This window comes from Triticum urartu, chromosome 4A (genome assembly GCF_056163025.1).
Source record: "Triticum urartu cultivar PI428250 chromosome 4A, HENAU_Tu73, whole genome shotgun sequence".
NCBI classification, from domain to species: domain Eukaryota; kingdom Viridiplantae; phylum Streptophyta; class Magnoliopsida; order Poales; family Poaceae; genus Triticum; species Triticum urartu.
In genome coordinates this window covers 502,699,823-502,844,001 of record NC_141876.1, presented here as the reverse complement: position 1 = coordinate 502,844,001, position 144,179 = coordinate 502,699,823, and the positions used below count along the sequence as shown (strand labels likewise).

The following is a 144,179-nucleotide window of genomic DNA, read 5'->3' as shown; positions in this document are numbered from 1 at the left end:
GCAGGCAAAGTAATAGTCTCAGGGTGATTTTTATCAAATATCAGCTTGTACTTAAGCATCTTTTCCTTATTCTTAATGATAAAATCATGTGCTGCCATACTCTTATAGTGTAGAAAAATAGGAGGCAGCAACTTTTCTTCCTTCTCATAATGTCTAATAGGTATGTTAAAATGTGCAACGAGGTGCGAGGCAAAAATACCTCCCAAGATGGGGCCCTTAGTACGGTTAAGATTTAACTGCTTTGCAACAATAGAGCCCATACTAAATGTGTCATCACAGAACAAGGCATGGCACAAGATAACAATATCAGGGGCACTAAGGTTGCCACAGTTTCCGCGACCAATTAAGCATCTACTAGCAAATATTGCAAAGTAACGTAAAACAGGAAAACGTATGCTAGTAATTCTTGCATCGGAAACTTTCCTCATTTCCCCTACAACAATTGTATCAATAAACCCTTCCACATTGTCACGACGTGGTTCCTCTACAGTGCCCTCGAAAGGGATCAAACAAACCCGACAAAAATCACGAAGTGACATCTCCTTATGCTCATCATATAAATAAAATTCCACCATAGGTGGTGAGCTCCTAGCATGGAAATGAAAGTTTTGCACAAAGATATTGGTGAGTAAGAGATATTGTTCGCGTTGGTCGTGGAGGAAGGCGGTGAGGCCTGCATTCTCAGCCAACTCATAGAAATCATCATCAATCTCGGCCGCTCTCAAGAAATCATCACAAGGCCATTCACATGGCCGGACCTCCGCGGTGCGAGGGAGATTATACTTGGGCTTCTTGTTCTCTTCACTTTGTTTATCCTTCGAGCTTAGGCTCGATGAGCCCCTCAAAAATCTCCTCATCTTTTTCTGAATTTTTTAGCAACTTCAAAATAAAAGTGAATCAAACTCAACAAAATTGATAGCAACTACTCCTACAAGTGCCTAGAGACTATATCATGCATTAGAACTACTTGGGACCATATAAATTTGACATGCAAGCTCAAGAACAGGGTCACCTGGGCAGCAAAAATTTGCAATGAATAAAGCACTAGAACAAAAACTAATTGGACCATTGGAGGAGTCACATACCAAAGAACAATCCCCCAAAGCAGTTTTGTGAATGGAGCTGTGAGCTAGAAGATCGAAAATGGTAGCAAGATGAGCTTGAACTCGGGTTTGAGCTGGTTAGTGATTTTTGTGGGAGTAAGAAGGAGTGTGTGGTAGCTGGAATAAGTGGAGGGGAGCCACTGTGGGCCCACGAGGCAGGGGCGCGCCCTCCACCCTCGTGGGCACGTGGCTGCTCCCCCTGCTGTGTTTACAGTGCCAGATATTCTCAAATATTCTAGAAAAAATCATATTTAATTTTCAGGGCATTTGGCGAACTTTTATTTTCGGGGTATTTTTTATTACATTGATAATTCAGAAAACAGACAGAAATTACTATTTTTGATTTATTTAATATAAATAACAAAAAGTAAAAAGAGGATACAGAGAGTTGTGTTTTCTAAATTCATCCATCTCATGCTCATCAAAAGGAATCCACTAACAAGGTTGATCAGGTCTTGTTAACAAACTCACTTCGAAGAACATGAAACCGGAGAATTTTCGAATAACACTAGGTTACCTCAACGGGGATATGCATGTCCCCAACAATAAGAATATCATATTTCTTCTTGACAGTAGGAAGAGGAAATTCAAAACCTCCAATAGTGATTGTTGAAATTTTTCTAATAGAATTGATACTGTGGACTTGAGGTTGTTTCCTCGGAAAGTGTACCATATGCTCATTACCATTAACAGGAAAAGTGACATTGCCTTTGGTGCAATCAATAACAGCCCCTGCAGTATTCAAAAAGGGTCTTCCAAGAATAATAGACATACTATCGTCCTCGGGAATATCAAGAATAACAAAGTCCGTTAAAATAGTAACGTTTGCAACCACAACAGGCACATCCTCACAAATACCGACAGGTATAGGAGTTGATTTATCAGCCTTTGCAAAGATATTTTAGTAGGTGTCAACTTATTGAAATCAAGTCTACGATATAAAGAGAGAGGCATAACACTAACACCGGCTCCAAGATCACATAAAGCAGTTTTAACATAGTTTCTTTTAATGGAGCATGGTATAGTTGGTACTCTTGGATCTCCAAGTTTCTTTGCTATTCCACCCTTAAAAGTATAATTAGCAAGCATGGTGGAAATTCCAGCTTCCGGTATCTTTATTTTATTAGTAACAATTTCCTTCATATATTTAGCATAAGGATTCATTTTAAGCATATCATTCAAATGCATATGCAAAAAGATAGGTCTAATCATTTCAGCAAAGCGCTCAAAATCCTCATCATCCTTTTTCTTGGATGGTTTAGGAGGAAAAGGCATGGGTTTCTGAACCCATGGTTCTCTTTCTTTACCGTGCTTCCTAGCAACAAAGTCTCTCTTATCATAACGTTGATTCTTTGATTGTGGGTTATCAAGATCAACAGCAGGTTCAATCTCTACATCATTGTCATTACTAGGTTGAGCATCGACATGAGCATCATCACTAACATTATCACTAGGTTCATGTTCATTGCCAGATTGTGTTTCAGCATTGGAGATGGAGATATCATTGGGATTCTCAGGTGTGTCTACAACAGGTTCACTAGAAGCATGCAAAGTCCTATCATTTTTCTTTTTCTTCCTCTTAGAAGGATTAGGTGCATCAACGTTATTTCTCTGAGAATCTTGCTCAATTCTCTTAGGGTGGCCCTCAGGATAAAAGGCTCCTGAGGCACTTTACCTCCTCTAGTTGCAACTCTAACAGCAAAGTCATTATTTTTACTATTCAATTCATTGAGCAAATCATTCTGGGTTTTAAGTACTTGTTCTACTTGAGTGGTAACCATAGAAGCATGTTTACTAATAAGTTTAAGTTCACCTTTAATACTAGCCATATAATCACTCAAGTGTTCAATCATATAAGCATTATGTTTCAATTGTCTACCAACATAAGCATTGAAGTTTTCTTGTTTAACCATAAAATTATCAAACTCATCTAAGCATTGGCTAGCAGACTTATTACGAGGAATATCACCTTCATCAAATCTATAGAGAGAATTTACCTTTACTACCTGTGTTGGGTTATCAAGACCGTTTGTTTCTTCAATAGGTGATGAATTAAGGCCATGTATTTCTTCAACAGGAGGTAAATTCTTAACATCTTCAGCTTTTATACCTTTTTCTTTCATAGATTTCTTTGCCTCTTGCATATCTTCAGGACTGAGAAATAGAATACCCCTTTTCTTCGGAGTTGGCTTAGGAGTTGGTTCAGGAAGTGTCCAATTATTTTCATTGGTCAACATATTATTCAATAGAATTTCAGCTTGATCAACAGTTCTTTCCCTGAAGACACAACCAGCAGAACTATCCAGGTAATCTCTGGAAGCATCGGTTAGTCCATTATAAAAGATATCAAGTATTTCATTCTTCTTGAGAGGATGATCAGGCAAAGCATTAAGTAATTGGAGAAGCCTCCCCCAAGCTTGTGGGAGACTCTCTTCTTCAATTTGCACAAAATTATATATCTCCCTTAAAGCAGCTTGTTTCTTATGAGCGGGGAAATATTTAGCAGAGAAGTAGTAAATCATATCCTCGGGACTACGCACACAACCAGGATCAAGATAATTAAACCATATCTTAGCATCACCCTTTAGTGAGAACGGAAATAATTTAAGGATATAATAGTAGCGAGTTTTCTCATCATTAGTGAACAGGGTAGCTATATCATTTAATTTAGTAAGATGTGCCCACAACAGTTTCAGATTCATATCCATAGAAATGATCAGATTCAACCAAAGTAATTAACTTAGGATCAACAGAGAAATCATAATCCTTATCAGTAATAAAGATAGGTGAAGTAGCATAAGCAGGATCATATTTCATTCTAGCATTCAGAGTTTTTATTTAATCTTAGCTAATAGTTTCTTAAGATCACTTCTATCATTGCAGGCAAGAAAGTCTCTAGCAGTTTCTTCATCCATAACATAACCCTCGGGAACAATAGGCAATTCATATCTAGGGGAGAATCTTCATCATCACTTTCATCAATATTATCAGTTTCAATAATTTCATTATCCCAAGCCCTAGCAAGTTGTTCATCAAGAAATTCACCTAGTGGCACAGTATTATCAAGCATAGAAGTAGTTTCATCATAAGTATCATGCAAAGCAGAAGTGGCATCATCAATAACATGCGACATATCAGAATTAATAGCAGAAGTAGGTTTAGGTGTCGCAAGTTTACTCAAAACAGAAGGTGAATCAAGTGCAGGGCTAGATGGCAGTTCCTTGACTCCCCTCGTAGTTGAGGGAAAAATCTTGGTTCTTTGATCTTTCAAGTTCTTCATAATGATAAGCAGATATAAATCCCAAGTGACTCAAGGAATAGAGCTATGCACCCCGACAACGGCGCCAGAAAATGTTCTTGATAACCAACAAGTATAGGGGATCACAACAATTTTCGAGGGTAGAGTATTCAACCCAAATTTATTGATTCGACACAAGGGGAGCCAAAGAATATTCTCAAGTATTAGCAGCTGAGTTGTCAATTCAACCACACCTGGAAACTTAATATCTGCAACAAGGTATTTAGTAGCAAAGTAATATGATAGTAGTGGTAACGGTGGCAAAAGGTAACGGTAGCAAAAGTAATATTTTTGGGTTTTATAGTGATGGTAACAGTAGCAGCAGAAAAGTAAATAAGCGAAGAACAATATAGGAAAAGCTCATAGGCATTGGATCGGTGATGGAGAATTATGCCGGATGCGATCGATCATGTAACAGTCATAACATAGGGTGAGACAGAACTAGCTCCAGTTCATCAATGTAATGTAGGCATGTATTCCGAATATAGTCATATGTGCTTATGGAAACGAACTCGCATGACATCTTTTGTCCTACCCTCCCGTGGCAGCTGGGTCCTAATGGAAACTAAGGGATATTAAGGCCTCCTTTTAATAGAGTACCGGACCAAAGCATTAACACATACTGAATACATGAACTCCTCAAACTACGGTCATCACCGGTAAGTATCTCGATTATTGTCACTTCGGGGTTAACGGATCATAACACATAATAGGTGACTATAGACTTGCAAGATAGCATCAAGAACTCTCATATATTGATGTAAACATAATAGGTTCAGATCTGAAATCATGGCACTCGGGCCCTAGTGACAAGCATTAAGCATAGCAAAGTCATAGTAACATCAATCTCAGAACATAGTGGATACTAGGGATCAAACCCTAACAAAACTAACTCGATTACATGATAAATCTCATCCAACCCATCACCGTCCAGCAAGCCTACGATGGAATTACTCACACACGGCGGTGAGCATCGTGAAATTGGTGATGGAGGAAGGTTGATGATGACGATGGCGACGGATTCCCCTCTCCGGAGCCCCGAACGGACTCCAGATCAGCCCTCCCGAGAGAGTTTAGGGCTTGGCGGCGGCTCCGTATCGTAAAACGCGATGAATCCTTCTCTCTGATTTTTTTCTCCCCGAAAGTGAATATATGGAGTCAAGGTTGAGGTCGGTGGAGCGTCAGGGGGCTCACGAGGCAGGGGGCGCGCCCAGGGGGTAGGGCGCGCCCCCCACCCTCGTGGGCAGGTGGTGGCCCCCCTTGACGTAGATCTTTCTTCCAGTATTTTTTATATATTCCAAAATAATTCTCCGTTGATTTTCAGGTCATTCCGAGAACTTTTATTTCTGCACAAAAATAACACCATGGCAATTCTGCTGAAAACAGCGTCAGTCCGGGTTAGTTCCATTCAAATCATGCAAGTTAGAGTCCAAAATAAGGGCAAAAGTGTTTGGAAAAGTAGATACGACGGAGACGTATCATAGACCGAGGATTGACCTCCTATGACGCCGCCACCGCCCACCGACCGAGGATTGACCTCTTGTGTGGTAGCCGCTGCCTAGGCCGCCGCCGCCATCTCTATATGCAGAGCGGCTGTTTTTTTACGGATATCTGCGGAGCGGCTGTTTGCACGGTATCACTGTAACTCAATTATACGGACAGGGTAGTACGTCACATACGGTTATGTAACGGCAACCGTGTCTAACCTATGTTGTCTTCTCACACAGTTTGGTGCGGAAATCGTGTGTGATGTTGTAATACCTAACACAGACGACATGTATAAACAGTGTGCCATATACAACATATAGTGCCATAAGTAGTTCCTGACCGTTAGCTTATCCCCATAGTTTCCCCATTTCCTCCAAATCCCTACATAGCCTTCAAATTCCCTCGTGTGGTGCTGACATTGGGGGAATGCGGACAAGTGGTGCTGATGGTTTCGGTGCGGCTGATCCTGCTCGTATCGCCGCCACGACGGCGGTCGCCGCCGAGCACTTGCCTAAGGTCATTAGAAGGCAGGTGTACTACGGATCCGAATCGTCCTGTCAGGTTCTAATCTATCCCGATCTTTTTTAGCATGTCCAAAGTATAGCTCCTTGCTGAATCCGTCCTGAATGACAACCCCCTTCCCTCCAGGAAAGCGATCTGCCGCCGGATCTGGAGCATGACTCCAGACTCCCGCAACTCGAGTTCGACTCCGAGTTTGGCGCCACCAAGAAGTACCAAAAGCTGAGTTGTGTGCACGGGCACACTCCCGCTCGACGTGTATACACAGAGGGATTCGACGTTGGCAGGCGGTTTCTCAGTTTCCCCTTAGAGGTTAGTGCTAAGTTCATCATTTTACTTCAGTTAATTTCACCGCTCATCCTGAATACTATTTAACATTGGCAGGAATATGAGGCTTGTGCCTTTGTTAACTGGCTAGATGAAGAATGGCATGGCAGGGCTCAGAGTGTTATCACCAAGCTCACAGAAGATAACATAAAGCTGAAGAACAAACTAGTTGATCTGGAATGTACAATTAGTACGATGAAGCAAGAAAGAATCAATCACATCCAACAGATGAAAGCAAGAGACAAGAAGGAACTAGCATGTGTAGTTCTGGTTGTCGCATTAGCCATGTTCTATGCGCTGTTTGCAATGATGATTAGGGGTTTTGTTTGACAGTATTGCTAAAGCACATCTAGATGTGCTCTAAGTAATGCGCATCTAGGTCCTATGCCATTGATGTTACGCGATGATTTGTGCAAATATTTTCCTTTTTTGTCTTTTTTTCTTTTTCTTTGTAGTTTGATTATTACTGGCTTTATCAATAAGAAGAGCTCAATGTATTGCTTGCCAACTGTCCTACTCCATTCGTACCGCTACCGGTGCATAATCCCAAAACTCGTTCCTTCTTTTTGTCCTGAAAAAATAAAGCAGCCAATAGGAGTCCTACGCAACCCCGGGAATTTGGAGCGGCTGGGTACAAATAATTGCGGTTGATTATATCAGCGGTTAGATAATACATCAATCCCCGCTTCAATTGGCATTTTCTCTTCTCTGCATACCCCGCTTAAGTGTCCACCATCTTCATCATCCCCGGCAGGCCGCGCTACACGCTGGCACACACTCTGCAGCCATGTCGAGCGACAACGGGGACGACAGTTCGGCCAGCAGTCTGGCGCCCGATGATAGGTCAACATCGGAATCATCCCGGTCATCTTCCATGAGTCTGGCGTCGAGCCCGGACCTTGATTATATCCGGATCATGGAAGGGACGCCGCCTCCGGAGTCGCCAGACGACAACCAGACAGACGAGGAGCCGTTGGAGGACGGAGAAGAGGAAGACGATGAGGAGGAGGAGGAATGTCGAACAAGGAGGAGGACGTCGACGACAGCAACAACGATGACGACGACTGCGGCGATGAAGAGCCAACAGTCACCGGCAAGAAGTGTCCTGCCAAGACAATGTCGCGGGGCCATCCAACAACAACAACAAGGACTAAATTAAGCAGACTATACATATCTCTGTTTCCATTCGCTCATATTAATTTTTTATCTATGTTTATCCTGTCAATCTCATCACAAACGGTTAGTAATAAGCATTCGACAGAGATCTTCTACATTATCGCACACAGGTTCGTTTGTTGAATTGTGTGCCCTGATGAGCACACAATTCACAAAAAAAGTCTATATGGGCTGTCTATAATGATCGCACACAATTCTGATTATCGGCCTATTTGCCGGGTATCACACACATCTTGTTACGCTGAATCATTTGTGTTCACCTCGATCATCGCAAACAGTTCATCAGAGTGAATTGTATGTCGTATATCGCACACACATTGATATGGTTGCCCGTTTCTGTTGTTCTGTCTAATCGTAAATAGTTCGTATGGATCAACCGTATGCTCAACATCACACACGCAACTAAAATCTGAACCGTGTTTGATGTGCCTGCCATCACAAACGGCCTGCACCTTTTTTTACGGTTATTTCACACCACTGTTTGCGATTATTGCATCGCACACAGTTTCTTTGAAGAGTCTCTGATCGTAGTGTCGCGTTAGCAGCATCCTACAGTAGTGGCAGAGCATTGAGACAGGCATTAAGTTGTATCCAAGGGATTCAACAAGCATCACTTTATCCATGTGTTGATCCTTTGAGATAGCAACTCTACCGAGGCCCAATACCTTGTTTTTACCAGTGTTAGTGAACGTGATGTGGCTTTTAGTAGATGGACATAGGGTTGAATCCATCAGAAGACTTCGATCACCAGTCATGTGGTTAGTGCATCCACTCAGTAGCTTTTGGAGTCGTACCCTACAGTGCAGTTAGTGGGATAGGCTTCACCAAGAGTATTGTGAAGCACAAACATATAACGAACAAGCATACTATCAAAGTTACGATTCTTGTTTGGTAAGATAGGATGCTCGTCAAGAAACCCTGGGACGAAATACATGGTAAGACCATTTTGGCACTTCATCTTGCATCTCACAAGACGTTTTACATGCCCAACATTGTCTTCAGAAGTCTGTTATTTCTGGCTAGAGACCTTTCCCTTGGCACCTCGTGCCATGAAGCAGTAGGTCAGAGCAGAGTCATCCTCATCATCGGCTTCAGCGTCGGCGGTGTGACCATTGTCTTCAGTGTTGAAGATGGACTTGGCGATGAATGCCGAAGCTAGAGCCAGGCGTGCCATGCCTGAATCAGACTCCTCCTCAGACTCCACCTCTGCCTCCTCAAATGCAGACTCCTCCTCTGAATCCATTTCCTTGCCAATGAATGCACGCGCCTTGCCAGATGAGCTCTTCTTGTAAGACGAAGACTTTGATGAAGACTTTGAAGAAGACTTTGAGGATTTCTTCTTCTTGTTGTCATCATAATCATATTCCTTGCTCTTCTTTTTTTCTTAGCTTCCTTGTCCCATTGAGGACATTCAGATATGTAGTTGCCTGGCTTCTTGCATTTGTGGCATGTTTTCTTCTTGTAGTCACGAAAGGAAGCCTCATTATTTCTTGAGCTGGATCTTGTAGTCGAGCAGATCCGGGTGAAAACCCTGCTCTCGGCTAGTTGCCACGGTCTGTAATGATGGCGCTATTTTGTGTCGTCCCCTTCTTGAAGGCATCGCCGTGGAATCCGCTACCTCCGGGGGGAACCCTAGATCAGTCGATCGGATGACGGCGGAGCTCTTGTGCCCCCCATTGGGGGCGTCATTCTTGGAGATGTGCATTGGCTCGAGGGACATGTGGACAGTTTCAGTGGTGGAACCGCATCTCATGTGACGCATCGACAACGTGGAGACTTGGCGGCATGGTGCAGCAGGGTCTCGGCAAAGGATGTGTGATGATGGACGCACACAGGGAGGTGATGTCGTCTGGTGCTGTGGTGGCGTCGACTGCAGGCCTGGCAAGGTCGATGCGTCAGTACCTGCTCTGAAGTTGGATTGGAAGACGGTGGCGACGGCCTCTGCAGCATGCACATGCGATGCCCGTTGAGAGTGCGCCGGACCAGTATGTGACCCAGATCCAGCAATTCGGCTTGGTTGGGGCCTCCGGCTTTAGATGTTGGACTTTGATGTGAGGTCTGGGTATGCAGTCCCGACAATCTGCACCCCTTCATCCAGTGGATAGGAGCAGCGACAATTATTGTCAAGATAGTGGCGTCAAACTCATTGATGTATTACTTTGTAAGGTCTTGATGAATAATTAATAAAATGGTTGCATGCATCGTCTTGATGCAGAGGCCGGGGGTCATCCTTCTTTTCGAAAAAAAATCATCTTGATGCTTTAATAAAATACCCTTTATATAAAAAGTTGAACCACTCCTCGTTTGCCAGTGCTCCAAGGGAATATGCCTTCCTCCCTTCGTGCTCCTTCCGATCCGTATTAACTATCGCTGATTTATACTACAATATCGTTTTTAGAAAAAAGCTGCAGACTACATATTGTATTACTTTGGGCTTTCGATGTTCACATTATGTTCTGTTATTTAAGTGTACATGATTCCTAATCATATATCCACTGCCAACCATTTCTGAAAAAATTTAGGCATCGCATGTATATGCGCAAAGTTCAGACAATGCTATTATGAATTTCTGATACATAATACATTACTCGTACAAACGGGTGTGTTTCCATGAGACTGTCAGAGCAAGGAGCTGCTACAATTTAGACACAATGCACACATCTGATTATTTTGTCATCCTCATTTAGCTCTGGGTGTCTTATCAGTTTCAGTGCCCTCAATTGTTCATACTGTCACTAATTAAAACCCGGTCAATCATTGTTTTGAAACAGAAAAATGGCAAGCAAGGGTGGGAAAAGGGAGCTGTTGGTTGACGTGTAACCAGAAGGTACGCAATAATCATAATCATGCAGAATTATATAACTAACCTAGTTGATTAGTACATACAAAGCTGAGTCATTAGTGGCTATAATGATCACCATGGGTACGGGCAATTCCTTTTTAATTATATTCAAATATATATTTCGGCAAAAGCCCGAACGATTTTTTAGGAAAAAGCGAAGGGCCAATCCATTACTCGTTACTTTGATACTTTCTGGACCCGTTTTATGGTTGCGTCAGTGTCTGAAATATCATTGTACCCAGCACTGCAAGATACTTGTTACTTTTGTTAGACCTTTTGCAACTTTCAGCGAATAGCTCCCGAAAAGAGATTGTACCAAGTATTAAGTAGCATAAAGCATTCTGTCATATATTCATCTATACTGCAATCTCGTGCCGCAAAAGAGAAATAGCTTACTCCGTAGATGTACGAAAAGTTATGTTTCAATTTGGGCAGTTGAGTGTATGCACTAGATGTACATAAATGAACCAACAAGCCGGCAACCTTAAATTGTCAAGGTGCTCAAGGATTTAGAGGAGGATAAAGCTATCCATTTATCATATGTACATTATTCTTAGGTAATGGAGAAGAGCACCTCCCCCAGACTCTGCACCAGAAGATGCACACTGCCTAATTCATCACAAAGTGATTACAAGAGAAAAGGTCACGGGATGCTTTTATTTTTTAAGAAGAGATCATAAGCTACAGCTCAAGAGACGATGAGAACTCAGTGGCACCTGCTCAGTGGTAGAACCAAGCCCATGTGCATGTGAAACATCATCTTTCATCTGAGAAGAGAGAGGACATGGCCGAATGAAAGGTGAATAAATTTTGAAAAGGGTTCTCGGGAAATCTTTAATTGATATATTCTCGATATTAATATATTTCCTTTATGAAAAAAATGGCGTCTTTAATTCTGAAAGTGACCCTTTCAACATTATTCTTGTTCCTGGTAAATGGATGATTCCCTAACTTCGGCTTTTTCTCCATGAATATTTGAATTTGGTAACCACTTGTCATTTACTTCAGTTTCATGAAGGTATCTTTGTTAGAATATATTTGAACACTTATATTATTATTTTTGGACGAACACTAATTTTAAATTACTCTAACCTTCTAGGTGCCACATCATCAAGAGTTATAGAAATCATTCAAGAAACATCCATGTAAGGGTCTCAAGAGTCAAGATGTCTTACCAATGTCTCACATTAGATTTTTTTTTTAGATTTTTCAGAATGTCTGCAACTTTATTTCTTCACTGTACTCAAGGATTAAGAGGATAATGTTCTCCATTTCAGAAATGTACATGTAAAAGCATCTTTAGTTTGAGAAGAGAGAGACCAGCTAATCCTCCTTTTCGAAGAAAAAAAATTCTAATACCAAAGGTTCATTTTATGGCTGAAAAAGCTTCCAGGGCATATTTAAATTTCTAAACAATTTACTTTTGTCATTTCGTCATGGTATCTTTGTTAATTTTTTAAGAATTATTCTCATCATTGTATTTGTTTTTTGGACGAATTCTACTTTAATCTATTGTAGCCTTCTAGGAGCCACATCATCAGAAGTTATAGAAACATCGCAAGATGCCTTTGAATGTCTTACACTAGAATTCTTGTAGATTGTTCAGAAAAGAATCCGGCTGCATCCAATGAATGGGGCATGAAAGTCAGGTCAAGGAGCAGTAGCCTTTGCAAGTTTGCATAAAAGATTGATCATAGGAAAACCTAAGGACAGCTCAAGATTCTGCACATACATTGCTTCCATCAGAGATAGTAACTAAACTCATGGAGCCAGGAATATTTCTTTTAATTATGACCTGAAATGCTGTTACATTTCTATCAACAGGGTAGCTGCTACATACATATATACATATGTTTATTTCTGAAAACAGTCAGCTCACAAAAATCCAACATTAATATTTCTGATCCAGGCAAATAAAATTAAAATGGCCTCACAAACTACGTTTTCACTCATCGGTTCCGGATAATCTGCTGGATCAGAGAGAACAACATCCACGTCAGAGAACACAAATTGTGGAGATATTCATGAATGGGACTCGTGGAGCTGCGTGAGCCAGTCATACGACTTGATTAACAAAATGAAATGTTCTCACTGCAAGTTGCAACTAAAAGTTTGTCATGTGTGAGATCAGGAGGCACCTAAAACTATCTCAGCAGCAGTCATTAGGACAACGCAGAGCCGGGCAAGGATTATATAATGTATGTACCTTGTCAGAAGAGAGAGTAAGCAACAGCAATATAGTAGCGGCCAAGTTGCCGGTGCTGATGCCGAACGTATCCGTTTCGATCTTCCCGGGGAGAAAATTATGGCAGGTTAAGTACCAACAGCTTCTACCTGTACATGGACATATACATTTTGTATGATACGTAGTACATATACATATACTAGCGTCCAAGTATTCCAAGGATTAACCAAATGTGAGGGATTAACTAACAGATTTGTCGCCTAACTCTCGTCCAGGTTTTTTATTTCAAATTGGCCCCAAATACTCGTAGGCTTCACACCAATCGGTCTGCACGTAGGTAGGTTAGCCTGCCTGCCAAGTCAAAACTCTACTATGCTTCCAATCATGCTGCAACAAAACGGTGGGCGCTGCCGAATTAAGAGAACACATTCGATCACAGTCAAGGGGGCAACTTGTTAGCTGTTACCACATCAGGATTTGTTTTAGTCGGCATTGTAATATCTGAAATTAATCGGTCACGGTCTAGCGGGTGTAACATAGTAGTGTGTAAGCATCTTTGCCCAGATCAGCTGTACTTTTTCCTTTCATCTTTGTTGAAATGACAGGAGCTTTGCCATCATCCATTGGTAGAAGAGGTAACGGGGTACCAAACTAAGCAACACAGGCTGCACACAAGGCTTTGGTTACGAAAAGAAATAGCTGCAAACCCTGCTGATGCAAGTCCTCCATTGCCTGAAAGTACTGTGATATATAGTTACATATGCGCATACATGACTGCACTTGTCATGGGAGCCACTCACTGTGGGTAAGTACGCTCTAGAGGGCAACAGGACTATCATGTCTTAGCTCAGAGTCGCTTGTCTTGGCTTCCCGAACCTTCCACGCCCCAACCTACCGGCTCTTGCCTGATTCTGTCGTATGGATCCATCATGATATCTTTGTATGTTTCCTCCGACCGATCGTCTAAACTTGTTTATGCCTGTCGTGGGACAGACTGGGAATAGTCCATTGCCCAGGAGGTCAATGTCAATCGTCAAGTGGCATCAGCAGGTTAACATTTCCAGCAATAGTTTTGGAGCCACTTGCTTCGCCAGGTGCGCCTGCGATCAGGCGCAAGAACGTCCACAAACCTGTAAATTAAGATACATTTACCAAACTTATCATCGCCAGCTTTCACATGATCACGATGTGTCTTAGTTTACAGGTCGATGGACAGGCAAGTTGATCGTTTCTTTCCCATTTGGGGCCGGTCCGTCGACGCCGCCGGTGCTCGCTGATAGGGCGGTAAAGACAAGCCGATCAGGTTCGTTAGTTAATAACGGAAGGCGAAATTATTGCCGCCTGCAAGAGCGCACCGGACACATCAGCCTGCTTTGGAGTTTTACGGGGTTGGCTGTTGGCATGCATGCATGCATGCATGTGCGGTCTGACCTTGTGATTGTATGTGAGTGTAGCTTCTTAACAAGATTAGCTCATAAAGTAAGCACTTAGGCGATGTAACCCGCTATATAACAATGTACTGCGGGGCCTGCATTTTATCATAAGATCATTATTAGTTGGTGGTGATTGGAAGGACCGGGCTGAGCTCGATCGATCGGTCCCTCGCTAATCATGCGAGTAAACTATGCCCTCCGGGTTGTAGTTTCATATGCGGACACGCTAGCTAACTGGTCGACATATCGGTCTCGATCATGATCGTTTCCTTTCGTCCGGTTGATTGCGATCGATGGAGATATGTGCAGGAGCAACAGCATATACAAAGCTAACGAGCTGTGAGGGGCGATCCAGCAAACAGGCACTAGTAGAAAACAGGGCTATGGTCCAGGCCGGCTCAGCCCATTAGTCCCGGTTCAGTGTAGAACCGGGACTAATGTGGGAATTGGTCCCGGTTCGTGAGCCCAGGGGACCGGCCGGGCCAATTGGGCCATTGGTCCCGATTCGTCTGGACCTTTTGATCCCGATTGATGGGACGAATCGGGACCAATGGGCCTCGCTCCTGGCCCACCATCATTGGTCCCGATTGGTGGCCTGAACCGGGACCAAAGGCTCCCCTTTAGTCCCGGTTCTTGCCACAAACCGGGACCAATGAGGTGCCTACATATACCCTCGCCCGCGAGCAGAGCACTACAGTGCTCTGTTTTTCTCTGGCCGGCGAGGGGAGGGATTTGTGGTGCTCTAGCTCACCTCCTATGCACATGAGGTGTTCGATGGAATGCCCGAGCCACACTACTTAAACTTTCTCCTCTCGAAGCTCGACCTCCAAGCTCCATTTTCCTCGAGATTTGTCTAGATTTAGCGGTCCGTCACGCCCCGTCCCCGTCTTCACCGCCGTCGATCACCCGCGCTGATCTCATCACTGACACCACCGTGGTGAGCCTCTTGTTCTTATCTTCTTTCTGAAAGGAAAAATATTCTTACTTGTCTGTTTAGATAGATACTTGTATCATTTTCTTACATTTATTATTGCATCTTATATAGTGCGATGGTTTTGGTATCCGCCCCCGTCGGCCCTCGTCCTGTCTATGATTCGGATTTGGTATGTATATTATCTTCATAACTATTGGTTCATTTATTGTTTATGAAAATTATGCCGACCAACGTGACATAGATTTTATTTATCTAGGATGTATGTGAATCGGAAATGCCAACCGACCCTATTGTCGAGAGGTTAAATTTAGTTGAAGAAGAAAACAATTTGTTGAAGGAAAAAATAAAAAAAATTGAGGAGGAGAAGATGATATTGGAGTTGCATGTTGCGGATGTCGTCGATGATCACAAGATCAAGATGGATGCAATGCGCTTGAAGATTAGAAAGATTAGAAAATATGCCATTCATACCGAGGCTTGGTATCATTATGCCGTTGGATCAATTGTTACCTTGGTTGCGATTATGATCGCATTTGTTTTCGCATTGAAATGTTTTACATAGTTTCAATGTATGGTTTAATTAATTAGATGCTCTGGAGAGCTATATGTTGTTAGATGAGAACTATGTATGCATTTTGGTTTTAATGTGATGATGAACTTCTATTAATTTGGACACTTAATTATATATAATGCACGCAGATGAACCGGCAATGGATGTACGGTGACAGACACACCCGCGAGTACATTAAGGGCGTGCATGAGTTTCTCGATGCGGCTGAGGCAAACAAGCAGAATGGTTTTATGTGTTGTCCATGCACTGAATGTGGGAATACGAGGTCTTACTCTAACCGGAAAATCCTTCACTCCCACCTGCTTTACAAGGGTTTCATGCCACACTATAATGTTTGGACGAGGCACGGAGAAATAGGGGTTATGATGGAAGACGGCGAAGAAGAAGAGTACGATGACAACTATGTGCCCCCTGAATACGGTGATGCTGCAACAGGGGGAGCTGGTGAAGATCAAGAGGAACCAGACGATGTGCCCAATGATGCTGCCACGGGTGAAGCTGCTGAAGATCAAGAGGAACCAGACGATGTGCCCGATGATGATGATCTCCGCCGGGTCATTGTCGATGCAAGGACGCAATGCATTAGTCAAAAGGAGAAGCTAAAGTTCGATCGCATGTTAGAGGATCACAAAAAAGGGTTATACCCCAATTGCGAAGATGGCAACACAAAGCTCGGTACCGTACTGGAATTGCTGCAGTGGAAGGCAGAGAATGCTGTGGCTGACAAAGGATTTGAGAAGCTACTGAAAATATTGAAGAAGAAGCTTCCAAACGATAACGAATTGCCCGACAGTACATACGCAGCAAAGAAGGTCGTATGCCCTCTAGGATTGGAGGTGGAGAAGATACATGCATGCCCTAATGACTGCATCCTCTACCGCGGTGCATACAAGGATCTGAACGCATGCCCGGTATGCGGTGCGTTGCGGTATAAGATCAGACAAGATGACCCTGGTGATGTTGACGGCGAGCCCCTCAGGAAGAGGGTTCCTGCGAAGGTGATGTGGTATGCTCCTATAATACCACGGTTGAAACGTCTGTTCAGAAACGAAGAGCATGCCAAGTTGATGCGATGGCACAGTGAGAACTAAAATAAAGATGGGAAGTTGAGAGCACCCGCTGACGGGTCGCAGTGGAGAAAAATCGAGAGAAAGTACTGGGATGAGTTTGCAAAGGACCCAAGGAATGTATGGTTTGCTTTAAGCGCGGATGGCATTAATCCTTTCGGGGAGCAGAGCAGCAATCACAGCACCTGGCCCGTGACTCGATGTATGTATAACCTTCCTCCTTAGATGTGCATGAAGCGGAAGTTCATTATGATGCCAGTTCTCATCCAAGGCCCTAAGCAACCCGGCAACGAAATTGATGTGTACCTAAGGCCATTAGTTGAAGAACTTTTATAGCTGTGGAATGGAAACGGTGTACGTACGTGGGATGAGCACAGACAGGAGGAATTTAACCTTAAGGCGTTGCTGTTCGTGACCATCAACGATTGGCCCGCTCTCAGTAACCTTTCAGGACAGACAAACAAAGGATACCACGCATGCACGCACTGTTTAGATGACACTGAAAGTATATACCTGGACAAATGCAGCAAGAATGTGTACCTGGGCCATCGTCGATTTCTTCCGACCAACCATCAATGTCGAAAGAAAGGCAAGCATTTCAAAGGCGAGGCAGATCACCGGAAGAAGCCCGTCATGCGCACCGGTGATCACGTGCTTGCTATGGTCAATGATTTACACTACGTAATCTTTGGAAAGGGTCCCGGTGGACTAGCTGTTCCGAATGACGCTGAGGGACACGCACCCATGTGGAAGAAGAAATCTATATTTTGGGACCTACCCTACTGGAAAGACCTAGAGGTCCGCTCCTCAATCGACGTGATGCACGTGACGAAGAACCTTTGCGTGAACCTGCTAGGCTTCTTGGGCGTGTATGGGAAGACAAAAGATACACCCGAGGCACGAGAGGACCTGCAACGTTTGCACGAAAAAGACGGCATGCCTCCGAAGCAGTATAAAGGTCCTGCCAGCTACGCTCTTACGAAAGAAGAGAAAGAAATCTTCTTTGAATGCCTGCTCAGTATGAAGGTCACGACTGGCTTCTCGTCGAATATAAAGGGAATAATAAATATGCCAGAGAAAAAGTTTCAGAACCTAAAGTCTCATGACTGCCACGTGATTATGATACAACTGCTTCCGGTTGCATTGAGGGGGCTTCTACCGGAAAACGTTCGATTAGCCATTGTGAAGCTATGTGCATTCCTCAATGCAATCTCTCAGAAGGTGATCGATCCAGAAATCGTACCAAGGCTAAGGAGTGATGTGGCGCAATGTCTTGTCAGTTTCGAGCTGGTGTTCCCACCATCCTTCTTCAATATCATGACGCACGTCCTAGTTCATCTAGTCGACGAGATTGTCATCCTGGGGCCCGTATTTCTACACAATATGTTCCCCTTTGAGAGGTTCATGGGAATCCTAAAAAATTTGTCCGTAACCGCGCTAGGCCAGAAGGAAGCATCTCCATGGGCCATCAAACAGAGGATGTTATCGGGTTTTGTGTTGACTTCATTCCTGGCCTTAACAAGATAGGTCTCCCTAAATCGCGGTATGAGGGGAGACTGACTGGAAAAGGCACTCTGGGAAGAGACTCAATAATATGCAGGGACGGATATTCTTGGTCTCAAGCACACTACACAGTTCTACAGAACTCTACCTTGGTGACCCCGTATGTTGATGAACACAAGAACAGTCTGCGCTCCAAACATCCGGAGCAGTGCGACGACTGGATTACATGTGAACACATCAGGACTTTCAGCAGTTGGTTGGAAACACGTCTCAGAGGTGACAACACTGTTTGTGATGAGTTGTACTTGTTGTCCAGGGGACCATCTTTGACTGTATTGACTTACAAAGGATACGAGATAAATGGGAATACATTTTACACGATCGCCCAAGATCAAAAGAGCACCAACCAAAACAGCGGTGTCCGCTTTGATGCAGCAACCGAGAGCGGAAAGGACACATATTATGGTTACATAGTGGACATATGGGAACTTGACTACGGACCTGATTTTAAGGTCCCTTTGTTTAAGTGCAAATGGGTCAATCTGTTAGGCGGCGGGGTACAGGTAGACCCACAGTACAGAATGACAACAGTGGATCTGAAAAATCTTGGGTACACTGACGAACCGTTCGTCCTAGCCAATGATGTGGCACAGGTTATCTATGTGAAGGACATGTCTACCAAACTGAGAAAAAGAAAAGATAAGGAAGCGAATACATCATACGATGAGCCAAAGCGCCACATAGTTCTTTCAGGAAAAAGGGACATCCTGGGAGTGGACGGCAAGACAGACATGTCTGAAGATTATGAAAAGTTTCATGAAATTCCTCCCTTCAATGTCAAGACTGACCCAAGCATCCTGATAAACAATGAAGATTATCCATGGTTACGGCGCAATAAGCAAATGACACAAGCGAAGAAAAAGTGAAGACTTTCTCCCGCAATAAGCAAATGCTATGTCGGTGAAATTATGATACCATCCCAACTTTCAACTTTTTCAGAGTTCATTTGAAATGCTTTCATGTCTTATGGTTCGAAACTTTGATACTTTGAAAGTGATTGTCCATTTTGTACACGAAGTGCATCAAGTTTTTGTCGTAACCCTCTCTACTTTTTGGAACATGCTATGTGGGTGAAATGATGATACCATGCCAACTTTCAACCTTTTCAGAGTTCATTTTGAAATGCTTTCCAATTTCAGAGTCATTTAGCTCAAAGAATGAATTAATAGCAAACAGAATGAACTACAAAACTTTTATGAAAATAAAAACAATCAATTAAAATATTATGTTATGATCAACTAAAATAAAACTATAATATTCTTCAATAGTAAAAATAATATAATTTGTGTGACCTAAAATCAAACTATAAGTATTTAATTGAAGTATAAATAAAAAATAAATAGCAAAGAAGAAAAAAAATTCTAATTTTATAGTAAAGTTATTCATAAACTAGTGATTCACACAAATTTTTAAAAATTCAAATTTAAACTATTTAAATTTAAAACTAATGGCACTAACAGAAAGTTTATAATTTTTGTGACCTAAAAGCAAAAAGAAATCACTAAAAAACTGTAAGTATTTAGTTTTAAGTAGAAATAAAAAATAAAAAAAAAAATCTAATTTTATAGTAAAGTTATTCATAAACTAGTGATTCACACAAATTTTTAAAAATTCAAATTTAAACTATTTAAAATTTAAAACTAATGGCACTAACAGAAAATTTATAATTTTTGTGACCTAAAAGCAAAAAGAAATCACTAAAAAACTGTAAGTATTTAGTTTTAAGTAGAAATAAAAAATAAATAGAAAAAAAATTCTAATTTTATAGTAAAGTTATTCATAAACTAGTGATTCACACAAATTTTTAAAAATTCAAATTTAAACTATTTAAAATTTAAAACTAATGGCACTAACAGAAAATTTATAATTTTTGTGACCTAAAAGCAAAAAGAAATCACTAAAAAACTGTAAGTATTTAGTTTTAAGTAGAAATAAAAAAATAAAAAACCAAAAAAATGTAGAAATAAAAAAGAAAAAACCAAAAAAAATGCCACCTACTGGGCCTCCACGGCCTGAATACGACTAGAAACCCTACATGGGCCAGGATTCAGGCCCGCAGAAGGCCCAATAGGCCCACAGGCAAAGCAGTGTCAAATTAGGCCTATAGGCCTGCTGTTCAGAGGAGTTCGAGAGGGAGGAGGCAGCAGAGCTTATAAACTGGTGTTGGGCGCTGTCAACTAGCGATGTGGGACTAAACTTATGGGCGCGGGGCAGCACAAGGGTATTGGTCCCGGTTGGTGGCCCTAACCGGGACTAAAGGTGGCATTGGTCCCGGTTGGTGGCACCAGCCGTGACCATTGCCCCCCTTTAGTCCCGGTTGGTGCCACCAACCGGGACCAATGGGCTTCGCTTCCCGCCCTTTGGGCTGCCGAAAAGAGGCCATTGGTCTCGGTTTGTGGCACCAACCGGGACTAATGCCCACCTTTAGTCCCGGGTGCTGCCACGAACCGAGACTAAAGCCTCTTCTATATAAGGCCACACTTTGGAATTTTTCATTCTCATCTTGCAGTTGCCGCCCCTGACGCCGCCAGGCTGCCCCGACGCCGCCCCGCCCCCATCGTCGCCGTCGCCCGCGCCCATCGTCGCCGTCGCCCGCGACGCGCACCGCCACGGCCCGCCCCCGTCGCCGTCGCCCTCGTCCCTGCCCCGACGCACACCGCCCCGTCCCGCCCTCGCCGTCGCCCGCGCCGGCCCCTTGCCCGACGCCCGACGCCCCGGCTACCGTCCCCGTCACCGCGTCCCCGAGCCCGCCGTCCTCGTCGCCGGACTCCAGCCGTCGCCGCCCCCCTCAAAGTGAGCCCCCCTCTCGAGTGCCACTCTTGCGCCGCCCGAGCGCCCTTGCTCCACCCCTGCTCCATGGTCGCCGCCGCCCGAGCGCCCCAGCTCCGCCCCTGCGCCCTTGCTCCGCCCCTGCTCCGCCGGCCCCGAGCGCCCGAGGAGAAGTAGAGGAGAGGAGAAGTGGAGCAGCAGCAACGCGCTGTCCACTTTTCTGAATTTTTTGGAACGGGAGGAATTTTTTTGTCCATATAGAAGGTGTTTGATGAAATACTAGATGGCTTTGGGCATTCTTGGAATTTTTAAAAAAAAATTGTGGTGAGGTACTGATGCAAGACAAAGGCGATGGCAAAATTTCAGAATTTTTGGAGAGGTTTAGAATAGGTTTTCAACAAGTTATTTGAATCCGATTCAAATTTCATTTGAATGAAATTTGAAAATTTTGAACTATGGATCAGAATATGCTAAATATGTCAAAAATGTTTTTTTATATGATGTTTTTTTCATATATGTATTCATTTTTTTATTTAGGTTGTTAATTAGTAGATATCGATTTTAGGTTAGTGTAGAGGAAAAAGTAAAATAAGGAAAAGGAAGAAAAGAGGAAGAAGGAAGAAGAAGAAGAAGAAAAGGAAGGAGTTTGGAAAGGAAAATAAGAAGAGGAAGGCTTCTTTTTTTTTCTTCGATCTTCTCCTCTATTTTGTTCATGGATATATGCTAAAGAAAACGAGGGGGTGATAGATGATGATGAGGGGTCGAGAGTGGGACGAGAGGTCGAGAGGTGTCGAGGGGAGAAAAAATATGTTATCAGGGACGAGGGTCATCGAGGGGTCGAGAGAGGGATGAGGGGTCGAGAGAACTAAATAAGAAGAAGAAGAGGAGAGGAAGTAGAGGAGAAATAAATAAGAAGAAGAAAAAAGAAGGGGAAGAAGAGGGAGAAGAAGAGGAGAGGAAGAAGAGGAAGTCTTCTCCTCTATTCTTTCTTTTCTTCTTTTTTCTTCTTCTTCTTCCTCTTTATTTTATCAGGAACGAGGGTCGTCGAGAGGTCGAGGAGCGGTAGAGGAGAAACCCTAAATAGAAAGTATCGTCGGTGAGAGATACATGTACCGTCGGTGTCGGACACTACACCCACATCCCACAAGTGGCGCGGGCTTCGACGCCCACGTCACTTGTGGGACGTGGATGTAGTGTCCGACACCGAAGGCCACATGTATCTCACACCCACGATACTTGCTAGCTATTTAGGGTTTCCTCTACCGGAAAGAAGAGGAGAAATAAATAAGAAGAAGAAAAAAGAAGAAAAAGAAGAGGAGAAGAAGAAAGGAATAGTGGTGAAGAAGAGAAAATAGAATATATTTTATTTTCTCTTTTCTCCACTATTCCTTTCTTCTTCTCCTCTTTTTTTTCTTCTTTTCTTCTTCTTATTCTTCTTCTTCTTCTTATTCTTATTAGCCGGAAGTAGAGAGAGGTTTCCTAGTGTCAAAGTATTGAAGAAATCCATGCCTTCATCATTAGCTGGAAGTAACCAGGGCATGTTGGTACGAAGTTCTGCAAAGTTGTTTTGGAATGGAGTCCCGGATAGAATAATCCGCCTTTTGGTACCAATTCAGCAAAGGCCTTCCAAATAGCGATATTCGGAAGGCTCTTGCTGAACTTTGTACCAAAAGGTGGATTATCCTATCTGGGAGTCCGTTCCAGAATAACTTTGAAGAGCTTCGTACCATCATGCACATGTTACTTTCACCTAATGATGAAGACATGGTTTTGTTGAATCCTGAGACACTACGCAACCTCCCGACCCCTCGGCGATCCTCTCGAACATGAGAGGAAGAAGAGGATCGTCGAGGGGTCGAGGGTTCCAGGGTCGTCGAGGGGTCGAGGATCGCCGAGGGGTCAAGAGAGGTTTCCTAGTGTCAAAGTATTGAAGAAATCCATGCCTTCATCATTAGCCGGAAGTAACCAGGGCATGTTGGTACGAAGTTCTGCAAATTGTTTTGGAATGGAGTCCCGGATAGAATAATCCGCCTTTTGGTACCAATTCAGCAAAGGCCTTCCAAATAGCGATATTCGGAAGGCTCTTGCTGAACTTTGTACCAAAAGGCAGATTATCCTATCTGGGAGTCCGTTCCAGAACAACTTTGAAGAGCTTCGTGCCATCATGCACATGTTACTTTCGCCTAATGATGAAGACATGGTTTTGTTGAATCCTGAGACACTACGCAACCTCCCGACCCCTCGGCGATCCTATCGAACATGAGAGGAAGAAGAGGATAAAAAAAGAAGAGGAAGAAGAAAAAAAGAGGAGAAGAAAGAATAGAGGAGATCCTCTATTCTTTCTTCTCCTCTTATTTTTCTTCTTCTTCCTCTTTTTTTTATCGGGAACGAGGGTCGTCGAGGGACATAGATGTAGTGTCGTCGTTGTCGATATATACCCCCTCCCAATAGCTTACTATGATTAGGTAGCTAGTTCTACGTTTGGCACTAATATATCCATCTGTCATGTTTGAATAATAATTGCCATGTTGTAAATATTTGTAGAAACTATGGACACCGCCCTAGACGAAGCAACAAAAGAAGCGTTGTTGAGGGACATAATCGCAGAAGGAAGTGATGCCATCTCGTTGTTTCTCAACGAAACCGATGGTCTGGAAGGAGAGGGTGAACAAGCTGGCTACGGTGACCTAATGCCGGTGCAAGAAGAAGAACATGAGGACGGCTCCGGTGACCGAACCGAGTCCGGCCAGGTATATATATTAGTTAAGCCTATGCTGACTAGCTGATTGATGCATTCATTGTTTTGGTATGTACACATATTAATTAAGTCTTTGTTCTTTTTTCTAGCCCTCCGGATCGAGCACAACTTCGGTAAAGAGACGAGGCCCGAAGAAAAAGTTGAGCTCGGATGAAAAGTTTGAGATCATAGCAATCGCGCCCGACGGCCAACCTATTGAACCCCTCCAGACAAAGAGCGCATTTGTTGCTCAGTGCGGGGTTCTGGTTAGGGACAAGATCCCGATAAGCATCCAGCAATGGTTTAAGCCGGCTACAGAAGACCCTGAGGTCTCTTATGTCAATGATATACAGAAAAATGATCTTTGGACTGAGCTGAAGTCAAATTTCACCCTACCGCCTGAGGATAATCCAGAGAACCCAGTTAAAGAGAAATTAATCAAGTCTTTTGCTCTGAAGAGGATGGCAGAACTATTCAGGAGGTGGAAGAAAGAGCTGAATAAGTTTGTCGAAAATAATGAGACACCAGAATTTAAGGGCAGATATGAGAATATCAGAGATCACTGGCCCGCATTTGTGGCCCACAAGACATCGGAAAAGAGTAAGAAGATGTCGGCGACAAACAAGCAAAATGCTGCGAAGAAGAAGCTTCACCATCGCACGGGGTCAGGTGGCTACCTCGTAGCCCGGCCTAAGTGGTCCAAGACTGAGAATGATCTGGTTCATAAAGGGATCGAACCAGAGACAATTAACTGGCCAGACCGTTGCCGGACTTGGTTCTTCGGGGCTGGCGGAACACTGGACCCTGTAACAGGGAAGTGCATTTGGACGAACGATCAAATGGACATACCAGTCAGTAAGCTTAAGCAGTATATCGAAGCAGCGCAGGAAGGGACGTTCTTTCCAGACAGAGAGAACGACGAGCTCACAATGGCCCTCGGGAATCCTGAGCACCCTGGACGGACACGAGGCACGCCAGGCTCCATTCCGTGGAAGGTTGGGTTTCCGGACGCAGGCGGTTACAAATCCCATGAGAGGAGGAAAAAAGTGCAGCAGACCCAAATGCAGGCGCTGCAAGCAAGGGTAGACGCGATAGAGGAACGAGAAGCAAATCGCAGCAAATGTACTGCCGAAGCCTCCCCCGAAGCTACCCCGCCATCTCAGCGCAGAAGCAGCGTGGCTTCCACCGAGCTACTTCAGCCGGAGCATGCCTTGACGGCTCCTGCCAGCTATCCCGTGGATGCTATAACGGAGTCTCAAAATTGCCACCTTATGACGCAATGGATGAATTTGAAGGTCAAGGCGGCTGTTGGCTCTGTTTTTCCTACTGAACCCGGCGCAACTTTTCACTGCCGGCCGATTCCAGAAGGATATGCTAGGGTGATGGTGGATGAGATAATGGAGGGATTTTAGGACCTCCAGCTTGACCACCCTACCGGTGAAGGGGAGACTCGGCTGGGGTCTGCTCTGAAGACTCCATGCCTATGGCGGAAGGAGCTCATCAACCTTCCGAACTGGACGCCACCGCCTCCTCCTCCTCCTCCGGCGAGTCAGGGCACTCCGCCTCCACCGCCTCCTCCTCCGGCGAGTGACGATCAGGGCCCTCGGCCGGCTCCTTCTCCGGCGCGCGGCGGCACTCCGCCTCCTTCTCCGCCTGCGCCGACGCGCCCGAGCAGCCAGCCTCCTCCTTCTCCGCCTCGTCAGCAAGGGCGGAAGAGACCTGTCGCCGCTCCAGCTGCTCCGGCGCGTCGTAGTCCTTCTCCTCCGCCTCTTAAGCAAGTAAAGAAGACAACCGCTACGTCTGCTCGGTCGGCGTCTAGCAGTACAACCAGAGGCGGGAGGACATACAGATTCGGTCCTTCTCTGAAGACTCCAGAGAAGTTACCATACGAGAGGACCCAGGAGGAGAACGCCGAGATCGCGCGAGAAGAAGTGAAGAAATTCTTTGAAGGGGTGAAAGCAAAGAAACATCCACCTCCGGAGGAGAAGGTAGATCCGGTGAAAGTGAAGCGCACTCTGGCTGCCCTGACAAAACCACCGAAGTCTGATTCGCCGAAAGGAAACTATGACCGCATTATTGGAAAGGAATTTGCCGAAGCGGAGCGGTCGGAAAGTACTGTCAGTGATCAAAGGCTGAAAGAATGACGAGCTGGGAAACAAATTGCCCAGCTCGGCGAACAAGCGAAGCAATCGTGCCCCCCGCTCAAGGTGCCTAGCCACAACGTCGATAATGATCCGAGGATGGTGCCCGGTTATAGCAATCTTGCATATTACCTGCCCGACGAAGTACATTATGAACCCATGGACGTGCAGATACAAAGATACGAGTACGGGAAGCCTCTCGTCAAAGATGAAAGATCTCTATCAACGATGATGCGAAGATTGCATGATTGGTACTTGAAAATCTGCAGAGACTTTGGGGGGGGGAGTACTTTGTATGCGAGAGTTAAACCGGAGCATGACCTCGTTGGAATTGATCTGTTGCTTGTTCCATTTGAGGAGTTCTATCAGTTCTTCAATCAATTGGCCCTCGATAAAACAACGGTCGTCTGCTACTGTCTGTAAGTAGTACTACTTCTGTCATTAAGTTTCTCTATATAGCTTAGCTCTTTCATTGCATGTATTTATAATCATCCTCACTATATTATGTAGATTGAAGATCGTCGAATTGAAGAAAAGACAAGTCGGTGATATTGGGTTCATTAACACATATCTCATAGATGCAACTCAGGTTAAACTTCATGCCGCAGCTACCGAGGCCAGCTTGCTACGATCGTTCGTAATAAATCAAAACAAAGATATAATACTCTTTCCTTACAACTTCAGGTGAGTGTTACTGTCTTGTGCGTATTCGGTTTCCCTTATATATTAGTCAAGGTTATGGTAATGTAATTGATGAGTTATGCATGTGTGTGCAGTTACCACTATATTCTCCTAGAGATTAAGCTTGAGCAGGGAGTAGTAACCGTTTTGGACTCTAAACGAAAAGATCCCAAGGAGTATGCGGACATGACTGAAATCCTCAAAAAGTAAGTTAAATCGATCATTATCCACCATATCAGCAACTTTGTTCATTTCCTGATATCAAGTAATTGTTTTCTTTGTCCGGCAGGGTTTGGAGAAAATTCACCAAAACAGTTCCGGGACTGCCGAAGGAGCTGGAATTTAGACACCCGAAAGTAAGTACTATAGTAGCATGTTCCGCGCATCTCCTAGTGATTCAAGCGCTAGTTTCATCAATATCATTTAGCATTCTTGCTTATCAGTTTGATTGACCTCTATTTCTTGTAAAGTGGTTGTGGCAGGAACAAGGGAATGATTTCTGTGGATACTACATCTGCGAGTCCATCCGCCACACGACCTGTGAGCGGGGCGGGTACTCTAACGAACAATATGAAGTACGTAAATAACAACATTCACAATTTTATTTTATTACCATCATTTGTGTTGAGTTTCATTCATTTATATATATATATGTATTGACCCCCTTCTTCAAATTAGATGTTTCGGAAGCGGGATGAACTCCTAGCACCAGCTCGCATGCGAGCAATTCAAGAGGAATTGGCGGCATTCTTTCTTGACCACGTGATCCCTGAAGACGGAGAATTCTATGTGGACCCTGAGTCCGTATGATTATATTTGTAAGAGATAATTATTGTATATATGTAGCCGGTACTGTCAGATAGATATACGAGAACTTGTTGTTCGACCAATCTCTCGGAGAAGGAGAGGTGGTCGATATCACTTCTCTCTGTATATATGCATATATGTTCATGACGATCTTCTGTTTCCTTCGTTTGCTTACTAGCTAGCTAGCGTGTCTAGTCCTCTCTATATACGTACGTATAGTACGTAGCGTCGACCAAGCACGGACATAAGAGAGGACACTTCTCTCTATTAATTATAAATAGCTAACACAATATATGAAACACCTAAATTAACCCCGCAAAACCCCCAACCCCCCCCCTTTCAAAAAAAATAAAAACCCCAGCCACAGAAGTGCTGACGCGTGGATGCCTATTGGTCCCGGTTGGTGCCACCAACCGGGACCAAAGGGTCTCCTGACTGGGCTCTGCGCAATGCCCACATGGAGGGCCTTTAGTCCCGGTTCTGGATTGAACCGGGACTAAAGGGGGGAGGTATTAGTACCGACACTTTAGTCCCGGTTCCGGAACCGGGACTAAAGGCCCTTACGAACCGGGACTATAGGCCCTTTTTCTACCAGTGAGGTAGTATGGCTATGGTAATGGGCAATGTGTGTATAAGAGCATCTCCAACAGGTGTCGGTCGCGCCGCGCGCAAAAAACACATATACCGCGCGCGCATCGGCTGGTTTGGTGCGGCGCGTTGCGCCCGCTCCAGCAGCCGCGCTAAAATGCAGCGGGCGCGCCGCTCCAGCAGCGCGCAAAAAAGCAGCGCGCGCGCTCATTCTAGGCTATTGGAAAATAGATAGATTGTATAGATTTTAACGATACAAAGGTATTTTACATCGGAAACATAGATTGCATAATAAAACAGGAGATAGATTGCATAAAAAAACTAGTCTAAGTCGCTATCATCACTATCGTCATCCTCCTCGGCGGTGTCGTCCGAGGTATCCAGCCAGATGTCCAACCACCGATCATCATCAGGCGTGAAGAACGACTGTCCACCAGCTTCAACGAGATCGGACTGCGCGTTCGCCAACGCCTTGCGCCGACGCCTGTCCAACCGCGCCTCGTGGCGCCTTGCCCAGTAGGACTGCTCGTAGGCGACGTCCTCCGGGTGGCGGCGGCGCCACTCGCCATGACCAGCTCGTCCTCCTGCGCGACGAGGAGGCGGCGCTGCCGCTCGGCGTGCTCCGCACGGTCTTGTGCCGTGTTCAGACGCGGCGGCGGGGCACGGTCGAGCGCTTGCTGGAGCGTGTAGACATCCTGGAAGTTCATCTGGCCGCGCGGCCGGCCTAGGCGCCACGCCGCCGCGTCGTACGCGCGGCCGGCCTCGCGCGCCGTCCCGTACGTGCCGAGGCCGAGCCGGAGATCGCCGGAGCGTATCTCCGCGTAGTAGCCGCCATTGGGGCGCATGCGGGCGCCGCGGTAGCCGGACGCTCCTCGGCGGCGCGGCGGCATGGCGGCGCGTCGGTGGCGGGGCGCCGGGGCGGCGGAGGTGCGTCGGTGGCGGGGCGCTGGAGCGGCGCGTGGCAGAGAGAAAGAGGAAAAGGAGAAGAGGAGACGTGGAGAGGCGCGTGGCGCGCGCCGCACTTTATAGGCGCGCCGGAAGCGGCGCGCAAAAGATGGCGCGCGAGCTAGCGCCTTTTCGCGCGCGCGCAAGCGGTTTTCGCGCGCGTGGTTTTCCCGCCGCCGCTGGAGCGCGGCAAAACGCCCCGCGCACGCTAAAGGCTGCGTTTACCGCGCGCGCACGTCGTTTCACGCGGCTATTGGAGATGGTCTAAGACACTGAACCGTGTTATTCAATCAGTTCATGCTAGGCAACAATTGACAGGTTCTGTAGAGGCAAGGCAACCCTAGTATATGATGATCCGTATAATAGTATACTCAATCGGTCCATGAAAATGTACATATAAAAATTTATAGAGTGGAGTAAAAAAATGCATTGCAAAGGTGCAAGCCCACCATCTCTCTCCTCTTTAAGGATGTGTTTGTTTGGGCTGCAGCTTCATCGGCTGCGGCTGCAATGGCTGCAGCTGGAGAAGCAACTGTAACTGCTAGCTGTAGCTGGAAGGTTGGAGCTGAAATGCAGTCGTTTGATAATTATGTTGTAGCAGCTGTGGCTGTAGCTGAAACATGTTGAAATGATTAGAACATTCTTTGTTCTTGTGTTTTGTGTAGATTGGATTTAAGTGTTGACTATACTATTTTAATAGTAAATTACCCCACCCGCAATAAGCTACGTGCATGTAGAAAGTGAAAGACAAACATTTTTTCTATGTTAAAGTGCATTAGGAAGATGAAAATACACTTTTTTGTGGACAAATTTTAAATACCAAACATACATTTATTTGTGGACGGAAGAACTATATTGTTTCTCATCAATCGGGAAAGTAGCGATGTCGGCTCAGTGCTGTCAAATTTCGTGGGAGGTAGGCCAAATCCAAGAGCTAGCAAGAGAGGCATATTGTTTCAGGAACAAGCAAAATTTGGCTTTTCGTGGCCACATGGCGCTGCGATAGGAATTAAAATTTAGTTCGTGTATTAAAATAATTAATTTGTTAAAATATGTTCCAGAATTATTAAAATGTTACGACTTCCTTAAAATATATTTAGGAATTTTAAAACTATGTCATTAATTAAAAAATCACAAATTTAAAAAGATATTCATGGATTTAGAAAACGATCTGAATTTTAAAAGTGTACAGACCTATTAAAATGATGTGCGTAATTATTTTAAAAATCATGAATTTAATAAGTTTCTTGTATTTATACATGAATTTTATAAAAATACTCGTGATTTTTCAAAAAAAAACATAAATTTTAAAAATATAAAGAAAAGAAAAGAAACAATAAAGAATGAAAAGACACAAAAAATCTAAAAAATAAATAAACTGACAGAAAAATGAGAAGAAACAAATAATGCTCGCGCATTTGCTCATTGTCCAGCGACTAATGCACGGAATAAGATTCCCTTCTTGCGGTGCCAGAGGCCGCACCAAAGTTGGCATCACATCTTGAACCTCGACCCAACGTACACAGATGCTTGACGCGCACGACATCGCCTTTCCTACATGATCCAATTTTCATGACTTTTTGTACATTGGTTGATAAAAGCGATATTATTTAGGAATCGTAGGAATATGATATGATAGGGTCTCTCAAAATTAAGGTTGACGACGAGACGGTTCGCGGCGAGTAAGTCCCAATTGAACTCGGCCCGGTTGCCTGCCCATTAGATTATCCCTCAGCATATCTCTGTCGATGCCCTTGTATCCATGGAGCCCATGGGCACAAAGAAAAAGTGAACATCCAATCAACTTAGGATCATACACAATGGAAAATTCTATTTGACGCTTTGTTCGTCTAAATGTCGACTTCACACACAAAGTGCCAATCCGTGGGCTGACCACTAGACAGCGAGCAGTAAGTTCTTTCAACGGCTTTCTTCTATTTTTCCACTAGAGAATTTTTTCCCCTGGTTTTTCATGTTAGTTTTCTTCGGCTTATTCTAGTTTACTTTACTCTTTATTTTTTTGTCTTTTCTTATTTTTTTACGTTTTACAATTCATGGATATTTAGAAGTTTAGGAACAATTTATGAATTGGGATTATTTCTAAATTTGCGAAAATTATAAATTCATAAACATTTTCTTAATTCAGAAACAATGTTAAATTGGTGATCACCTTTTAAAATAGTCAAACCAAAAATTCGTGATGTTTATAAAATATAGAATTTTTTAATTTATTTTTTCTCTTCACTTTTGAATTTCAAAATAAGGGCTTTCTTTTAATTCCAAGATCATTTTTAAAATATATTATTGTTTTTAACATTTCCAACTATTTTTTAAAAATAATGAACATTTTGTAAGTGATGATCATCTTTTAAACGGGAAACACGTTTTAAAATTCATGAGAAAATTAACGGGCAAGGGATCTGTTGACCTGTATATCAGCATATAGTTTCTCATTGATCGGGAAAGTACCGGCACCGGTTCAGTGTTGGCAAATTTCGTGGGAGGGAGGCCAAATCCAAGAGCTAGCTAGAGACGCATTGGTTTTATGAACAAGCAAATTTTGGCTTTCCGTGACCACATGGCGCTGCGATAGGAGTGGGAATTTGCTGTTTTATAAAAAGAATCTAAAAATCCAGAATTATAAAATGTTCTTTTAAAAATAAAAAATTCAGAAATAATCCCTTAACTAAAAATGTTCTAATACTTTTTAAAAATATGCATGAATTTAGAAAATGTCTAGATTTTCTAAAATTTTACAAACATTTTAAGAAAGGTCCGTCTAATTTTAAAAAAAATCATAAGCTTTGATATATTTAAAAAAGCAGGAACTTTATATAAAATGTTCATGATTTTTTCACAACAAACTGTTCGTGATTTTTAAAAAGTAAAAATAAAGAAAAAGACACACATTAAAAATAAAATAAAATAAAATAAAATAAGGGGAAATGAGAAGGAAAAAAAAGACACCTCGCCCAACACTTGGCCACCCCAAAAGCTCGCACATTCGTTCATGGTCTAGCGACCCATGCGCAAAATAAGATTGCATTGTTGCAGTGACGAAGATTGCACCAAAGCTGACATCACATCTTGAATATTGGCCCAACGTACAAAGACGCTTGACGTGCATGATCCAAATTTCATGACTTTGAGGATATACACTGATTTATAAAAAGCGATATTGTTTAGGAATCTTAGGAATATGATATGGTAGGGTCTCTCAAAATTAAGGTTGGCGACGAGACAGTTCGAGGCGAGTAAGGCCATATTGAACTCGGCCTGCTTGCCCGCTCATGAGATTATCCCTCGGGATAATCTTTGTCGATGCCTTTGGGCACATAGAAAAATTGGACACACAATCAACTTAGGGTCACACACAATGGTAAAGCAAATCCTATTAGACGCTTTGTGTGTCTAAATGTCCACTTCACGTATGAAACATTGATCCTTGTCTTGGCCAGTAGACGACGAGCAGTATGTTCGCTCAATGGCTTTCTTCTGTTTTTTCGTTGGAGATTTTTCTTCTGGTTTTTCCTGTTAGTTTTCTCTTTGGTTTCTTTCTAGTTTTTTATTTATTTTTATTTATTTGTGTTTTTACTTTTCTTCATGGTTTACCTTCAAATGTTCGTGAACATTTACAAATTTAGGAATAATTTTTGAGTTGGCCAAAAACAATAATTCATATAAACATTTTCTTAATTCACAAAAAAATTAAATTGGTGTTCTTCTTTTAAAATTTTCAATAAAAATTAAATTCATGATTCTTTCAATTATACTATTTATAAAATTCATAAAAAATTAATTTATTTTTAAAATGCATGAACCTTCTTATATATCAAAAAACATTTTTAAGGTTAGATTATTATTTTAAAATTTCCCAACCATTTTTAAAAATTAGTGAACATTTTTTTAAGTGATGACCATTTTTTAACAGGAAACACTTTTTGGAATTCATTAAAAAAATGTTCTCAAACATTTTCAAGTTCTCAAACGTCTGGTTATAAAAAAATTCAAGAAAGTTTTTTAAAAATTCACAAAGGTTTTTTAATGTATTTTAAATTTTGAGAACATTTTCAAATTTCGTCCACAATTTTAAAATCCCTAATTTTTTCCAGAATTCGTGCACATTTTTTAGGACATCTGTTTTTTAATTTTAGTGTAATGTACAGCCGTCGGTTTTTTGGTGGAAAACCAACCGAAAAACTAAAGGGAACTGAACTCTCGAAATTGACTAGAGTTGCTAACATTTTTTAACCAAATCCCTCCTGGCTGTCACATGAGAGAGGGTGGGGGTGTTGAAACGCAATAAATCGAGTGATCGGTGCTTTCTGCAAAATTATTTGAAAAGTAGCGGTTTTTGCAATGGATTAATGATTAGGTGCTTTTCTGTAAACCTAGCGGCAAATGTGATAGTTTTTTTTTGCAACTAACTCCTTATTTTCATGAGCTATTCTCATGTGATGAGGATGGGGCTTGCCTGCTCCCCACATATACTCCCATCCGTGCTCCCATCTGGTTCAACGGACGAGATTGTTTTATGTGAAGGCCCACGTCTGCACCTTCCCTTTCCTTCCCCAGCGTCTCTTCTCCTCGTCCCTTCCTCTGTAACTCATCATCGATCATGGCGTCCGCCTCGCACGATCCCAGAAAACTCCAGCCGGCTTCTATCAAGAAAGATCGATCGATTGATCATTCGATCGACTGGTGTGTATATGAACGCTTGCCGGAGCTGATCACGAAAGCTGACATGAATAAAGCCTCATATCATATGATATGCGTACACGACGGCCGGTGGCCGGAGGGCACCACAGTACAGTGCGTGTAGGGGCCAGGACATGGGATAGATGCTACTTAGCTAGTCCTGAGCGAGCGAAGGACCGACTGCGGACTACACGCCAAATTTTACCGGCGCCGCTTTTATCTTTTTCATGGCTGCTGCAAGGACCCACTGCTGTAGTAGCACGAGGAACCTGGAACCCCTTTCGCCACAGTGTCCTGTGTTCTCATCGCCGGGCGACTCACAGTGTTCCTTCGATTTTGGTCGTGATATTTTTGGGTTAAGAGATTGATAGAAGCCGGTTGGAGATTTTTGGGATCGCGCGAGGCGGACGCCATGATCAATGATGAGTTACAGAGGAAGGGATGAGGAAAAGAGACGCTGGGGAAGGAAAGGGAAGGTGCAGACATGGGCCTTCACATAAAACAACCGCGTCCGTTGAACCAGATGGGAGCACGGATGGGAGTATATGCGGGGAGCAGGCAAGCCCCGTCCATGTGATGAATCCCTTCGTCCTCTCTCGGCGGCTTGTGGTGTGTCACATAGGAGATGAATGGAAGGTTGTGTGTTGCGTTTTTCGATAAAGAAATTAGCGACAATCTTTTCAAATTTGACCATTGAATGCACATGGGAAGGATGATTCTTGGCGCGTTTTTTCGCACAGGAATTGGCTGGTTCTCAAAGAAGATATTATTTCAGCAGTACAAGTTTTCTTCTACACCAGTATCATGCCAGCGGCTGTTAGGGCATCTCTAGCCGTTGGCCCCCCAGGAGGGGCAAAAAATCGCCCCCCGGGGGCGCACCGGCGCTAACCGCGCACTGGGGACGTGATGCCCCCCAGTCGCAGCCCCCCACGGGTTTTTAAAATGTTCAAATTCGGTGCAAACACAACGCAAACACGGGCGAGTTCGTTCAAATTTAAACATATTTTACAAAAAAAGAAAAAAACTACCGCGGGCTACCCCCGCCGTCTCCCTCGCCGCCCGCCCACGCGGTTCTACATGCCGAGGAGGCTGTAGAACCGCGTGTAGTCACCGCCACCGTCGTCGTCGTCCTCGTCGTCGCCCCCGCCTACGCGTCCGCCGTCCCTGCTGCATCCCTCCCCCGGTTGGTGCGGCGGGTTGGACGGTCCGAAGGCGGCGTCGTCGTCGCTATCGAGGACGATGACACCGTCCCCGTCCTCGCGCCCACGTTTGCAGGCGGCGATCTCCTCCAGGGCCCGGCGCTGCCGGACCATCTCCTCGCGCACGTAGTCGTCGCGCGACCACCGCATGGCGTCCTCGTCGAAGAAGCCGCGCCGGGCTATCTCCTCGTACTCCGGGGGGAGGCTGGACTCCACCTTGAGCTCGACGAGGGCGCCGGAGCTGCGGGTACGCGCGCTGACAGGCGTGTCCTGGGGCTCCGGCTTGACGGGGCGGAGGTGGAGGCAGGGAGAGCCGCCGGAGCTGCGGGCACGCGCGCTGACAGGCGTGTCCTGGGGCTCCAGCTTGACGGGACGGAGGCGGAGGCAGGCAGAGCCGCCGGACGAGGAGGAGGACGCCCCGGTCTCCATGCGCCTCGGCCTCCAGGAGCTTCACCGGCGGCGTGAGAAGGACGGGGGAGCGGGATACTCGATGCGCGGCGTGTTGCCGCCCTCGATGTACTCGAGGACGGCCTCCAACGTGCGGCCGGGCACGCCCCACCACCGGCGCCGGCCATCGGAGTTGAGCCTGCCGGAGGGCACGACGCCGTTGGTGGCCTCGAGCTGCTCGGCGTGACGGCGACGGAAGTAGGGTTCCCAGAGCAGGCTGTCGGGGACGTACCGTGGCCCCTTCCTCGCCGCCCACGGCAGGGACGCGCGGATGCGTGCGATCTCCGCACGCCGCGTCGCCCCGGTGGGTGGTGGTGGCACCGGCACGCCGCCGGCGCTGATCCTCCAAGCCCCGGGCACCCGCATGTCCGGCGGGACCGGGTACTCAGCCTCGAAAAGGAGGCGAGCCTCGTCCTCATGCAGATGACGGCGCCCGAATCCGTTCGCCGCCGCACCGTCGCTTGGGAAACGCTCGGCCATGCTTTCTCAATTGGTGACGGTGAGAGGAGGAAAGGGGGAGAAATGAGCGCGTCGTCGGTGGATGATCGGGGTGAGCCTCTCCGGCGCGCTTGCAGCCGGCTTTTATAGGCGGAGGCGCCGCGTGGTAGGCTTGGCCGGCGTGTTACGCGTGGCGTGATTGCGTGGCAGCCGAGGGACGCGCCGCCCAGCCTTCACTGTGCTGCCCGTGAGGCATCAATGGAGGCTGACTGGCGCGGCAGCGCGTGGCAGCTTTGGCATTGATTCGCCGCGGGAAACGAGGCGATGAGGACGACGAAGGGGCGAGAAGAGGGTAGAGTCGCTGACGCGGCGGGCCCGCGGCTCTTCGCGCCAAAAATGATTCGCCCAGCACCCCCGAGCGACCCCCAGCGCGCCGGGTTCGGGTTGGGTCCGCCGGCGCCAATTTTGGCCCGAGCTGGCGAAAACTGGGCTCTTGGGGGCGTGACTGGGCCGATTTTTTGGCGCCGGTGGACCGAAAGACGCCTGAATGGCCTTCTTGGGGGCGCGGCTGGAGATGCCCTTAATGAGGTTTTTTATCATTGTGTTAATGCCAAAGGTAGTCTCCAAGCACTCCTAGCTCGCCAGGCGTGGAGATTGATCGAGCGACTGGACTCGCTATGTGTGAGGGTGTTAAAGGCAAGGTATGTAGCGACCCGGTCCCAATGGATCGAAGTCTGTGTGCTTAAGTGTCATCCCTGAATTGATATACTGACACACACAGTGCTCGAGGATTTATAACAGAGTTCAATCACACACTTATTACATTGAGGTCCTCATAAAGAGTATTTATTATAAAAATATGGTTGAAGGCCAACTAAATAAAATAACTGCGGAAGCTTCGAAGATAAATGAGTCCATCCAACTTCAGCGCCAAATTCTTCATTATGATCCCAGATAACCAACTTAATAGTATTTTTGATAGTTTAAAATTTGAATTCAAACATATTTGCATTTGAACTTCTTTTGATCATAACTTGAGTTTCGTAACTCCGATTTGGTTGATTCTTTTTGCAAATCGAAGCTCTTGACCTAAACTTTCTGTTAAGACCTAATCCACATAATTTAGGTACTGTTGAAAATTGTTTCTATTCGCAAGAGTTATTTGCTTGTTTTCAAAGTTTTCCGAAATCTTTTCTTTGAATCTTATGCTTGAGTGCTTGTGTATGCTATTGTTTGTTCACGATAGATTTTCCAGAGTGTGAAGCTTACTACTACGAATCTCTAGTGTTTAACGATCGTCGGCAAGGCAAGTTACACTTTGATCATACTCTTTCATACCCAGTTTTATTATGCATTAGTTGCACCCTCAAAGATTGCATGAGTAGGATTGGGAACATGTGGTTATTGCTATGTAGTTCATGAGGTAGGAACCTATTACCTTTGATCACCCCGGGAATATACGTTATGCTCATATTGCTTAGCCATGCTCGTAGACAGGGATTGGTATGTGAGAATCATGCAAGTTGTGAGAGATAATAATTAAGGGTAACTTAAGGTGGAAACTTCAATACACATCTGGGTGGAGTGGTTGCGGGCACCTGGAGAATCCAGTGTTGTCCTAGGATATCACGGAGTACCCGCGTGATCATCCTATGGAATGCCACCTAGTCTCAAAGGGATCATATAACTATTCATGCCTAGAAACTTCTGTGTGCAGCCACAAGCCATTATGGGCTCTGGCATAGTTGAGTAAGTTGTGTGACCTCTTTCAGTGGTAGACTAGTAGATATAGGGGAAAGTAGGTGTACCGGTCTACCCAGAGTAAAGAGTTAATGATTCACAAAGACTGTGTCCCGATCTTCCGATCATGGAGGTGGTCGAGTCTTGTGGGGAAAAGTGTGCAATCTCTGCAGAATGTACAAACTAATCACGATTACTCGTGTCCCCGGTTATGGACATCTTGAGTATATAGAAGTGAATTATTTGTTGATCTCATCATTCTGTCTAATGAAATTGTTGGGTTAATATTTATACTTGGTAATTTGGGATTGAGTTGGAGGAACCTTCTTAATAATGGCATAAACTTGGTAGTAAATAAAATGTATTCCTTTGTTGTAGGAAAAAATTACCTTTATGCAAATATCAAACTTAGAGCCTTCACCAGCCAAATATGCATGTAGTGATAGTTATTGTTCATCATTGTTCTATAGTGTGATCTTGCCAGCATATTCCATGTGCTGACCTACACGGCTGCAATGTCTCATGTTGCAGAATTTTCAGACGATGATTAAGGTGTGACAGGTCATTGTCGTGCACTCAGTTTTGCCGTGGAGTTGGATGGACTCATTTATCTTCGAAGCTTCCGCAGTTATTGCATTTAGTTAGCCTTCAGCCATATTTTTGTAATAAATACTCTTTATGAGGACCTCAATGTAATAAGTGTGTGATTGAACTTTGTTATAAATCCTCGAGTACTGTGTGTGTCAGCATACCGATCTAGGGATGACACTTAAGCACAGAGACTTCGATCCATTGGGATCGGGTCGCTATAAGGTATTACCCTAATCTTGTCAACATTGCATTTTTCAAGTAATGCATCTCTACGTGGCATGCCATTCAACATGGCCTCGAGCCGCTACGAAAAGTTCTTATTTGGCATGTAGGAAACTGTGAGCATATATGAGTTTGGCATGGTCTGTGGATTCCATGACCAACGTCAATACCATCCCATATCCCACCGGCAAACGTGCTGAATCCGGCATGTTGCTGAGTTGTTGGATGATCATGGTCACTGGAATCAAGACCTTCTGCAGCGGCATTTTATGCTCATGGACGTCGCTGCAATTCTGAAGATCAAGGCATCCCCTAGCCATATGGATGACGTTCTTGCTTGGGCGTCTGATCCTCCAGGTCTCTTTAGCATCCGTTCCGCATACCAACTCGCCAAAGACGAGCAAACCCGCACTAAAATGTGTGCCATGAGTAGGGCACCAAACAGCCGACACGCCGTCTAGAAGGCAGTGTAGGGGTCTTTGCGTGGAAATTGGCAACAAACTCTTTAGCCACCATGGAGAATAAAGTTATTCGTAATCTAGCAAATTTTGAAAGTTGTTTATTATGTGGAATAGACCGAGAGGATACATTCCATGTCTTCTGCAGATGTCTTATGGCGTTTAAGTTGTGGCACGAAGTCAGGGAAGATCATGAGATGTCATGCATAGAAGAGGTCATTGTACTAGACCTAAATGGCTTGTTCACCTTCTAGACAATTGCAACAGCAATGGACACATGCCTCCCCTAATGACCCTCTGGAAAATATGGCTGGTAATAAATGAGGTGACGCACCACAAGCCTCCACCACCCTTGGAATCTTCAAGGTGTTTCATTACTGGTTGCACCAACTCTTTGCTTTGCATTCAAAATCATCCTTATGCGGAGCTCGGGGGTAGTCCTCCTTTTTGAAAAACAAATCATCATGATGAGGACACGGTCCGTGGGAAAATGGGAACTCAGAATCGTGGTGAACAAGGGAAGGGGAAGCATGTGGTGATGGCAGATAGCAAGCGACCCCCATAGCAATAGGTTAAACGGTCAGCCAGATGGAACAAGCTGAACATTGACGAAGCATACTTTGACTCCGACGATATGGGAGGGTTGGACATGATTATTCGGGACGAGAATGGTGCCATTGTATTCTCGGCTTGCCGGTCCTGCACACATGCGATAATGCGTTGGACGCAGAGCTTGTGGTGTGCTTGGGGGCATTGTTGTTACTCTTGATTGGAGCTCAATGTCATTCATTGTCGAGAACGATTGTGCGATGGCGGCGCATGATAATGTAGCCGGAGCTAGATCGATCACTAGGTGCGGCTATAGTGGAGGCATGAACACACCATTTCTTTGATTCGTCACCCCCAAAACTATGTTGCTCATTGTCTTGCCCAGTGGGGGCATAGCTCTATCTATACTGTTGTGTGGTTGACATTACGTCCTCAAGAAATACATGTGCTCAACCAAAATGATTATAATCTCCATGATTAAACAATGAATTTATTTTTCTTGCAAAAAATAGATCTAGGTCCTTTTCCGAAAAGAAAAAGAAAACACTCCCTCTACCCAAAAAATCGCAGGAGCACCAAGGTGCGGGGGAACGCACTTGACTAGTCCTTTCCGGCTGTCCGATTGCTTTAATATTCATGATTTTTTTTAGTATTAGACATGTAATAGGTGTAGGTTGGGTCCATCCATGCTTGTTTTTGGTAGCTTTTGCCACAGCTGCATGCGTCGACCACCCCACCTATCATGCCTTTTCTATTTTATCTTTTAACTTTTAATCTACTATATCTTTTGAATCAAAAGTCAAAATTAAGTTGTGTTCGCATATTTGTGTTCATCAAGAACTTTCGAACAAGACCAATCTTGAATATAGTTGCCTATTTTCTTAGAAAAAATACTAAGTTTCAAAAAACTTGATAATTGTAACATTAAGTTTTACCCAGTTTCATATGCTTTTAGGATTTTAAGGTTCTGGGTTTAATGCTTAGGTCTTTTTGTCTTAGGGTTTACGGTTAGGGTTAAAAGTTTTAGTTTTAGTTTTTGAAACTTGCTAAATTTATCAAGTTTTAAGCTTTTAATACTTGAAACTTACCTGGCTGCCTGATTTGGCTCGCGATCCGCAAAGTCGTTGGATTCCAGAGGGTACACCAAGTTTTAAGTCTCAATTTTTGAAACTTACAATTTTGTGATTTGCTCGTACCAAGTTTCGGTAGTTCAAACTTAACGGTTTTTTAAAAACTTGTCAAAAATGTATTCTGTTCGTCCCATAATATAAGATGTTTTTGCAATCTAATATATAGCTTGCAAAAACGGCATATATTGTGGAAGAGTAAATATCATAAAACTACTACTTTATTGGCTAGGGTTTCAAAAAACTACCGGTGTTTATTTTTTCTCAGATAACTACCAAATGGGTGGTCGGCTGTTTCAAAAAACCCAAATCATCGAGTCTTTATCAGTTGATCACGATTATGATAGTTGGGGCCCACATGTAAGATAACTGTTTGTTTGACCATTTACTTTGACCGTTAACTTACATGTGGGCCCCACATGTAAGTTTTGTAAAAAGCAATCGGGTCCCTATAATTTTTCTAAAAAGCAATCAGGTCCCTGTGAGTTTTCCGAAAAAGCAATCGGGTCCCCGTGGTGCTAGGAGCTCAATCCCGCTCTATAGGGCAACACTGCCTCCTCCAGCTGGCGAGCCGCGCATGCAGCGGCGGAATCCACACAGTGCACCATCTGAGGTCGGCGAGCCGCACCCACAGCGACTGGATTCACGCCGGGCATCACCTGCAGCCGGCGAGCCACGCCCGCATCGGCCGCCATGCCGTGCCTCGCCTGCGGCGGCCCCCACACCGTCCCTCGCCTATGGCCGCCGCCACGCCGTGCTGAAGGAAATATGCCCTAGAGCCAATAATAATGTAGTTATTTATATTTCCTTATATCATGATAAATGTTTATTATTCATGCTAGAATTGTATTAACTAGAAACTTGATACATGCATGGATACATAGACAAAACTCAGTGTCCTAGTAAGCCTCTACTAGACTAGCTCGTTAATCAAAGATGGTTAAGTTTCCTAACCATAGACATGTGTTGTCATTTGATGAACGTGATCACATCATTAGGAGAATGATGTGATGGACAAGACCCATCCGTTAGCTTAGCATAATGATTGTTAAGTTTTATTGCTATTGATTTATTCATGTCAAATACATATTCCTTCGACTATGAAATTATGCAACTCACGGATATCGTAGGAATACCTTGTGTGCTATCAAACGTCACAATGTAACTGGGTGATCATAAAAATGCTCTACGGGTATCTCCAAAAGCGTTTGTTGGGTTGGCATAGATCGAGATTAGGATTTGTCACTCCAAGTATTGGAGAGGTATCTCTGGGCCCTCTCGGTAATGCACATCATGATAAGCCTTGCAAGCAATGTGACTAGTGAGTTAGTTGCGAGATGATGCATTATGAAATGAGTAAAGAGACTTGTCAGTAACGAGATTGAACTAGGTATGAAGATACCGACGATCGAATCTCGAGCAAGTAACATATACCGATGACAAAGGGAATAACGTATGTTGTCATTACGGTACGGCCGATAAAGATCTTCGTAGAATATGTGGGAACCAATATGAGCATCCAGGTTCCGCTATTGGTTATTTACCGGAGAGGTGTCTCGGTCATGTCTACATAGTTCTCGAACCCGTAGGGTCCGCACGCTTAACGTTCGATGACGATGTTGTATTATATGAGTTATGTGATTTGGTGACCGAATGTTGTTCGGAGTATCGGATGAGATCACGGAAATAACAAGGAGTCTCGAAATGGTCGAGAGGTAAAGATTCATATATAGGACGATAGTATTTGGACACTGAAAGTGTTTCGGGGGTACCGGGTACATATCAGGTCACCGAAAGGGGTTCCGGGCTACCCACGGCAAACTATATGGGCCTTATGGGCCAAGACGGGAAACACACCAGCCACAAAGGGGCTGGTCCCCCCCCATATGAGCTGGCCAAATTGGAGAAGGAAATGGGAAGGAGGAAAGGAAAAGAGAATAGGATTCTCCCTTCCCCTTCTTCCCTTCCTACTCCAAATAGGAATAGGAAAGGGGGGAGGCCGAATTGGGAGGTGCCCAAGTAGGATTCCTCCTACTTGGGGCACCCCCTTGGCTGCCTCTCCTCCCCTCCAACCTATATATATGAGGGGGGCACCGGTAGAACACACAACAAACATTGTTAGCCGTGTGCGGCACCCCCCTCCACAGTTTACGCCTCCGGTCATATTCACGTAGTGCTTGGGCGAAGCCCTGCGTGGATCACTTCACCATCACCGTCACCACGCCGTCGTGCTGACAAAACTCTCCCTCGACACTTTACTGGGTCAAGAGTTCGAGGAACGTCATCGAACTGAACGTGTACAGAACTCGGAGGTGTCGTATGTTCGGTGCTTGATCGGTCAGAACGAGAAGAAGTTCGACTACATCAACCGCATTGTCAAACGCTTTCGCTTTCGGTCTAAAAGGGTATGTGGACACACTATCCCCCTCTCGTTGCTATGCATCTCCTAGATAGAGCTTGCGTGAGCGTAGGAATTTTTTTTGAAATTGCATGCTACATTCCCCAACAGTGGCATCCGAGCCAGGTCTATGCGTAGATGATATGCACGAGTAGAACACAAAGAGTTGTGGGCGGTGATAGTCATATTGCTTACCACCAACGTCTTATTTTGATTCAGCGGTATTGTTGGATGAAGCGGCCCGGACCAACCTTACATGACCATGTTCATGAGACCAGTTCCACCGACAGACATGCAACTAATTTTGCATAAAGGTGGCTGGTGGGTGTCTGTTTCTCCAACTTTAGTTGAATCGAATTTGACTACGGCCGGTCCTTGTTGAAGGTTAAAACAGCAAACTTGACGAAACACCATTGTGGCTTTGATGCGTAGGTAAGAACGGTTCTTACTAGAAGCCCGTAGCAGCCACGTAAAACTTGCAACAACAAAGTAGAGGACATCTAACTTGTTTTTGCATGGCATGTTGTGATGTGATATGGTCAACACATGATGTGATATACGTTGTTGTATGAGATGATCATGTTTTGTAAAAGTTATCGACGACTGGCAGGAGCCTTATGGTTGTCGCTTTATTGTATGAAATGCAATCGCCATGTAATTGCTTTACTATATCACTATGCATTAGCGATAGTTGTGGAAGCAATAGTTGGCGAGATGACCACGACGCTACGATGGAGATCAAGGTGTCAAGCCGGTGACGATGGAAATCATGACGGAGCTTTGGAGATGGAGATCAAAGGCACAAGATGATGATGGCCATATCATGTCACATATTTTGATTGCATGTGATGTTTATCTTTTATGCATCTTATTTTGCTTAGTACGGTGGTAGCATTATAAGATGATCCCTCACAAAAATTTCAAGGTATAAGTGTTCTCCCTGAGTATGCACCGTTGCGACAGTTCGTCATGCCGAGACACCACGTGATGATCGGGTGTGATAAGCTCTACGTTCACATACAACGGGTGCAAGATAGTTTTGCACATGCAGAATACTCGGGTTAAACTTGAGGAGCCTAGCATGTACAGACATGGCCTCGGAACACTGGAGACCGAAAGGTCGAATGTGAATCATATAATAGATATGATCAACATAGAGATGTTCACCATTGAAGACTAATCCATCTCATGTGACGATCGGACATGGTTTAGTTGATTTGGATCATGTAATCATTTAGATGACTCGAGGGATGTCTATCTAAGTGGGAGTTCTTAAGTAATATGATTAATTGAACTTAATTTATCATGAACTTAGTCCTGATAGTATTTGCATATCTATGTTGTAGATCAATAGCTCGCGTATAGCTCCCCTGTTTTATTTTTGATATGTTCTTAGAGAAAACTAAGTTGAAAAATGATAGTAGCAATGATGTGGACTGGGTCCGTAATCTGAGGATTATCCTCATTGTTGCACAGAAGTATTATGTCCTTGATGCACCGCTAGGTGACATACCTATTGCAGGAGCAGATGCAGACATTATGAACGTTTGGCAAGCTCGATATGATGACTACTTGATATTTTAGTGCACCATGCTTTATGGCTTAGAACCGGGACTTCAAAAATGGTTTGAACGCCATGGAGCATATGAGATGTTTCAAGAGCTGGAAATGATATTTCGGACTCATGCCCGTGTTAAGAGATATGAGACCTGTGACAAGTACTTTGCCTACAAGATGGAGGAGAATGGCTCAGCTAGTGAGCATGTGCTCAGAATGTCTAGGTACTACAATCACTTGAATCAAGTGGGAGTTAATCTTCCAGATAAGATAGTGATTGACATAGTTCTCTAGTCACCATCACCAAATTACTAGAACTTCGTGATGAACTATAATATGCAAGGGATGACGAAAACGATTCCCAAGCTCTTCATGATGCTGAAAATAGCATCAAGTGTTGATGGTTGACAAGAATACTAGTTTCAAGAAAAATGGCAAAGGGAAAGAAAGGGAACTTAAAGAAGAATGGCAAGCAAGTTGCCACTCCCGTGAAGAAGGCCAAAGCTAGACCCAAACCTGAAACTGAGTGCTACTACTGCAAAGGAAATGGTCACTGGAAGCGGAAATACCCCCAAAAACTTGGCGGATAAGAAGGATGGCAAAGTGAATAAAGGTATATTTGATATACATGTTATTGATGTGTACTTTACTAGTGTTCATAGTAGCCCCTAGGTATTTGATACCGGTTCAGGTACTAAGATTTGTAACTCGAAACAGGAGTTGCAAAATGAACCGATACTAGTTAAGGGCGAGGTGACGATGTGTGTTGGAAGTGATTCCAAGGTTGATAACATCACCATCGCACACTCCCTTTACTTTCGGGATTAGTGTTGAACCTAAAATAAATGTTATTTGGTGTTTGTGTTGAGCATAAATATGACTGGATCATGTTTATTGCAATACTGATATTCATTTAAGTCAGAGAATAATTGTTGTTTTGTTTACTTGAATAAAACCTTCTATGGTCATACACCCAATGAAAATGGTTTATTGAATCTCGATCGTAGTAATACACATATTCATAATATTGATGCCAAAAGATGCAAAGTTGATAATGATAGTGCAACATACTTGCGGCACTGCCGTTTAGGTCATATTTGTGTAAATCGCATGAAGAAACTCCATGCAGATGGGGCTTTGGAATCACTTGATTATGAATCATTTGATACTTGCGAACCATGCCTCATGGGCAAGATGACTAAAACTCCGTTCTTTGGAACAATGGAGCGAGCTAATAACTTATTGGAAATAATACATACCAATGTATGCGGTCCGATGAGTGTTGAGGCATGCGGCGGGTATCATTATTTTCTGGCCTTCACAGATGATTTGAGAAGATATGGGTATATCTACTTAATGAAACACAAGTCTGAAACATTTGTAAAGTTCAAAGAATTTCAGAGTGAAGTGGAGAATCATCGTAACAAGAAAATAAAGTTTCTACGATCTGATCGCGGAGGTGAATATTTGAGTTACGAGTTTGGCCTTCATTTAAAACAATGTGGAATAGTTTCACAACTCACGCCACCTGGAACACCACAGCGTAATGGTGTGTCCGAACGTCGTAACCGTACTTTATTGGATATGGTGCGATCTATGATGTCTCTTGCCGATTTACCACTATCGTTTTAGGGTTATGCATTAGAGACAGCTGCATTCACGTTAAATAGGGCACCATCTAAATCCGTTGAGACGACACCGTATGAACTGTGGTTTGGCAAGAAATCTAAGTTGTCGTTTCTTAAAGTTTGGGGTTGCGATGCTTATGTGAAAAAGCTTCAGCCTGATATGCTTGAACCCAAATCGGAGAAGTGCGTATTCATAGGATACCTAAAAGAAACTGTTGGGTACACCTTCTATCACAGATCCGAAGACAAGATCTTTGTTGCTAAAAATGAATTCTTTCTAGAGAAGGAGTTTCTCTCGAAAGAAGTGAGTGGTAGGAAAGTAGAACTTGATGAGGTAGTTGTACCTTCTCTCGAATTGGAAAGTAGCTCATCACAGAAAACCGTTCCCAGTGACGCCTACACAAACTAGTGAGGAAGCTAATGATAATGATCATGGAACTTCGGATCAAGTTACTACCGAACCTCGTAGGTTAACCAGAGCACGTTCCGCACCAGAGTGGTACGGTAATTCTATTCTGGAAGTCATGTTACTAGACCATGACGAACCTACGAACTATGAGGAAGCGATGATGAGCCAAGATTCTGATAAATGGCTTGAGGCCATGAAATATGAGATAGGATCCATGTATGAGAACAAAGTGTGGACTTTGGTGGACTTACCCGATGATCGGCAAGCCATTGAGAATAAATGGATCTTCAAGAGGAATATGGACGCTGATGATAGTGTTACTGTCTACAAAGCTCGACTTGTCGCAAAAATGTTTTCGGCAAAGTTCAAGGTGTTGACTACAATGTGATTTTCTCACTCGTAGTGATGCTTAAGTCTGTCCGAATCATGTTAGCAATTGCAGCATTTTATGAAATCTGGCAAATGGATGTCAAAACTGCATTCCTTAATGGATATCTTAAAGAAGAGTTGTATATGATGCAAAAAGAAGGTTTTGTCGATCCTGAAGGTGCTGACAAAGTGTGCAAGCTCTAGCGATCCATTTATGGACTGGTCTAAGCATCTCGGAGTAGGAATATACGCTTTGATGAGGTGATCAAAGCATATGGTTTTATACATACTTTCAGAGAAGCCTATATTTACAAGAAAGTGAGTGGGAGCTCTGTAGCATTACTGATATTATATGTGGATGACATATTGTTGATCGGGAATGATATAGAATTTCTGGATAGCATAAAATGATACTTGAATAAGATTTTTTTTCAATAAAAGACCTCGGTGAAGCTGCTTATATATTGAGCATCAAGATCTATAGAGATAGATCAAGACGCTTGATAGGACTTTCACAAAGCACATACCTTGACAAGATTTTGAAGGAGTTCAAAATGGATCAGTCAAAGAAAGGGTTCTTACCTGTGTTACAAGGTGTGAAGTTGAGTAAGACTCCAAATCCGACCATGGTAGAATATAGAGAGAGAATGAAAGTCATTCCTTATGCCTTAGCCATAGGTTCTATAAATTATGCTATGCTGTGTACCAGACCTATTGTGTACCTCACCATGAGTTTGGCAAAGGGGGTACGATAGTGATCCAGGAGTGGATCACTGGACATCGGTCAAAGTTATCCTTAGTTGCCTAAGAGGACTAAGGAAACATTTCTCGGTTATGGAGATGATAAAGAGTTTGTCATAAAGAGTTACGTCGATGCAAGCTTTGACACTAATCCAGATAACTCTGAGTCTCGATCTGGATACATATTGAAAGTGGGAGCAATTAACTAGAGTAGCTTGATAACCCACAAGTATAGGGGATCGCAACAGTTTTCGAGGGTAGAGTATTTAACCCAAATTTATTGATTCGACACAAGGGGAGCCAAAGAATATTCTCAAGTATTAGCAGCTGAGTTGTCAATTCAACCACACCTGGAAACTTAGTATCTGCAGCAAAGTGTTTAGTAGCACAGTAATATGATAGTGGTGGTAACGGCAACAAAAGTAAAGACAACAAAAGTAATGTTTTTGGTATTTTGTAGTGATTGTAACAGTAGCAGCGGGAAAGTAAATAAGCGTAAACCAGTATATGGAAAACTCGTAGGCACCGGATTAGTGATGGATAATTATGCCGGATGCGGTTCATCATGTAACAGTCATAACATAGGGTGACACAGAACTAGCTCCAATTCATCAATGTAATGTAGGCATGTATTCCGTATATAGTCATACGTGCTTATGGAAAAGAACTTGCATGACATGTTTTGTCCTACCCTCCCATGGCAGCGGGGTCCTATTGGAAATAAGGGATATTAAGGCCTCCTTTTAATAGAGAACCGGAACAAAGCATTAGCACATAGTGAATACATGAACTCCTCAAACTATGGTCATCACCGGGAGTGGTCCCGATTATTGTCACTTCGGGGTTGCCGGATCATAACACATAGTAGGTGACTATAGACTTGCAAGATAGGATCAAGAACTCACATATATTCATGAAAACATAATAGGTTCAGATCTGAAATCATGGCACTCGGGCCCTAGTGACAAGCATTAAGCATAGCAAAGTCATAGCAACATCAATCTCAGAACATAGTGGATACTAGGGATCAAACCCTAACAAAACTAACTCGATTACATGATAAATCTCATCGAACCCATCACCGTCCAGCAAGCCTACGATGGAATTACTCACGCACGGCGGTGAGCATCATGAAATTGGTGATGGAGGATGGTTGATGATGACGACGGCGACGAATCCCTCTCTCTGGAGCCCCGAACGGACTCTAGATCAGCCCTCCCGAGAGGTTTTAGGGCTTGGCGGCGGCTCCGTATCGTAAAATGCGATGATTTCTTCTCTCTGATTTTTTTCTCTTCGGAAGCGAATATATAGAGTTGGAATTGGCGTCGGAGGGTTTCTAGGGGGCCCACGAGGTAGGGGGCGCGCCCAGGAGGGGGGCGCGCCCCCCACCCTCGTGGACAAGGTGTGGGCCCCCTGGTCTTCATCTTTGGCGAGGATTTTTTATTATTTTTTCTAAGGTATTCCGTGGAGTTTCAGGACTTCCCGAGAATATTTGCTTTCTGCACATAAAACAACACCAAGGTAATTCTGCTAAAAACAGCGTCAGTCCAGGTTAGTTCCATTCAAATCATACAAGTTAGAGTCTAAAACAAGGGCAAAAGTGTTCGGAAAAGTAGATACGACGGAGACGTATCAACTCCCCCAAGCTTAAACCCTTGCTTGTCCTCAAGCAATTCAGTTGACAAACTGAAAGAAAGAAAGAAAAACTTTTACAAACTCTGTTTGCTCTTGTTGTTGTAATTATGTCAAGCCAGCATTCAAGTTTTCAGCATATATCATAACTAACCACATTTGCAATAATTCTCAGGTCTCATAATTACTCATATCAATAGCATAATCAACTAGCAAGCCATAATAATAAATCTTGGATGACAACACTTTCTCAAAACAATCATAATATAATATAACAAGATGGTATCTCGCTAGCCCTTTCTGAGACCGCAAAACATAAATGCAGAGCACCTTTAAAGATCAAGGACTGACTAGAGATTGTAATTCATGGTAAAAGAGATCCAATCATAGTCATACCCAACATAGATTAATAGTGATGAATGCAAATGACAGTTGTGCTCTCCAGCTAGTGCTCTTTAATAAGAAGGTGATGACTCAACATAAAAATAAATGGATAGGCCCTTCGCAGAGGGAAGCAGAGATTTGTAGAGGTGCCAGAGCTCGGTTTTGGAATAGAGATAAATTGCATTTTGAGTGGTATACTTTCATTGTCAACGTAACAACTAAGAGATGGCGATATCTTCCATGCTAAACAAATTATAGGCGGTTCCCAAACAGAATGGTAAAGTTTATACTCCCCCTTCACCAACAAGCATCAATCCATGACTTGCTCGAAACAACGAGTGTCTCCAACATACATCAGGTCTCAGGGGGAGTTTTGTTTGCTATTAATTTTGATTTAGTTTGCATAAAGCATGGGACTGGGCATCCCGGTAACCAGCCATTTTCTCGTGAGTGAGGAGCGGAGTCCACTCCTCTTGAGAATAACCCGCCTAACACGGAAGATAAGGACAGCCTTGGTTGATACATGAGCTATTCGAGCATACAAAACAGAATATTTATTTGAAGGTTTAGAGTTTGGCACATACAAATTTACTTGGAACGGCAGGTAGATACCGCATATAGGAAGGTATAGTGGACTCATCTAGAATAACTTTGGGGTTTAAGGGATTGGATGCACAAGCAGTATTCCTGCTTAGTACAGGTGAAGGCTAGCAAAAGATTGGGAAGCGACCAACTAGAGAGCGACAACAGCCATGTACATGCATTAAAATTAATAAACATTGGGTGCAAGCATGAGTAGGATATAATCCACCATGAACATAAATATCATGAAGGCTATGTTGATTTTGTTTCAACTACATGCGTGAACATGTGCCAAGTCAAGTCACTTAAATCATTCAAAGGAGGATACTACCCCATCATACCACATCATAATCATCTCAATAGCATGTTGGCACACAAGGTAAAGCATTATAACTCATAGCTAATCAAGCATGGCACAAGCAACTATGATCTCTAATTGTCATTACAAACATGTTTATTCATAATAAGCTGAATCAACGACGGGCTCATCATATTTACAAAAACAAAACAGGTCGAGTTCATACCAGCTTTTCTCATCTCAGTCAGTCCATCATATATCATCATAATTGCCTTTCACTTGCACGACCGAATGGTGTGAATAATAATAAGAGTGCACGTGCATTGGACTAAGCTGGAATCTGCGAGCATTCAAGAAACAGGAGAAGACAAGGCAATATGGGCTCTGGGTTAAATCAACATTAAAGCATATAAGAGCCACTACAACAATTTAATTATGGTCTTCTCCTACTGACCCCCAAAGAAAAGAAAAGAAAATAAAACTATTTACACGGGAAAGCTCCCAACAAGCAAAAGAAGAACGAGAAATATTTTTTGGGGTTTTCTTTTTAATTACTACTACAGCAGGAAAGTAAATTACTACTTTTTTGGTTTTCTTAAGGTTTAACAAACACACAAGAAGAAATCAGGAAAAAGAAAATGAACTAGCATGGATATTACAATGAAAGAGTATAAGCACCGACATCTAGCAATGAGTGTGTGTGAACATAAATGTAATGTCGGTGAGAAATACGTACTCCCCCAAGCTTAGGCTTTTGGCCTAAGTTGGTCTACGGCCACGGCTGGCCTGGTGGATATCCATAATAATAGTTGTTGGGGTCGTACCGTGATGAAGAAGGATAGTTGGGATCATATTGTGATGAAGAAGAAGACTCTGACTGCCACTGGCTGACAGTCATCTCTGGATCCCAAGAATAAACAGATTGTCGTGGGGGCTCATTTTGTGGTTCCTGTTCTGGCTCCTCAGTGGGTGCAGGGTTCTGGTAGGCGTGAATAGCCGTCAACAGAACAAGGTACATGCTGATCGCATTGGTCGTGGAGGAAAGCGGTGAGGCCTGCATTGTGAGCCAATTCATAAAAATCTTCATAGATACCGGTTGCTCTCAAGAAATCATCAGAAGGCCATTCACACGCCCGAATCTCCGCGGTGTGCGGCAAATTATACTTAGGCTTCGGTGCCTTTTCCTTCGAGCTTTGGCTCGATGAGCCCCTCAATAATCTCCTCATCATTTTCTGAAAAATTCTGAAATTTTTAGTAACTTCAAACAAAAGTGAACCAACTTCAATAAAATTGATAGCAACTACTCCTACAAGTGCCTAGAGCCTATATCAAGCATTAGAACTACTTGGAACCATATAAATTTGACATGCAAGCTCAAGAACATGGTCACCTATGCAGCACAAATCTGCAAAGAATAGAGCACTAGAACAAAAACTAATTGGACCAATGGAGGAGTCACATATCAAGGAACAATCTCCCCAAGCAGTTTTGCGAGAGGTGCTTTGAGCAAGGAGATCGAAAATCACAGCAAAAGTGGCTGGAACTCGTGCTTGAGTTGGTTTTTCGGGTTTGTGTGAGACAGAGGAAGAAGATGGGTGCTGGGATAAGTGGAGGAGGGCCACCATGGGCCCACGAGGCAGGGGGCGCGCCCAGGAGGGGGGGGGTGCGCCCACCACCCTCGTGGCCAGGTGGCAGCTCCTCCCGTGGTAATTTTTGCACAGTAAATCCTCAAATATTCCCGAAAAAATCATATTAAATTGGCATGGCATTCTGAGGACTTTTATTTTCGTGATATTTTTATATTGCAGAGATAAGACAGGAAACAGACAGAGAATACTATTCTTACTTTATTTAATATAAATAACAGAAAGTAAAAGTGGGGTACATAAGTTTGTGCTTCTAGTTTCATCCATCTCATGCTCATAAAAAAGAATCCACTAACAAGGTTGATCAAGTCTTGTTAACAAACCCATTCCGATAATCATGAAACCGGAGAAATTTCGAATAACACTAAGTTACCTCAACCGGGATAAGCACATCCCCTATAATAAGTATATCATATTTCTTTTTGACCGTAGGAAGAGGAAATTCAAAACCTCCAATTATAATCGATGGAATTTTTTCAATGGAGTTGATACTATGAACTTGAGGTTGTTTCCTCGGAAAGTGTACCGTATGCTCATTACCATTAACATGAAAAGTGACATTGCCTTTGTTGCGATCAATAACAGCCCCTGTAGTATTAAGAAAAGGTCTTCCAAGAATAATAGACATACTATCATCCTCGGGAATATCAAGAATAACAAAGTCCGTTAAAATAGTAACATTTGCAACCATAACAGGCACGTCCTCACAAATACCGACAGGTATAGCAGTTGATTTGTCAGCCATTTGCAAAGATATTTCAGTAGGTGTCAACTTATTCAAGTCAAGTCTACGATATAAAGAGAGAGGCATAACACTAACACCGGCTCCAAGATCACATAAAGCAGTTTTAATATAATTTCTTTTAATGGAGCAAGGTATAGTGGGTACTCCGGGATCTCCAAGTTTCTTTGGTATTCCACCCTTAAAAGTATAATTAGCAAGCATGGTGGAAATTTCAGCTTCCGGTATCTTTCTTTTATTAGTAATGATATCTTTCATATATTTAGCATAAGGATTTGTTTTGAGCACATCAGTCAATCGCATACGTAAAAATATAGGTCTAATCATTTCAGCAAAGCGCTCAAAATCCTCATCATCCTTCTTCTTGGATGGTTTCGGAGGAAAAGGCATGGGTTTCTGAACCCAAGGTTCTCTTTCTTTACCCTGTTTCCTGGCAACAAAGTCTCTTTTATCATAACGTTGATTCTTTGATTGTGGGTTATCAAGATCAACAACAGGTTCAATTTCTACATCATTATCATTACTAGGTTGAGCATCATCATTAACATTTTCACTAGGTTCATGTTCATTACCAGATTGTGTTTTAGCATCAGACAGAGATATCATTTGGATTATCAGGTGGTTCAGCAATAGGTTCACTAGAAGTTTGCACAGTTCTATCATTTTTCTTTTTCTTCTTCTTAGAAGAACTAGGAACATCAATATTATTTCTCTGAGAATCTTGCTCGATTCTCTTAGGGTGGCCTTCAGGATACAAAGGTTCCTGAGTCATTCTACCAGTTCTAGTAGCCACTCTAACAGCATAATCATTTTTCTTACTATTCATTTCATGGAGCAATTCTTTTTGAGCTTTAAGTACTTGTTCTACTTGAGTGGTAACCATAGAAGCATGTTTGCTAACAAGTTTAAGTTCACCTCTAATATTAGCCATATAATCACCCAAGTATTTAATTATATCGGAATCATATTTCAATTGTCTACCAAAATAAGCATTGAAATTTTCTTGTTTGGCAATAAAATTATCAAACTCATCAAAGCATTGCCTAGCAGACTTATAGTGAGGGATATCACCTTCATCAAATCTATAGAGAGAATTTACCTTTACTACCTGTGTCGGGATATCGGGATCAGGAAGTTCTTCAGTAAATAAGTGATCAAGTTCATATGTTTCTTCGACAGGCGGTAGATTAAGACCATGTATTTCTTCAATAGGAGGTAAATTCTTAACATCTTCAGCTTTAATACCTTTTTCTTTCATAGATTTCTTTGCCTCTTGCATATCTTCGGAACTGAGAAATAGAACACCTCTCTTCTTCGGAGTTGGTTTAGGAATAGGATCATTAATTGGAGCAGGAGCTGGCTCAGGAGGTGCCCAATTATTTTCATTTGTCAACATATTATTCAATAGAATTTCAGCTTCATCCAGTGTTCTTTCCTTGAAAAGAGAACCAGCACAACTATCCAGGTAATCTCTGGAAGCATCGGTTAGTCCTATAAAAGATATCAAGTATTTCAGGTTTCTTAAGAGGATGATCAGGCAAAGCATTAAGTAACTTGAGAAGCCTCCCCCAAGCTTGTGGGAGAATCTCTTCTTTAATTTGCACGAAATTGTATATTTCCCTCAAAGCAGCTTGTTTCTTATGAGCAGGGAAATATTTAGCAGAGAAGTAATAAATCATATCCTGGGGACTACGCACACAACCAGGATCAAGAGAATTAAACCATATCTTAGCATCACCCTTTAATGAGAACGGAAATATTTTGAGTATATAGAAGTAACGCGATCTCTCATCATTAGTGAACAGGGCAGCTATATCATTTAACTTAGTAAGATGTGCCACAACAGTTTCAGATTCATAGCCATAAAAAGGATCAGATTCAACCAAAGTAATTATATCTGGATCAACAGAGAATTCATAATCCTTATCAGGAACACATATAGGTGAAGTTGCAAAAGCAGGATCAGGTGTCATTTTATCTCTAAGTGATTCTTTGTTCCATTTAATCAATAACCTTTTAAGCTCATGTCTATCTTTGCAGGCTAAAATAGCTAAAGAAGAATCTTTATCAAAAAGATAACCTTCAGGAATAACAGGCATATTTTCATCATCACTATCATCATCGTATTCAGTTTCATCAATTTCTCTTTCTATAGCCCTAGCAATTTGTTCCTCAAGAAATTCACTAAGGGGCACAGTAGTATCAGGCATAGAAGCAGTTTCATCATAAGTATCATGCATAGTAGAAGTGGCATCATCAATAACATGCGACATATCGGAACGAATAGCAGAAGCAGGTTTAGGTGTCGCTAGCTTACTCATAACAGAAGGTGAATCAAGTGCAGAGCTAGATGGTAGTTCCTTACCTCCCCTCGTAGTTGAGGGATAAATTGTTGTCTTAGCGTCTTTCAAGTTCTTCATAGTGTCCAGCAGATATAAATCCAAGTGACTCAAAGAATAGAGCTATGCTCCCCAGCAACGGCGCCAGAAAAAGGTCTTGATAACCCACAAGTATAGGGGATCGCAACAGTTTTCGAGGGTAGAGTATCTAACCCAAATTTATTGATTCGACACAAGGGGAGCCAAAGAATATTTTCAAGTATTAGCAGCTGAGTTGTCAATTCAACCACACCTGGAAACTTAGTATCTATAGCAAAGTGTTTAGTAGCACAGTAATATGATAGTGGTGGTAACGGCAACAAAAGTAAAGACAGCAAAAGTAATGTTCTTGGTATTTTGTAGTGATTGTAACAGTAGCAGCGGGAAAATAAATAAGTGTAAACCAGTATATGGAAAACTCGTAGGCACCGGATTAGTGATGGATAATTATGCCGGATGCTGTTCATCATGTAACAGTCATAACATAGGGTGACACGGAACTAGCTCCAATTCATCAATCTAATGTAGGCATGTATTCCGTATATAGTCATACGTGCTTATGGAAAAGAACTTGCATGACATCTTTTGTCCTACCCTCCCGTGGCAGCGGGGTCCTATTGGAAACTAAGGGATATTAAGGCCTCCTTTTAATAGAGAACTGGAACAAAGCATTAGCACATAGTGAATACATGAACTCCTCAAACTATGGTCATCACCGGGAGTGGTCCCAATTATTATCACTTCGGGGTTGCCGGATCATAACACATAGTAGGTGACTATAGACTTGCAAGATAGGATCAAGAACTCACATATATTCATGAAAACATAATAGGTTCAGATCTGAAATCATGGCACTCGGGCCCTAGTGACAAGCATTAAGCATAGCAAAGTCATAGCAACATCAATCTCAGAACATAGTGGATACTAGGGATCAAACCCTAACAAAACTAACTCATTATGATAAATCTCATCCAACCCATCACCATCCAGCAAGCCTACGATGGAATTACTCATGCACGGCGGTGAGCATCATGAAATTGGTGATGGAGGATGGTTGATGAATCCCCCTCTCCGGAGCCCCGAACGGACTCCAGATCAGCCCTCCCGAGAGGTTTTAGGGCTTGGCGGCAGCTCCGTATCGTCAAACGCGATGATTTCTTCTCTCTGATTTTTCTCTCTCTAGAAGCGAATATATAGAGTTGGAATTGGCGTCGGAGGGTTTCCAGGGGGCCCACGAGGTAGGGGCGTGCCCAGGAGGGGGGGTGTTGGAAATATGCCCTAGAGGCAATAATAAAATGGTTATTATTATATTTCATTGTTCATGATAATTGTCTATTGTTCATGCTATAATTGTGTTATCCGGAAATTGTAATACATGTGTGAATACATAGACCACAACACGTCCCTAGTGAGCCTCTAGTTGACTAGCTCGTTGATCAAAAGATAGTCATGGTTTCCTGACTATGGACATTGGATGTCATTGATAACGGGATCACATCATTAGGAGAATGATGTGATGGACATGACCCAATCCTAAGCATAGCTCAAAGATCGTGTAGTTCGTTTGCTATAGCTTTTCCGAATGTCAAGTATCATTTCCTTAGACCATGAGATTGTGCAACTCCCGGATACCGTAGGAGTGCTTTGGGTGTGCCAAACGTCACAACGTAACTGGGTGACTATAAAGGTACACTACAGGAATCTCCGAAAGTGTCTGTTGGGTTGGCACGAATCGAGACTGGGATTTGTCACTCCGTATGACGGAGAGGTATCTCTGGGCCCACTCAGTAATGCATCATCATAATGAGCTCAATGTGACCAAGTGGTTGATCATGGGATCATGCATTACGGTAAGAGTAAAGTGACTTGCCGGTAACGAGATTGAACGAGGTACGATCGAGTCTCGGGCAAGTAACATACCGATTGACAAAGGGAATTATATACGGATTGATTGAATCCTCGACATCGTGGTTCATCCGATGAGATCTGTTGGGGAACGTAGTAATTTCAAAAAAATTCCTACGCACACACAAGATCATGGTGATGGAGAGGGGAGAGTGTGATCTACGTACCCTTGTAGATCGACAACGGAAGCGTTAACTTGGTTGATGTAGTCGTACGTCTTCACGGCCCGACCGATCAAGCACCGAAACTACGGCACCTCCGAGTTCTAGCACACGTTCAGCTCGATGACGATCCCCGGACTCCGATCCAGCAAAGTGTCGGGGAAGAGTTCCGTCAGCACGACGGCGTGGTGACGATCTTGATGTACTACTGTCGCAGGGCTTCGCCTAAGCACCGCTACAATATTATCGAGGACTATGGTGGAAGGGGGCACCGCACACGGCTAAGAATATGATCACGTGGATCAACTTGTGTCCTTAGGGGTGCCCCTTGCCTCCGTATATAAAGGTTCAAAGGGGGGGCGGCCGGCCAAGAGGAGGCGCGCCAGGAGGAGTCCTACTCCCTCCGGGAGTAGGACCCCCCCCCCCTTTCCTAGTTGGAATAGGATTCGCGGAGGGGGGGAAAGAGGAGAGAGAGGAGGAAGGGGGGCCGGCCCCCTCTCCTTGTCCTATTCGGACCAAGGGGGGAGGGGCGCGCGGCCCATCTCTGGCCACCTCTCCTCTCTTCCACTAAGGCCCACTAAGGCCCATATACCTCCCGGGGGGGTTCCGGTAACCTCCCGGTAATCCGGTAAAATCCCGATTTCACCCGGAACACTTCCGATATCCAAAGATAGGCTTCCAATATATCAATCTTTATTTCTCGACCATTTCGAGACTCCTTGTCATGTCCGTGATCACATCCGGGACTCCGAACAACCTTCGGTACATCAAAACGCATAAACTCATAATATAACTGTCATCGAATCCTTAAGGTTCAAGAACAATGTAGACATGACCGAGACACGTCTCCGGTCAATAACCAATAGCAGGACCTGGATGCCCATATTGGTTCCTACATATTCTACGAAGATCTTTTATCGGTCAGACCGCATAACAACATACGTTGTTCCCTTTGCCATCGGTATGTTACTTGCCCGAGATTCGATCGTCGGTATCCTATACCTAGTTCAATCTCGTTACTGGAAAGTCTCTTTACTCGTTCTGTAATACATCATCCCGCAACTAACTCATTAGTTGCAATGCTTGCAAGGCTTAAGTGATGTGCATTACCGAGAGGGCCCAGAGATACCTCTCCGACAATCGTTGTGACAAATCCTAATCTTGAAATACGCCAACCCAACATGTACCTTCGGAGACACCTGTAGAGCTACTTTATAATCACCCAATTACGTTGTGACGTTTGGTAGCACACAAAGTGTTCCTCTGGCAAACGGGAGTTGCATAATCTCATAGTCATAGGAACATGTATAAGTCATGAAGAAAGCAATAGCAACATACTAAACGATCGGGTGCTAAGCTAATGAAATGGGTCATGTCAATCAGATCATTCAACTAATGATGTGATCCCGTTAATCAAATGACAACTCTTTGTCCATGGTTAGGAAACATAACCATCTTTGATTAATGAGCTAGTCAAGTAGAGGCATACTAGTGACACTTTGTTTGTCTATGTATTCACACATGTATTATGTTTCCGGTTAATACAATTCTAGCATGAATAATAAACTTTTATCATGATATAAGGAAATAAATAATAACTTTATTATTGCCTCTAGGGCATATTTCCTTCAGTCTCCCACTTGCACTAGAGTCAATAATCTAGATTACAGAGTAATGATTCTAACACCCATGGAGCCTTGGTGCTGATCATGTTTTGCTCGTGGAAGAGGCTTAGTCAACGGGTCTGCAACATTCAGATCCGTATGTATCTTGCAAATCTCTATGTCTCCCACCTGGACTAGATCCCGGATGGAATTGAAGCGTCTCTTGATGTGCTTGGTTCTCTTGTGAAATCTGGATTCCTTCGCCAAGGCAATTGCACCAGTATTGTCACAAAAGATTTTCATTGGACCCGATGCACTAGGTATGACACCTAGATCGGATATGAACTCCTTCATCCAGACTCCTTCATTCGCTGCTTCCGAAGCAGCTATGTATTCCGCTTCACACGTAGATCCCGCCACGACGCCCTGTTTAGAACTGCACCAACTGACAGCTCCACCGTTTAATGTAAACACGTATCCGGTTTGCGATTTAGAATCGTCCGGATCAGTGTCAAAGCTTGCATCAACGTAACCGTTTACGATGAGCTCTTTATCACCTCCATATACGAGAAACATATCCTTAGTCCTTTTCAGGTACTTCAGGATGTTCTTGACCGTTGTCCAGTGATCCACTCCTGGATTACTTTGGTACCTCCCTGCTAGACTTATAGCAAGGCACACATCAGGTCTGGTACACAGCATTGCATACATGATAGAGCCTATGGCTGAAGCATAGGGAACATCTTTCATTTTCTCTCTATCTTCTACAATGGTCGGGCATTGAGTCTGACTCAACTTCACACCTTGTAACACAGGCAAGAACCCTTTCTGTGCTTGATCCATTTTGAACTTCTTCAAAATCTTGTCAAGGTATGTGCTTTGTGAAAGTCCAATTAAACGTCTTGATCTATCTCTATAGATCTTTATGCCTAATATGTAAGCAGCTTCACCGAGGTCTTTCATTGAAAAACTCTTATTCAAGTATCCCTTTATGCTATCCAGAAATTCTATATTATTTCCAATCAGTAATATGTCATCCACATATAATATCAGAAATGCTACAGAGCTCCCACTCACTTTCTTGTAAATACAGGCTTCTCCAAAAGTCTGTATAAAACCAAATGCTTTGATCACACTATCAAAGCGTTTATTCCAACTCCGAGAGGCTTGCACCAGTCCATAAATGGATCGCTGGAGCTTGCACACTTTGTTAGCTCCCTTTGGATCGACAAAACCTTCCGGTTGCATCATATACAACTCTTCTTCCAGAAATCCATTCAGGAATGCAGTTTTGACATCCATCTGCCAAATTTCATAATCATAAAATGCGGCAATTGCTAACATGATTCGGACAGACTTAAGCATCGCTATGGGTGAGAAGGTCTCATCGTAGTCAACCCCTTGAACTTGCCGAAACCCTTTTGCGACAAGTCGAGCTTTGTAGACAGTAATATTACCGTCGGCGTCAGTCTTCTTCTTGAAGATCCATTTATTCTCAATTGCTTGCCGATCATTGGGCAAGTCAACCAAAGTCCACACTTTGTTCTCATACATGGATCCCATCTCAGATTTCATGGCTTCAAGCCATTTTGCGGAATCTGGGCTTACCATCGCTTCTTCATAGTTCGTAGGTTCATCATGATCTAGTAGCATGACTTCCAGAACTAGATTACATTACCACTCTGGCGTGGATCTCACTTTGGTTGATCTACGAGGTTCAGTAGTATCTTGTTCTGAAGTTTCATGATCATTATGATTAGCTTCCTCACTAATTGGTGTAGGTGTCACAGAAACAGTTTTCTGTGATGCACTACTTTCCAATAAGGGAGCAGGTACAGTTACCTCGTCAAGTTCTACTTTCCTCCCACTCACTTCTTTCGAGAGAAACTCCTTCTCCAGAAAGTTTCCGAACTTAACAACAAAAGTCTTGCCTTCGGATCTGTGATAGAAGGTGTATCCAATAGTCTCCTTTGGATATCCTATGAAGACACATTTCTCCGATTTGGGTTCGAGCTTATCAGGTTGAAGCTTTTTCACATAAGCATCGCAGCCCCAAACTTTCAGAAACGACAACTTTGGTTTCTTGCCAAACCATAGTTCATAAGGCGTCGTCTCAACGGATTTTGATGGTGCCCTATTTAACGTGAATGCGGCCGTCTCCAAAGCATAACCCCAAAACGATAGCGGTAAATCAGTAAGAGACATCATAGATCGCACCATATCTAGTAAAGTACAATTACGACGTTCGGACACACCATTACGCTGTGGTGTTCCGGGTGGCGTGAGTTGCGAAACTATTCCGCATTGTTTCAAATGTACACCAAACTAGTGAGTTAGTAGCCAAATCGGAAAAATGCGTCTTCATAGGATACCCTAAAGAAACTATTGGGTATACCTTCTACCTCAGATCCGAAGGCAAGATCTTTGTTGCCAAGAATGGGTCCTTTCTAGAGAAAGAGTTTCTCTCAAAAAAAATAAGTGGGAGGAAAGTAGAACTTGATGAAGTATTACCTCTTGAATCGGTAAGTAGCACAGCTCAAGAAAATGTTCCTGAGGTCCCTGCACCGACTAGAGAGGAAGTTAATGATGATGATCATGAAACTTCAGATCAAGTTGCTACTGAACTTCATAGGTCCACAAGGACATGTTCCGGACCAGAGTGGTATGGCAACCCTGTCTTGGAAATCATGTTGTTAGACAACGGTGAACCTTCGAACTATGAAGAAGCGATGGCGGGCCCGGATTCTGACAAATGGCTGGAAGTCATGAAATCCGAGATAGGATCCATGTATGAAAATGAAGTATGGACTTTTACTGACTTGCCCGATGATCGGCGAGCCATAGAAAATAAATGGATCTTTAAGAAGAAGACAGACGCGGATGGTAACATAACCATCTATAAAGCTCGGCTTGTCGCTAAGGGTTATCGACAAGTTCAAGGGGTTGACTACGATGAGACTTTCTCACCCGTAGCGAAGCTGAAGTCCGTCCGAATCATGTTAGCAATTGCCGCATTCTATGATTATGAGATATGGCAAATGGACGTCAAAACAGTATTCCTTAATGGTTTCCTTAAGGAAGAATTGTATATGATGCAGCCAGAAGGTTTTGTCGATCCTAAGAATGCTGACAAGGTGTGCAAGCTCCAACGCTCGATTTATGGGCTGGTGCAAGCATCTCGGAGTTGGAACATTCATTTTGATGAGATGATCAAAGCGTTTGGGTTTACGCAAACTTATGGAGAAGCCTGAATTTACAAGAAAGTGAGTGGGAGCTCTGTAGCATTTCTCATATTGTATGTGGATGACATACTGTTGATGGGAAATGATATAGAATTCTTGGAAAGCATAAAGGCCTACTTGAACAAGTGTTTTTCAATGAAGGGCCTTGGAGAAGCTGCTTATATATTAGGCATCAAGATCTATAGAGATAGATCGAGACGCCTCATTGGTCTTTCACAGAGTACGTACCTTGACAAGATATTGAAGAAGTTCAAAATGGATCAGTCAAAGAAGGGGTTCTTGCCTGTACTGCAAGGTACGAGATTGAGCACGGCTCAATGCCCGACCACGGCAGAAGATAGAGAAAAGATGAGTGTCGTCCCCTATGCCTCGGCCATAGGGTCTATCATGTATGCTATGCTGTGTACCAGACCTGATGTAAACCTTGTCGTAAGTTTGGTAGGAAGGTACCAAAGTAATCCCGGCATGGAACACTGGACAGCGGTCAAGAATATCCTGAAGTACCTGAAAAGGACTAAGGATATGTTTCTAGTTTATGGAGGTGATGAAGAGCTCGTCATAAAGGGTTACGTCGATGCTAGCTTCGACACAGATCTGGATGACTCTAAGTCACAAACCGGATACGTGTATATTTTGAATGGTGGGGCAGTAAGCTGGTGCAGTTCCAAGCAGAGCGTTGTGGCGGGATCTACATGTGAAGTGGAGTACATGGCAGCCTCGGAGGCAGCACAAGAAGCAGTCTGGGTGAAGGAGTTCATTACCGACCTAGGAGTCATACCCAATGCGTCGGGCCCGATGACTCTCTTATGTGACAACACTGGAGCTATTGCCCTTGCCAAGGAGCCTAGGTTTCACAGGAAGACCAGGCATATCAAGCGTCGCTTCAACTCCATTCGTGAAAGTGTTCAAAATGGAGACATAGAGATTTGTAAAGTACATACGGACCTGAATGTGGCAGATCCATTGACTAAACCTCTCCCTAGAGCAAAACATGATCAACACCAGAACTGCATGGGTGTTCGATTCATCACAATGTAACTAGACTATTGACTCTAGTGCAAGTGGGAGACTGTTGGAAATATGCCCTAGAGGCAATAATAAAATGGTTATTATTATATTTGATTGTTCATGATAATTGTCTATTGTTCATGCTATAATTGTGTTATCCGGAAATCGTAATACATGTGTGAATACATAGACCACAACACGTCCCTAGTGAGCCTCTAGTTGACTAGCTCGTTGATCAAAAGATAGTCATGGTTTCCTGACTATGGACATTGGATGTCATTGATAACGGGATCACATCATTAGGAGAATGATGTGATGGAGAAGACCCAATCCTAAGCATAGCTCAAAGATCGTGTAGTTCGTTTGCTGTAGCTTTTTCGAATGTCAAGTATCATTTCCTTAGACCATGAGATTGTGTAACTCCCGGATACCGTAGGAGTGCTTTGGGTGTGCCAAACGTCACAACGTAACTGGTTGACTATAAAGGTACACTACAGGTATCTCCGAAAGTGTCTGTTGGGTTGGCACGAATCGAGACTGGGATTTGTCACTCCGTATGACGGAGAGGTATCTCTGGGCCCACTCGGTAATGCATCATCATAATGAGCTCAATGTGACCAAGTGGTTGATCACGGGATCATGCATTACGGTACGAGTAAAGTGACTTGCCGGTAACGAGATTGAACGAGGTATTGGGATACCGACGATCGAGTGTCGGGCAAGTAACGTACCGATTGACAAAGGGAATTGTATACGGATTGATTGAATCCTCGACATCGTGGTTCATCCGATGAGATCATCGTGGAGCATGTGGGAGCCAACATGGGTATCCAGATCCTGCTGTTGGTTATTGACCGGAGAGGCATCTCAGTCATGTCTGCATGTCTCCCGAACCCGTAGGGTCTACACACTTAAGGTTCGGTGACGCTAGGGTTGTAGAGATATTAGTATGCGGTAACCCAAAAGTTGTTCAGAGTCCCGGATGAGATCCCGGACATCACGAGGAGTTCCGTAATGGTCCGGAGGTAAAGATTTATATATAGGAAGTCCAGTTTCGGCCATCGGGAAGGTTTTGGGGGTCGCCGGTATTGTACCAGGACCACCGGAAGGGTCCCGGGGGTCCACCGGGTGGGGCCTATTGGGGAACGTAGTAATTTCAAAAAAAATCCTACGCACACGCAAGATCATGGTGATGCATAGCAACGAGAGGGGAGAGTGTGATCTACGTACCCTTGTAGATCGACAACGGAAGCGTTAACTTGGTTGATGTAGTCGTACGTCTTCATGGCCCGACCGATCAAGCACCGAAACTACGGCACCTCCGAGTTCTAGCACACGTTCAGCTCGATGACGATCCCCGGACTCCGATCCAGCAAAGTGTCGGGGAAGAGTTCCGTCAGCACGACGGCGTGGTGACGATCTTGATGTACTACTGTCGCAGGGCTTCGCCTAAGCACCGCTACAATATTATCGAGGACTGTGGTGGAAGGGGGCACCGCACACGGCTAAGAATATGATCACGTGGATCAACTTGTGTCCTTAGGGGTGCCCCTTGCCTCCGTATATAAAGGTTCAAAGGGGGGGCCGGCCGGCCAAGAGGAGGCGCGCCAGGAGGAGTCCTACTCCCTCTGGGAGTAGGACTCCCCCCCTTTCCTAGTTGGAATAGGATTCGCGGAGGGGGGGAAAGAGGAGAGAGAGGAGGAAGGGGGGCCGGCCCCCTCTCCTTGTCCTATTCGGAACAAGGGGGGAGGGGCGCGCGGCCCATCTCTGGCCACCTCTCCTCTCTTCCACTAAGGCCCATATATCTCCCGGGGGGGTTCCGGTAACCTCCCGGTAATCCGGTAAAATCCTGATTTCACCCGGAACACTTTCGATATCCAAACATAGGCTTCCAATATATCAATCTTTATGTCTCGACCATTTCGAGACTCCTCGTCATGTTCGTGATCACATCCGGGACTCCGAACAACCTTCGGTACATCAAAACGCATAAACTCATAATATAACTGTCATCGAATTCTTAAGCGTGCGGACCCTACTGGTTCGAGAACAATGTAGACATGACCGAAACACGTCTCCGGTCAATAACCAATAGCAGGACCTGGATGCCCATATTGGTTCCTACATATTCTACGAAGATCTTTTATCGGTCAGACCGCATAACAATAGTACCGGAGAACGGCGTTTTAGTCATCTTGCCCATGAGGCACGGTTCGCAAGTACCAAGTGATTCATAATCAAGTGGTTCCAAAAGTCCATCAGTACGGAGTTTCTTCATGCGCTTTACACCGATATGACCTAAACGGCAGTGCCAAAAATAAGTTGCACTATCATTATCAACTCTGCATCTTTTGGCTTCAACATTATGAATATGTGTGTCACTACTATCGAGATTCAATAAGAATAGACCACTCTTCAAGGGTGCATGACCATAAAAGATATTACTCATATAAATAGAACAACCATTATTCTCTGATTTAAATGAATAACCATCTCGCATCAAACAAGATCCAGATATAATGTTCATGCTTAACGCTGGCACCAAATAACAATTATTTAGGTCTAATATTAATCCTGAAGGTAGATGTAGAGGTAGCGTGCCGACCGCGATCACATCGACTTTGGAACTGTTTCCCACGCGCATCGTCACCTCGTCCTTAGCCAATTTTCGCTTAATTCGTAGTCCCTGTTTCGAGTTGCAAATATTAGCAACAGAACCAGTATCAAATACCCAGGTGCTACTGCGAGCATTAGTAAGGTACACATCAATAACATGTATATCACATATACCTTTGTTCACCTTGCCATCCTTCTTATCCGCCAAATACTTGGGGCAGTTCTGCTTCCAGTGACCAGTCTGCTTGCAGTAGAAGCACTCAGTTTCAGGCTTAGGTCTAGACTTGGGTTTCTTCTCTTGAGCAGCAACTTGCTTGCTGTTCTTCTTGAAGTTCCCCTTCTTCTTCCCTTTGCCCTTTTTCTTGAAACTACTGGTCTTGTTGACCATCAACACTTTATGCTCCTTTTTGATTTCTACCTCCGCAGCTTTCAGCATTGCGAAGAGCTCGGGAATAGTCTTATTCATCCCTTGCATATTATAGTTCATCACGAAGCTCTTGTAGCTTGGTGGCAGTGATTGGAGAATTCTGTCAATGACGCAATCATCTGGACGATTAACTCCCATTTGAATCAAGTGATTATTATACCCAGACATTTTGAGTATATGCTCACTGACAGAACTGTTCTCCTCCATCTTGCAGCTATAGAACTTATTGGAGACTTCATATCTCTCAATCCGGGCATTTGCTTGAAATATTAACTTCAACTCCTGGAACATCTCATATGCTCCATGACGTTCAAAACGTCGTTGAAGTCCCGGTTCTAAGCCGTAAAGCATGGCACACTGAACTATCGAGTAGTCATCAGATTTGCTCTGCCAGACGTTCACAACATCTGGTGTTGCTCCAGCAGCAGGCCTGGCACCCAGCGGTGCTTCCAGGACGTAATTCTTTTGTGCAGCAATGAGGATAATCCTCAAGTTACGGACCCAGTCCGTGTAATTGCTACCATCATCTTTCAACTTTGCTTTCTCAAGGAACGCATTAAAATTCAACGGAACAACAGCACGGGCCATTTATCTACAATCATACATAAACAAGCAAGATACTATCAGGTACTAAGTTCATGATAAATTTAGGTTCAATTAATCATATTACTTAAAGAACTCCCACTTAGATAGACATCCCTCTAATCCTCTAAGTGATTACGTGATCCAAATCAACTAAACCATGTCCGATCATCACGTGAGATGGAGTAGTTTCATTGGTGAACATCACTATGTTGATCATATCTACTATATGATTCACGCTCAACCTTTCGGTCTCCGTGTTCCGAGGCCATATATGTATATGCTTGGCTCGTCAAGTATAACCTGAGTATTCCGCGTGTGCAACTGTTTTGCACCCGTTGTATTTGAACGTAGAGCCTATCACACCCGATCATCACGTGGTGTCTCAGCACGAAGAACTTTCGCAACGGTGCATACTCAGGGAGAACACTTCTTGATAATTAGTGAGAGATCATCTTATAATGCTACCGTCAATCAAAGCAAGATAAGATGCATAAAAGATAAACATCACATGCAATCAATATAAGTGATATGATATGGCCATCATCATCTTGTGCTTGTGATCTCCATCTCCGAAGCACCGTCATGATCACCATCGTCACCGGCGCGACACCTTGATCTCCATCATAGCATCGTTGTCGTCTCGCCAATCTTATGCTTCCATGACTATCGCTACCGCTTAGTGATAAAGTAAAGCATTACAGCGCGATTGCATTGCATACAATAAAGCGACAACCATATGGCTCCTGCCAGTTGCCGATAACTCGGTTACAAAACATGATCATCTCATACAATAAAATTTAGCATCATGTCTTGACCATATCACATCACAACATGCCCTGCAAAAACAAGTTAGACGTCCTCTACTTTGTTGTTGCATGTTTTACGTGGCTGCTACGGGCTTTAAGCAAGAACCAATCTTACCTACGCATCAATACCACAACGATAGTTTGTCAAGTTGGTGATGTTTTAACCTTCACAAGGACCGGGCGTAGCCACACTCGGTTCAACTAAAGTTGGAGAAACTGTCACCCGCAAGCCACCTATGTGCAAAGCACGTCGGGAGAACCGGTCTCACGTAAGCGTACGCGTAATGTCGGTCCGGGCCGCTTCGTCCAACAATACCGCCGAACCAAAGTATGACATGCTGGTAAGCAGTATGACTTATATCGCCCACAACTCACTTGTGTTCTACTCGTGCATATAACATCAACATATAAAACCTAGGCTCGGAAGCCACTATTGGGGAACGTAGTAATTTCAAAAAATTCCTACGCACACGCAAGATCATGGTGATGCATAGCAACGAGAGGGGAGAGTGTGATCTACGTACCCTTGTAGATCGACAACGGAAGCGTTAACTTGGTTGATGTAGTTGTACGTCTTCACGGCCCGACCGATCAAGCACCGAAACTACGGCACCTCCGATTTCTAGCACACGTTCAGCTCGATGACGATCCCCGGACTCCGATCCAGCAAAGTTTCGGGGAAGAGTTCCGTCAGCACGACGGCGTGGTGACGATCTTGATGTACTACTGTCACAGGGCTTCGCCTAAGCACCGCTACAATATTATCGAGGACTGTGGTGGAAGGGGGCACCGCACACGGCTAAGAATATGATCACGTGGATCAACTTGTGTCCTTAGGGGTGCCCCTTGCCTCCGTATATAAAGGTTCAAAGGGGGGGGCGGCCAAGAGGAGGCGCGCCAGGAGGAGTCCTACTCCCTCTCGGAGTAGGACTCCCCCCCTTTCCTAGTTGGAATAGGATTCGCGGAGGGGGGGGGGAAGAGGAGAGAGAGGAGGAAGGGGGGCCGGCCCCCTCTCCTTGTCCTATTCGGACCAAGGGGGGAGGGGCGCGCGGCCCATCTCTGGCCACCTCTCCTCTCTTCCACTAAGACCCACTAAGGCCCATATACCTCCCGGGGGGTTCCGGTAACCTCCCGGTAATCCGGTAAAATCCCGATTTCACCCGGAACACTTCCGATATCCAAACATAGGCTTCCAATATATCAATCTTTATGTCTCGACCATTTCGAAACTCCTCGTCATGTCCGTGATCACATCCGGGACTCCGAACAACCTTCGGTACATCAAAACGCATAAACTCATAATATAACTGTCATCGAATCCTTAAGCGTGCGGACCCTACGGGTTCGAGAACAATGTAGACATGACCGAGACACGTCTCCGGTCAATAACCAATAGCGGGACCTGGATGCCCATATTGGTTCCTACATATTCTACGAAGATCTTTTATCGGTCAGACCGCATAACAACATACGTTGTTCCCTTTGTCATCGGTATGTTACTTGCCCGAGATTCGATCGTCGGTATCCTATACCTAGTTCAATATCGTTACCGGCAAGTCTCTTTACTCGTTCTGTAATACATCATCCCGCAACTAACTCATTAGTTGCAATGCTTGCAAGGCTTAAGTGATGTGCATTACCGAGAGGGCCCAGAGATACCTCTCCAACAATCGGAGTGACAAATCCTAATCTCGAAATACGCCAACCCAACATGTACCTTTGGAGACACCTGTAGAGCTCCTTTATAATCACCCAGTTACGTTGTGATGTTTGGTAGCACACAAAGTGTTCCTCTGGCAAACGGGAGTTGCATAATCTCATAGTCATAGGAACATGTATAAGTCATGAAGAAAGCAATAACAACATACTAAACGATCGGGTGCTAAGCTAATGGAATGGGTCATGTCAATCAGATCATTCAACTAATGATGTGATCCCGTTAATCAAATAACAACTCTTTGTCCATGGTTAGGAAACATAACCATCTTTGATTAACGAGCTAGTCAAGTAGAGGCATACTAGTGACACTCTGTTTGTCTATGTATTCACACATGTATTATGTTTCCGGTTAATACAATTCTAGCATGAATAATAAACTTTTATCATGATATAAGGAAATAAATAATAACTTTATTATTGCCTCTAGGGCATATTTCCTTCAGGGCCACCTATCCTGGAGGGCCCCATGGGCTGAATTGGGAGGGGAACCAGCCTCTAGTGGGCTGGTGCGCCCCCCCTTGGGCCTCCCCTGCGCCTAGGGTTGGGAAACCCTAGGGGTGGGGGCGCCCCCCACTTGGCTTGGGGGGAAGCCACCCCTTGGCCGCCGCCCCCTTGGAGATCCATCTCCTAGGGCCGGCGCCCCCCCCCCTCCCAAGGCCCCTATATAAAGAGGGGGGAGGGCAGCCGCACCCCCTGCTCTTGGCGCCTCCCTCTCCCTCCGTAACACTTCTCCTCCCCGCTTGTGCTTGGCGAAGCCCTGCCGGGATCCTACTGCATCCACCACCACGCCGTCGTGCTGCTGGATCTTCATCAACCTCTCCTTCCCCCTTGCTGGATCAAGAAGGAGGAGACGTCTTCCCAACCGTACGTGTGTTGAACGCGGAGGTGCTGTCCGTTCGGCACTTGGTCATCGGTGATTTGGATCACGACGAGTACGACTCCATCAACCCGGTTCACTTGAACGCTTCCGCTCGCGATCTACAAGGGTATGTAGATGCACTCCTATTCCCCTCGTTGCTAGAATACTCCATAGATTGATCTTGGTGATGCGTAGAAAACTTTAAATTCTGCTACGATCCCCAACAGGGGGCGCGCCCCCCACCCTCGTGGACAGGGTGTGGGCCCCCTGGTCTTCATCTTTGGCAAGGATTTTTTATTGTTTTTTCTAAGGTATTCCGTGGAGTTTCAGGACTTTCCAAGAATATTTGCTTTCTGCACATAAAACAACACCAAGGTAATTCTGCTGAAAATAGCGTCAGTCCATGTTAGTTCCATTCAAATCATACAAGTTAGAGTCCAAAACAAGGGCAAAAGTGTTTGGAAAAGTAAATACGACGGAGACGTATCATAGCTCCGTGCAGAGCATTGTAGACATAGAAAATTTGCAAAATACATACGAAGCTGAATGTGGCAGATCCGTTGACTAAACTTCTGTCACAGGCAAAACATGATCACACCTTAGTACTCTTTGGGTGTTAATCACATAGCGATGTGAACTAGATTATTGACTCTAGTAAACCCTTTCGGTGTTGTTCACATGGCGATGTGAACTATGGATATTAATCACATAAAGATGTGAACTATTGGTGTTAAATCACATGGCGATGTGAACTAGATTATTGACTCTAGTGCAAGTGGGAGACTGAAGGAAATATGCCCTAGAGGCAATAATAAAGTTGTTATTTTATATTTCCTTATATCGTGATAAATGTTTATTATTCATGCTAGAATTGTATTAACCGGAAACTTGATACATGTGTGAATACATAGACAAAACTCAGTGTCCCTAGTAAGCCTCTACTAGACTAGCTCGTTAATCAAAGATGGTTAAGTTTCCTAACCATAGACATGTGTTGTCATTTGATGAACGTGATCACATCATTAGGAGAATGATGTGATGGACAAGACCCATCCGTTAGCTTAGCATAATGATTGTTAAGTTTTATTGCTATTGATTTATTCATGTCAAATACATATTCCTTCGACTATGAGATTATGCAAGTCACGGATACCGGAGGAATACCTTGTGTGCTATCAAACATCACAATGTAACTGGGTGATCATAAAAATGCTCTACAGGTATCTCCAAAAGTGTTTGTTGGGTTGGCATAGATCGAGATTAGGATTTGTCACTCCGAGTATTGGAGAGGTATCTCTGGGCCCTCTCGGTAATGCACATCATGATAAGCCTTGCAAGCAATGTGACTAGTGAGTTAGTTGCGGGATGATGCATTACGAAATGAGTAAAGAGACTTGTCGGTAACGAGATTGAACTAGGTATGAAGATACCGACGATCGAATCTCGAGCAAGTAACATATACCGATGACAAAGGCAATAACGTATGTTGTCATTACGGTACGACCGATAAAGATCTTCGTAGAATATGTGGGAACCAATATGAGCATCCAGGTTCCGCTATTGGTTATTGACCGGAGAGGTGTCTCGGTCATGTCTACATAGTTCTCGAACCCGTAGGGTCCACACGCTTAACGTTCGATGATGATGTTGTATTATATGAGTTCTATGATTTGGTGACCGAATGTTGTTCGGAGTACCAGATGAGATCACGGAAATAACGAGGAGTCTTGAAATGGTCGAGAGGTAAAGATTCATATATAGGACGATAGTATTTGGACACCGAAAGTGTTTCGGGGGTACCGGGTACATATGGCGTCACCGAAAGGGGTTCCGGGCTACCCACGGCAAACTATATGGGCCTTATGGGCCAAGACGGGAAACACACCAGCCACAAAGGGCTGGTGCCCCCCCCCCCATATGAGCTGGCCAAATTGGAGAAGGAAATGGGAAGGAGGAAAGGAAAAGAGAATAGGATTCCCCCTTCCCCCTCTTCCCTTCCTACTCCAAATAGGAATAGGAAAGGGGGGAGGCCGAATTGGGAGGTGCCCAAGTAGGATTCCTCCTACTTGGGGCACCCCCTTGGCTGCCTCTCCTCCCCTCCAACCTATATATATGAGAGGAGCACCGGTAGAACACACAACAAACATTGTTAGCCGTGTGCGGCGCCCCCCTCCACAGTTTACGCCTCCGGTCATATTCACGTAGTGCTTGGGCGAAGCCCTGCGTGGATCACTTCACCATCACCGTCACCACGCCGTCGTGCTAACGAAACTCTCCTTCGACACTTTGCTGGATCAAGAGTTCAAGAGACGTCATCGAACTGAACATGTGCAAAACTCAGAGGTGTCGTACGTTCGGTGCGTGATCGGTCGGAACGAGAAGAAGTTCGACTACATCAACCGCGTTGTCAAACGCTTCCGGTTTCGGTCTACAGGGGTACATGGACACACTCTCCCCCTCTCGTTGCTATTCATCTCCTAGATAGATCTTGCGTGAACGTAGGAATTTTTTTGAAATTGCATGCTACGTTCCCCAACACGTGCCTCTCATGCGGAGGGTCGCCGGCTTGGGAGGGGAAGGATGTCGCCGGCTCGGGAGGGGGGAGGTCCGGCACATATGCCACAGAGGAAGGAAGAGAAGAGATAAAGAGGAAGAAGAAATAAAAGAGGAAGAGGAAACTTACATGTGGGCCCCACATGTAAGTTAACGGGCAAACTAAGGTCAAACTAACGGTTTGTTTAGGTGCGGGCCCAACCTATCATAATCATGATCAACTGATAAAGACTCGACGATTTGGGTTTTTTTGAAACAGCCAACCACCTACTTGGTAGTTATCTGAGAAAAATTAAAAACCGATAGTTTTTTAGAACCCTAGCATGTAAAGTAGTAGTTGTATGCTATTTACTCATTGTGGAACGGAGAAAGTATTTAAAGTGGATATTATTTGAAAGCCCTCATCATATGAACACGAATATGCAAATGAAATATAAATTAGACTTTCGGTTTAAAAGATATAATATATTTAAATTTGAATGCCAAAGGAAATAGCATGGGATGTGGAATGGGCAAGTTTCAACTATTAAAATTTGCACATTTGTGTTCCCAAAAGCTGTCTAAGTGGTCCTCGTCTAAGATAATTAGGCAAATAAAGCACATGCAAAGACCAAACCAGTTTATAAATCACAAGGCAATCAGGCGGCCACAAACTTCGTTCCCCGCAACTGCGTGCCACAAATCCTCTCCCTCCCGCTACCGCCTGCTCCATCTGTCACGCACACACGATGCCATGACATTTCAGCGGAGCAAGTTGAACCCGCATATTCCGTTTCGAAAGGAAAAATGCTTCCGCCCGCATGCGCTCGAGAGAGCGTAGTCGTTGCGAGCCTGAGCAAAGATGGAACCCGTATGACAAGCTCTACATACTAGCTTGTCACGGTACAATGGAATATCCAACGTACATGTCGACCCCCTCGAAACATGTACCTCGAATATTCGCACACCGGGCTCGGCTCTGCGCAGGGCAACGTACGTACGTTTGACGCAGAGTAGTCAGGAAGAAAACGGCTATTCATGGAACGATTACATCATTACATACATGCGAAATATTTGGTGCCCGAAATGTTACCCCCCTTTTTGTTCTTTTTTTGCGAAGTGTTATCCTTCTGTGTCACGTAGTACTGATCTAGCACCGCTGCTAGAAGCGTGCACTCACTTTCTTTTCCCGCACGCAACAAAAAGCTCGACGGAACAATACGTAAAAACAGGAAATGTCCGAAAACTGCATGCGGCTGACGGCATGCAGCCCAACGGGGGTAGTTTTGCTACCGTGTGTGTGCACGCTTGTCAATCGCGTTTGCCGGCTGTGGAGTGGTATCATACACCACACGGCAACTTCAACTTTTAACTCGTAGAAGAAACGTATACGTGGACGCTGAGGGTGAGTGAGACAGTTCAGTTCACTTCCCTGGCCAGTTCTTACCTGACCGAGCTGCGAGCTCTGGCCTATCCAAGAAAACGCCGCGATGGATGTACTAGCGAGCCTCAGCCTCATCACGCGCCCAACAGGGCAGCATGATTACATGGACATGTGGTACCAGCCCTACAATAATGCCCGCACATGGTGGACCAAGCTTGGCGTCAGTAAGAAATGAGTCCGTAAAATTGCACCGGAGAGCGGAGATCCACGAAACGGAATGGCCCGTACGTAACATGGTTTACGTGAACCCTATACTATACTACTACTATAAGCTCATCGTGGTTTACGTGACGGGAAAACGCATCCAAGTCATGAGCGATCGAATCGGATCAGTCGTCACCACCCGTGCAACTAGCCGCGCGAATCTCCCCAATAACACAATGCGTGCCACATGGAAGGGTGACATGGATGCGTTATCCCGTCGCTGTAGATCAACAGCAACCCCCAAAAAAAACAAGATGATCGTGGCCGTCTCAAGCGCCACAAGTAGAGTAGCAGGTAGCACAGAAGAAAGCAGAAGGCCCAAGGGCCCAACCGGAAAAGAAAGGCTGGCTACGCGCCAATTGGGCAGGCAGAGCCAGACAGTGACATGCAATGCAATCTCCACGATCTCGCATCCTTCCTTCCCTGCTCTCCTCGCCCGCCTCCTCTTTTCGCTGCGATTATTACGCTTGCAAGGCACCCAATCGGCGTCGTGCACACGCTGCCCGTCGCTTTCTTAACCATCCCAGATTCCCAGTGAGCAGTGGTAACTTGCCGTGGTGTCCCTCCTCGCCTCGATCGTGCGCGCGTGTGGGCGTGGCCGCTATATATCCGCGCGCGCACTGGCCATCGCTTTCTCGCTACACCTTTGTTAACCAACCGCACTGCCGCCGTCCCCGTCTGCCTCCGGCCAGCAGCCATGGCGAGGGGTTCCATGGCCGCGGTGCTCGCCGTCCTGGCCGTGGCGGCGCTCCGGTGCGCGCCGGCCGCCGCGGAGCTCCCGCTGGTGGAGCACCCGGCCAAGAACGACGGGTCGCTCAGCCTGCTCGTCGTCGGGGACTGGGGCCGCAACGGCACCTACAACCAATCCAGGGTCGCGGAGCAGGTGCGCGATGATCCTTCCTAGGCCCGATCTCCTCTTCCTCTTGGTTCGCCAGTAGGATCGTACTACGGCTTGAGCTCGTAACCGCGCGCCGCGGCAGGGTCGTTGCGATTGGGTGGATGGGGGAGGAGTGGAGGACTGGGGAATGAAAACCGGCTGGTGGTTGGTCCACTTGGCATTTCGGTTATTGTTTATTGGATTGGAAGGGGTCGTCTTGATCTTCTGCCTCCTTCGTGCGTGCGTGCGTCTCCGAGTTTCGCGGGCAGAGCTGCTGCTATGCTGACTCATGGGGATTCTTCGTTGTTGGCGCAGATGGGGAAGGTCGGGGAGAGGCTGGACATCGACTTCGTGGTCTCCACCGGCGACAACTTTTACGAGAATGGCCTCACCGGCGTCCATGACCAGCAGTTTGAAGAATCCTTCACCAATATCTACACCGCCCAGAGCTTGCAGAAGCCGTGGTACCTCGGTAAGCTTCAGTGATTTTATCATCTCCCTCTTTTTTCAGAGAAATGGGAAGCTTTTCAGTGCTTTCTAACGTGCTGCTGCTAAGGCCTGGACGTTTTTGTTCCTTTCAGTTCTCGGAAACCATGACTACCGGGGCGATGCGCTCGCACAGCTTGACCCGGTCATGCGCAAGCTCGATGAGAGATTCGTTTGCATGAGATCATTTCTTGTCAATGCAGGTACATCGTCATATTTTGTTTGAGCAAAGAAAAAGATTATATTTGTACATTTCTGATTTATTTTTTTCAAAAAGATGTTATACTTGTAAGAACAGCATAAGACTTGACTATCATCCATCCCTGTTCTCTCAGAGATCGTGGAGTTCTTCTTCATCGACACCACTCCATTCCAACTCAAGTACTGGACTCACCCCAAAGACAGTCACTACGACTGGAGAGGAGTGGCGCCTCGAAAGGACTACATAGCTAATCTGCTGAAGGTGCACACGTCGAATAAAGATTCTCATCCATGTTAGTTACAAAGCAAAATAAATTCACATCCCTTTTCCGTAAATTTTACAATCTAGGATTTGGATGAGGCAATGAAGAAATCAACTGCAAAGTGGAAGATTGCTATTGGGCATCATACCATGAGGAGTGTCAGTGACCATGGGGACACCGAGGAGCTCCTGCAATTGCTTCTTCCAGTCCTCAAGGTAATTCATAAGTAGCCTCATTATTAGTTTTAAAAAGCCCAGAAAAAGAATCGTTTTATGACACTTTCATGCCCTTCCAGGTTAACGGCATCGACTTCTACATCAATGGGCACGACCACTGCCTGGAACACATTAGCAGCAGAGACAGGTTAACAGCGTTTGATAAACATTGTTCTTTTCAGAACAGAGCAGTAAGGCGTTAAATTCACACTTGTTGAAGTTGTCTAGCCTTAACGCATGTGCTTCTGTTGTACCAGTCCAATCCAATACTTCACTAGCGGAGGCGGTTCAAAAGCATGGAGGGGAGTCTACCAGCCAAATGATGATAAGATCCAGTTCTTTTATGATGGGCAAGGGTTCATGTCCCTCCAGCTAAACCAGGACCAAGCTGACTTCATCTTTTATGATGTTTCTGGGAAAGTCTTGTACGAGTTTACCTCGCACAAAACAAACCACTTCCAGCCCTCCATCTATGTCACTGCAGAATGAGGGAGATGCAGATCATGGCAGGAGAATTAGTTTGGTAGCGCTATTTGTGAAAAAAATTGAATGTGCCACTGTGGTAACAGTGGTAAAGGTAATAGATTGGTATTAAGTATGGTGCGTGGTTCAGCGCTGAAGAAATATTAAACTGGCTGTGAATTATCTACAATAAAGGAGCAGAGATGCTCAGTATGGTGTCCATTGGTTCTGATGCATACATTAGTCGCAGGGATCTATTGATGCGATGTGCATTTAGAGAAATATATGCATAAACTCTAATATTGTACCATGCACTCAAAAAATTAAATGAACTCTAGTATCTGGTGGTGACCTTTGCATATTGGTATCAGGATTCAACAAGAGTGCAAAGACTATTTTCTTCAGCTTTCACAAATAAAGGACACTTGTTTGTTTGTGGAAGAGAGAATGCATGGGGATCTGATGAGCTGATATTTCAAAATTTCAAGAATCAATTAAACAAGTTTAAATTAACCAATGGATGGTCTACCACAATGTTTCAGACCATCAGAGAGATCCCCTTAACAGGTCATGCATTAAGTTTGGGTACTCAGATTGCAGAGGCCCCTAACTGCATTTTCAAGTGTTCCATGACACAAATAGTTGCCAAGAAAATATTACTTCAGGCATGCAAATTACAAGTACCAGAATAACTTTGTGGCAAAAACTCGGCAAATGTTGCCAACAAAATATCACTTCCAGACATGCAAACTAAAGTACCAGAATAACTCTGGCAAAAACTCGACAACCAAGAAAATGGCAACCAGCTTGAGAGGTAACAGGCTAACAGCAGATAGAACGTTCTATAAAACAGAATAGGTCTATACTAAGCCACATGAAAGCTGTCTGAAATACATATATCAAGGAACGGTCTTCCATAATGTTTTAATACCAGCGAATCCATCTTAGAAATTACCCCAATGAGCAACAGTTAAATCCAAAACTCTCCACGGCCACATCAGACGTAATGCTACCTAACGCCATTGTTATGTTACTATAATTTTAATTTTTATAAGGGCAGTGTTTAGTTCCCTTCACCACATACCTGGGTGGGCTCGGAGGGATCTACAACAAAAATGGTTCCGTTGGACAGCCAATTTGGCAAGAATATCGACAACTTTCTCCTCAATTCTTCTGAATAATTCTCCCACATATCAAGTGCTAACACAACATCATCCCATTCAATAACAGAATCCACACTGCTATATGATCCAAATATGGTTTGTGCAAGTCCATGGTTACACAGTAATGGAAGTTCCGTTCCACTTGATTGCTGTACTTGTATAGTAGGGTAGCAAACTGTTTCTGAACCACCAGTAGTCTGGTTTCTCCTTGCTGCCAGCTCAGGTGCTTTCCAGTAGTAAAATTGCACCACCTAATTAAGAAATTTGAAATGAATGCAACTCAATTAACAGAAAAGATGTCAGATGTAACCTAGTTGAAAGATGTAGGTAAAAAAACTATCGTTTGTATCAAAAAAATTGTTCATGATATTGATCGGTGTCAACAAGCACATTCACTGAGCAATAAACTGATACTTTAAAATCAAGTTCTACAATCCACAGTGACGTTGGAGTAATGGCAGGATAAACTTGCAGGAAATGAGTGGCCAGGAAAAAACATTCAACAACTTAAAAGGGATAATATGATGCACTTGATAAAATTTCTTCACATATTCTTCAGCAGTTTTGGCATCCCTTGGGTTAAGTTTCTTTGGCACATATACTATGATAAAACAGCCTTATTGACTTAGTTTAAAAGGGTCTTTTGGTAGCGATGTTCTTAAGCATTTGGATCTTTTCAAGCTTCTGATCGGTCTTCTACATGCATGAGATGGAAAAATAAATATTCCAGAATTGCATGACTAAACTCAGCTTTAGAAGAAGATTTTCATTAGGTTCACTGATTTACAACAGAAAATCAACTAGTCCCAAAACTCTGTAGAAGTAGACTATTTCTTGGAACTTCAGTACTTTACTATCATCCACTTTCTGAAATGGGTTAATTGGATCTATGCCACTGCAACTTTCATGAGTTGGCAAAATGCCATTACAATTCCGCACATTGGAAAAATGCCATTACAATTCTTTCATCCTCCTCTATATGCCATTATGTTAAATTTGAGACACAAATACCCTTGTATTACTCCTTTCACCCTCCCCTCATGTTCTTCTACCAAACTGACCTGCCATTAACTCCGGCGAGCATGGGGCCGTGCGAAAAACAACTTCCAGCACCGACCATGCATACTGTAGGTGGCCGCGCGACTTCGTGGACGGCACGGGATGGGTTATGCAACCGCTGCAGCCATCTCCCACGAGAATGCTGCCTCGGTCGTCATGTACGCACAATTTTTACAGACTAGATAGGGTGTCATGTCGCGCCGGCAGGACCAAACTTTCGCATGCATGTGTCTTTGGCTGGCGGCAAATCAATTAGCTAGCAAGCGTGGCTAGCTTTGCACATGAGGAATTAATCAACAAATCAATCAGCTATATAGCGTGGATAACTTTGTACAGGAGGAATTAATCATCTTTGTTGTCTGCTATGTACGTGCGTGTTGAGGCCAATTCAATCCGTCGACCATGGTGCTGCAGGACTAGCAGGAAAGAAAGATGCTTGCCGGAGTTAATGGCACACTTGTCAGTTTGGTAGAAGAGAAGATGAGGGGAAGGTGAAAGGAGGAAGACAAGGGTATTTGTGTCTCAAATTTAACATAATGGCATATAGAGGAGAATGGAAGAGTTCTAATGGCATTTTTCCAATGTGCAGAATTGTAATGTCATTTTTCCAACTCGTGAAAGTTGTAGTGGCATATATCCAATTAACCCTTGAATTAAACTTTTTTGTGCCCTTGTAACATGGATTGCCAAGAAGATTGGTTCCACCTACTCTTGACATGTAACTTCAGCAAGGGGCTGTTGGGCATTCACCAATAAGTACTCCCTCCGTCCCAAAATAAGTGACTTAATTTTGTACTAGCTTTAGTACAAAGTTACTACAAAGTTGAGTCGCTTATTTTGGGACGGAGGGAGTATGTTATAACAAGCCAAATTATCATTTATCAGCGGCAATGAGACAAAGCTTCTTTATAAAAAACTATTCGCTCCTCACTGCTGGCATATCTTGTTTCAAAAGAATATATGCATATGATCCTATTGCTCTTAAACTGACTGCAGAATCAAATCCACTCAAAAAGGAAAGTATGCAGAATGCGGTTACCTGAAGAGCGTGCAAGCTGTTGGCAAATATCTTCCCAAAGACATCATCTGCCCTCCCAATTCGCAGTGGCTTCCCAAGCAACTCTATGGGGTCATCAGCTGGTGCAGCACATGTACTCTTGCTGTCTTTATCGCTGCTTGCACGAAAACTAAACCCAAGAATGCGTATTCTAGCACATCGTATGTCAAAGCCAGACTGATCATAGGAAAACCAGTACATGTTATCTGAGGCTGGCAAAGGAATGTAAGAGTTCTGATCAGCTGGCTCATAGCTCAGTGATGTCTGGGATAGAAAACTAAGGAGCTTTGGATCCTCATCAAAAGAACTATCTCTAGTGAACCAAAGAGTAAGTGTCAGCCTTTCACCCTCAGTTACCTGTAAAAGATTTGCTATAGTTTGTTGATAAAAAGAAAAGTTCTTGTGTAAAACGTCAAAAGACTGAGAATATTTTGAGGAAAAAACAAAGGCTGCCAATGAATTGAGTTTTGCAAAGCCTATGCAAGGGAAAATAGAAAATATTTGACCATGAAACAATTAGTTCGCAATCAACCGTTGCTACAGCTGACTTTAACACATTTTCCCCATTTTGTTTCATAAATAGAAAACATTAAAAATAATAGAGAACTTTTATTGTATCTAAATAATGGCACAAAATATGATAACCAACATTAGTGAAGGAGAATAGGCGTGCATATACTACAGGAAAAAAAATCTGATCCACACAGAAAACAGAAACGTACCTCATCTACACAATGGACATTACGATTATCAGCAGTGTAGATGACAGCATCCTGAAAACAATATTAATTGACAGAAAATGAAAGAAATCATCCAATAGATTTTAGCCGGTGGAAGATAATATCCACATCAATGATTCTAAAAAAATGCATGTAGTGTGTGCTGCTTACACCAGCAACTGGAATAACAGAGGAGGGTTCACCATCCTGAAACTTCAACAGTCCACCCTTAAAGTCCTTTCCATGATTGTTCAAGTAGCACACAGCCTTTATAATTGAATCCAGAAGAGGGAAATAAAGTCAGCATGAGAAAGATCACATCTAAAAGAAGCAGAAAAGTAAGTGATCGGTGTGGGCAAAAACTTATAAGTGATCATCACAGCAGAACTAAGAAAACCTCTCCATGTTATGAATGGCTTCAATATCTAATCACAATGATAATACACAGATCGAAGCATATTTTCAGTGTGTGTTGGTTCTTAACAAACTCATAGTTTCATGGCGGTCATTTCTTACATTGTTCATGAAATTGGCAAGTATTTGCAACAGTCTATTAATGCAAAGCAGGATACATAATGGAATGTTTTTGTTTTACAGCAATACTTAACAACATCTTCCTTGCTTATAGTTCGCCAACAAGTAGGCAAATGGGAACTGAATCAACCAAAATGACAGTTAAGCACTAAGAGCTATGTGATGGCACTGACTTGGAATTAAAAACTCGAGATACAAGGAGAAATCATGCAAACTGACTGAATTCTCCAAATCAGATTGGTCCTCACCGTGAAGGCTCTTTGCCTAAGATAAGGTTTGTTGTCGTCACTGTGCCATCCAATAGAAGCCCCCTTGCACCAACTGCACGCCAAATATAGAGGTTTTGAATAAGGAGAGCATTACAGTGTCAAGTTATGTCAGGTCTCCTACATAAACTACCTTCAAGGTTTATGCGCACCATTAATAAGGTGACAACATTTTTTATAAGGTTTATTTATGCATTCGTATAAAGTTAGTGGAGTCATGGGGGCAGCTACAATGCAAGGTGCGTATATGAGGGTACTATAAGCATATATGTAAAATTGACTTGCCCCAAGGAAACATGCTGATACCAATGTGAAACTAGTAGGATCGACCAGACAGAATGGCATGAAAGAGGTGATGCGACTGTTCAGCACCTGACTAGTCCGGTGAACTCGACGAAGAGGTCGAAGTGGCAAGAGAAGAAGGACTCGACGGCGTCGCGGAGTCGCTCGCGGATGGGCACGAAGGGGAGGAGTAGGTGGCCACAGCCGGTGGCAGCCAGATGCGGCAGCGATGTAGACACCACCGAAGGCCGGTACCCCGCCGTCCCGCAGCTCCGGTGCACGAACTCCAGCTCCTGGACACGGTGGCCACCGTATGAGACGGTCGATTCGGATCGCAACAAGCTGGAGTTTGGGGCTCGGAGGAGGAGGGTTTAGGGGGAGGAGCGTGTGATATACCTTGCAGGTCTCGGGGGAGAGAAATCCAGGGAGAAGGAGGCGGACGTTGTCCTCGGTGGCGGTCGGCGGCGGCGAAGCGGCGGCGGTGGCCATGGTTGGAAGAGACTCGGAGATGTGGAGGGGGGAGAGGACAGACCGTGAGATCGGTGGGCCCAGAGGAAGAGGCCTTTGACTACGCTGACTACTCTGTCGACGAAATTGAGCAGCTGTTCAGCTTGGTTTTTTTTTTTTGCCAATGGCATACCATATTTTTTTTAGAAAAGAGCAAAATATTTATAAGAGACCCACGATCGATGCGAACATCAATCAACGGCAAAATTGAGCATGACTTTGTTCGAGGCGCACAGGATGAAGGGATATACAGTAGTCGCTCATTTACGGCAAAACATAGGGTGCCCTATGGAGGTTGATCAATCCTGTCCCTGTAGTCCAAATCTAGGCCTTCTTTGATTTGGAGAAATTTTATAGGATTTTTAGAGGATAGAATTTTTGTAGAAAAAATTCATATGAAGTCATTTGGTTTGTAGGAATGGATTCCTATTCCTATATAGGATAGGAATCAATCTTTCATATTTAAAAAAAAATATTAGCCTAGACTCGATGGAAAAAAATTCTATCCTACGAATCAAGTGACATCTTTTTCTTTATAGGAAGTGAGATGCATGTCACATCATTTATTATGATTTTCTTATTCCTATGATATTTCTATTCTATAAACCAAAGAAGGCCTCCTGAGATGATACGGGATCACCGTATCATCTCATATCCACCCTAGAGATTCAGTCATGCATCAACTAGCGGTCCTACTGTGCGTAAGGCTGGTTGTAATGGGGAGTATCATAGACTAGTATCATGCATGCATAGTATCATATATTGGTATCATAGAAGACTACGTTTATTGCCATGCATGACACCAAGTAGCACATCATTTAATATGATACGGTATCATAATATGATACTTAAGTCTCTTTTTCTTCATTTAATACTATGTCACCTCATCAAAATTACTTAGTTGGCATATATGATACTACCTATGATACTCCCATTACGGGCATCCAAATGTCCGTGTCATGACTCCAGAAGATGGGATCCGCCTCAAGAAGTCGCTTTGAAAAAGTGAAAGGAAGCAGCTATGGGCCCCACCTGGACACGTGGTTCGCAGGGGAAGCGGCTGATGCGCGGGCGTGATCAGCCGGTTGATTTTAAACCCTTTCCTTAATGGATAGGAAACCTCCGGAGCACCTCACCCCCGGTTACAAAACGCACGCAAACAAACCAGCCATACCAATTTTCACACCACGTACGCATCTGCCTTCGTCTTCCAAAACCCCTCCAGCAATACCGTACCACATAGCGCCGCCGTTCCATGGCCACGGAGGCCATGGCCGGCGCCGTGAGGGACCTGGCCGCCCTCTCCATGCGGTTCCTCCTCCACCTCGGCAGCAACCAAACCAACCTGGCCTTCTCCCCGCTGTCATTCCACTACGTCCTCGTCCTTCTCGCTGCTGGTGCCACGGGCGACACCCTCAACCAGATCGTCTCCTTCCTAGGCCCCTCCGGCGGCATGGCGCACGCATCCCTCGCCTCCCATGCAGCCTCTGCTTTCCTCGCTCGGGGCAATGGCTCGGAGCCCGACGTCCGGTGCGGCGTAGGGGTTTGGGTGGATTCGTCGCTCCAGCTTAGGCCTGCCTTTGCAGACATGGTCACCTCCCAGTACAATGCCACAGCTCAAGCCATGCCTTTCCAAGAAAAGGTGATTTATCTATATGAGCAATATGATTTACTTCTGCTGTTATTGCAAATTTTCTACTGGCTAGATTTGATCATCGCTTATCAACTCTTTGGTGTGTCCAATCTCTAATGAAGCCTGACAAGGCGAGAGTTGAGATCAACCGCTGGTTCGAGGACAAGACAGGCGGCCTGATCAAAGAACTCATGCCGGAGGGCCTGTTGGAAATATGAGCAAATTACTACGAGATTTAATCCGAATAAATAGGAAATAGATCATGACAGCAATAGCAGAGATTAAACTAATCATGCGAACTAGCATAGTAGATGAACATATCACATCTAGGGCACATACTAGAAACATGAATTCTACCACGATCTCGAACAGGAAGGATATAATCACATACGGTGCAGCGGGAGCAGCACCACCGGCGTTGACGTTGTCGCCCATGTCGTCGAGGATGAGGTTGCCGAGGTCGGGGAAGAAGTCGTTGTTCACGAAGTCGTCGCTGCCAGCAGTCGCGCGAGTGTGCTCCCCAAAAACCTGATCGTCCCTCTCCCGTACAGGATCACGAGAGGCGGGGTTCCGGAGGCCTGCTGTCCCTTCTCCCGGTGCACGCCGAAAGGAGGGATGGAGTGTTGGGGAACGTAGCAATAATTCAAAATTTTCTACGTATCACCAAGATCAAACTATGGAGTCATCTAGCAACGAGGGAGGAGTGGATCTACATACCCTTGTAGATCGCGCGCGGAAGCGTTCTAGAGAACGGGGTTGATGGAGTCGTACTCGTCGTGATCCAAATCACCGATGATCCTAGCGCCGAACGGACGGCACCTCCGCGTTCAACACACGTACGGAGCAGCGACGTATCCTCCTTCTTGATCCAGCAAGGGGGAAGGAGAGGTTGATGGAGATCCAGCAGCACGACGGCGTGGTGGTGGAAGTAGCGGGATTCCAACAGGGCTTCGCCAAGCGCTGCGGGAGGATGGAGATGTGTCATGGGAGGGAGAGGGAGGCGCCAGGGCTTAGGTATGGCTGCCCTCCCTTCCCCCCACTATATATAGGGCCAAGGGAGAGGGGGGGGCGCAGCCTTGGCCCTTACTCCAAGGAAGGGTGCGGCCAGGGAGGAGTCCATCCTCCCCAAGGCACCTAGGAGGTGCCTTCCCCTTTTAGGACTCTTCCTTTTCCTTATCTCTTGGCGCATGGGCCTCTTGGGGCTGGTGCCCTTGGCCCATATAGGCCAAGGCGCACACCCCTACAGCCCATGTGCCCCCCCCAGGGCAGGTGGACCCCCTTGGTGGACCCCCGGACCCCTTTCGGCACTCCCGATACAATACCGATAATGCGCGAAACTTTTCCGGCGACCAAAACAAGACTTCCCATATATAAATCTTTACCTCCGGACCATTCCGGAACTCCTCGTGACGTCCGGGATCTCATCCGGGACTCCGAACAACTTTCGGGTTACCGCATACTAATATCTCTATAACCCTAGCGTCACCGAACCTTAAGTGTGTAGACCCTACGGGTTCGGGAGACATGCAGACATGACCGAGATGACTCTCCGGTCAATAACCATCAGCGGGATCTGGATACCCATGTTGGCTCCCACATGTTCCACGATGATCTCATCGGATGAACCACGATGTCAAGGACTTAATCAATCCCGTATACAATTCCCTTTGTCTAGCGGTACGATACTTGCCCGAGATTCGATCGTCGGTATCCCGATACCTTGTTCAATCTCATTACCGGCAAGTCTCTTTACTCATTTCGTAACACATCATCCCGTGATCAACTCCTTGATCACATTGTGCACATTATGATGATGTCCTACCGAGTGGGCCCAGAGATACCTCTCCGTTTACACGGAGTGACAAATCCCAGTCTCGATTCGTGCCAACCCAACAGACACTTTCGGAGATACCTGTAGTGTACCTTTATAGCCACCCAGTTACGTTGTGACGTTTGGCACACCCAAAGCACTCCTACGGTATCCGGGAGTTGCACAATCTCATGGTCTAAGGAAATGATACTTGACATTAGAAAAGCTTTAGCATACGAACTACATGATCTTGTGCTAGGCTTAGGATTGGGTCTTTGTCCATCACATCATTCTCCTAATGATGTGATCCCGTTATCAATGACATCCAATGTCCATGGTCAGGAAACCGTAACCATCTATTGATCAACGAGCTAGTCAACTAGAGGCTTACTAGGGACATGGTGTTGTCTATGTATCCACACATGTATCTGAGTTTCCTATCAATACAATTCTAGCATGAATAATAAACGATTATCATGAACAAGGAAATATAATAATAACTAATTTATTATTGCCTCTAGGGCATATTTCCAACAGTCTCCCACTTGCACTAGAGTCAATAATCCAGTTCACATCGATATGTGATTAACACTCAAGGTCACATCCCCATGTGACTAACACCCAAAGAGTTTACTAGAGTCAATAATCTAGTTCACATTACCATGTGATTAACACTCGATGAGTTCTGGGTTTGATCATGTTATGCTTGTGAGAGATGTTATAGTCAACGGGTCTGAATCTTTCAGATCCGTATGTACTTCGCAAATCTCTATGTCATCTTGTAGATGCAGCTACTACACTATATTTGGAGCCATTTCAAATAACTGTTCTACTTGGAGCTATTCTAAATTTTTGCTCCATTATACGTATCCGGTATCTCTACTCAGAGCTATCCGGATAGGTGTTAAGCTTGCATCGACGTAACTCTTTACGTCGAACTCTTTATCACCTCCATAACCGAGAAACATATCCTTATTCCTATAAGGATAATTTAGACCGCTATCTGGTGATCTACTCCTAGATTACCTTTGTACCCTCTTGCCAGATATGTGGCAAGGCACACATCAGGTGCGGTACTTAGCATGGCATACCGTATAGAGCCTATGACAAAAGCATAGGGGACGACATTCGTCCTTTCTCTTTCTTCTGCCGTGGTCGAGCTTTAAGTCTTAACTTCATACCTTACAACTCAGGCAAGTACTCCTTCTTTGACTGATCCATCTTGAACCCCTTCAAGATCATGTCAAGGTATGTGCTCATTTGAAAGTACCATTAAGCGTTTTGATCTATCCTTATAGATCTTGATGCTCAATGTTCAAGTAGCTTAATCCAGGCTTTCCATTGAAAAACACTTTCCAAATAACCCTATATGCTTTCCAGAAATTCTACATCATTTCTGATCCATAATATGTCAACAACATATACTCATCAGAAATTCTATAGTGCTCCCACTCACTTCTTTGGAAATACAAGTTTCTCATAAACTTTGTATAAACCCAAAATCTTTGATCATATCATCAAAGCGTACATTCCAACTCCGAGATGCTTACTCCAGTCCTTAGAAGGATTGCTGGAGCTTTGCATACTTATTAGCATCTTTCAGGATTGACAAAACCTTCCGGTTGTATCACATACAACCTTTCCTCAAGAAAATCGTCGAGGAAACAATGTTTTGACATCCTATCTGCAAGATTTCATAAATAATGCAGTAATCGCTAATATAATTCCAACAGACTCTTAGCATCGCTACGAGTGAGAAAGTCTCATCATAGTCAACTCCTTGAACTTGTCGGAAAAAATCTTAACGACAAGTCGAGCTTTCTTAATGGTGATACTTACCATCATTGTCCGTCTTCCTTTTAAAATCCATCTGTACTCAATAGCCTTACGACCATCGAGCCGTTCTGCCAAAGTCTACACTTTGTTTTCATACATGGATCCTCTCTCGGATTTTATGGCCTCGAGCCATTTATCGGAATCCGGGCCCATCATCGCTTCTCCATGGCTCGTAGGTTCATTGTTGTCTAGCAACATGACTTCCAAGACAGGATCACGTACCACTCTGAAGTAGTACGCATCCTTGTCATCCCACGAGGTTTGGTAGTGACTTGATCTGAAGTTTCATGACCACTATCATAAGCTTCCACTTCAATTGGTGTAGGTGCCATAGGAACAACTTCCTGTGCCCTGCCACACACTAGTTGAAGAGACGGTTCAATAACCTCATCAAGTCTCCACCATCCTCCCACTCAATTCTTTCGAGAGAAACTTTTCCTCGAGAAAGGACCCGATTCTAGAAACAATCCCTTATTGCTTTCGGTTCTGAGACAGGAGGTATACCCAACTGTTTTGGGTGTCCTATGAAGATGCATTTATCCGCTTTGGGTTCGAGCTTATCAGCCTGAAACTTTTTCGCATAAGCGTCGCAGCCCCAAACTTTTAAGAAATGATAGCTTAGGTTTCTCTAAACCATAGTTCATACGGTGTCATCTCATCGGAATTACGTGGTGCCTTATTTAAAGTGAATGTGGTTGTCTCTAATGCCTAACCCATAAACTATCATGGTAATTCGATAAGAGACATCATGATATGCATCATATCCAATAGGGTGCAGTTATGATGTTCGGACACACCATCACACTATGGTGTTCCAGGCTGTATTAGTTGTGAAACAATTTCCACAATGTCTTAATTCTATGCCAAACTCGTAATTCAGATATTCATCTCTATGATCATATCATAGATATCTTATCCTCTTGTCATGACGATCTTTCAACTTCACCCTGAAATTACTTGAACCTTTCAATAATTCAGACTCGTGATTCATCAAGTAAATATACTCAACATCTACTCAAATCATCTGTGAAGTAATAACATAACGATATCCACTACATGCCTTAGCACTCATTGGACTGCACACATCAAAATGTATTACTTCCAACAAGTTGCTTTCTAGTTCCATTTTACTGAAAACGAGGCTTTCAGTCATCTTGCCCATGTGGTATGATTTGCATGTCTCAAGTGATTCAAAATCTAGTGAGTCCAAACGGTCCATTTGCATGGAGTTTCTTCATGCATATACACCAATAGACATGGTTCGCATGCCTCAAACTTTTCAAAAACGAGTGAGCCCAAAGATCCATCAACATGGAGCTTCTTCATGCGTTTTATACTGATATGACTTACGTGGCAGTGCCACAAGTAGGTGGTACTATCATTACTATCTTTTGGCATGAACATGTGTATCACTACGATCGAGATTCAATAAACCATTCATTTTAGGTGTAAGACCATTGAAGGTATTATTCAAATAAACAGAGTAACCATTACTCTCTCCTTAAATGAATAACCGTATTGCGATAGACATAATCCAATCATGTCTATGCTCAACGCAAACGCCAATCTTGATGGTAGAGGGAGCGTACGGTATTTGATCAACCATGGAAATACTTCCAACACATATCGTCATCTCACCTTTTGGCTAGTCTCCGTTTATTCCGTAGCTTTTATTTCGAGTTACTAACACTTAGCAACCGAACCGGTATCTAATACCCTGGTGCTACTAGGAGTACTAGTAAAGTACACATTAACATAATGTATATCCAATATACTTCTATCAACAGCCTTCTCATCTACCAAGTATCTAGGGTAATTCTGCTCTAGTGGCTGTTCCCCTTATTACAGAAGCACTTAGTCTCGGGTTTGGGTTCAACCTTGGGTTTCTTCACTAGAGCAGCAGCTGATTTGCCGTTTCATGAAGCATCCCTTTTGCCCTTGCCCTCCTTGAAACTAGTGGTTTCACAAACCATCAACAATTGATGCTCCTTTTTGATTTCTACTTTTGTGGTGTCAAACATCGCGAATATCTCAAGGATCATCATATATGTCCCCGATACATTATAGTTCATCACGAAGCTCTAGCAGCTTGGTGGTAATGACTTCGGAGAAACATCACTATCTCATTTGGAAGATCAACTCCCACTTGATTCAAATGATTGTTGTACTCAGACAATCTGAGCACAAGCTCAACAATTGAGCTTTTCTCCTTAGTTTGCAGGCTAAGAAAATCGTCGGAGGTCTCATACCTCTTGACGTGGGCACGAGCCTGAAATCCCAATTTCAGCCCTCGAAACATCTCATATGTTTTGCGATGTTTCAAAACGTCTTCGGTGCCTCAACTCTAAACCGTTTAACTGAACTATCACGTAGTTATCAAAATGTGTATGTCAGATGTTCGCAACATCCACAGACGACGTTCAGGTTGAGCACACTGAGCGGTGCATTAAGGACATAAGCCTTCTATGAAGCAATGAAGACAATCCTCAGTCTACGGACCTAGTCCGCATAATTGCTACTATCAACTTTCAACTAAATTTTCTCTAGGAACATATCTAAACAGTAGAACTGAAGCGCGAGCTACGACATAATTTGCAAAGACCTTTTGACTATGTTCAGGATAATTAAGTTCATCTTATGAACTCCCACTCAGATAGACATCCCTCTAGTCATCTAAGTGATTACATGATCTGAGTCAACTAAGCCGTGTCCGATCATCACGTGAGACGGACTAGTCATCATCGGTGAACATCTTCATGTTGATCGCATCTACCATACGATTCATGCTCGACCTTTCGGTCTCTTGTGTTCCGAGGCCATGTCTATACATGCTAGGCTCGTCAAGTCAACCTAAGTGTTTTGCGTGTGTAAATCTGGCTTACACCCGTTGTATGTGAACGTAAGAATCTATCACACCCGATCATCACGTGGTGCTTCGAAACGACGAACTTTCGCAATGGTGCACAGTTAGGGGAAACACTTTCTTGAAATTTTAATGAGGGATCATCTTATTTACTACCGTCGTTCTAAGCAAATAAGATGTATAAACATGATAACCATCATATGCAATCAAATAGTGACATGATATGGCCAATATCATATTGCTCCTTTTGATCTCCATCTTCGGGGCTCCATGATCATCATCGTCACCGGCATGACACCATGATCTCCATCATCATGATCTCCATCATCGTGTCTTCATGAAGTTGTCTCGCCAACTATTACTTCTACTTCTATGGCTACCGGTTAGCAATAAAGTAAAGTAATTACATGACGTTTATGTTGACACGCAGGTCATAAATAAATAAAGACAACTCCTATGGCTCCTGCCGGTTGTCATACTCATTGACATGCAAGTCATGATTCCTATTACAAGAACATGATCAATCTCATACATCACATATCATTCATCACATTCTTCTTGGCCATATCACATCACATAGCATACCCTGCAAAAACAAGTTAGACGCCCTCTAATTGTTGTTTGCATGTTTTACGTGGCTGCTATGGGTTTCTAGCAAGAACGTTTCTTACCTACGCAAAAACCACAACGTGATATGCCAATTGCTATTTACCCTTCATAAGGACCCTTTTCATCGAATCCGATCCGACTAAAGTGGGAGAGACAGACACCCGCTAGCCACCTTATGCAACTAGTGCATGTCAGTCGGTGGAACCAGTCTCACGTAAGAGTACGCGTAAGGTCGGTCCGGGCCGCTTCATCCCACAATGCCGCCGAATCAAGATTGGACTAGTAACGGTAAGCATATTGAACAAAATCAACGCCCACAACTACTTTGTGTTCTACTCGTGCATAGAAACTACGCATAGACCTAGCTCATGATGCCACTATTGGGGAACGTAGCAATAATTCAAAATTTTCTACATATCACCAAGATCAATCTATGGAGTCATCTAGAAATGAGGGAGGAGTGGATCTACATACCCTTGTAGATCGCGCGCGGAAGCGTTCAAGAGAACGGGGTTGATGGAGTCGTACTCGCGTGATCCAAATCACCGATGATCCTAGCGCCGAACGGACGGCACCTCCGCGTTCAACACACGTACGGAGCAGCGACGTCTCCTCCTTCTTGATCCAGCAAGGGGGGAGGAGAGGTTGATGGAGATCCAGCAGCATGACGGCGTGGTGGTGGAAGTAGCGGGATTCCAACAGGGCTTCGCCAAGCGCTGCGGGAGGAGGGAGATGTGTCATGGGAGGGAGAGGGAGGCGCCAGGGCTTAGGTATGGCTGCCCTCCCTTCCCCCCACTATATATAGGGCCAAGGGAGAGAGGGGGGGCGCAGCCTTGGCCCTTCCTCCAAGGAAGGGTGCGGCCAGGGAGGAGTCCATCCTCCCCAAGGCACCTAGGAGGTGCCTTCCCCTTTTAGGACTCTTCCTTTCCCTTATCTCTTGGCGCATGGGCCTCTTGGGGCTGGTGCCCTTGGCCCATATAGGCCAAGGCGCACACCCCTACAGCCCATGTGCCCCCCCCGGGGCAGGTGGACCCCCGGACCCCTTTCGGCACTCCCGGTACAATACCGATAATGCGCGAAACTTTTCCGGAGACCAAAACAAGACTTCCCATATATAAATCTTTACCTCCGGACCATTCCGGAACTCCTCGTGATGTCCAGGATCTCATCCAGGACTCCGAACAACTTTCGGGTTACCGCATACTAATATCTCTATAACCCTAGCGTCACCGAACCTTAAGTGTGTAGACCCTACGGGTTCGGGAGACATGCAGACATGATCGAGATGATTCTCCGGTCAATAACCATCAGCGGGATCTGGATACCCATGTTGGCTCCCACATGTTCCACGATGATCTCATCGGATGAACCATGATGTCAAGGACTTAATCAATCCCGTATACAATTCCCTTTGTCTAGCGGTACGATACTTGCCCGAGATTCGATCGTCGGTATCCTGATACCTTGTTCAATCTCGTTACCGGCAAGTCTCTTTACTCGTTTCGTAACACATCATCCCGTGATCAACTCCTTGATCACATTGTGCACATTATGATGATGTCCTACCGAGTGGGCCCAGAGATACCTCTCCGTTTACACGGAGTGACAAATCCCAGTCTCGATTCGTGCCAAGCCAACAGACACTTTCGGAGATACCTGTAGTGTACCTTTATAGCCACCCAGTTACGTTGTGACGTTTGGCACACCCAAAGCACTCCTACGGTATCCGGGAGTTGCACAATCTCATGGTCTAAGGAAATGATACTTGACATTAGAAAAGCTTTAGCATACGAACTACATGATCTTGTGCTAGGCTTAGGATTGGGTCTTTGTCCATCACATCATTCTCCTAATGACGTGATCCCGTTAACAATGACATCCAATGTCCATGGTCGAAACCATAACCATCTATTGATCAACGAGCTAGTCAACTAGAGGCTTACTAGGGACATGGTGTTGTCTATGTATCCACACATGTATCTGAGTTTCCTATCAATACAATTCTAGCATGAATAATAAACGATTATCATGAACAAGGAAATATAATAATAACTAATTTATTATTGCCTCTAGGGCATATTTCCAACATGGAGAAGACTTGCTTGGCGGCGTAATGATCTAGAACGGTGGTGAGAAACCATACGAAGCGGCGACGGGTAGGGTAGACGTCTGCCTGACTATATAGTGCAGGCCGGGTTGGTAATGGGAGTAAACCCCACGTCCGAGTCGTCACGATCCAAAATAATCGAAAACGGTTCAGTAATTAATGCGTCCGTTAATTATTAATTAATGACTCATTAATTTTTCCAATATAGACAACGTGCATAGCTCTGTCCTCGGCTCGACTCAATCCCGCAACCCGCGGCGCGTCGTGACGAGGCATGGCGTGGCGTGGCGAGGCGAGCGAGGAGGAGGAGCGCGCGTGTAGGTCTCCTCTTCTCATGCTCATACAAGTGGTAGAAGAGCTTACCTTATAAATAGGTGCAACTCTCTCTCAACTTCCAGGGTGGGACTAAACTTTAGCCTCACTCACTCCACTCACATGTGTGCATGAATGGGCCAAGAGAATTTCAGAATTTTAGTTGGGCTTTGGGCCAAAGGCCTACTAGCAAAATTCCAACAATCCCCCACAAAGTCTCATTGGCACATCTCATCATTTAGTTCCAAAACATTGTTTATATACCGGTGCTTAGTGGAGACTGTGAAGTTGAACTTCCATTTAGAGATTTATGCTACACTAGATCACAACTTGAATAGTAGACTATGCCTTGAACTACAAGTTTTCTGCGAGACTAGTTTCACACAAATTCTTGACCGATACTGGGCTACCGCAAGGCTTCCCCACGGGTGGAGCGTATACGTCATACTCCAGGGCCTTTTCATGAATTTATTAGAGAACACCCAATTCTCACAGACTGCCACGTTAACAATCAAATTCATATAGGTGTGTTCCTCAGAAGATGTTCTGCAGGACAACATCTCTGCTTACCCGAATAAGCCACTTGGAACACATTAAGATAAGTATCAACCTGCCATGCAGATCAAGAGAGTATTGCATCTTCATGGAGTGGGATAGGTAATATAGGGATACTCTCCTCCCAGCTGATCAACAACTTGTCTCCCACTTCTACTTCACGGGATCTCCGATCACATAGAGTGGGTTACCACTATGGACAACTCATGCGGTGGGTCTCAGACCCATCTCCATCGATGCATTATCTATCACATTACGTGATAGACCCTTTGTGAAGGGATCTGCCAAATTTTTCGATGTTTGGATATAGTCCAACGTAATAACTCCGGAGTTCCTCAATTTTCTGACAGATTTCAGTCTCCTCTTCACATGCCTTGAGGACTTCATATTGTCCTGAGAACTATTTATCTTGACGATCACAGTTTGATTATCACAGTTCATCAGGTTAGGGGGTATTGGTTTTTCAACCATAGGTAAGTCCATCAAGAGCTCACGAAGCCACTCTGCTTCAATAGTGGCAGTGTCTAATGATGTGAGTTCTGCTTCCATAGTTGGCCTCGTTAAGATGGTCTGCTTGCAAGACTTCCAAGAAACAGCGCCACCACCAAGTGTACAAATATAACCACTTGTGGCCTTAATCTCATCAGCAACAGATATCCAGTTTGAGTCACTATAACCCTCCAGTACCCTTGGATACCCGGTGTAGTGAATCCCATAGCTCGCGGTGCCTTTCAAATAGCGCATAACTCTCTCAAGCGCATGCCAATGATCATCTCCCAGTTTTGACACAAACCGACTCAGCTTTCTAACAGCAAACGAGATGTCAGGCCTCGTGGCACTCGCCAAATACATAAGCGAGCCAATAATCTGAGAATACCTCAGTTGGTCTCTAGCAATCCGTCGATTCTTTTGAAGCAACACACTAGCATCATATGTAGTTGGAGAAGGTGAGCAGTCGCTATACCCAAAACGACTCAAGACCTTTTCCACATAGTGAGACTGAAGCAGTGTGATCCCACCATTCTCATCTCTCAACAGCTTGATGTTTAAGATAACATCAGCTACTCCTAGATCCTTCATCTCAAAACAGCAAGATAAGAAATCCTTAACCTCCTTGATTAAATCAAGTTTGGTTTCAAAGATCAATATGTCGTAGACATACACACAAAGAATAACTCCTTCGCCCCCACCATAGCGATAGTACACGCACTTGTCACCATCATTTACTACAAAGCCGGCAGCAGTTAATGTTCTTTCAAACTTCTCATCCCACTCCTTAGGAGCTTGTTTAAGGCCATATAAAGACTTTAATAACTTGCACACCTTTCCTTCCTGACCAGGTACTACAAAACCATCTGGCTGATCCATGTAAATTTCCTCCTTCAACTCTCCATTGAGGAAAGTTGTCTTAACGTCCATTTGATGAATGAGAAGACCATGTGAGGCAGCCAGTGACAGTAGCACCCGAATTGTGGTCATTCTAGCCACGGGTGAGTAAGTATCAAAGAAGTCTTCACCTTCTTTCTGGTTCTAACCCTTGGCCACAAGCCGTGCCTTGTACTTTTCAATCATACCATCAGGTCTAAGCTTCTTCTTGAACACCCACTTACATCCTACAGGTTTGCACCCATAAGGACGGTCAGTGATCTCCCAGGTACCGTTAGCTAAGATGGAATCCATCTCGCTACGTACAACTTCCTTCCAGTAGTCAGCATCAGGAGATGCATAGGCTTCTGAAATAGTCCTGGGTGTGTCATCCACGAGGTACAGAATGAAATCATCACCAAAGGACTTTGCAGTCCTCTGTCTCTTACTCCTCACAGGAGTTTCATTGTCACCCTCAACAGGATTCTCAATGTGTTTCATCGCAATGGTGGGTTCAGAAATTACTGTGAATTCCTCACTAGATGGAGTAGGTATCTCCTGATTTGATGAACTCAACATATCCTTCATAGGAAATATGTCCTCAAAGAAAGTTGCATCATTCGACTCCATAATCGTACCAACATGCATGTCGGATACCTCAGATTTTATTATCAAAAATCTATAGTTGATGCTATGAAAAGCATAGCCCAGAAGAACACAATCCACGGTTTTTGGTCCAAGCTTGCGCTTCTTGGGAATTGGTATATTGACTTTCGCCAAACAACCCCAAGTACGTAGGTAAGAGAGATTCAACCTTTTTCTTTCCCATTCCTCAAATGGAGTCATGGTATTATGCTTTGTGGGAACTCGATTTAGGACATGACACACATTCATTAGCGCCTCCCCCCACCATTCCTTGGATAGACCCGAAGTGTCTAACATGGTGTTAACCATATCAGTTAGAGTTCGGTTCTTTCTTTCGGCTACCCCATTTGACTGGGGTGAGTAGGGAGGCGTCCTCTCATGGATTATACCATGTTCCGCACAAAACAGATCAAATTCATTGGAAAAATACTCTCCACCACGATCGGACCTAAGTCGTTTAATTTTTCGATCAAGTTGGTTCTCTGCCTCAGCTTTATAGTTTTTGAAGAAAGTCAAAGCCTCATCTTTTGATTTCAGAAGATACACGTAACAATATCTAGTGGAGTCATCAATCAACATCATGAAGTATCTCTTTCCACCTTTTGTCAACACGCCATTCATCTCACAAAGATCCGAATGTATAAGATCTAGTGGCGTCAAGTCTCTTGCCTCTGCAGTCTTGTGGGACTTGCGAGGTTGCTTAGCTTGCACACATACTTGGCACTTAGAGCCTTTGACAGTAGAGATTTTCAGAATTAAATTCATATTGGCTAGCCGTGTCATGCAACCAAAGTTAATGTGACAAAGTCGTGAATGCCAAATATCAGACTCATTGTTGTGGCAAACATTATTAATAACTTTAGTGCAAATATCTGACAAAGACAGGCGGAACAAGCCTCCGCTCTCATAGCCTTTTCTAACAAATTGTCCATACTTAGAAATTACAACTTTATTGGATTCGAAAACCAACTTAAAACCATCTCGACATAAACGGGAACCGCTAACGAGATTTTTATTTATGGACGGCACATGATGAACATTCTTCACACGCATAGTCTTCCCCGAAGTAAACTTCAGATCGACCGTACCAACACCTCGAACGATGGCATGTGACCCATTCCCCATCAGCACGGGTGAAGTCCCTGTTGCCTGGTAAGAAGAAAACATGGAGGCGTCAGCACAAACATGTACATTGGCACCAGTGTCAATTAACCAATCAGGGGATTGAAATACTGAAAGGATGGCAGGTAAAATACCGTACCCTGATTCCTTCATATCAATATCACCGGTGACAACATTAGCCGCTCTTCTCATGTTCGTGCTCCTCAAAGCGGTTAGGACACTTTGGAGCCCAGTGATTAGGATCACCGCAGACATGGCAAAGTCCTTTCCCCTTCTTATGAGAATTCTTCTTGAAGTTGGTAGAATGTGATGGCTTGTTCTTAATATCAAACTTGCCTTTGCCCTGAGTTTTGTTCTTATTGTTTTTGAACTTGTTGGGCTGGGAGTTCTTATTCTGTACCATGTGGGCACTAGAACCTCCCTCAGCAACTCGAGCACGTGTGTCCTTTGCTCTCGCCTTCTCTTCAACATCAAGAGTACCAATGAGATCCGCAACGGAAAACTCCTGTATCTTGTGTTTCAGGGAAGTAGCAAACTTGTTCCACGAAGGTGGAAGCTTGGCAATGATGCCTCCAGGAACAAATTTGTCCGGCAACACACACTTGAAGTACTCAAGTTCTTTTGCGAGCGACTGTATCTCATGAGCCTGCTGTACAACAGGGCGCTCATCAGTCATCTTGTAGTCATAGAATTGCTCCATGACGTACAACTCGCTGCCGGCATCCGAGGCACCAAACTTGGCCTCGAGCGCAGCCCACATGTCCTTGCCGTTGTCAAACGACATATACGAATCCACAATGGAGTCATCAAGAACACTCAAAAGAGCGCCTTTAAAGAGGGTATCGATCTTCTCGAAAGCTTCCAGCTGTGCTGGATTAAGATTGCCCTCAGGCTTGCCCTTGGTGGTGTCATAGCAGCCCATGGTCTGAAACCAGTAGACTGCTATCGTGCGCCACCTCTTATATTGCGCCCCCTTAAAGGCAGGCGGCTTCAGATGTGCAGCAAAACCACTCGGAGTAAATTGCCTATAATCAGGTTTTTGGATTGTTGGAAATATGAGCAAATTACTACGAGATTTAATCCGAATAAATAGGAAATAGATCATGACAGCAATATCAGAGATTAAACTAATCATGCGAACTAGCATAGTAGATGAACAGATCATATCTAGGGCACATACTATAAACATGAATTCTACCACGATCTCGAACAGGAAGGATATAATCACATATGGTGCAGCGGGAGCAGCACCGCCGGTGTTGACGTTGTCGCCCATGTCGTCGAGGATGAGGTTGCCGAGGTCGGGGATGAAGTCGTCGTTCGCGAAGTCGTCGCTGCCAGCAGTCGCGCGAGTGCGCTCCCCAAAAACCTGATCACCCCTCTCCCGTACAGGATCACGAGAGGCGGGGTTCCAGAGGCCTGCTGTCCCTTCTCCCGGTGCACGCCGAAAGGAGGGATGGAGAAGACTTGCTTGGCGGCGCAATGATCTGGAATGGTGGTGAGAAACCATACGAAGCGGCGGCGGGTAGGGTAGACGTCTGCCTGACTATATTGTGCGGGCCGGGTAGGTCATGGGAGTAAACCCCACGTCCGAGTCGTCACGATCGAAAAGAATCGAAAACGATTCAGTAATTAACGCGTCCGTTAATTATTAATTAATGACTCATTAATTTTTCCAATATAGACAACGTGCATAGCTCTGTCCTCGGCTCGGCTCAATCCCGCAACCCGCGGCGCGTCGTGACGAGGCGTGGCGTGGCGAGGCGAGCGAGGAGGAGGAGCGCGTGTGTAGGTCTCCTCTTCTCATGCTCATACAAGTGGTAGAAGAGCTCACCTTATAAATAGGTGCAACTCTCTCTCAACTTCCGGGGTGGGACTAAACTTTAGCCTCACTCACTCCACTCACATGTGTGCATGAATGGGCCAAGAGAATTTCAGAATTTTAGTTGGGCTTTGGGCCAAAGGCCTACTAGCAAAATTCCAACAATCCCCCACAAAGTCTCATTGGCACATCTCATCATTTAGTTCCAAAACATTGTTTATATACCGGTGCTTAGTGGAGACTGTGAAGTTGAACTTCCACTTAGAGATTTATGCTACACTAGATCACAACTTGAATAGTGGACTATGCCTTGAACTACAAGTTTTCTGCGAGACTAGTTTCACACAAATTCTTGACCGATACTGGGCTGCCGCAAGGCTTCCCCGCGGGTGGAGCGTATACGTCATACTCGAGGGCCTTTTCATGAATTTATTAGAGAACACCCAATTCTCACAGACTGCCACGTTAACAGTCAAATTCATATAGATGTGTTCCTCAGAAGATGTTCTGCAGGACAACATCTCTGCTTACCCGAATAAGCCACTTGGAACACATTAAGATAAGTATCAACCTGCCATGCAGATCAGGAGAGTATTGCATCTTCATGGAGTGGGATAGGTAATATAGGGATACTCTCCTCCCAGCTGACCAACAGCTTGTCTCCCACTTCTACTTCACGGGATCTCCGATCACATAGAGTGGGTTACCACTATGGACAACTCATGCGGTGGGTCTCAGACCCATCTCCATCGATGCATTATCTATCACATTACGTGATAGACCCTTTGTGAAGGGATCTGCCAAATTTTTTGACGTTTGGATATAATCCAACGTAATAACTCCGGAGTTCCTCAATTTTCTGACAGATTTCAGTCTCCTCTTCACATGCCTTGAGGACTTCATATTGTCCTTAGAACTATTTATCTTGACGATCACAGTTTGATTATCACAGTTCATCAGGATAGGGGGTATTGGTTTTTCAACCATAGGTAAGTCCATCAAGAGCTCACGAAGCCACTTTGCTTCAACAGTGGCAGTGTCTAATGCTGTGAGTTCTGCTTCCATAGTTGGCCTCGTTAAGATGGTTTGCTTGCAAGACTTCCAAGAAACAGTGCCACCACCAAGTGTAAAAATATAACCACTTGTGGCCTTAATCTCATCAGCATCAGATATCCAGTTTGAGTCACTATAACCCTCCAGTACCCTTGGATACCCGGTGTAGTGAATCCCATAGCTCGCGGTGCCTTTCAAATAGCGCGTAACTCTCTCAAGCGCATGCCAATAATCATCTCCTGTTTTTGACACAAACTGACTCAGCTTGCTAACAGCAAACGAGATGTCAGGCCTCGTGGCACTCGCCAAATACATAAGCGAGCCAATAATCTGAAATACCTCAGTTGATCTCTAGCAATTCGTCGATTCTTTCGAAGCAACACACTAGCATCATATGGAGTTGGAGAAGGTGAGCAGTCGCTATACCCAAAACGACCCAAGACCTTTTCCACATAGTGAGACTGAAGCAGTGTGATCCCACCATTCTCATCTCTCAACAGCTTGATGTTTAAGATAGCATCAGCTACTCCTAGATCCTTCATCTCAAAATAGCGAGATAAGAAATCCTAAACCTCCTTGATTAAATCAAGTTTGGTTCCAAAGATCAATATGTCATCGACATACAGACAAAGAATAACTCCTTCGCCCCCACCATAGCGATAGTACACGCACTTGTCACCATCGTTTACTACGAAGCCGGCAGCAGTTAATGTTCTTTCGAACTTCCCATCCCACTCCTTAGGAGCTTGTTTAAGTCCATATAAAGACTTTAATAACTTGCACACCTTTCCTTCCTGACCAGGTACTACAAAACCATCTGGCTGATCCATGTAAATTTTCTCCTTCAACTCTCCATTGAGGAAAGTTGTCTTAACGTCCATTTGATGAACGGGAAGACCATGTGAGGCAGCCAGTGATAGTAGCACCCGAATTGTGGTCAGTCTAGCCACGGGTGAGTAAGTATCAAAGAAGTCTTCACCTTCTTTCTGGGTATAACCCTTGGCCACAAGCCGTGCCTTGTACTTTTCAATCATACCATCAGGTCTAAGCTCCTTCTTGAACACCCACTTACATCCTACAGGTTTGCACCCATAAGGACGGTCAGTGATCTCCCAGGTACCGTTAGCTAAGATGGAATCCATCTCGCTACGTACAACTTCCTTCCAGTAGTCAGCATCAGGAGATGCATAGGCTTCTGAAATAGTCCTGGGTGTGTCATCCACGAGGTACACAATGAAATCATCACCAAAGGAGTTTGCAGTCGTCTGTCTCTTACTCCTCACAGGAGTTCCATTGTCACCATCAACAGGATTCTCAACGTGTTCCATCGCAATGGTGGGTTCAGAAATTACGGTGAATTCCTCACTAGATGGAGTAGGTATCTCCTGATTTGATGAACTCGACATATCCTTCATAGGAAATATGTCCTCAAAGAAAGTTGCATCATTCGACTCCATAATCGTACCAACATGCATGTCGGATACCTCAGATTTTATTATCAAAAATCTATAGCCGATGCTATGAAAAGCATAGCCCAGAAGAACACAATCCACGGTTTTTGGTCCAAGCTTGAGCTTCTTGGGGATTGGTATATTGACTTTCGCCAATCAACCCCAAGTACGTAGGTAAGAGAGTTTCAACCTTTTCCTTTCCCATTCCTCAAATGGATTCATGGTCTTATGCTTTGTGGGAACTCGATTTAGGACATGACACGCAGTCATTAGCGCCTCCCCCACCATTCCTTGGATAGACCCGAAGTGTCTAACATGGTGTTAACCATATCAGTTAGAGTTCGGTTCTTTCTTTCGGCTACCCCATTTGACTGGGGTGAGTAGGGAGGCGTCCTCTCATGGATTATACCATGTTCCGCACAAAACAAATCAAATTCATTGGAAAAATACTCTCCACCACGATTGGACCTAAGCCATTTAATTTTTCGATCAAGTTGGTTCTCTGCCTCAGCTTTATAGTTTTTGAAGAAAGTCAAAGCCTCATCTTTTGATTTCAGAAGATACACATAACAATATCTAGTGGAGTCATCAATCAACGTCATGAAGTATCTCTTTCCACCTTTTGTCAACACGCCATTCATCTCACAAAGATCAGAATGTATAAACTCTAGTGGCGCCAAGTCTCTTGCCTCTAAAGTCTTATGGGACTTGCGAGGTTGCTTAGCTTGCACACATACTTGGCACTTAGAGCCTTTGACAGTAGAGATTTTTGGAATTAAATTCATATTGGCTAGCCACGTCATGCAACCAAAGTTAACGTGACAAAGTCGTGAATGCCAAATATCAGACTCATTGTTGTGGCAAACATTATTAATAACTTTAGTGCAAATATCTGACAAAGATAGGCGGAACAAGCCTCCGCTCTCATAGCCTTTTCCAACAAATTGTCCATACTTAGAAATTACCACTTTATTGGATTCAAAAACCAACTTAAAACCATCTCGACATAAACGGGAACCGCTAACGAGATTTTTATTTATGGACGGCACATGATGAACGTTCTTCAGACGCACAGTCTTCCCCGAAGTAAACTTCAGATCGACCGTACCAACACCTCGAACGATGGCATGTGACCCATTCCCCATCAGCATGGGTGAAGTCCCTGTTGCCTGGTAAGAAGAAAACATGGAGGCGTCAGCACAAACATGTACATTGGCACCGGTGTCAATTAACCAATCAGGGGATTGAAATACTGAAAGGATGGCAGGTAAAATACCGTACCCTGATTCCTTCATATCAATATCACCGGTGACAACATTAGCCGCTCTTCTCATGTTCGTGCTCCTCAAAGCGGTTAGGACACTTTGGAGCCCAGTGATTAGGATCACCGCAGATATGGCAAAGTCCTTTCCCCTTCTTATGAGAATTCTTCTTGAAGTTGGTAGAATGTGATGGCTTGTTCTTAATATCAAACTTGCCTTTGCCCTGAGTTTTGTTCTTATTGTTTTTGAACTTGTTGGGCTGGGAGTTCTTCTTCTGTACCATGTGGGCACTAGAACCTCCCTCAGCAACTCGAGCACGTGTGTCCTTTGCTCTCGCCTTCTCTTCAACATCAAGAGTACCAATGAGATCCACAACGAAAAACTTCTGTCTCTTGTGTTTCAGGGAAGTAGCAAAAATTTTCCACGAAGGTGGAAGCTTGGCAATGATGCCTCCAGCAACAAATTTGTCCGGGGACACACACTTGAAGTACTCAAGTTCTTTTGCGAGCGACTGTATCTCATGAGCCTGCTGTACAACAGGGCGCTCATCAGTCATCTTGTAGTCATAGAATTGCTCCATGATGTACAACTCGCTGCCGGCGTCCGAGGCACCAAACTTGGCCTCGAGCGCAGCCCACATGTCCTTGCCGTTGTCAAACGACATATACGAATCCACAATGGAGTCATCAAGAACACTCAGAAGAGCGCCTTTAAAGAGGGTATCGATCTTCTCGAAAGCTTCCAGCTGTGCTGGATTAAGATTGCCCTCAGGCTTGCCCTTGGTGTCGTCATAGCAGCCCATGGTCTAAAACCAGTAGACTACTGTCGTGCGCCACCTCTTATATTGCGCCCCCTTAAAGGCAGGCGGCTTCAGATGCGCAGCAAAACCACTCGGAGTAAATTTCCTATAATCAGGTTTTTGGATTGTTGGAAATATGAGCAAATTACTACAAGATTTAATCCAAATAAATAGTAAATAGATCATGACAGCAATAGCAGAGATTAAACTAATCATGCGAACTAGCATAGTAGATGAACAGATCACATCTAGGGCACATACTAGAAACATGAATTCTACCACGATCTCGAACAGGAAGGATAGAATCACATACGGTGCAGCAGGAGCAGCACCGCCGGCGTTGACGTTGTCGGCCATGTCGTCGAGGATGAGGTTGCCGAGGTCGGGGAAGAAGTCGTCGTTCGCGAAGTCGTCGTTGCCAGCAGTCGCGCGAGTGTGCTCCCCAAAAACCTGATCGCCCCTCTCCCGTACAGGATCACGAGAGGCGGGGTTCCGGAGGCCTGCCGTCCCTTCTCCCGGTGCATGCCGAAAGGAGGGATGGAGAAGACTTGCTTGGCGGCGCAATGATCTGGAACGGTGGTGAGAAACCATATGAAGCGGCAGCGGGTAGGGTAGACGTCTGCCTGACTATATAGTGCGGGCCGGGTAGGCCATGGGAGTAAACCCCACGTCTGAGTCGTCACGATCCAAAAGAATCGGAAACGGTTCAGTAATTAACGCATTCGTTAATTATTAATTAATGACTCATTAATTTTTCCCGAGCAGCAAAAATATAGACAACGTGCATAGCTCTTTCCTCGGCTCGGCTCAATCCTCCAACCCGCGGCGCGTCGTGATGAGGCGTGGCATGGCGAGGCGAGCGAGGAGGAGGATCGCGCGTGTAGGTCTCCTCTTCTCATGCTCATACAAGTGGTAGAAGAGCTCACCTTATAAATAAGTGCAACTCTCTCTCAACTTCCGGGGTGGGACTAAACTTTACCTCACTCACTCCACTCACATGTGTGCATGAATGGGCCAAGAGAATTTCAGAATTTTAGTTGGGCTTTGGGCCAAAGGCCTACTGGCAAAATTCCAACAATCCCCCACGAAGTCTCATTGGCACATCTCATCATTTAGTTCCAAAACATTGTTTATATACCGGTGCTTAGTGGAGACTGTAAAGTTGAACTTCCACTTAGAGATTTATGCTACACTAGATCACAACTTGAATAGTGGACTATGCCTTGAACTACAAGTTTTCTGCGAGACTAGTTTCACACAAATTCTTGACCGATACTGGGCTGCCGCAAGGCTTCCCCGCGGGTGGAGCGTATACGTCATACTCCAGGGCCTTTTCATGAATTTATTAGAGAACATCCAATTCTCACAGACTGCGACGTTAACAGTCAAATTCATATAGGTGTGTTCCTCAGAAGATGTTCTGCAGGACAACATCTCTGCTTACCCGAATAAGCCACTTGGAACACATTAAGATAAGTATCAACCTGCCATGCAGATCAGAAGATTATTGCATCTTCATGGAGTGGGATAGGTAATATAGGGATACCCGGTTTGAGTCACTATAACCACTTGTGGCCTTAATCTCATCAGCATCAGATATCCAGTTTGAGTCACTATAACCCTCCAGTACCCTTGGATACCTGGTGTAGTGAATCCCATAGCTCGCGGTGCCTTTCAAATAGCGCATAACTCTCTCAAGCGCATGCCAATGATCATCTCCCGGTTTTGACACAAACCGACTCAGCTTGCTAACAGCAAACGAGATGTCAGGCCTCGTGGCACTCGCCAAATACATAGCGAGCCAATAATCTGAGAATACCTCAGTTGATCTCTAGCAATCCGTCGATTCTTTCGAAGCAACACACTAGCATCATATGGAGTTGTAGAAGGTGAGCAGTCGCTATACCCAAAACGACTCAAGACCTTTTCCACATAGTGAGACTGAAGCGGTGTGATCCCACCATTCTCATCTCTCAACAGCTTGATGTTTAAGATAACATCAGCTACTCCTAGATCCTTCATCTCAAAACAGCGAGATAAGAAATCCTTAACCTCCTTGTAGCGACCCGACCCGAATGGATCAAGTCTCTGTGCTTAAGTGTCATCCCTGGATCGGTATGCTGACACACACAATACTCGAGGATTTATAACAGAGGTAAATCTCATGTAAAAGTAACGTAAATACTATTACCTCAATCCAAATAGCGGAAGTAACAACAAGGTTGTGGATTCCCATCGACACCAACGACAAAGTTGAGTGTAGAAATCGTAACCCTAACGTATCACTTACTCGTCGTAAGATTCCTGCAACATGAGACGTTGCAGCCACAAGGGTCAGTACATTGAATGTACTGGCAAATTCACACCATAGAGAATGATGAACAATGGCTATCACTACATGCATATATGGCTGGTGGAAAAGCTCTATGGTTATATGTTTTTGCGAAAAGCCAATTTTTCCCTACTACAAAGGAATAAATTTTATTTAACTATCATGGTGGTTGTTAAACATTGAGAGTGTAGACACCCTCTCAATCCCAATTAAACATCATCATTAAAACCCAACAAAATTAATTAAGTCACATGATGAGATTCACATGATAATCCAAGTACTAGATACTCAAGATGTCCATAACCGGGGACACGGCTAATCATGATTAGTTTATACACTCTGCCGAGGTTTGCGCATTTTCCCCACAAGACTCGATCTCCTCCATTGGGATTCTCGCACTACATGGTGTTTGAGAAATGGATGACCAAGACATAGTCTTTCAGAAGCGCTAGCACCTTACGATCGGGTAGACCATTACACCTACTTTCCCCTACATCTGCTAGTCTACCACTGTAAGAGTTCGCACAACTTAATCAACTATGCTAGAGCCCATAGTAGCTTGTGGCTGCACATGGAAGTTTCTAGTATGAATAATCTCATGATCCCTTCGAGCCTGGATGGCGGTCCAAAAGAAAAATAGGCAATCGCTGGAATACCCAGGTGCCTCAATCCACCCAGATGTGTATTTAAGTTGCCACCTTAGATAAACCATTAATTTAACAAACTCACATCTATCATGGATACACTCACCCAATCCACGTCTACTAGCATAGCATGGCAATATAAGCAATTTGGATAAGTAACTCCCAAGGGTTTGAATGTAACAGAGCAATAGGTTCTACCTCATCAACTACTTCCCAACCCACATGTTAAAATCACATCCTAACCATGCAATGTTTGGGGATTAGAACTAATGCATAAAAACTGGGTGATAAAGGGGTATGATCAAAGTGTGAACTTGCCTGCAATGTTGATGAAGATGATTCACACTCAAAACTCTTGATAGTTCTACTCGTCACACTCCGGTCAATCTATCGTAAGCAAGCAATAGTAACCCCACATAAGCAATCACTCAAAGATCGGAGAGAACAAAGAAAACAATTCAAAAAACGTCAAAACCCAACAAATAACTCTTGCAACAATTTCTAACAGTACCAAAATTAGGTGAATTTGGCCTTATCAGAAAGTTTAGGTCAAGAGCTTCGATTTGCAAAAAGAATCAACTCTAACGGAGCTACAGAACTCAAGTTATGATCAAGCGAAGTTTGAATTCAAATCTGGTCTAATTCAAATTTTAAACTTTCAAAAACAAGTTTAAGTTGTTTTACTGGATAGAGGGGATCATAACGAAGACGTGGGCGTTGGTTTCATTGAATTCCGACTAACGAGCAAAAAGTTATGAGCGTTTGAAGAACAGGGGCTAAATTGTAAAATAAAACAACTACAACTTGGTCCCTGGCGTAAATAACCAGAAAACAAAAAGACTAAATAACGAACGCTCGTTTATAAGGTCTAAACAGTGGACGTTCGCTGTTTAATAAAACCCTAAAAAAACAGATCTAGTCTAGGGTTTTTTAAAAAACCGAACCTAAAGAAAAAGGACTGGGGTCGGTTTATACCGGTTCACGGCGGTTCGAAGAAAACCGGTGGTTCGTGGAGCGGATCGGACCGGCGAGCTCCGGCGGGCAGCTCCGGTCGTCGGAGGAGACGGCGAGGCGCACGGGGAGAAGCGGCACGGGGATTTAAATTTGATCCTTTTAAACTCCCAACTCATATTTCATATATTTTGAAGAAGTCATTTTATCTTCTCTCATGAAAATCATTGAGTTGCTTGAAGTTTATGAATTTGAAATATTTTCAAATGAAATTCAAATATTTTCAACAACCCTTTTCATTTAATTTAAATGGAAGAAGTCATGTCATCTCCTCTCGAGGGTTTTGTGTTGAAAAGCCTTTGAATTCATGGAGATTCATAAAAGCAAAATCAAAGTTTGGAAAAGTCCTTTTATTCCCTCTCATTTAACTTTCAAAAAGTTACCACGTGACACTCGTGGTAAGCAATCCAAACTTGATGAAAAAAATAAGAGTAAGTCGGTATGGTGATCAATCCATCCCGCACCCAAATCATTACCTTGTATACGGTTTAGCGAATCTCGCATTCTAACACTCGGTCATCCTCACAAGCATTGCAGAATTTCTCTTGTCCATGAACTGCGTTCGGAATAATCCATTGATTCTGCAAGCCAAACAAACATCTATCGTTCCTTCACAACTCTCAGGTTTTGCGTTACTCCTATAAAATCGTCGGTGGGTAAGGTCGTACTCTCTTCCAGGGTTTTTTTTTTCAACAAGAATGTGCTTGCTCCTTGGTAGGTCCTGGGCCTTTGGGTTATGGCCCATCTCATTACTCATAATCCTTGAACTCATCCTCGGGGCAGCTGGTCATTATTCCAACATCCAACTTCCAGCTTCTAAGCATACTTAAAATCCATCCAATTGTATTGTCTCCCTTCCTTCTATTTGCACCAAACAAGGACATGATTACTCAGACTCATCATGGAGTTACAACTTCTCCTTATTACCAATATTACCTCCTCTATATCCAATAGTAATTTATCTCTTCATCCTCGTGGGTTATCCCACATACCGAGATAAAAACTTATACTTATGAAGTCCATACTCAACTTCGTGGAACATCATTATCCTTTCCAGGGTCAAGCGTTCTCACAGGTTAATATTGGCCATCTCTGCATGGCACTTCTTCAACTGGGAAGCGTGAAACACATCATGAACTCCTGACAGTCCTTCGGGTGACTCCAACTTGTTGGCCACTTCTCCCATACGCTCCAAAACTCGTTATGGTCCTACAAATCTCGGGGCTAATTGTCCCATAACTCCAAATCGTTTAACTCCTCGCAGAGGGGACACACGAAGACATGCTCTGTCTCCAATTTCATAGACTACCTCCTTGAGTTTTTGAGTCTACATAACTCTTCTGCCTGGACTGAGCTACCTTCAGTCTATCTCGAATAAACTTTAACATTCTCTTCTGACTCCTTGATCACATTTGGTCCAAACAACTGACGGTCTCCAACTTCATCCCACACACTCTTGGGGTATCACACATATCGAGACAAAACTCGTATTCATTTTGTCCGAAATCCACTCAGTGGAGTATCCTTATCTTTTCCAGGGGTCAACGGTTCTTACAGGGTACTACCACCCTTAAAATGCACAAATCTTCCATAGACCATATTTCTCATATCCTCAAAATGGCCAAAATTCTTCTTCATAGAGTAACAACTCATAAAATCCATATTAGTACCAACGATGCTAACTTTATTCATTCTCAAATGATTACAATCTCTTGCTTTTTCATTACATGTCTCAACTCAACACCTCAATATAAACGAAAATGTTCTCACTTCTACTACTCCATTTCTTTTGTTGCAAACTCAACTATCTAGCACAAGTTTCCTTCTCCTTGGGGCATTCTTTGGCACAGTGCCCTGATCCATTACAACTAAAACATATTACTTCTGACAAGTATCAAGGTTTCCTTTTTGGGCAACTGTTGAGGTAGTGCCTTGACTCCTTGCACCTGTAACAGGTGATATGACTCAGGTCCCTTCTGGGCTCCAATCGGTTTCTCTTCCTGGACTTTTCCATTCCAATCAGGGCTTCTATTTCCTGTGGGTCATATTCTACTTCCTCTGTTGGGAATTCTACTAGATCTCCATTCAAACAATTTTGGGAGATGTGTCCTTCTTCTCCACATGAATAGCAAGACTTAGTGCAGGGTTTACCCGGGTCTTCTTTAGGTGTGTCCTCCATCTCTTCCTTCATCACAACTTCTTCTAAAATTTCCATGAGGGCTCCTTTCATTACTTCTTTCTTCTGCTGGATGGTTCTGTCACGCCCCAAGTGGGTCTTAGCTGTGACAATTGCCACATGCTTATAAATCTCAAGTTTATAGGCATGTTAGGCTAGTAAGCAAAAAAAATTCCAGTATGCACAAGAGCCAACTTTATTCATTACTAGCTATTACAAAGGTCATGATACATGCAACTTCTTCATTTATTCCCAACCCGTAGAGCTACTCCTACTGTTCATCATTCTCATCAGCACATCCATCATTTGCTACTTCTGCAAAATCAACAACAATAGCAAGAATGAGTATGATCTCATACTCAGCAAGCACACGGGTAAAAACGGAACCTCTCATGGCAAAAGTGACAAAAACAAAGGGGTTAGTTGTATAGAAAGAGTTTGATGGCAGAGAAAGATAATGGATTTAATTTAAAAAAAGAAAGGAAATAACTGGCATCACATATGACTGCAAGCTTCGCAACCCGGGAGTCACAGGGGTGAAATTTCACACTTTTACGCTCTTAAGAGGGGTACTCCGACGTTGATAGTCTCGACTAGAACCACACAGGCGCTAGTAGAGCAGAGCTCTATATTCCCCCAAGAACCAACCACTCGACTTACTAGTGTCGATCGGTCCTACGGATCCATCATCGACACGCTTCCGAACGAGTGTCATTCTTAGCGGAGAACTCAGACAGTCCCATACCTGAACTGTGACCTGTACAATACATTTGCCGTCGTGACACCAAATTTTTATTAAATTTACTAGACAAGGATTAGCAAAAGGAAATACATGCAAGACCAAGATAAATATCTCTAGGCTTTCCACAGAAACAACCATCCATGCATGAGCCATTAATCTATGTGCTCACATGCATGTACCAAGGATTTCTCCACCGTGATCATAAACCAAAAAGTAGTACTGTGGTATGCATGCTAGCTTCAAGAGATGTACAGGGATCAAATCACACGAACAGTGCACATTACAGAGCTTCAGAAGTACTACTGGCTATAGAGCATGGCATGAACAGTGAGACAAAACAAGGAATAGGATAGCTAGAAAGGCTAGATGGAACGCATGCTTGCCTGACTCGCTGACTTGCTGCTTCCTCCGAGGGCTCTTGCCGATCAGTGATTCTACTCCATGCAAAGCTAGCTAGTGAACTGGTTTGTATGCTGGGATGAGTACTACAGCGTGCTCTTGCTCCTCTATTTATAGGCATGGTAGGGTGTAGGGGATGGAGCTGGATCACTGTAACTCAAAAATATCAACAACCTCGGTGTCCCTAGATTTTACAGCTGCTTGTACTTTTACATAACACGTGCCTAGCTGACTCAATAGAGCATTAAATGCTACAGATAAGTGCAAGCTTGAGGTGCAGAATATCTTGTACCACACCCACACGTGGCCCTCCTACCCGAAGGCTCTACCACCATGTTCCTCTAATGCATATCCTTCCACATTAAGGAATTTAGTTGACTACTCTTAGTTAGTACTAACCAATGATTGCCAATGATTGATTTTATCTAATTATGCTGATAATTATTACTCTAGCGTGTGCTAATTTCTGTTAATTATCAAATACCAAAACCTTATTATTTCTAATAAACACGGGCATTACATCCTCCCCTACTTATAGAAATTTCGTCCTCGAAATTTAATTACCCGTAAACTGGAGATGTGGAAAACATGTGCGTAGATCATCTTCTTTTTCCCATGTCGCCTCCTCTTTTGTATGGTTGCTCCACTGGACTTTTACAAACCGTATGGTCCTTTTTCTCATTACCCTATCTTTCACATCCAAAATCTTTATTGGGTGCTCTTCATAGGATAGATCCGGCTGCAGCTCCGTGAGTGGTAATTCTACAGTTTTTGGTGGGAGTTCACACTTCTTTAAAGTGGATACATGGAACACATTGTGTATCCCGGATAAATTTGGGGGTAATTCCAGACGGTAAGCGACAACTCCTACTTTATTAATGATTTGAAATGGCCCGACATATCTTGGACTTAATTTTCCACGTAGGCCAAAACGTCTCATCCCTTTCTTTGGAGAAACTTTCAGATAGACAAAGTCTCCTGCCTTAAACTCAACTTCTCTGCGCTTTTTATCCGCTTGAGTCTTTTGTCGACTTTGTGCTTCCTTTAGGTGCTCACGAATAATTTGTAACTTCTCCTCGGCCTGTTGAACCAAATCTGGGCCTAGATATTTCCTTTCTCCTATTTCTTCCCAGCAGATTGGAGAGCGACACCTCTTGCCATATAATGCTTCATAAGGAGCCATTTTAATACTTGACTGATAACTATTATTGTATGCGAATTTTACCAGAGGAAGTGATTCATCCCATTTTTCCTTGAAGTCTAACACACTTGCTCGCAGCATATCCTCCAATATTTGTATAACTCGTTCTGACTGTCCATCGGATTGAGGATGATATGCCGTACTAAAATTTAACTTTGTTCCCAATGCCTTATGTAAACTTTTCCAAAATCTTGAGACAAACCTCGGATCTCGATCAGATGTAATGTCAACAGGAACTCCATAATTAGCAACTATCTCCTTGATGTATAATTTAGCTAATTTTTCAAGAGAAAATGTTTTCTTTACCGGGATAAATTGTGCCACTTTGGTCAATCTATCTACTATGACCCATATAGCATCGTATCCTGCAGAAGTTCGAGGTAGTCCCGTGACAAAGTCCATACTAATTTCTTCCCATTTCCAAGTCAGGATTTTTAAAGGTTGTAGAAGACCGGCTGTTTTTGATGGTCTACCTTTACCCGTTGACATATTGTACATTCTAAAATAAAATTTTGCTATTTCTCTCTTCATATTGGGCCACCAAAAATTTCCTTTAATGTCATGATACATCTTTGTGCTTCCTGGGTGTACGGTGTATGGTGTGGAGTGTGCCTCTTGCATAATTTCCAACTTTAAATCTGACTGGTCAGGGACACATATGCGGTTTCTCAGCCATACAGACCCATCACTTCTTATATGAAACTCCGATGGCTTTCCTTGTTCTATCCCCTTTCGGAGGTTCAAAAGAAATGGATCATCCATTTGTTTCATCCGGATTTTGTCTTGCAGATCAGGCTTGACTTGTAATGCCATAACAATGCTAGTTGAATCACGTACATATACTTCTATGCCCAATTTCTCCATGTCCCTCAAAATGTCTCTTTGTGTAGTAATTAGACATGCCATGTTGCAAACATTCTTTCTACTAAGTGCATCAGCCACAACGTTAGCTTTACCTGGATGGTAATTTATGTTGATATCATAATCCTTAAGTAACTCTAACCACCTTCGTTGTCACATGTTTAATTCCTTCTGGGTGAATATGTATTTCAGGCTCTTATGATCTGTATAAATTTCACAGCGTTCTCCATACAAATAATGCCTCCATATTTTTAATGCAAAGATGACAGCACCCAATTCCAAATCATGAGTCGGATAATTTTTCTCATGTGTCTTTAGCTGTCGAGAAGCATAAGCAATTACCTTATTGTTTTGCATAAGCACACAACCCAAGCCTATTTTTGAAGCATCACAGAATATAGTAAATACAATTCCACTGATTGGCACTGCTAAAACAGGGGCCGTCACCAATCGTCGCTTTAATTCTTGGAAGTTTTCTTCACATTTTTCATCCCAAATAAACTTTGTCCCTTTGCGAGTGAGCTATGTCAAAGGTGCTGCTAGCTGTGCAAAGCCTTCAATAAATCTTCTGTAATAACCTGCTAATCCCAAGAAACTTCTTATTTATGTAACGGTGGTTGGCCTCTTCCAATCTACTATTGCCTGAATTTTTGTTGGATCTGGTGATATTCCTTCCCGTGAAATAATGTGTCCTAGAAAAGTCACCTTATTTAACCAGAAATCACATTTCTTCAGTTTTGCATATAATTTATGCTTCCTTAATGTCTGAAGAACTATTTCTAGGTGTTGAGCATGCTCTTCTTCTCTCTTTGAATAAATCAAAATATCATCAATAAATACAACTACAAACTGATCCAAAAATGGTCTGAACACTCGGTTCATCAAATCCATGAAGGCCGCAGGAGCATTTGTTAATCCGAATGGCATAACAACATACTCATAATGTCCATATCTTGTGCGGAACGCTGTTTTTGGAATATCTCCATCCTTTATTTTTAACTGATGATATCCTGACTGCAAATCAATCTTTGAAAATACTCGAGACCCTTGTAATTGATCGAACAAATCATCAATTCTTGGTAATGGATATCGGTTCTTAATAGTTACCTTGTTTAGCTCCCGATAATCCACACAAAGTTGCCAACTCCCATCCTTCTTTTTCACAAACAACACCGGAGCGCCCCATGGTGACATGCTAGGTCGAATGAATTGTTTTTCTTCTAGCTCCTTAATCTGCCTCTTCAACTCCTTTAGTTCGGCAGGTGACATTCTGTACGGACTCTTTGAGATAGGAGCAGTACCCGGAGTCAAGTCTATACTAAATTCAATTTCTCGGTCCGGTGGTAATCCAGGTAATTCACTTGGAAAAACATTAGGAAAATTTCGTATGACTGGTATTTCTTTGATATCCTTTTCTTTCACTTCTAAATTCATGCTAAACGAGCAGTCAAAAGTTTTATGCTTCGCTTGATAAATGATTTTACGCTGACCAGGTACCTGAATTATCACTCGCTTTATCTGACAGTCTATGTTCGCTTGATTCTTAGCCAGCCAATCCATGCCCAGTATAATATCAAAATCATGCATATCTAGTACTATTAAATCAACCAAAAATTCTTGCCCTTTTATTACTATAGGATATGCAACACAGATGTTCTTGGCTATTACTTCTGTCATCGGAGATTCCACATGTATCCTTTTCCTTAAAGGGGTACTTTCTAATCCATGACTATCGATAAATTTTGAGGATATAAATGAATGTGTAGCACCGGTATCAAATAAAGTGAATGCGTTGTGTGAGCATACTTGAAGTGTACCTATGATCACGTTGTTGTCCTCATCTGCATCATGCTGAGTCAAGTGATTCACCTTTGCATGAGGATTTGTCTGTTTCCTGCTTCCAGAGTAACTATTCATGCGTTGAGAGGGTCCACTTGAGTTAGTAGGGGGTGCAGGTAAGTATAATGGAGCTTTCGGTGCTGGCAACGGCTTTGGTGCAATGGACTTTAACATATTCTGATCCGGTGAACTGTGACACTGACTGATCATGTGTCCTTCTCTGTCTCACCTAAAACATTTCCCATGACGATACTCGCACTGGAATGCTGTGTGATTCCCGTGACAAATAACACAGTTATTATGTCTAGGCTGGGCTACTGGGCGGTTGTTCGGACGCCAATTCTGCTGCATCGCTTTCTGTATATTCCCTTGATTTCCATGGTCAACCTTGATCTTCTTACGCTGCTGCTCCACTTCGGCTTGCTCTTCCACATATGCTTGTTCTACAGTTAATGCCTTGTTAGCAACATCTCGAAAAGATTTGAGCTCGAACACCTCCACTCGAGACTTGATTGGTTGGCGAAGTCCTTGAGCGAAACGCCGAGCTTTAGCTTCATCATTTTGGACATAAACAGAGGCATAACGAGCAAGTCTAGAAAATTCTATTTCATATTCCGCGACAGATTTCTGGCCCTGTTTTAACTGTAAAAATGATAGCTCCATTTTCCTTTGTACGCTCTCTGGAAAATACTTTCTGTAGAACTCTTCCTTAAATGATCCCCATGTGAATAGATAGCCCTCAGGATACTTCTTTTTATGCACTGTCCACCAATCAAATGCCCCACCTTGTAGCATAAACGTGGCTAATGTAACCTTCTTTTCATCAGGGCAATGCATGGCATCAAAACTTTTCTCTATTTCTGTTAGCCAGTCCTCGGCCTCTATTGGGTTTGCACTACCTTGGAAAACAGGAGGCTTAAGTCGACGGAACTCACGTAATGCGCCCTGTTTGTCTCCATCGAACGACTCCTTTCCTTTAGTTGACTGTTGCACTATATATTCCAGAATTTCAGTCTGCTTCATTTGGGTTTGTTCTTGATGTTGCAAAATATTTATAAGCAACTCATTTGGAAGTGGTTGCTCTGCTGCAGCTGCTAGTGCATTCCGGCCATCACCAGACTGTGATGCTGAGAAATCACCATTGTGACTAGCCATCTATGATACTAGAGGAAGAAATAAATAAAGCTGTCAACATTAGAGCATGCATCATATACATATATACCAGGTCTAGCTGATTATTAAAGAGGAAAGCAGTAGTACAATCAAAATTACACATCCTGTCTACTAGATGTGTTGCTGCCATCCACGTCTCCCTCTAGCCACTCTACTATAGACACCCATACTGCTAGAGTTGTCAACAAGCTAGTGCTAGCTAGCCAAAAGGCTACTACCAGAACAGTTCCTAGCAGGTTATATACAAACAGTACTACTACAACCATTTATTTACAAGCTAGGAATAGTTGCTTCATATCTCTAAGTGCCACTGTTCGCATCCTATTCATGCGCTTGTAGCTTTTCCGCCAGCTTCTCACGGAGGCTTCTGTTCTCTGTCATTAGCTCCATGATTTTACTCTCCTGCTTGTTGGTCAACTCCTCCAACTGATCACGCTCCAGCTTCAGTTTCTTACTCTTGTGTTCTTCTATTTCGAGCCAACGATCCCTGTCCTCTATCTGGAGGTTGAGGTCATGCTTGATCTCATAAACACAGTCATCATGTTCTTGCTCAAGATACTCTAACTCATGCTGCCGGCAAGCCTCATGAAACTGGTTTAGTTGTGTCATCTCTATGTGGTGTTGCTGCTCCTTCTGCACTAGAGTTAGTAGTACCTCCCAGTACTCATACATATGCAAGTCCACCAAAGCAAAGTTAACAGAAAAATGAAGAAACTGGAGTGCTTCCCGTGCAGCAAGGTTGCCAGCATCTTTAGCATCTTCACCATACCCATAGATGGTCTTATAAGAATTATCATCATCTGGGGTGAGCTGCAAATGTTCTGCACCTTGGTACCCATCGCCCTCAAAACGCTTCACGGTCGACACTACCGGCGGCTCCAAATGGAAATGTTCAGCTACCTCCTCTAATATGCTCACAAAGTTGAGATGGAAGATTGTATACTCATCCATCCCTGCTTTCAGCACATAGTTAGTTCAAAAATAAATACAGACTACATATCAAACATGCTAATTAAGCACAGAAAATAAGCATTTAATTAATCGTTAATTCCTGCTTTACGTACCTAGACTATCCCCTTAGTTAAACCCACATTAGTGTTTATACTTTTTTAACCAAGGCTCTGATGCCAATAAAATTGTCACGCCCCAAGTGGGTCTTAGCTGTGACAATCGCCACATGCTTATAAATCTCAAGTTTATAGGCATGTTAGGCTAGTAAACAAAAAAAATTCCAGTATGCACAAGAGCCAACTTTATTCATTACTAGCTATTATAAAGGTCATGATACATGCAACTTCTTTATTTATTCCCAACCCGTAGAGCTACTCCTACTGTTCATCATTCTCATCAGCACATCCATCATTTGCTACTTCTGCAAAATCAACAACAATAGCAAGAATGAGTATGATCTCATACTCAGCAAGCACACGGGTAAAAACGGAACCTCTCATGGCAAAAGTGACAAAAACAAAGGGGTTAGTTGTATAGAAAGAGTTTGATGGCAGAGAAAGATAATGGATTTAATTTAAAAAAAGAAAGGAAATAACTGGCATCACATATGACTGCAAGCTTCCCAACCCGGGAGTCACAGGGGTGAAATTTCACACTTTTACGCTCTTAAGAGGGGTACTCCGACGTTGACAGTCTCGACTAGAACCACACAGGCGCTAGTAGAGCAGAGCTCTATATTCCCCCAAGAACCAACCACTCGACTTACTAGTGTCGATCGCTCCTACGGATCCATCATCGACACGCTTCCGAACGAGTGTCATTCTTAGCGGAGAACTCAGACAGTCCCATACCTGAACTGTGACCGGTACAATACATTTGCCGTCGTGACACCAGATTTTTATAAAATTTACTAGACAAGGATTAGCAAAAGGAAATACATGCAAGACCAAGATAAATATCTCTAGGCTTTCCACAGAAACAACCATCCATGCATGAGCCATTAATCTATGTGCTCACATGCATGTACCAAGGATTTCTCCACCGTGATCATAAACCAAAAAGTAGTACTGTGGTATGCATGCTAGCTTCAAGAGATGTACAGGGATCAAATCACACGAATAGTGCACATTATAGAGCTTCAGAAGTACTACTGGCTATAGAGCATGGCATGAACAGTGAGACAAAACAAGGAATAGGACAGCTAGAAAGGCTAGATGGAACGCATGCTTGCCTGACTCGCTGACTCGCTGCTTCCTCCGAGGGCTCTTGCCGATCAGTGATTCTACTCCATGCAAAGCTAGCTAGTGAACTGGTTTGTATGCTGGGATGAGTACTACAGCGTGCTCTTGCTCCTCTATTTATAGGCATGGTAGGGTGTAGGGGATGGAGCTGGATCACTGTAGCTCAAAAATATCAACAGCCTCGGTGTCCCTAGATTTTACAGCTGCTTGTACTTTTACATAACACGTGCCTAGCTGACTCAATAGAGCATTAAATGCTACAGATAAGTGCAAGCTTGAGGTGCAAAATATCTTGTACCACACCTACACGTGGCCCTCCTACCCGAAGGCTCTACCACCATGTTCCTCTAATGCATATCCTTCCACATTAAGGAATTTAGTTGACTACTCTTAGTTAGTACTAACCAATGATTGCCAATGATTGATTTTATCTAATTATGCTGATAATTATTACTCTAGCGTGTGCTAATTTCTGTTAATTATCAAATACCAAAACCTTATTATTTCTAATAAACACGGGCATTACAGGTTCATTGTACCATGGGGTAAATGTGACACTGAGCAGGATAGTGGGTAGTCCCTTCACACAAGAAACAAGTAATCTGCCTAGTTGGGCATTCTTCAACTGGGTGACTTCCTTCACAATTAGGGCATTTATCCTTGTGTTCTTTATGGGTGTGTCCTATTTCTCCACAAATCTTGCATGCACAAGGTTTCTTCATATCCTTTCCATAAGGCTTCAACTTCTGGGACACAAGATGAGATCTTTGTAGAGTCAACTTAAATTCTTTCCAAGTGGTTACTCCTTGCCATCCTTTCATGGTTTGGTACATCCTCCACCAAGTAGCATCACCTCTTTCAAAACACTGAAGAGTATGCTGGGTCATATCATATCCGACTATAGGGTTATTCTTCATGTGATCCTCCATGTTCTGAATCCATCGGTCTGTCTCCAACTGACTCATCGGTCCAGAAAGTACAAGCTCATCTCCATTCATCCTCTATTGGGTCCAAGGGTTTGGGGTGAGATAAGAGAGATAGAGAGGGATACACACAATGCAAACAACAGTTTTGAAAAGACAGGTTTTATTTGTGGTTGTCGGGAAAAACATCAAACAAATGACAGCTCACAAATGTCGCATCTAACGTAGGTATATAACTGGGGTTTGGTCTTCTAAAGGTCAATAAATCTTCAACGTCTCCAAACTCTTCAAGTCTTGTTCATGTCTCTCATGGCTTCTTCTGATCATGCTTGTCAAGTTCCTCTGCCAGATTTTTGTTGACGTGAAGTCTCTAGTGACATCCTTTAATATTTCTGGAGTTGCATTCCAAACTTCTGGGTTTCAACACCCTTTGCATGAGCCATGGTCCTACTGTCCTTTAGTTCCTGACAAATCTCCGGTATCTCGAGGTTTTGTTCCTCCAATTTGGCTACTTCAGCTTCTGGGTCCTAAGTTCTTCGCGAATGGCCTCCTTGTCAAATATGACTTCCTACAAGTCCATCTTAAACTTCTTGATGTATTACTCCAGATCCTGGTGATACACCGGCCTAGGTTAAAACTTCATCTTTTGCTGATAGGTGCTCCATCAGCCTTCTTCCATCCAATCCATCCTGAAGAAATGCATCCTTAACTCAGCACGGTGACAATAGTATCAGCGGGCGATGACATCATGGATAACCGTGTTTCTGCCCTTGATATTGCCAGGAGCTATCTTCCATAGTTGATATCTCCTGCCTTAGGGTTTTCTTGTCAAAACCTTGAGTTCTCATGCTCCATGTTCTGGTCTTTCTCCGATACACCTTAATCTCGGGTATTGACAACTTCAATAGTCTGCCAAGTTCCATAAGGATAGCTTTCCTAGGTCATACAAATCTAGAAATTCAACAAAGCCTTCAAATTCTCCTAGTCTTCGAAGTCTTCAATCGTTGTGGTTTCCATTATTATAATACATGGTAAAATCCTCTTCATTCCAAAGTGGTCTTAGTTGTCCGATATCTTGTACTTCTTGAAGTGGTCTCATCAGCCGAATCTTCGTGTGGTCAAAAAGGGGAAAGGGTATTTGGTCTCACTAAAAGGGAATATTTGAATAAGCTCAGAAGAGAAGAGAGGTAAAAGATCTTTTGAAAATGAAATTGTAGAGAAAATATTTCCTATGGGCTTGCCAATTTCTAGGGTCACGTTCTACAGTCAACATGTGCTCTGATACCATCTTGTAGCGACCCGACCCGAATGGATCAAGTCTCTGTGCTTAAGTGTCATCCCTGGATCGGTATGCTGACACACACAGTACTCGAGGATTTATAACAGAGGTAAATCACATGTAAAAGTAACTTAAATACTATTACCTCAATCCAAATAGCGGAAGTAACAATAAGGTTGTGGATTCCCATCAACACCAACGGCAAAGTTGAGTGTAGAAATCATAACCCTAACGTATCACTTACTCGTCGTAAGATTCCTGCAACATGAGACGTTGCAGCCACAAGGGTCAGTACATTGAATGTACTGGCAAATTCACACCATAGAGAATGATGAACAATGGCTATCACTACATGCATATATGGCTGGTGGAAAAGCTCTATGGTTATATGTTTTTGCGAAAAGCCAATTTTTCCCTACTGCAAAGGAATAAATTTTATTTAACTATCATGTGGTTGTTAAACATTGAGAGTGTAGACACCCTCTCAATCCCAATTAAACATCATCATTAAAACCCAACAAAATTAATTAAGTCACATGATGAGATTCACGTGATAATCCAAGTACTAGATACTCAAGATGTCCATAATCGGGGACACGGCTAATCATGATAAGTTTATACACTCTGCAGAGGTTTGCGCACTTTTCCCCACAAGACTCGATCTCCTCCGTTGGAGTTCTCGCACTACATGGTGTTTGAGAGATGGATGACCGAGACACAGTCTTTCAGAAGCGCTAGCACCTTACGATCAGGTAGACCGTTATACCTACTTTCCCCTACATCTGCTAGTCTACCACTGTAAGAGTTCGCACAACTTAATCAACTATGCTAGAGCCCATAGTAGCTTGTGGCTGCACATGGAAGTTTCTAGTATGAATAATCTCATGATCCCTTCGAGCCTGGATGGCGGTCCAAAATAAAAATAGGCAATCGCTGGAATACCCAGGTGCCTCAATCCACCCAGATGTGTATTTAAGTTGCCACCTTAGATAAACCATTAATTTAACAAACTCACATCTGTCATGGATACACTCACCCAATCCACGTCTACTATTATAGCATGGCAATATAAGCAATTTGGATAAGTAACTCCCAAGGGTTTGAATGTAACAGAGCAATAGGTTCTACCTCATCAACTACTTCCCAACCCACATGTTAAAATCACATCCTAACCATGCAATGTTTGGGGATTAGAACTAATGCATAAAAACTGGGTGATAAAGGGGTATGATCAAAGTGTGAACTTGCCTGCAATGTTGATGAATATGATTCACACTCAAAACTCTTGATAGTTCTACTCGTCACACTCCGGTCAATCTATCGTAAGCAAGCAATAGTAACCCCACATAAGCAATCACTCAAAGATCGAAGAGAACAAAGAAAACAATTCAAAAAATGTCAAAACCCAACAAATAACTCTTGCAACAGTTTCTAACAGTACCAAAATTAGGTGAATTTGGCCTTATCAGAAAGTTTAGGTCAAGAGCTTCGATTTGCAAAAAGAATCAACTCAAACGGAGCTACAGAACTCAAGTTATGATCAAGCGAAGTTTGAATTCAAATCTGGTCTAATTCAAATTTTAAACTTTCAAAAACAAGTTTAAGTTGTTTTACTGGATAGAGGGGATCATAACGAAGACGTGGGCGTTGGTTTCATTGAATTCCGACTAACGAGCAAAAAGTTATGAGCGTTTGAAGAACATGGGCTAAATTGTAAAATAAAACAACTACAACTTGGTCCCTGGCGTAAATAACCAGAAAACGAAAAGACTAAATAACGAACGCTCGTTTATAAGGTCTAAATAGTGGACGTTCGTTGTTTAATAAAACCCTAAAAACAGATCTAGTCTAAGGTTTTTTAAAAAACCGAACCTAAAGAAAAAGGACTGGGGTCGGTTTATACCGGTTCACGGCGGTTCGAAGAAAACCGGCGGTTCGTGGAGCGGATCGGACCGGCGAGCTCCGGCGGGCGGCTCCGGTCGTCGGAGGATACGGCGAGGCGCACGGGGAGAGGCGGCACGGGGCGACGGGTGTGCTGGGGGCGAGGCGGTGACGACATCAGCAGCTAGCAGCGGCGGCGACGATGTGGCGTCGGCGGCGCGGGCAGCAAGCAGTGGCGGGAGGCGGCGGTTGCGGGGAGAGTAGAGAGAGAGGGGCCCGGGGCCGGGCTCCGGTATTTATGGAGGGGCGGAGAGGGCAGCGTGGAGGAGGGGGCAAGGGAGGAGGAGTCCGGGCAGACTCGGTGGCGGTCGCCGGCGTGCGGCAGAGGGACTCCTGGCCGGGGTCGGTGACGAGCGCGGCTAGGCTGGGCCTGGTCAGCTGGGCTGGCCCAGCTCGGCAGGAAGCTTTTTTTTAACAGAGAGAAAAAGAAAGAAAAGAAAATAAAGTAAAATGTTATATAGGCATATAATATACCAAAATTTGCAGAAAAAGATATTCTACAACATGGACATTTTTATACTGCCAAATAAAATCCACACATAATCAGATAATTCAAAGAGTGCTACTGGTCTAATAAAATCCAATAAAAATTATTATAAAAAATACCAAAATTAATTCATATTTATTTCTCTCAAATTTTCTGATGTAGGGAATCATGTTACCCTATTTTGCGTATATTTTATTTTTGGAGAAAAATAATTTGAATAAAACCCAAATAACTCCAAATTGAAAATAATTTCCAAAAGGGCTTTAAATTTGATCCTTTTAAACTCCCAACTCATATTTCATATATTTTGAAGAAGTCATTTTATCTTCTCTCATGAAAATCATTGAGTTGCTTGAAGTTTATGAATTTGAAATATTTTCAAATGAAATTCAAATATTTTCAACAACCCTTTTCATTTAATTTAAATGGAAGAAGTCATGTCATCTCCTCTAGAGTGTTTTGTGTTGAAAAGCCTTTGAATTCATGGAGATTCATAAAAGCAAAATAAAAGTTTGGAAAAGTCCTTTTATTCCCTCTCATTTAACTTTCAAAAAGTTACCACGTGACACTCGTGGTAAGCAATCCAAACTTGATGAAAAAAATAAGAGTAAGTCGGTATGGTGATCAATCCATCCCGCACCCAAATCATTACCTTGTATACGGTTTAGCGAATCTCGCATTCTAACACTCGGTCATCCTCACAAGCATTGCAGAATTTCTCTTGTCCATGAACTGCGTTCGGAATAATCCATTGATTCTGCAAGCCAAACAAACATCTATCGTTCCTTCACAACTCTCAGGTTTTGCGTTACTCCTATAAAATCGTCGGTGGGTAAGGTCGTACTCTCTTCCAGGGTTTTTTCCTTCAACAAGAATGTGCTTGCTCCTTGGTAGGTCCTGGGCCTTTGGGTTATGGCCCATCTCATTACTCATAATCCTTGAACTCATCCTCGGGGCAGCTGGTCGTTATTCCAACATCCAACTTCTAGCTTCCAAGCATACTTAAAATCCATCCAATTGTATTGTCTCCCTTCCTTCTATTTGCACCAAACAAGGACATGATTACTCAGACTCATCATGGAGTTACAACTTCTCCTTATTACCAATATTACCTCCTCTATATCCAATAGTAATTTATCTCTTCATCCTCGTGGGTTATCCCACATACCGAGATAAAAACTTATGAAGTCCATACTCAACTTCGTGGAACATCATTATCCTTTCCAGGGTCAAGCGTTCTCACAGGTTAATATTGGCCATCTCTGCATGGCACTTCTTCAACTGGGAAGCGTGAAACACATCATGAACTCCTGACAGTCCTTCGGGTGACTCCAACTTGTTGGCCACTTCTCCCATACGCTCCAAAACTCGTTATGGTCCTACAAATCTCGGGGCTAATTGTCCCATAACTCCAAATCGTTTAACTCCTCGCAGAGGGGACACACGAAGACATGCTCTGTCTCCAATTTCATAGACTACCTCCTTGAGTTTTTGAGTCTACATAACTCTTCTGCCTGGACTGAGCTACCTTCAGTCTATCTCGAATAAACTTTAACATTCTCTTCTGACTCCTTGATCACATTTGGTCCAAACAACTGACGGTCTCCAACTTCATCCCACACACTCTTGGGGTATCACACATATCGAGACAAAACTCGTATTCATTTTGTCCGAAATCCACTCAGTGGAGTATCCTTATCTTTTCCAGGGGTCAACGGTTCTTACAGGGTACTACCACCCTTAAAATGCACAAATCTTCCATAGACCATATTTCTCATATCCTCAAAATGGCCAAAATTCTTCTTCATAGAGTAAAAACTCATAAAATCCATATTATTACCAATGATGCTAACTTTATTCATTCTCAAATGATTACAATCTCTTGCTTTTTCATTACATGTCTCAACTCAACACCTCAATATAAACGAAAATGTTCTCACTTCTACTACTCCATTTCTTTTGTTGCAAACTCAACTATCTAGCACAAGTTTCCTTCTCCTTGGGGCATTCTTTGGCAAAGTGCCCTGATCCATTACAACTAAAACATATTACTTCTGACAAGTATCGAGGTTTCCTTTTTGGGCAACTGTTGAGGTAGTGCCTTGACTCCTTGCACCTGTAACAGGTGATATGACTCAGGTCCCTTCTGGGCTCCAATCAGTTTCTCTTCCTGGACTTTTCCATTCCAATCAGGGCTTCTATTTCCTGTGGGTCATATTCTACTCCCTCTGTCGGGAATTCTACTAGATCTCCATTCAAACAATTTTGGGAGATGTGTCCTTCTTCTCCACATGAATAGCAAGACTTAGTGCAGGGTTTACCCGGGTCTTCTTTAGGTGTGTCCTCCATCTCTTCCTTCATCACAACTTCTTCTAAAATTTCCATGAGGGCTCCTTTCATTACTTCTTTCTTCTGCTGGATGGTTCTGTCACGCCCCAAGTGGGTGTTAGCTGTGACAATTGCCACATGCTTATAAATCTCAAGTTTATAGGCATGTTAGGCTAGTAAACAAAAAAAATTCCAGTATGCACAAGAGCCAACTTTATTCATTACTAGCTATTACAAAGGTCATGATACATGCAACTTCTTTATTTATTCCCAACCCGTAGAGCTACTCCTACTGTTCATCATTCTCATCAGCACATCCATCATTTGCTACTTCTGCAAAATCAACAACAATAGCAAGAATGAGTATGATCTCATACTCAGCAAGCACACGGGTAAAAACGGAACCTCTCACGGCAAAAGTGACAAAAACAAAGGGGTTAGTTGTATAGAAAGAGTTTGATGGAAGAGAAAGATAATGGATTTAATTTAAAAAAAGAAAGGAAATAACTGGCATCACATATGACTGCAAGCTTCCCAACCCGGGAGTCACAGGGGTGAAATTTCACACTTTTACGCTCTTAAGAGGGGTACTCCGACGTTGACAGTCTCGACTAGAACCACACAGGCGCTAGTAGAGCAGAGCTCTATATTCCCCCAAGAACCAACCACTCGACTTACTAGTGTCGATCGCTCCTACGGATCCATCATCGACACGCTTCCGAACGAGTGTCATTCTTAGCGGAGAACTCAGACAGTCCCATACCTGAACTGTGACCGGTACAATACATTTGCCGTCGTGACACCAAATTTTTATAAAATTTACTAGACAAGGATTAGCAAAAGGAAATACATGCAAGACCAAGATAAATATCTCTAGGCTTTCCACAGAAACAACCATCCATGCATGAGCCATTAATCTATGTGCTCACATGCATGTACCAAGGATTTCTCCACCGTGATCATAAACCAAAAAGTAGTACTGTGGTATGCATGCTAGCTTCAAGAGATGTACAGGGATCAAATCACACGAACAGTGCACATTATAGAGCTTCAGAAGTACTACTGGCAATAGAGCATGGCATGAACAGTGAGACAAAACAAGGAATAGGATAGCTAGAAAGGCTAGATGGAACGCATGCTTGCCTGACTCGCTGACTCGCTGCTTCCTCCGAGGGCTCTTGCCAATCAGTGATTCTACTCCATGCAAAGCTAGCTAGTGAACTGGTTTGTATGCTGGGATGAGTACTACAGCGTGCTCTTGCTCCTCTATTTATAGGCATGGTAGGGTGTAGGGGATGGAGCTGGATCACTGTAACTCAAAAATATCAACAACCTCGGTGTCCCTAGATTTTACAGCTGCTTGTACTTTTACATAACACGTGCCTAGCTGACTCAATAGAGCATTAAATGCTACAGATAAGTGCAAGCTTGAGGTGCAAAATATCTTGTACCACACCCACACGTGGCCCTCCTACCCGAAGGCTCTACCACCATGTTCCTCTAATGCATATCCTTCCACATTAAGGATTCTAGTTGACTACTCTTAGTTAGTACTAACCAATGATTGCCAATGATTGATTTTATCTAATTATGCTGATAATTATTACTCTAGCGTGTGCTAATTTCTGTTAATTATCAAATACCAAAACCTTATTATTTCTAATAAACACGGGCATTACATCCTCCCCTACTTATAGAAATTTCGTCCTCGAAATTTAATTACCCATAAACTGGAGATGTGGAAAACATGTGCGTAGATCATCTTCTTTTTCCCATGTCGCCTCCTCTTCTGTATGGTTGCTCCACTGGACTTCTACAAACCGTATGGTCCTTTTTCTCATTACCCTATCTTTCACATCCAAAATCTTTATTGGGTGCTCTTCATAGGATAGATCCGGCTGCAGCTCCGTGAGTGGTAATTCTACAGTTTTTGGTGGGAGTTCACACTTCTTTAAAGTGGATACATGGAACACATTGTGTATCCCAGATAAATTTGGGGGTAATTCCAGACGGTAAGCGACAACTCCAACTTTATTAATGATTTGAAATGGCCCGACATATCTTGGACTTAATTTTCCACGTAGGCCAAAACGTCTCGTCCCTTTCTTTGGAGAAACTTTTAGATAGACAAAGTCTCCTGCCTTAAACTCAACTTCTCTGCGCTTTTTATCCGCTTGAGTCTTTTGTCGACTTTGTGCTGCCTTTAGGTGCTCACGAATAATTTGTAATTTCTCCTCGGCCTGTTGAACCAAATCTGGGCCTAGATATTTCCTTTCTCCTATTTCTTCCCAGCAGATTGGAGAGCGACACCTCTTGCCATATAATGCTTCATAAGGAGCCATTTTAATACTTGACTGATAACTATTATTGTATGCGAATTTTACCAGAGGAAGTGATTCATCCCATTTTTCCTTGAAGTCTAACACACTTGCTCGCAGCATATCCTCCAATATTTGTATAACTCGTTCTGACTGTCCATCGGATTGAGGATGATATGCCGTACTAAAATTTAACTTTGTTCACAATGCCTTATGTAAACTTTTCCAAAATCTTGAGACAAACCTCGGATCTCGATCAGATGTAATGTCAATAGGAACTCCATAATTAGCAACTATCTCCTTGATGTATAATTTAGCTAATTTTTCAAGAGAAAATGTTTTCTTTACCGGGATAAATTGTGCCACTTTGGTCAATCTATCTACTATGACCCATATAGCATCGTATCCTGCAGAAGTTTGAGGTAGTCCCGTGACAAAATCCATACTAATTTCTTCCCATTTCCAAGTCGGGATTTTTAAAGGTTGTAGAAGACCGGCTGGTTTTTGATGGTCTACCTTTACCCATTGACATATTGTACATTCTAAAACAAATTTTGCTATTTCTCTCTTCATATTGGGCCACCAAAAATTTCCTTTAATGTCATGATACATCTTTGTGCTTCCTGGGTGTACGGTGTATGGTGTGGAGTGTGCCTCTTGCATAATTTCCAACTTTAAATCTGACTGGTCAGGGACACATATGCGGTTTCTCAGCCATACAGACCCATCACTTCTTATATGAAACTCCGATGGCTTTCCTTGTTCTATCCCCTTTCGGAGGTTCAAAAGAAATGGATCATCCATTTGTTTCATCCGGATTTTGTCTTGCAGATCAGGCTTGACTTGTAATGCCATAACAGTGCTAGTTGAATCACGTACATATACTTCTATACCCAATTTCTCCATGTCCCTCAATCCCAATTAAACATCATCATTAAAACCCAACAAAATTAATTAAGTCACATGATGAGATTCACATGATAATCCAAGTACTAGATACTCAAGATGTCCATAACCGGGGACACGGCTAATCATGATTAGTTTATACACTCTGCCGAGGTTTGCGCATTTTCCCCACAAGACTCGATCTCCTCCGTTGGGGTTCTCGCACTACATGGTGTTTGAGAAATGGATGACCGAGACATAGTCTTTCAGAAGCGCTAGCACCTTACGATCGGGTAGACCATTACACCTACTTTCCCCTACATCTGCTAGTCTACCACTATAAGAGTTCGCACAACTTAATCAACTATGCTAGAGCCCATAGTAGCTTGTGGCTGCACATGGAAGTTTCTAGTATGAATAATCTCATGATCCCTTCGAGCCTGGATGGCGGTCCAACAGAAAAATAGGCAATCGCTGGAATACCCAGATGCCTCAATCCACCCAGATGTGTATTTAAGTTGCCACCTTAGATAAACCATTAATTTAACAAACTCACATCTGTCATGGATACACTCACCCAATCCACGTCTACTAGCATAGCATGGCAATATAAGCAATTTGGATAAGTAACTCCCAAGGGTTTGAATGTAACAGAGCAATAGGTTCTACCTCATCAACTACTTCCCAACCCACATGTTAAAATCACATCCTAACCATGCAATGTTTGGGGATTGGAACTAATGCATAAAAACTGGGTGATAAAGGGGTATGATCAAAGTGTGAACTTGCCTGCAATGTTGATGAAGATGATTCACACTCAAAACTCTTGATAGTTCTACTCGTCACACTCCGGTCAATCTATCGTAAGCAAGCAATGGTAACCCCACATAAGCAATCACTCAAAGATCGGAGAGAACAAAGAAAACAATTCGGAAAACGTCAAAACCAAACAAATAACTCTTGCAACAATTTCTAAAAGTATCAAAATTAGGTGAATTTGGCCTTATCAAAAAGTTCAGGTCAAGAGCTTCGATTTGCAAAAAGAATCAACTCAAACGGAGCTACGGAACTCAAGTTATGATCAAGCGAAGTTTGAATTCAAATCTGGTCTAATTCAAATTTTAAACTTTCAAAAACAAGTTTAAGTTGTTTTACTGGATAGAGGGGATCATAACGAAGACGTGGGCATTGGTTTCATCGAATTCCGACTAACGAGCAAAAAGTTATGAGCGTTTGAAGAACAGGGGCTAAATTGTAAAATAAAACAACTACAACTTGGTCCCTGGCGTAAATAACCAGAAAACGAAAAGACTAAATAACGAACGCTCGTTTATAAGGTCTAAACAGTGGACGTTCGCTGTTTAATAAAACCCTAAAAAACAGATCTAGTCTAGGGTTTTTTAAAAAACCGAACCTAAAGAAAAAGGACTGGGGTCGGTTTATACCGGTTCACGGCGGTTCGAAGAAAACCGGCGCTTTCGCGGAGCGGATCCGACCGGCGAGCTCCGATGAGGCGGCACGGGGCTCCGGTCGTCGGAGGAGACGGCGAGGCGCACAGGGAGAGGCGGCGCGGGCGACGGGTGCGCTGGGGGGGGGGAGAGGCGGCGACGGCAGCAGCAGCTAGCGGCGGCGGCGATGTGGCGTCGGCGGCATGGGCAGCAAGCAGCGGCGGGAGGCAGCGGTTGCGGGGAGAGTAGATAGAGAGGGGCCCGGGGCCGGGCGCCGGTATTTATGGAGGGGCGGAGAGGGCAGCGTGGAGGAGGGGGCAAGGGAGGAGGAGTCCGGGCAGACTCGGCGGCGGTCGCCGGTGTGCGGCAGAGGGACTCCTGCCCGGGGTCGATGACGAGCGCGGCTAGGCTGGGCCTGGTCGGCTGGGCCAGCCTAGCTCGGTAGAAAGCTTTTTTTTAACAGAGAAAAAAAGAAAGAAAAGAAAATAAAGTAAAATGTCATATAGGCATATAATATACCAAAATATACAGAAAAAGATTTTCTACAACATGTACATTTTTATACTGCCAAATAAAATCCACACAAAATCAGATAATTCAAAGAGTGCTACTGGTCTAATAAAATCCAATAAAAATCATTATAAAAAAATACCAAAATTAATTCAAATTTATTTCTCTCAAATTTTCCGATGTACGGAATCATGTTACCCTATTTTTTGTATATTTTATTTTTGGAGAAAAATAATTTGAATAAAACCCAAATAACTCCAAATTGAAAATAATTTCCAAAAGGACTTTAAATTTGATTCTTTTAAACTCCCAACTCATATTTCATATATTTTGAAGAAGTCATTTTCTCTCCTCTCATGAAAATCATTGAGTTGCTTGAAGTTTATGAATTTGAAATATTTTCAAATGAAATTCAAATATTTTCAACAACCCTTTTCATTTAATTTAAATGGAGAAGTCATGTCATCTCCTCTCGAGGGTTTTGTGTTGAAAAGCCTTTGAATTCATGGAGATTCATAAAAGCAAAATGAAAGTTTGGGGAAGTCCTTTTATTCCCTCTCATTTAACTTTCAAAAAGTTTTGAATTCACTCACTTTCAGTCAAACAGTCAATCAAATCTATCTATTTATTATAACATTCCAAAACTTAGAATTTTGGGATGTTACACTCCTTGATTAAATCAATTTTGGTTCCAAAGATCAATATGTCGTCGACATACAGACAAAGAAAAACTCCTTCGCCCCACCATAGCGATAGTACACGCACTTGTCACCATCGTTTACTACAAAGCCGGCAGCAGTTAATGTTCTTTCGAACTTCTCATCCCACTCCTTAGGAGCTTGTTTAAGGCCATATAAAGACTTTAATAACTTGCACACCTTTCCTTCCTCACCAGGTACTACAAAACCATCTGGCTGATCCATGTAAATTTCCTCCTTCAACTCTCCATTGAGGAAAGCTGTCTTAACGTCCATTTGATGAACGAGAAGACCATGTGAGGTAGCCAGTGATAGTAGCACCCGAATTGTGGTCAGTCTAGCCATGGGTGAGTAAGTATCAAAGAAGTCTTCACCTTTTTTCTGGGTATAACCCTTGGCCACAAGCCGTGCCTTGTACTTTTCAATCGTACCATCAGGTCTAAGCTTCTTCTTGAACACCCACTTACATCCTACAGGTTTGCATCCATAAGGACGGTCAGTGATCTCCCAGGTACCGTTAGCTAAGATGGAATCCATCTCGCTACGTAGAGCTTCCTTCCAGTAGTCAGCATCAGGAGATGCATAGGCTTCTGAAATAGTCTTGGGTGTGTCATCCACGAGGTACAGAATGAAATCATCACCAAAGGAATTTGCAGTCCTCTGTCTCTTACTCCTCCCAGGAGTTTCATTGTCACCCTCAACAGGATTCTCAACGTGTTCCATCGCAATGGTGGGTTCAGAAATTACAGTGAATTCCTCACTAGATGGAGTAGGTATCTCCTGATTTGATGAACTCGACATATCCTTCATAGGAAATATGTCCTCAAAGAAAGTTGCATCATTCGACTCCATAATCGTACCAACATGCATGTCGGATACCTCAGATTTTATTATCAAAAATCTATAGTTGATGCTATGAAAAGCATAGCCCAAAAGAACACAATCCACGGTTTTTGGTCCAAACTTGCGCTTCTTGGGAATTGGTATATTAACTTTTGCCAAACAACCCCAAGTACGTAGGTAAGATAGTTTCAACCTTTTCCTTTACCATTCCTCAAATGGATTCATGGTCTTATGCTTTGTGGGAACTCGATTTAGGACATGACACGCAGTCATTAGCGCCTCCCCCACCATTCCTTGGATAGACCCGAAGTGTGTAACATGGTGTTAACCATATCAGTTAGAGTTCGGTTCTTTCTTTCGGCTACCCCATTTGACTGGGGTGAGTAGGGAGGCGTCCTCTCATGGATTATACCTTGTTCCGCACAAAACATATCAAATTCATTGGAAAAATACTCTCCACCACGATCGGACCTAAGCCGTTTAATTTTTCGATCAAGTTGGTTCTCTGCCTCAGCTTTATAGTTTTTGAAGAAAGTGAAAGCCTCATGTTTCGATTTCAGAAGATACACATAACAATATCTAGTGGAGTCATCAATCAACGTCATGAAGTATCTCTTTTCACCTTTTGTCAACATGCTATTCATCTCACAAAGATCAGAACGTATAAGCTTTAGTGGCGCCAAGTCTCTTGCCTCTACAGTCTTATGGGACTTGCGAGGTTGCTTAGCTTGCACACATACTTGACACTTAGAGCCTTTGACAGTAGAGATTTTCGGAATTAAATTCATATTGGCTAGCCGCGTCATGCAACCAAAGTTAATGTGACAAAGTCGTGAATGCCAAATATCAGACTCATTGTTGTGGCAAACATTATTAATAACTTTAGTGCAAATATCTGACAAAGACAGGCGGAACAAGCCTCCGCTCCCATAGCCTTTTCCAACAAATTGTCCATACTTAGAAATTACAACTTTGTTGGATTCGAAAACCAACTTAAAACCATCTCGACATAAACGGGAACCACTAACGAGATTTTTATTTATGGACGGCACATGATGAACGTTCTTCGGACGCACAGTCTTCCCCGAAGTAAACTTCAAATCGATCGTACCAACACCTCGAACGATGGCATGTGACCCATTCCCCATCAGCACGGGTGAAGTCCCTGTTGCCTGGTAAGAAGAAAACATGGAGGCGTCAGCACAAACATGTACATTGGCACCGGTGTCAATTAACCAATCAGGAGATTGAAATACTGAAAGGATGGTAGGTAAAATACCGTACCCTGATTCCTTCATATCAATATCACCGATGACAACATTAGCGGACTTGCCGCTCTTCTCATGTTCGTGCTCCTCAAAGCGGTTAGGACACTTCGGAGCCCAGTGATTAGGATCACCGCAGACATGGCAAAGTCCTTTCCCCTTCTTATAAGAATTCTTCTTAAAGTTGGTAGAATGTGATGGCTTGTTCTTTGTATCAAACTTGCCTTTGCCCTGAGTTTTGTTCTTATTGTTTTTGAACTTGTTGGGCTAGGAGTTCTTCTTCTGTACCATGTGGGCACTAGAACCTCCCTCAGCAACTCGAGCACGTGTGTCCTTTGCTCTCGCCTTCTCAATGAGATCCGCAACGGAAAACTCCTGTCTCTTGTGTTTCAGGGAAGTAGCAGAATTGTTCCACGAAGGTGGAAGCTTGGCAATGATGCCTGCGGCAACAAATTTGTCCGGCAACACACACTTGAAGTACTCAAATTCTTTTGCGAGCGACTGTATCTCATGAGCCTGCTGTACAACAGGGCGTTCATCAGTCATCCTGTAGTCATAGAATTGCTCTATGACGTACAACTCGCTGCCGGCGTCCGAGGGACCAAACTTGGCCTCGAGCGCAGCTCACATGTCCTTGCCGTTGTCAAGCGCCTTTAAAGAGGGTATCGATCTTCTCGAAAGCTTTCAGTTGTGCTGGATTAAGATTGCCCTCAGGCTTGCCCTTGGTGGCGTCATAGCAGCCCATGGTCTAAACCAGTAGACTGCTCTCGTGCGCCACCTCTTATATTGCGCCTCCTTAAAGGCAGGCGGCTTCAGATATGCAGCAAACCACTCGGAGTAAATTGCCTATAATCAGGTTTTTGGATTGTTGGAAATACGAGCAAATTACTACGAGATTTAATCCGAATAAATAGGAAATAGATCATGACAGCAATAGTAGAGATTAAACTAATAATGCGAACTAGCATAGTAGATGAACAGGTCACATCTAGGGCAAATACTAAAAACATGAATTCTACCACGATCTCAAACAGGAAGGATAGAATCACATACGGTGAAGCGGGAGCAGCACCGCCGGCGTTGACGTTGTCGCCCATGTCGTCGAGGATGAGGTTGCCGAGGTCGGGGAAGAAGTCGTCGTTCACGAAGTCGTCGCTGCCAGCAGTCACGCGAGTGCGCTCCCCAAAAACCTGATCGCCCCTCTCCCGTACAGGATCACGAGAGGCAGGGTTCCGGAGGCCTGCTGTCCCTTCTCCCAGTGCACGCCGAAAGGAGGGATGGAGAAGACTTGCTTGGCAGCGCAATGTTCTGGAACGGTGGTGAGAAACCATACGAAGCGGCGGCGGCTAGGGTAGACGTCTGCCTGACTATAGTGCAGGCCGGGTAGGTCGTGGGAGTAAATCCCACGTCCGAGTCGTCACGATCTAAAAGAATCGGAAACGGTTCAGTAATTAATGCGTCCGTTAATTATTAATTAATGACTCATTAATTTTTCCCGAGCAGCAAAAATATAGACAACGTGCATAGCTCTGTCCTCGGCTCAATCCCGCAACGAGGCGAGGCGAGGCGAGGCGTGTCGTGACGAGCGAGGAGGAGGAGCGCACGTGTAGGTCTCCGCTTCTCATGCTCATACAAATGGTAGAAGAGCTCACCTTATAAAGATGTGCAACTCTCTCAACTTTCGGGATGAGACTAAACTTTAGCTTCACTCACTCCACTCATATGTGTGCATGAATGGGTCTAAAGAATTTCAGAATTTAGTTGGCCTTTGGGCCAAAAAACTACTAGCAAAATTCCAACAGAGCCACCTCCATAGCGACACCGCCCTGGTCATCGGCAACGCGCTCTACCTGAGAGGCTCATGGCTGCGCCCGTTCGATCGCGAAGACACAGTGGACGGCGACTTCTTCTTGGCCGACGGGAGCAGTGTGCGCGTGCCGTTCATGACGAGCGGAAAACGCCAGCGCATCAGCTCCCATCCAGGCTTCAAAGTACTGCAGCTGCCCTACGATTCCGGCAGGGTCGGCGGCAGGCACAGCTTCAGCATGCAAATCTATCTCCCGGACGAGCGCGACAGGCTGCAGGCGCTGATCCACGAGCTCAGCTCCGACACGGCCGGGTTCCTGAACCGCAGCGCCCCCGCGCAGGAGGTGGAAGTGGGGGACTTCAAGGTCCCCAAGTTCAAGGTGTCGCGCAAGGTGGAGGCGTCGGACCTGCTGAAGGACATGGGGCTGGAGCGACCGTTCTGCTTTTCACATGACTTCACGGAGATGGTTGACTACTCGGAACCTCTCGCGGTGCGTAGCGTGCTACACGAGTGCGTGGTTGAGGTCGACGAGGATGGAACCATGGCCGCGGCGGCCACCGAAGCTGACATCATGACGGGCTGCTCCATCGGATGGGAGGAGCCGGCGCGCGTCGACTTCGTTGCAGATCACCCGTTCCTGTTCCTCATCAGGGAGGACGAGAGTGGCATAGTGCTTTTTGCAGGGCAAGTCGTCAACCCCGAGCTCTAGTTCTGCTGCCTAGAAATCCAGAGTGCTGTTCATCTAAAAAAATTGATGTAATATCACCGGGAGTTATATAACTTGCGTTGTATGTTTAGTTTGATTCTAGAACTTTGAAAATATGATTTTATGGTCACCTAACTTGACTTAAACGTGTAGATACAGTCACACTACATTTATGCGGGCGTATCCATCTTTGTGGACCCACTTGTTAATGATCGATGGCGCTGGCCTTGACGTATTCTCACATAGAACAACCTCATTTTTTTTAATCTGCGGAAAAAGCCAACCGCAACAAGGCATTTTTGCACAAAACACCATCACATTTTTTATTTAGAGAAAAATAGGACCATAGTACTGCACACACATGGCGAAATTTAATAAGCAGATATCAATTGATTTAGCACGAGACACACTAGCCACTAAGTCATTAAGCTCAGGATGGTCAACATTGATAACGAGGTTATATGTACCGACGAGGGTTCATGCGGAGCTTAATTGGGCCGTGGATACTACGGCGCATTTTGCGTGAGCTATTTTTTAAGGTATTTGTAAAACATAAGTAATAAAACTATGTTCAAATATTTGTGTGTTGAAAATACTATGCATGCAAAGGATGATTAGTAAATAAAAACATTTAAATATAAACTTGTGTATTATTTAAAAATATTTAGTTAATGCAGACATTGAGAATGTATATTAAATTAATATGTTTAATGAATCCAAAAAATATATACACTTGCGGTTTATATTTAATTATACAAAATGATGAACGCAAACATTTACTAAATATTTATGAGCATTTACTTGAGTATAACTTTTACAAAAAAATATAACTGAAATATTGGTCACAATTGAATATTCATATTAACAGTTTAAATTTTAAGTTATGAATTTTTTTAGTTATACAAACATTAAACTATACAAATGTGCGAATAATTATTGAAATCTTTGTATAATTAACATTATATTTTGAATTGTAATTTTAGAAATCAAATATGTAATACACACATTTATATAATATACATGTTTGTATGTTTTAGGAAAATAGTGCAAGCAAAATGGACCGCAATATCCGCAGCCCATTTAAGCTCCACATGTGATCCTGTTTGATACATATACGCTCATTATCCATATTACACATCTGGACCTGATGGGTTGTAGTAGTTACTAGAACGTCTCGTGTTTAAATAGTTGGTAGTTGGTTCGAGTCCTGCTAGATCCTCTTTTGATGTTAAATTTTCACAATCTTGTACTCCCTTCGTTCCTAAATATTTGTCTTTCTAAAGATTTTAGATGGTCACCACATACGGATATATATAGACATATTTTAGGGTGTAGATTCACTCATTTTGCGAGGGAGTATTAAAATTATTTTTGCAGCCCAATTAAGCTCAACATAAGTCCTCATCCAGTATATGTACTCGTTATCCAAATTGAATAGTCGGACAGGCAGAGTGGCTAGACCGTTTGGTAGTAATAACTCAATTGGTTGTATGTTCGAGTTCTAATGGACATTTTTTTATTTTAGTTTTTGCAAATATGTGCAATACTGTGGTCTGCTTTTCTATAAATAAAAAATATGAAGGTGTTTTGTGCAAAAATGCGTCCTGCAGTTAACTTTTTCTGCAATTTTTTAAGGATGTTCTGTGTAAAAACACGTATCGCCTAGCGCCATCACTGACCAAGTGGGGCCATACATATGGATACGCATGCATACGCGTAGAGTCAAGTTAAGTGAACATAAAACCATATTTTCAAATTTCTAGCACCAAACTAAACATGCGATGCAAGTTATACAACTCGCACTGATATTACCTCAAAAAAATTCATGAGCGCTAGCAGTGTTCTTCTCTACCGTGTCGGGATGGAATAATGAATAATAGACGGCCATTGTCAACAGCTTGTTCGATCCATAAATCTGGATCATTAAATTTGTTTAACGCAGTTTTATACTTCCATATTGTTCACCTCCACGGCCCCGCAAGTTATCTCCGTAGCGCACCTACTGATGCCCCTCCGCGTAGCGCACATAGCAGTGGAAGAGAGCGTAACGCATCTACTTGCATCACAGTTTGTGCATCCGGCAACTGGGCAACTGATACGCAGGTCATCGTCCCACATCAGAGAGTAAAATGCACAAAATCATCACTTTCATTAAAAAAAACAAAATCATCACTTTAGCGTCATAACTCTTGGATAACCATCACTTTATAAAACATGACACTTTGCACCGCACGAAAAATTTGACAGTGGCAAAAAACACTGAAAATAGATGCTAAGCAGTTTGATGACGCCACTAATCAGCTACTCCCTCCATTCCAAAATATAGTGCGCCCGTGTTTTCCAGGGTCAAACTTTGACCATAAATTTAACAAACGAGACCGACTGCGACGGGAGAAAAAGTTACATAATTAAAAACTTCTTTTGAATACGAAATCACTGATATAACTTTTGCTCCCGCCGTAATCGGTCTTGATAGTTAAATTTACGGTCAAAGTTGAAGCAGGGGGATAGAGGAAGCAGTACATTGTGGAATGAAGGGAGTACTTGTCAGGCTAAGTTGGCAGGAAAAAACGTCACATAGCCAAATTGACCTGGTCTTCTTCTTCTTTCTCGGCGACGGGTTACACATAGCCGCTGCGAGCTCGCCATCGAGCAGGAGCTCGGTGACTGGTCACACATGCACATAAAGTGTTTGATAAAATGCTTCGAAAAAAGGAGGAGGAGAAAGAAGAAGACCAAGTCAATTTACCTATGTGGCATTTTTTTTTGCCAACTCAGCCTGGCGAGTGGGCTCGGCTGATTAGTGACGTCATCAAACACCTTAGCATCTATCGTCGATGTTTTTTGACACTGCTAGATTTTTGATGCGGTGCAAAGTGTCACGTTTTGTAAAGTGATGGTTTTTGAGAGTTATGATGCTAAAGTGGTGGTTTTGTGCATTTTATTCCATACCAGAAGTTGATCTTAGGTGAAAAGTGAACATCTGAACATACGTCACCTTTTGCCGGCCGGTCCGCAACAACAACGGAAAATACACTTCGGAGCCTTGTATATACAACCTATATGGGGAACTTTTTAATAAATAAACAAAAAGCCAAAGTAGTTTAGAAGTTTTTTTAGAGTAAACTTGACTCTCTTTCGCACTAGTATACAAATTTTCAAAAAAAAAACAAAGTTGACTTCAAGGCAAAAAAGACAAAATTTATTTGCTATTATAGGTCATTGTTCACACTATTTTAGCTAAAAATTTGTCTTTTTTGAAAAAGAAGTCAAATGGGATTTTTTTTTGGAATTTTTCTCACAAGTACAATGGAAGGTCAAGTTTATTTCCAAAATATTTTTAGAATTTTTTGTTGAATTACGAAAAAAAATCATACAGGGTGTAGACACACCCAGGAAGCAAACGTCCGCCGAAGTGACATGCTTCTTGCTTTATTGTAAATAATATTATTTGAACATCGAGATTTTGGAGAAGACCAGGTGAATACACTTGCACAGCATCAGGGAATTACATAAGTGGGTAGCTCGCCTTCTCGGTGATCCCGCACAGCCCTTGAGGTTGCTGGACTCCACATCGGATGCACATGTATCCCTTCTCGCCCCATGAAGTGTAGTACGAGTTTTTGACAATCCAGTACGGCACTCCCTTGCAGTGGTGGAGCTAGATGTATCCTGCTGGGGCCAATGGTAAAATACGAGTGTTTGGAGGGGTCAAAAGCTAAGGAAGTTTTCATCTAAGTCCTTCTAATTTTTTTCCTTCATAAATTGGTCCAAAGCTGGGGGGGGGGGGGGGGGGGGGGGGCACAGCCCCCCAGCACAACACATAGCTCCGTAGCCTACGACTGTGACAGCGCACTTAGTCGCCACAAGGGCCCTCGAAGATGCCTCCACGGTAGTTCTTGTAGGAATGTTGCTTGGCCAAAGTGAGCCCGACCACCACCGGTTGTGCCGCCATGGCGGTCATGAACTTGGACTCCATTTTGCCGACTGTGACGTACCCCATGATTGTGATGGCGTGGATCCCCAGCTTTTGTTCCCTGTACTGGTCATGTTGAGCGACCAAGGGGTAGTCGCTATTCGTTGCGATCCCACCGTTCTTCATGATCCAGCTGAATGTCGCCCGGGGGGAGTCCTTGTTGCAGCTGTTGTTGCTCTTGTCGCAATCGACGAGCTCCTGAGCCTTTGATGCCTTTTATATGCGCTTGTTTGACAGTAACAGAGCTGTGGGCCCTGATAATATCCCAGCTGAATTCTATAAGTACTGTTGGGACTTTGTCAAACCTGACATTATGCACTTGTTTGATGCCTTTTATAACAACACTTTAGATGTTGCCCGTCTTAACTACAGGGTGATCACGCTTATTCCTAAAATGATCTGACCTAAAAATACAACAATATAGGCCCATTTGTCTCCTCTGTTGTCCTTACAAATTGATTACTAAGGTAATGGATAACACAGTGGCCATCTTCGTTGATAAACTCATCAGCAAACACGAAAATGCCTTTATTAAACACAGAAACATTATGGATGGTATCCTTACTCTCCATGAGGTACTACATCACACACACCGCAAGAAGAAGATTGGGGTGGTGCTTAAAGTAGACTTCGAAAAAGCTTACGACAAAATCAATTAGGATTTCCTCCTTGAATGCCACAAGAACCATGGATTTGGACCTACGTGGTGTGGCTAGGTCAAAAAGATCTTGAACAATGGGACGGTGAGTATAAAACTGAATAAAGAAACATGTCCTTATTTCCAAAGTCACAAAGGGGTGTGTCAAGGCGACCCGTTTTCACCTTTCATGTTCAACCTTACTGTGGAAGCCCTCTGGAAAATGATTCTTAATGCTCAAAAAGAGGGCATGCTAACTGGCCTTGCTTCAGACCTGATCGATGGGGGAGTGGCCATTCTGCAATATGCCGATGATACAGTCATTTGCTTTGAACATGATAGGGAGGCTGCGGTCAACCTAAAACTCCCACTATACATCTTCAAGCTCATGTCAGGGCTCAAAATAAATTTCCTCAAGAGAGAAATCTTGTGTGTTGGAGGGGATCATGAGCTACTAACTTTCTACTCTGAACTATTCAATTGTCACATTGGGCACTTCCTATGAAATACTTGGGAGTGCTAGTGAGCTACTCCACACTACGTGCCCTTGACTGGCGCTTTGTCGAAGATAAATTCCTAAAATGCTGCGAATCCTCGATTGGTAACGCGGCATCCTCGGGAGGGAGGCTGACCCTCTTAACTCTTCCCTTACTAGTATAGTTTATTACTACATGTCTATGTTTTTGCTTCCTAAAATGGTCATTGGTAAATTGTATAAGCGTCAGAAAGAATTCTTTTTGCAAGAGAACAATGGTCGTAAACGACACCACTTGGTGAAATGGACAAGGATCTGTAGATCCAAGAAAAAAGGTGGCTTGGGAGTGAAAGATCTCCATAAGCAAAATATTAGCCTGCTCACCAAGTGGTGGTGGAAACTTCAAACTCAACATGGTCTTTGGCAGGATGTGATTCGCACTAAGTACCTTAAAAACGACACGGTGACCTCGGTGAAGAGAAAATTTGGAGATTCCCCGATCTGCAAACCCATTATGAAAGTAAAAGAATATTATTTGGCAGGGAGAGGGGTGATTATGAACTCTGGCAACATTGCTAGAGTATGGGTTGATTCAGTTAGGGATATATCTCCTTTGCGAGCTAGGTTCCCATCTTATACAGTATTTGTAATCATCATGAAATCACAGTAGCTGAAATTCCAAAACTATGTTGGTGATGATCTCTTCAGGAGACGTCTTCATCCTCCCCTTATGGAACAGTGGAGGGTGCTCAAGACTTTAGTGGACTCTTGGTCCCTATCTTGTGAACCAGATCGGATTATTTGGACTCTGGAAAAAAGGCTTCTCGACCAAATTGGTCTATGCTCATTTGGAAAGACACCTTCCAGCTGGATATTAATGTGATGTCGAGGGTCATTTTCATCACCGGTATACTCGCACATTAAACCGGAGCGACGACTTAAGGGTAATATGCTCCATGAGATCCAGCAACGAACAAAATCAACTCCTGTCCGACCGTTAGCCATAAAGGCCCTAAGCTTAGAGAGTTGTGGAGCAAAAGTAGCCCGTTCTTGAGTACTCAACCGCCGCGGAAATGGACGAGTGTTCGTAAGCCGGTGGGGACGGTAACCCGGTAGAGGATTTTCATCATTAGGGGAAGTGTCTTTACAATAAAACCAAGTATGGTTCCATTCTTTCGGATGGCTATGGAGTTTGGCATGAGGGTAACTGACGTCTTTCCTCTTCTGAATTGAAACGCCGCCTAGTTCGGTATTGGGCCCATCCACAAATTTAGTACGATGGTTCAAGTAGAAGAAGTCCCAGAATAGCTCAACAGTTGGCTCCTCTTGCAGGTATGCTTCACAAAATACTTGAAAATTGCAAATGTTGGACACAGAATTTGGTCCAATGTCTCGAGGTTGAATCTGGAAGTTGGCAAGTACGTCTGTAGCAACCCGACCTCAGATGGTCAAGTCTCTGTGATTCAGTGTCATCCCTGGATCGGTAATGCTGACACACACAATACTCGAAGGATTTATAACAGAGTAGCAATCACACACTTATTACATCGAATGTCTCAAGAGAAAACTTATTACAGTAATATGGCTTAAGGCCATCTAATACGATAACAACGGAAGGCTTGGAAGATAAAGTGAGTCCATCAACTCCAACGGCATAGTTGAGCTGCACGACAACGACCTAACGAACCTTACTCCTTGTCTGAAAAGTCCGCAACATAATACGTTGCAGCCCGAAAACGGGTCAGCACATAGAATATGCTGGCAAAGTAACACAGTAGAGCAAGAACAGAATAATGCTATCACTACATGCATATTTGGCTGGTGGAAAGCTCTATGGTTACAATTTTGCGAAAAGCCAATTTTTTCCTACAACAAAGGAATAGATTTTAATTTAACTATCATGGTGGTTGAACAACATTGAGAAGGTTCCTCCAACTCAATCCCAATTAAAGTGATTAACAACCCAATAATATTAATTAAACATGATGAGATACTTGTGATAACCCAAGTACTAGATACTCAAGAATTGTCCATAACCGGGGACACGGCTAACCATGATTAGATTGTACACTCTGTAGAGGTTTGCGTACTTTTCCCCACAAGACTCGATCGCCTCCGTTGGATTTCTCGCACTACTGGGTGTTTGAGAAACGGATGACTGAGACACAGTCTTTCAGAAACATTAACTCTCTACTTCGGACAGACCATACCAAACCTACATCCCACTACCTGCTGATCTGCCTCTTCAAGAGCTTCACGTAACTTATTCAACTATGCTAGAGCCCATAATAGCTTGTGGCTGCACACGGAAGTTTCTAGCATGAATCATCTCAGTTCCCTTTGAGCGTGGGTGGCGGTCCATAGGAAGATCACAGGGGTACTCCGGGATTTCCAAAAAAAATACAGGCAACACTGGGTACTCCAGGTGCCTCAATCCACCCAGTTGTTTGATTAAGTTGCCACCTTAAGTTGAACCATTAATTTAACAAACTCACACCTGTCATGGATTTCACTCAAACCCAAACCACGTCTACGAGCATAGCATAGCATAGTAATATAAGCAACACGTAGAGTAACTCCCAAGGGTTTGAATGTAACAGGGCAATAGGTTCTACCTCATCAACTACTTCCCAACCCATAAGTTAATGACATCCTAATCATGCAATGTTTGAGGATTGGAACTAATGCATAAAAACTGGGTGATAAAGGGGTATGATCAAAGTGTTACTTGCCTTGCTGACGGTTTGCGAAACCTAGGGACTCGTAGTAGCACGCTTCGCACTCCGGGTGTTCTATCACAAGCAAACAATAGCATACATAAGTAACAAGCAATGATGCACAAGCAAAACTCAAATAAAAGAGGGTTGACCAAAAGTTTCAGCTTAAGAACTCCGGTTCGCAAAAAGAATCAAATCAAACGGAGCAACGAAACTCAAACGGCTAAAGAAAGAAGCTTCGTTTACTAATCTGAAACTAGGTCAAATTTTACAGTAGCAAAAACTTGTTTGAGTTGGTTAAACGGAAAGAGGGTTTCGGGACGAAACTCTAGGCGCTTGAATCGCATGATTCCGACGAACGAGCGAAAAGATAAACAGAAACTAAGATCGGATCAGAAATCGCGATTAGGAAAATCACGGAATAAATCCGATAAAAGAAAAACGATGAACAGATTAACGAACGGACGTTCGTTATATGGATCTAAATGAAGAACGCGTTCGTTAAAACAAAC

General features: G+C 43.6%; 4 protein-coding genes and 1 long non-coding RNA gene across 6 annotated transcripts; 2 read left to right on the top strand and 3 right to left on the bottom strand.

Annotated features, from left to right (window-relative positions):
• Nucleotides 1–75,077: 75,077 nt before the first annotated feature.
• On the top strand, nt 75,078–77,245 carry LOC125552367 (purple acid phosphatase 3). Its single transcript, XM_048715883.2, has 7 exons — nt 75,078–75,402; nt 75,712–75,868; nt 75,978–76,085; nt 76,218–76,345; nt 76,433–76,561; nt 76,642–76,709; nt 76,819–77,245. The coding sequence occupies exons 1-7, from the start codon at nt 75,217–75,219 to the stop codon at nt 77,048–77,050; spliced, it is 1,008 nt and encodes a 335-aa protein (XP_048571840.1). The 5' UTR covers nt 75,078–75,216; the 3' UTR covers nt 77,051–77,245.
• LOC125552366 (2-oxoglutarate (2OG) and Fe(II)-dependent oxygenase superfamily protein) lies at nt 76,360–82,677 on the bottom strand. The gene is made up of 7 exons (XM_048715882.2): nt 82,500–82,677; nt 82,194–82,396; nt 81,804–81,876; nt 81,193–81,288; nt 81,025–81,075; nt 80,285–80,659; nt 76,360–78,437 (listed from the first exon to the last, which is right to left on the bottom strand). The coding sequence occupies exons 1-7, from the start codon at nt 82,590–82,592 to the stop codon at nt 78,087–78,089; spliced, it is 1,242 nt and encodes a 413-aa protein (XP_048571839.1). The 5' UTR covers nt 82,593–82,677; the 3' UTR covers nt 76,360–78,086.
• A 1,188-nt stretch (nt 82,678–83,865) lies between these two features.
• On the top strand, nt 83,866–135,865 carry LOC125554834 (serpin-Z1-like). Of its 2 annotated transcripts, XM_087519751.1 has the most exons (4): nt 83,881–84,252; nt 84,366–84,448; nt 108,177–108,185; nt 135,166–135,865. In XM_087519751.1, the coding sequence occupies exons 1-4, from the start codon at nt 83,881–83,883 to the stop codon at nt 135,863–135,865; spliced, it is 1,164 nt and encodes a 387-aa protein (XP_087375877.1). The 2 variants fall into 2 exon arrangements, with proteins under 2 accessions (XP_048574192.2, XP_087375877.1); XM_048718235.2 differs by lacking the exon at nt 108,177–108,185 and having other exon boundaries at nt 83,866–84,252; nt 135,154–135,865.
• On the bottom strand, nt 115,285–116,214 carry LOC147976320 (uncharacterized). The gene has a single exon (XM_087519388.1). The coding sequence runs from the start codon at nt 116,212–116,214 to the stop codon at nt 115,285–115,287; it is 930 nt and encodes a 309-aa protein (XP_087375514.1).
• On the bottom strand, nt 117,468–118,576 carry LOC147976319 (uncharacterized). Its single transcript, XR_015602130.1, has 2 exons — nt 118,415–118,576; nt 117,468–117,604 (listed from the first exon to the last, which is right to left on the bottom strand). It is a non-coding gene; the product is annotated as an uncharacterized LOC147976319 (long non-coding RNA).
• Nucleotides 135,866–144,179: the final 8,314 nt, after the last annotated feature.

What these genes read in the sequence shown, in the direction of transcription:
- LOC125552367 (XM_048715883.2), top strand. Translation starts at nt 75,217, where the DNA reads ATGGCGAGGGGTTCCATGGCCGCGGTGCTCGCCGTCCTGGCCGTGGCG. An exon ending in GCAGAAGCCGTGGTACCTCG is followed by an intron (nt 75,869 to 75,977) that starts GTAAGCTTCAGT and finishes TGTTCCTTTCAG; the next exon opens with TTCTCGGAAACCATGACTAC. An exon ending in CACATTAGCAGCAGAGACAG is followed by an intron (nt 76,710 to 76,818) that starts GTTAACAGCGTT and finishes CTGTTGTACCAG; the next exon opens with TCCAATCCAATACTTCACTA.
- LOC125552366 (XM_048715882.2), bottom strand. Translation starts at nt 82,592, where the DNA reads ATGGCCACCGCCGCCGCTTCGCCGCCGCCGACCGCCACCGAGGACAAC. An exon ending in ATGTCCATTGTGTAGATGAG is followed by an intron (nt 80,660 to 81,024) that starts GTACGTTTCTGT and finishes AATCTTTTACAG; the next exon opens with GTAACTGAGGGTGAAAGGCT. An exon ending in ACAGCTTGCACGCTCTTCAG is followed by an intron (nt 78,438 to 80,284) that starts GTAACCGCATTC and finishes TTTCTTAATTAG; the next exon opens with GTGGTGCAATTTTACTACTG.
- LOC125554834 (XM_048718235.2), top strand. Translation starts at nt 83,866, where the DNA reads ATGGCCACGGAGGCCATGGCCGGCGCCGTGAGGGACCTGGCCGCCCTC. An exon ending in CCATGCCTTTCCAAGAAAAG is followed by an intron (nt 84,253 to 84,365) that starts GTGATTTATCTA and finishes TCTCTAATGAAG; the next exon opens with CCTGACAAGGCGAGAGTTGA. An exon ending in GAACTCATGCCGGAGGGCCT is followed by an intron (nt 84,449 to 135,153) that starts GTTGGAAATATG and finishes ATTCCAACAGAG; the next exon opens with CCACCTCCATAGCGACACCG.
- LOC147976320 (XM_087519388.1), bottom strand. Translation starts at nt 116,214, where the DNA reads ATGGCTAGTCACAATGGTGATTTCTCAGCATCACAGTCTGGTGATGGC.